This window comes from Salvelinus namaycush, chromosome 7, assembly GCF_016432855.1.
Source record: "Salvelinus namaycush isolate Seneca chromosome 7, SaNama_1.0, whole genome shotgun sequence".
NCBI classification, from domain to species: Eukaryota; Metazoa; Chordata; class Actinopteri; order Salmoniformes; family Salmonidae; genus Salvelinus; species Salvelinus namaycush.
This window is the reverse complement of record NC_052313.1, coordinates 51582593-51726421: the sequence shown is the minus strand read 5'-3', so window position 1 is coordinate 51726421 and position 143829 is coordinate 51582593. Positions and strand designations below refer to the sequence as shown.

General features: G+C 44.7%; 7 protein-coding genes across 8 annotated transcripts in view; 3 read left to right on the top strand and 4 right to left on the bottom strand.

Annotated features, from left to right (window-relative positions):
• Positions 1 to 47631: 47631 nt before the first annotated feature.
• LOC120051396 (rho guanine nucleotide exchange factor 7-like) lies at positions 47632 to 73759 on the bottom strand. The gene is made up of 20 exons (XM_038998238.1): positions 73314 to 73759; positions 71026 to 71109; positions 67739 to 67823; positions 67144 to 67277; positions 66718 to 66919; positions 65009 to 65097; positions 63860 to 63954; positions 63603 to 63698; positions 63171 to 63293; positions 61555 to 61693; positions 59591 to 59650; positions 57727 to 57873; positions 57576 to 57662; positions 56329 to 56407; positions 55958 to 56112; positions 53667 to 53888; positions 53335 to 53518; positions 49571 to 49670; positions 49363 to 49417; positions 47632 to 49149 (listed from the first exon to the last, which is right to left on the bottom strand). The coding sequence occupies exons 1-20, from the start codon at positions 73476 to 73478 to the stop codon at positions 49027 to 49029; spliced, it is 2424 nt and encodes an 807-aa protein (XP_038854166.1). The 5' UTR covers positions 73479 to 73759; the 3' UTR covers positions 47632 to 49026.
• A 720-nt stretch (positions 73760 to 74479) lies between these two features.
• LOC120051395 (eukaryotic translation initiation factor 5B-like) lies at positions 74480 to 98405 on the bottom strand. Its single transcript, XM_038998237.1, has 22 exons — positions 98292 to 98405; positions 91992 to 92114; positions 91770 to 91836; positions 88466 to 89234; positions 87748 to 87962; positions 87376 to 87625; positions 87192 to 87278; positions 86983 to 87054; positions 86574 to 86875; positions 86233 to 86451; positions 85507 to 85574; positions 85279 to 85420; positions 84896 to 85027; positions 84206 to 84388; positions 83838 to 83999; positions 82176 to 82307; positions 81427 to 81558; positions 81249 to 81325; positions 80953 to 81117; positions 76230 to 76368; positions 75954 to 76115; positions 74480 to 75719 (listed from the first exon to the last, which is right to left on the bottom strand). The coding sequence occupies exons 1-22, from the start codon at positions 98324 to 98326 to the stop codon at positions 75612 to 75614; spliced, it is 3741 nt and encodes a 1246-aa protein (XP_038854165.1). The 5' UTR covers positions 98327 to 98405; the 3' UTR covers positions 74480 to 75611.
• Positions 98406 to 99635: 1230 nt separating this feature from the next.
• Positions 99636 to 100954, bottom strand: LOC120051394 (lipoyltransferase 1, mitochondrial-like). Its single transcript, XM_038998235.1, has one exon. It carries the CDS (start codon positions 100796 to 100798, stop codon positions 99659 to 99661), a length of 1140 nt encoding a protein of 379 aa, XP_038854163.1. The 5' UTR covers positions 100799 to 100954; the 3' UTR covers positions 99636 to 99658.
• On the top strand, positions 100282 to 110679 carry LOC120051393 (testis-specific gene 10 protein-like). Of its 2 annotated transcripts, XM_038998234.1 has the most exons (19): positions 102332 to 102472; positions 102582 to 102647; positions 102769 to 102925; positions 103016 to 103224; positions 104401 to 104556; positions 104679 to 104864; positions 104997 to 105074; positions 105204 to 105355; positions 105518 to 105633; positions 105774 to 105928; positions 106084 to 106139; positions 106297 to 106465; positions 106864 to 106974; positions 107472 to 107657; positions 107879 to 108046; positions 109618 to 109799; positions 109982 to 110086; positions 110219 to 110371; positions 110456 to 110679. In XM_038998234.1, exons 4-19 carry the CDS (start codon positions 103144 to 103146, stop codon positions 110484 to 110486), a joined length of 2085 nt encoding a protein of 694 aa, XP_038854162.1. In that variant the 5' UTR covers positions 102332 to 102472; positions 102582 to 102647; positions 102769 to 102925; positions 103016 to 103143; the 3' UTR covers positions 110487 to 110679. The 2 variants fall into 2 exon arrangements, with proteins under 2 accessions (XP_038854161.1, XP_038854162.1); XM_038998233.1 differs by having other exon boundaries at positions 100282 to 102472; positions 102582 to 102925.
• A 3673-nt stretch (positions 110680 to 114352) lies between these two features.
• On the top strand, positions 114353 to 132173 carry LOC120050516 (capping protein inhibiting regulator of actin dynamics-like). Its single transcript, XM_038997107.1, has 10 exons — positions 114353 to 114470; positions 125518 to 125595; positions 125806 to 125962; positions 126100 to 126235; positions 126333 to 126494; positions 126952 to 127146; positions 127288 to 128719; positions 129006 to 129050; positions 130777 to 131396; positions 131560 to 132173. The coding sequence occupies exons 2-10, from the start codon at positions 125547 to 125549 to the stop codon at positions 131716 to 131718; spliced, it is 2955 nt and encodes a 984-aa protein (XP_038853035.1). The 5' UTR covers positions 114353 to 114470; positions 125518 to 125546; the 3' UTR covers positions 131719 to 132173.
• Positions 132174 to 134636: 2463 nt separating this feature from the next.
• Positions 134637 to 139115, top strand: LOC120051391 (protein unc-50 homolog). Its single transcript, XM_038998232.1, has 6 exons — positions 134637 to 134732; positions 135391 to 135659; positions 137395 to 137515; positions 137709 to 137848; positions 137925 to 138032; positions 138660 to 139115. Exons 2-6 carry the CDS (start codon positions 135395 to 135397, stop codon positions 138794 to 138796), a joined length of 771 nt encoding a protein of 256 aa, XP_038854160.1. The 5' UTR covers positions 134637 to 134732; positions 135391 to 135394; the 3' UTR covers positions 138797 to 139115.
• The window catches only part of LOC120051390 (inosine-uridine preferring nucleoside hydrolase-like), a 4954-nt gene continuing 120 nt past the window's right edge, over positions 138996 to 143829 (bottom strand). The window contains exons 1-8 of the mRNA XM_038998231.1: positions 143639 to 143829; positions 143262 to 143370; positions 142818 to 143106; positions 141907 to 142106; positions 141593 to 141772; positions 140368 to 140479; positions 140064 to 140200; positions 138996 to 139761 (exon numbers count right to left, since the gene is read on the bottom strand). The exon at positions 143639 to 143829 is cut by the window's right edge and continues 120 nt beyond it. Coding sequence (XP_038854159.1) covers positions 139411 to 139761; positions 140064 to 140200; positions 140368 to 140479; positions 141593 to 141772; positions 141907 to 142106; positions 142818 to 143106; positions 143262 to 143370; positions 143639 to 143829 — 1569 coding nt within the window. The 3' untranslated portion in view covers positions 138996 to 139410. The remainder of the gene's footprint in view (positions 139762 to 140063; positions 140201 to 140367; positions 140480 to 141592; positions 141773 to 141906; positions 142107 to 142817; positions 143107 to 143261; positions 143371 to 143638) is intronic.

The window sequence follows — 143829 nt, the reverse complement described above, 5'->3', positions numbered from 1 at the left end:
CAGTGTCTGGGTCCATGCCTGCACCAGAAGGAGGGTGCGTAAAAGAGAGAGCGAAAAAAGAAAGGGTAGAAACAAAGGAGGAGTGGAGGAGAGGAGTCTCGAGTAGTGTATGTTGTTAGAGGCAGGGGGTTGTGGTTAGGAAGAGGGAGAAGGCCGGCCGAGAGACGCATACCAATTAGCCTTCTGGGAAGAAGCACTCAGAGAGCTAGGGCCTCATCACTATGGAAACCCCTCCCTAATAACCTCTCTGCCCCCTAAACCTCTACACACACACACACACACACACACACACACACACACACACACACACACACACACACACACACACACACACACACACACACACACACACACACACACACACACACACACACACACACACACACACACACACACACACACACACACTTTCTCTCTCTCTCCCACTCACCCCATAATATTCACCTGGATGAGAAGAGAGGAGGAGAGGGCAGTGGGGGTAAGTTTTAGAAACCCAACGCTGACATGCTTAATGACTAAAATGTAAATGTGTTACCGGGTTTCCCAAAACAAAAAATTGTAGCCAGCACATAGTTCCCCTGTGTCTAAATGAGATGTCGTCAGTGGGAACGGGCTTGACGGAAGGACAGAGGGCCTCAGCTGCAAATTGGGGGGAAATAGTGTCCATACTGAACTCGCTAACAATGTTTTGCCAAACTCATCTGTTGTCCTGTCTCACTGGTCACCTAGATGAGAAGTCCTGAATGATGCTGATGGATCTAACAAGACTCAGTCTATTGTCTAAACAGATAGGAGGGTGAGACCAGAGAGCTACCTTGTTAACGCAAACATCTCCCATCTCTTATTGATTTCATTAGGATGCCGCAGGAGAGCTGATTGCATTCTGTCGGGACTCAAATGAGCCTCTCTCCTCTTCAAGCTCTCTCTCTTGATCTCTCTTTCTCTTCCGCTCTCAATTTCTCTCTCTCTCCCTCTCGTTTTACTCTCGCTCTCTACTCTCTTTCCCTTGCTCTCTCTCTCGGTCTCTCGAGGGACTGAGCTGTGTCTCAGAGTGTGGCCCCTCCGGCGGGATCCGTTTTAATCAGTTTAATTAATTTCCAATCATAGGAAGGTAAACTAATCAGGGGGTGCATTAAACACTGACGTCTCCGTTGAAGACCCTGCTGAGACACTGAGCTAGAGACAGGAGTACTGTCTTTGGTTTACAGTACTGTAGGGAGCCAGTAATGTAGGGAACACTTTGGTTTACGCTACTGTAGGGAATGCTTGGGATTACAGTACTGTAGGGAATGCTTTGATTTGCAGTAGGCTACTGTAGGGAGCAGTTACAGTGGGTTTTGACCAGAGGCGGCGCCTCCTCTTGACAACGTTCCTCTCCAACGCATCGCTCCACTTTAAATGTTCATAAAGCAGATCAGAGCTCAACTTTAAATGTTCATAAAGCAGAGCAGAGCTCAACTTTAAATGTTCATAAAGCAGAGCAGAGCTCAACTTTAAATGTTCATAAAGCAGAGCAGAGCTCAACTTTAAATGTTCATAAAGCAGAGCAGAGCTCAACTTGTTCTGCCACTCCGCTAGCAGGGTTCTCGCCGCTCGCCTTCCCACAATCCCCCGCACATTTCTCTGCGTGCCCTCGTTGAAAATGAATGGAGGCGGAACTTCTCCTGACGAATTGGTTGTTGGTGAAAACCCACTGAACGCTTTGCTTTACAGACCTATTTCCCCTGGTACACACAGAGAAACTGTAGTAAAGAGTGACTGATTTTTGTTCCTATTCAAAGATTTCCACAATTCCACAATTGTACAAAGCATCAAATTGCTACCTAGCACCAAATTGTACACAGCGGTGCTTGTTTCAATGAATTCCAAAGAAACCAAAAAAGTATTGTATACCTACTGGATCAGTTGAAATTGTAAATTGTCTGTGTGATTATCATGTGATAAAATACAGGACCATTCTCTAATAAACTACTAAGAGAAGGACAATCCCCTTTATTATTCGTTTAGTATATCACCACCAAAGGTAAACACTTAGTATTCATCAAACTGGAGAAAAAGAGAAAGAAAGAAGGGATGAGGAGGGAGAGAGAAAAAGGGATGAAAGAAATTACCATGCTGAGGCGAGTTCAAAAAAGACGTGAAATTGTGAGCAGCGGGGTGGGGAGAAGATGGCATGTCTGGCGCCCGGGTGATGTGTGGGGTGGCTCGTAATTCAAGGTCTTCACATGCAAACGCTCGGTAAACAAACCCACAGGAGTAGGTAAACAAATTACACCAATACAAAGACTCTCAGAGCCCGGAAGTACCACATGCAGTGTGTGTGAAGACCATAGAGTCTGTCATTTGAATACAGTGCATAACATACTGTGTACATTATTGTTGGAAAGGTTCCTGGCGACATCTGCAACATCTGCCATTACGCCCAGCCCAAACAGTACAACTCTATATGTAATCTGGTAACTAAAATGGAATGACTCTGTTGATAGTAACTGCAGGTAAGGTAAGTTACCAGGTAAAGCACATAAGTGCACGATGTAGTAAGGATGAACAAGTCACTTTTCACATAATTAAAATGTATTGTACTCCCTGACGAAGGCCATGCTGCCGAAACGCGTCAGAGTTTTAAAATCTTTGTTCCATTGAACATGCCTCACAAATAAAAGGTATTTTAATTATGTGATGAGTGCCTTGGTCCTCCTTGCTTTTTAAAGACTAATCAATCCCTTTGACCAAAGAGCACCTTCTATCTACAGAGACCTACAAGAGTGTACCCTAACAGTGCTTCCCTTCCTTTATTTTTTCTACATGTTCTAAGGATGTATTTAGTTGTACAGTAATTGTTCTTGTGTTCCAGATAATGTCTTCGATGGTAAATTGCCCACTGAGGGGGATAGTAAAGTCCTCCTGTGTTGAATTGTGATGCTTAATGTTGTCCATCAGACATTCCTGTAACAAGGACTCTTCCTGAAACATCTTAATGTAACCTGCAGTCTCATACTGCAGGCCAGGGTTCCTCAACTTGCGGCCGTGGGTGATTTTATTTGACCCCCATTTTTTGTATACATATTTTTTTATTGTTGGACATAAAAAGGCTGTAAAAACACCAGACAATCAGTTCCAGGTAGCCTAGTGGTTAGAACGTTTGGCCAGTAACTGAAAGGTTGCTGGATCGAATCCCCGAGCTGACAATGTAAAAATCGAACCCACTGTTCCCTGGTAGGCCATCATTGTAAATAAGAATTTGTTCTTAACTGACCTGCCTAGTTAAAAAAAAAAAGATTTGGGGAAATCTGTTCCAAAGTATTCCCTCACATAGTAGAGAGAAACGTTAATGTATACAAATGTAAGCAATGTTTACATTTGACCGCCACTGATCGGTTTGGGTTTCCTCGCTGTCAATTTGCAGTCTACAAATTATTTGTAATGACGTTCTGGCCCCCTGACCATCCGCTCAAGAAAGAAAACAGCCCGAGGCTGAACCTAGTTGATGATCCCTGCTGTAGGCCTTCATACAGAGAACACTATTGACCTCAAACAAAAAGTTATTAAGTAGAATGGACAGTTTTTTAAACAATATCTTACTCAAGGCTTTCTTCGAATCAGCTCAAACTGAACTTTTCAAAAAATACACAATATGCACAACCCACACATTTCTGACTTAAAGTCAGAGTGATATACTTCCTTCTCAAAGTATCAACAGCAATTTTCAGATGGCTGTCTGAGTTTCTAGGTATCTAGATTTCAATGACCTTCAATTATAGTTCACACCATTTCGTACAGACAACATTGAAATTGTTTTCTGAGTACTGAAAGGCACTGACAGTCAATCAACTGAAGGACAAACTCTAAGAGCTCTGCTATCCAAGTCAACTCCTACAGTATATTCATCTTATCATCGCCTACCGCCAACAAGATGATAAGAAAAGATACATGCATTAAAAACACAATAAATGAAATGTTACCACAGTAATCCCACCAATCAATTACCTCACTCCTTGGGGGCATGACAGCAGAACGATAAGAAAAGATTTGAGATTGATGACAATAAGAAGGGCGTCAATTCTCTTTCTGATCACCGAAGCACAACGGCAGAAGGCAAAAATGAGTGGAGCTTCTTATATTTCAAACATCCAGCCACTTCAAGTCATTCCAAAGGAGACTCCAGTGGGTGGGGGGGGTCTTGGTTTAGGAAGGGGATTATCAAGTTTAATCTCTCGGCAACTAAACAGATAAATCTAAAGCATCTTCCACAGCGCGCGCACACACACACACACACACACACACACACACACACACACACACACACACACACACACACACACACACACACACACACACACACACACACACACACACACACACACACACACACACACACTATATTTAGCAGCCTGTGCCCCCCTCTCCTCATCCCACTCGGCCACGGCTCCCCGTGTTTGCCTGCAGAGTAAGCCAATCGGGGGGATAATAAAGCCATGGAGAAGAGGAGAGAGGAGAGAGGAGAGAGGAGAGAGGAGGAGAGGGAGAGCATCTCCTCAGGGCTGTAGAGGGATTAGTCCTCTCATCTCCCCCCGGATCAGCCACTTTACTCGCCGATGTTTGCTCTGATATTGACTACGCCACATCCTGATCCCATTACACGCCAATAAACAGCGGCTCCCAGGCCGGGGACTGAGCCTGAGAGAGCAGGGGGATTACAGCTACAGCTATAGAGCTATAGCTTCTCTCTCTGTCCCTCTCACTATCGCTCCCCCTCTCTCTCTCTCTCTCTTCCAGTCTCTCTCCATCCCTCTGGGCTGTAGGAGAGCTTGGCTCTGGCTCAGGAATCAGGAATCCGACCCAAGCCATCTAATCATCCACACAGAGATAGAACCCCCGAGGAGTGGGCTGCCCATCACTTCCTCAAAGCATGACTGCCTACCCACAGCCCTGACCTGAGAGGGCCTACACTCACACACACGAACGCACGAACGAATGCGCACGCACACACACACAAAGATGACAATAGCGTATAGATTTGTTTGTTCAACTTTCATCAACTTCTTGATTTGAGCTACTCCGGTTCAGTAAGCCCCCACACACACAGTGAACTGATTATTCTTTGAATAAGATTATTAATTGAAAATTAAAACCAATTAAAATCAGAATATGAAATTAATAACGCAAACTATAAAAAAAATATACGATGGTAATGGATAGCTTTATGCTACATTTTGATATCAGAGTGAATGGCATTTCTCTGCACACGTATTAATTCATTAGGCGTTTCTTATAGTGTTGTATTTGAAATGATTCATGGTTGTCTGAGAAATGGTCTTCAAACAAATGTGGAGACAATTGTACTTTTTCTCCTCCTAGTTGTGAGTTCAGATAAGCTTGGGAGGCGCATTACAAAGACACTCCTACAGTGAATAGAGAAGAGGAGTGCTAGATATTACTGTCACGATAAAAACTCAGTGTGTAAATATATAGCTTCTCGGAAACCACTCTTTCTAGCTTCTTAACTTCTTAAAAAGGACCAAAAAGAATCTGATACATACCTCACTAGGCAACTGTTGGGTGACTGGACACTAAGTCAACTGGGACTTACAGTGCATTGCAGACCTGGGTCAAACACATACATGTCAAATACTTTCAAATACTTGGGCTGTAATTTGTCTATTTTTCCACAATTAAATCAATGGAACAGCCCCAGAATTGCTGAGCTGAAGATAAATCAAGTGCATATGTTGACCAAGATCTTAGATGCTGCCTAACAATGAGTACTCTGTATCTAGTAATGTCAATGTGCTGTAAAAAACACTTTACCAGGCTCTCCAGACTGGCCTTGTCAACCAGACAATTAACTACCAAGGAATATGAATTGAACATTGCGTCACTGTGGGTCCTGGTCAAAAGTAGTGTACTATAAAGGGAATAGGATGTGGTTTGGGAAGAGACATAGACTTGTTCCTCTCACGGTACACAGTAATATGAGATCCACCTACACTGACTGACTGTCACGTCATCCTCGCTCTACAAACACACACAGACGCCCTACACTGTTTGAACAGTTAATACAGACAGTAGAAAACCATTGAAAAGCTCAGGAGCCTCAGTAGACTCTCAAAGTAGAGATGATTGATTCAGGTATGTGTCCCAGAGTAGTTATTAGAATAAGGCACATTAAAGTGGCAGTATCTTTACTGCGCTGCCGAGCCGTGCTTTCATCTGATTAATAGCCTACCTGTTACTGTCAAAGTGAGACAGTACATGAGTATGGATTTCAGAACTTTCGTACCGAACGAGAGCTGGAGCACAAAAGAAAGAAGCCCCACTTCTCTGGAGGAGACAGATGTGTGGGATACGAGAGTTGACAAGGTTGGCATGAGAGACGTTTGTTGTTCAAAATGGAGGCTCGGTGTAGCATACCACTCAGTAAAGACACAGCCAGTCCAATATAATTGGGCTTCAACGATTGTCAGAAAACTGTCTTCTTGAAACCAATTGGTCCTGCAGTGTGCATTTAGCGTTTAATTCCCCCTCCTCCCCTTTTCCCCTCCCTCCTTCCTCCCTCCTTTCTTTTTCTTTCATTCTTTCCTTCAGAAAATCAAAAACCCTGACATGCAAATGGACCCTATTAAATCCTATTAGTGGGCCTGTCACATGCAGAAGAACCGGGCTAGTATTAGCGCTGTGCTAGTTATCGTTAGCGCTAGTTTTGTTTCTATCCAGATTAGATACTGTAACTGTAGAGGGATATAGCGGCCCATCTCTGAGGTAAACAGCACCCAGATCATGTTGGGGACCGACAAATCCAGAGAGGGATTCCAGGGTTCGCCATCCACATTGTTGCTGGATTTGTCAGTCAATTTGTTGCTAAATTGAAACTGAGAAAAGCTCCGTTGGAGAAATACCGTGAACGCTAACCCTTGTATGGAGAATAATGAGTAGTTGTTGTTGTTTCTTCCCCCAGCAGAATGTCAGTTCCACAACCTTTAAATTACCTGGACCAGTTATTGGATTTGTTCCGTTCTATTAATTGCAGGAAAATAGCACTCAATTTGTTCATAAGGCTGGGGCAGTATTTAGGCCTACTACTGTATAAAGTCATCTGCTATTTTGTCCATAACAGGTACCAACACAGTTAAACATGTGTGATATCGAAGCCACACACAAACACAGAGCTACCAAAGAGTGAATGGGGTTTCCCTAGTGTCACCCAGGGCCAGGCTTTTGTCACCATTGTCACCAACGTTTGAAAAGAACAGTTCTGTAGCCAGGCTACTCTGGTACCACTCCCTCTGGGCTGTAGCCATGGACATACAGGATCCCAATGACTCACTGACTTGTAGCATCTAAATAATGATGTCATTTATTACATTTTTTTAACACTTATGGGGATATCAATATGGATATTCTTAATGTTTTTATGGACATTATGCAAATGTACGTTTGCAGCACCTATATGTGTGCACTGATTTGTATCTCAACCAGGGTTCAGGTCAATTGCAATTTTATTTGAAATTTTAAAAATTATTCACTCATGAAGTGGAGAATTTACCCTGAATTAAATTTGAATTTTTAAAGTTTTCAAGTTATGGTATTGCAATTAGACTGTTTTGACTGTTTGAATTGGACATTAATTGTAATTGTAAAAAAAATCTAATTGAATTGGAATTCAATATTTGTCCATTTGGAATGAATGCAGTTAGTATAAAATGTACTGCAGGATTTGTTTTAAATCTTTTGAACTTTTTACATTTCCAGTATAACTACAGATGTAGGATCTTCATTTGACAGTTTGCTACAGCAGGAAAATAATCCTGCAGCAACTGGAAATGTGAATGATTATGTGGATTATAATTAATGGAAATTTTTTGGGTTGATGCATTTTCCATTATTGAAAATCAAGTCTAACATTTTAAAGTGGAAATTACAAACTTTAGAAGCCTTTTTAAACCTAGAATACACCACAAGTTTGCATTTCCTGCTATGCAGGAAAATCCTCAGCAACAAAAGACTGATCAAATTAAGATCCTACATCTGTAGGCTGTTTGAACATTGGCATGATCAGCCTGAAAGCCTGAGGGAATTAAATTTTAATTTAATTATTGGAATTATTGGGGATACAATTGAATTGGGAATTAAATTCTTGGAATTTACCTAACATTGGAATTTAGAGGAATTGAATTATCCCTGGATTCAAAGACTGACCTGAAATTTGAATTGAATTAAATGGAATTTACAGGGAAATAGAAATGAATGAGAATTACATTTGTGGAATTAACCCCAACCCTGCTCTCAACTCTTCTTCCACTCCCCAATTCTCCTCTGTTCTTCTCCTTCCCATTCCTTCTCTATACTCATCCTCTCTGCTCCTCCCTAATTAATCGCTGGGAGGCTAAGGAGTTGGGAGGCCACTGTCTATTTTCCAACAATGACTCTGATTTTCTGTCTGTCTGTCTGTCTGTCTGTCTGTCTGTCTGTCTGTCTGTCTGTCTGTCTGTCTGTCTGTCTGTCTGTCTGTCTGTCTGTCTGTCTGTCTGTCTGTCTGTCTGTCTGTCTGTCTGTCTGTCTGTCTGTCTGTCTGTCTGTCTGTCTGTCTGTCTGTCTGTCTGTCTGTCTGTCTGTCTGTCTGTCTGTCTGTCTGTCTGTCTGTCTGTCTGTCTCCTCTCCACTCCGGAGCAAGCTTTCCCTGGTCCGGTTCCCAGTCTTCCCTTAATGTGAATCCAACAACGCTGTCACCCTAGGCAACGATTAGGATGATCAAATCCACCCCCCCCCCTTAAAACCATAATCACAGAAACCTCTCCTCCAACACTTTTATAAACATTTCTGATGATATGACTATTTCTTTTTCATCCTCCGCCTCCCTCCTTTTAATTCCTCCTCTCTTTTCTCTCCTGATTCTGAAAGAGTTTGAAGACTTTATGGAAGCCGTTCAAATTCTCCTCTTGCTGTTCCTTAATTCTCTCTGGGCGCAGAGACAAGCAGAATACTAATACTTGGCTGACAGAGAGAGTGAGGGATCATGCTGATGAGAGAGAAAGAGAGAGAGAGAGAAACAGTGAAAATGATGGGGAGAAACTACGTGCATTACAACCACACGGCTCTGTTTTGAAGTGATAGCTAGAAAGACTGGCTAAGGTCCTTGAGATTCTCTCTCACTCTACATAGTCTTCATTTTGTATAAGGAAAAGGCAGTAGGGTATCTGCATGGTCCCTACACTACCGTTCAAAAGTTTGGGGTCCCTTAGACCTTGTCCTTGTTTTTGAAAGAAAAGCAAATTTTTGTCCATTAAAATAACATAAAATAGATCAGAAATACAGTGTAGACATTGTTAATGTTGTAATGACTATTGTAGCTGGAAACGGCTGATTTTGAATGGAATATCTACATAGGCGTACAGAGGCCCATTACCAGCAACCATCACTCCTGTGTTCCAATGGCACGTTGTGTTAACAGGAATACCTATGTAAGAATGCTGTTCATTGACTACAGCTCAACTCTCCAAACTCGTCATTAAGCTCGAGACCATGGGTCTCGACCCCGCCCTGTGCAACTGGGTCCTGGACTTTCTGACGGGCCGCCCCAAGGTGGTGAAGGTAGGAAACAACATCTCCACCACCGCTGATCCTCAACACTGGGGCCCCACAAGGGTGCGTTCTGAGCCCTCTCCTGTACTCCCTGTTCACCCACGACTGCGTGGCCATGCACGCTTCCAACTCAATCATCAAGTTTGCAAGCGACACTACAGTGGTAGGCCTGATTACCAACAACGACACATCGTGGACAAACTGAAATTTGGCTTGTCATATAAAACACTCACAAACTTTTACAGATGCACAATCGAGAGCATCCTGTCAGGCTGTATCACCGCCTGGTACGGCAATTGCACCGCCCTCAATCGCAAGGCTCTCCAGAGGGTGGTGCTGTCTGCTTAACGAGCCACAACGAGCCACTGGCTGTTCACCCCGCTATCATCCAGAAGGCGAGGTCAGTACAGGTGCATCAAAGCTGGAACCGAGAGACTGAAAAACAGCTTCTATCTCAAGGCCATCAGACTGTTAAACAGCCATCACTAACATAGAGAGGCTGCTGCCAACATACAGACTCGCCGACTGCGAGCCAGGCCTAATAGCCCAACATCAGTGCCTGACCTAAATGCTCTTGTGGCTGAATGGAATCAAGTCCCTGCTGCAATGTTCCATCATCTAGCGGAAAGCCTTCCCAGAAGAGTGGAGGCTGTTATAGCAGCAAAGGGGGGACCAACTCCATATTAATGCCCATGATTTTGGAATGAGATGTTCGACGAGCAGAAAGTCCACATACTTTTTGTCATGTAGTGTATATCTTTATTTAACCAGGCAAGTTAATTAAGAACAAATTCTTACTTACAATGATGGTCTAGCAAGAAGCTGGGATATGTTGAATCATATGTGTGTGTGTGTGTGTGTGTGTGTGTGTGAGCGTGCGTCTTGTAGGTTAAGCGTGTCCAGTCTAAGGTCAATCCATACATGATCTGCCATGCTCAATAGCATCACCAGCATGCACTGCCACCACAGCCAACAAACAATACCCAACGTAACCCAGCATTCACAGCAAAGCAGCTTGAAAAAGTTAATACCCAGAAGATTTCTTTTTTTTATCTTCACTCTCAAACCTCATTAACGTAGACTGTCAGGTAGACGTAGAGCTGCGCTTTTTGATTGGAAAGTCCAGTCAGATATGCCCACTCTGTGAGATTGCTATTTAATTGCCATTGTGAGGCTGAGGCTGAGGCTATGAGGAACATCAGGACTCTATGGCTGGGTGACACTGTCACACCTGAAAAGGGGTTCACTCATCACAGAGTTAACAGAATTTGTTTTCCCCCTGTAGTAAATGTTATTAGTTCAGTAATCTGGCTGTTGGGGGTGGGGGTGTTGGATCTGACTATGTCACGTCTCTCTCTCTCTCTACTTAGGCTGGATGGCGGCCATAATGTTTCCATCATGATGGGAGAGAGACAGACAGACAGAGAGAGAAAGAGAGAGAGCGGGATAGTACCCCTCTTCCGCCTGTCAATTTCCCCTCTGTCCACCTCGGCAGCTAAATTGCGGTTTAAAAGACAGGAACCGTGCTCGAGGGACGGGACAAAAGAGGAGCGTATAGCTGACCAGCGCTCAGGTGAAATTGAATTGGGAATCTTCCATCTCTCTTTAGCATAACAAAGCAGCCCTGGGTTTTAGACAAAGGGCCCTTTTTAATGTAGAAAATCAATCTCTCTAAAGGCCCGGCGTATTGTTCCCACTGCTGTACAGGTGTTCCTTTCCGCTGCTTAATCAAAATTGTCAAAACAAAGTTGGAAGTTATCTCTCTGTCACTGCCCGGGCCCACAAAATGTGTGTGTTTGTGTGTGTGTGTCTAAGACACGGTCTAAGACTCTAAGGTAGGAGACAACATTGCAGCAGTAGCCCAACAGTCCATGCATCTACCTCGCCGGGGAAAGAACAGAAAACGTCAGGGAACACAAAAGCTGAGTGCACACGCTCTCCTCTGCTAACAGCAGGCTTTATGGAGGCTGATGTGAGAGGGGGGGCGTCTTTATGCCAGAGGCCTTGGATGGATACAACACCTACACAATGTTCAGACACATGGTTTTCACTCTGCTCCAGTACACTTCTTCCATCCTCTTGATAATCTTCCCTAAGTGAATCGGAGTGACAACTGAATTGAGTGACCACTCCAGAATAACTACGGATGTAGGATCTTAATTTGAGCCACTTTGCTACAGCGGGAAAATAATCCTGCAGCAACAGGAAATGTAAAATATTATGTGGATTATAACTAATGGCCATTTTTCTTTTAGGGGTTGATACATTTTTCATAAGGGCAAATCAAGTCTGACATTTTAAAGTGGAAATTACAAACTTTAGATGCCTGGATTTAGCGAGGGATAACTAAACACAGATTAAATACATTTTATCTGGAAGGATTTATTTTGTAAATCTTATTTCAGCTGGAGTTAACCTGGTATATCTTGCAATAAATTCAATATGTTTGGTAACTACCTTGTACCACATAGTGATCGCCAAGAAACCAAAAAGTAAATAATTGTTACGCAATTACCGTTTTATTTCATTTAACCTTTACGTAACAAGAAAATCCCATTGAGATGAAGAGGAGCTTCCCTAGAATACAACCCCCTGGTTTAAAACAGACAGAGAGGAGAGAAAAAGACATTCTAGATAGAAAGAAAAGACATTATTATGAAAACAACATCCATCGTTCTCCCTTCCTCCCTGAGCCAGCCGTGTTGTGTTGGGGAGGAGAAGACTAGAAAACAACATCCATCGTTCTCCCTTCCTCCCTGAGCCAGCCGTGTTGTGTTGGGGAGGAGAAGACTAGAAAACAACAAGGCTGCAGTCTGGAGGTTCCTTCCTTCCCACAGAAGGACCTGCACTTAAAGCTGTTTGTTTTGATAAGGTGAGTCTCCATTTATCTGTCCTCCCAGCCTGTGTATTACCATAATAATGATTTAAGCCAAGACTAATCCTTCCTGTTTTAATGAACATCTTCATTTTCCCAAGCTGCCTGCTGCCTGCGTGTGAGAGGAGACGTAGTCGCTCGGCCCCTGTTCGCCGCCGCTGCCACATGGTGTCAATCTTCCAAACCTGGCAACCCGGCCCCAGTGGAATTGTGTTGATGATACTGTGTTGCCTGATGGGTAATTTTCCCAAAACGCCCCTATCATTCACTCCCATTCAATAGCCGCCCAGTCCTGCTCTCACCCCTCTCTCTATTGCTTCACAAAGGCCCACAGAGATTTAATTTATACTTTCTTATGGCCATCTACCTCTCCATTGCCGTCGGATACAAAGAGGGTAATATTTAAAGGATTGATAATATTCATAGCCAGCACTGTGGGAGGACAATGAGGTGTACTCTGAAAAGGGAATTGTTTGGCTCTCTTTAAGTCAATACAAGTCGCAACAATGTAGTGGCACTGGTATTCATGGACTTGCCTGCCGACGGGAGATTCACAGAATTCCAACTGCCCTCCGTCCCCCACAACCCCCCCGTCCCCCTCCCAAAATGGCCACCCAAGTTAGCTTTATGGGGAACTCCCCTGGGAGCAGTGTCCGCCCCTCATACCCCCCACTTCCCTCTCTCTTTCTCCCACGAGACCTCACCCCACAACAGCAGTTCACGTGGACACCAGTCGATTAAAGAACAGTTAGCAGGGCCATTCAGACAGAGGACGGGTGACAAACAGCTTTTAGAAAAATTAGGGTGGGGGGGATTTTTTTCTGCCATCAAAGTTGACATGCCCAATTAATGTATTTATTTATGCCATGTTTTATAAAAAAGGGCACTGGTAAAAGTGTCACATTTACTCTCCCATGTCACTAAGAAAAGTATCCTAACCCTACATTACATGGATAAATGTTTTTGACCAGAGAGAGAATATAGCCTACTTAGCTAACTCTTTACTAGTCAATAGCACAGCAGGAAATGCACAACTTGGTTGAAAAAGTTTGTATTTTCCAATTTAACATTTCAGACTTGATTTGCCCACAAAATGTTTTATTAACCCCTACAAAAACATCTGTTAATTATAATGTATTTTCCTGCTGTGAGAAACTGGTCAAATTAAAATCCTACATCTGTATATGTAAAATGAATGTAAGCACTACAGGTATGAAGTGCTTTTCAATGGTGTTTTAAAAACACCTGGAATGCACATGATAATGCTGGGTGACAGTGTTCTGGTTCTATAGAATGTACAGAGACCCTGCGATGAGTGACATTTCTCGAAAACAACATTTAAGCTAAAAGGTTTGGTGAGGAGTCCTGTGGACCAGAGAGGTTACAGAGTACAGCTCTCTCCTAATGCAGACCCCCCACAGAGTACAGCTCAGCTAATATTGCACTTCTGTCAATCTGCCAGAAAAACATTATACACTTGTTCAAGTCCCCTTAAGTTATGAAAAAATATTTTGTTAATATTTTTCTGTATTCAGTTTCAGAAGTGTTGCTATGAAAATATTGCAAATGGATGCAGAATAATATAAACACACACACACACACACACACACACACACACACACACACACACACACACACACACACACACACACACACACACACACACACACACACACACACACACACACACACACACACACACATAATATGCATGCATGGATGTATTTCCCGATAAATCTGTATGTGACATATCACTGTTTGCATGGAGATCATCTCTTCTTCCCAACTTAAAACCCAAACATTTCAACATCTTAGGCCTTTGATGACTACAATGGTGAGGAGATTTGTAATTGGGGTGACTAGAACATTCTGGGGGATTTTCAGGGCTTTAGTTATATGCTCGCTCCGGAGTGATCCAAAATCCCTTGGCAAGAGCCACTGGAGGGATAAATATACCCAGGCAGTATGGAGGGAGCTGTTAGACTCGGTTAGGCTCTGTTAGGCTTTGAGCTGTTAGACTCTGAGCTGTTAGATTCTGAGCTGTTAGGCTCTGAGCTGTTAGACTCTGAGCTGTTAGACTCTGAGCTGTTAAACTCTGAGCTGTTAGACTCTGAGCTGTTAGACTCTGAGCTGTTAGACTCTGAGCTGTTAGACTCTGAGCTGTTAGACTCTGAGCTGTTAGACTCTGAGCTGTTAGACTCTGAGCTGTTAGGCTCTGTTAGGCTTTGAGCTGTTAGACTCTGAGCTGTTAGACTCTGAGCTGTTAGACTCTGAGCTGTTAGACTCTGAGATGTTAAACTCTGAGCTGTTAGACTCTGAGATGTTAGCCTGAGCTGTTAGACTCTGGGCTGTTAGACTCTGGGCTGTTAGACTCTGAGCTGTTAAACTCTGAGCTGTTAGGCTCTGTTAAACTCTGAGCTGTTAAACTCTGAGCTGTTAAACTCTGAGCTGTTAAACTCTGAGCTGTTAGACTGAGCTGTTAGACTCTGAGCTGTTAAACTTTGAGCTGTTAAACTTTGAGCTGTTAGACTCTGAGCTGTTAGACTCTGAGCTGTTAGACTCTGAGCTGTTAGACTCTGAGCTGTTAAACTCTGAGCTGTTAGACTGAGATGTTAGACTCTGAGCTGTTAGACTCTGAGCTGTTAGACTCTGAGCTGTTAGACTCTGAGCTGTTAGACTCTGAGCTGTTAGACTCTGAGCTGTTAGACTCTGAGCTGTTAAACTCTGAGCTGTTAGACTCTGAGCTGTTAGACTCTGAGCTGTTAAACTCTGAGCTGTTAAACTCTGAGCTGTTAAACTCTGAGCTGTTAGACTCTGAGCTGTTAGACTCTGAGCTGTTAGACTCTGAGCCCAACACTGTCAACCAAGAGTCAAGACTAAACCAATTCACCTTGGTGGTGTGCAGACTGGTTTTATATTATTCTTAACGATTTTGCACAAAACAGAAAAAAATGCAGCAATATGTCTGTAAAACTATATATTCACAGTATTATGAATGAATTGTGGTTTATTTGGTAGCATTTCGTAGTGTGATTGTACAGTACTAATGCATTTAGTAAAATCAAAGTTAGAGATGCGCTATTTGATAGATTCCCCCGCTCCCACTACCTCGGGTTTCCAGTGGGGAGAGATGAGGTCAACCTACCCCCACTCCCACTACCTCGGGTTTCCAGTGGGGAGAGATGAGGTCAACCTACCCCCGCTCCCACTACCTCGGGTTTCCAGTGGTGAGAGATGAGGTCAACCTACCCCCGCTCCCACTACCTCGGGTTTCCAGTGGGGAGAGATGAGGTCAACCTACCCCCGCTCCCACTACCGCGGGTTTCCAGTGGGGAGACCTGAGGTCAACCTACCTCCGCTCCCACTACCTCGGGTTTCCAGTGGGGAGAGATGAGGTCAACCTACCCCCGCTCCCACTACCTCGGGCTTCCAGTGGGGAGAGATGAGGTCAACCTACCCCCGCTCCCACTACCTCGGGCTTCCAGTGGGGAGAGATGAGGTCAACCTACCCCCGCTCCCACTACCTCGGGCTTCCAGTGAGGAGACATGAGGTCAACCTACCCCCGCTTCCACTACCTCGGGCTTCCAGTGGGGAGACATGAGGTCAACCTACCCCCGCCCCCTCCCCATCTCGTACTTCTGAGTGGGAGACCTTCCCAGGCAGTAGCCTGCCACGCTCACAAACTAGAATGAGGGCTCCCACTCCGACAAGGTTAATTGACCCACAGTCCCACACGGTGACATGATATCATGGACGTGACGTGCAAATGAGCGATAGAAAACCGATCACGCAAATGTCACCATTCCAAATGTTTTGGTGCGGGTGCCCCGGGGCCATCCCCGGCAAGATGCCGCCCTGGGCGACTGCCCATGTAGCCTATACCTAAATTCGCCACTGCATAGGCCATCAGTAAACAGCAGATTTCAACCTCAATCACATGAGCAGAGGATCAGGGGTAGTCTGAAAAATCCATCTGTGATAATTCCTATGTGTCACTGATGTCTGAATTACGTCCCAGACAGGTTCTGACACGTCTGGGATTAAATCTAGTCTAAGACAGCTGTTGCTGTCAGGGGTGACTTCACAGCGGACCTCCTGTCCGTCACCAACAGATGTCCCACACCACAAGCCCCTGTCTGGCAATATTCCCTGGCACAGATATGAGAGAGGGATCTGGGGGAGATATGACGAGAGGCAGAGTTCATGGGGATGTAGACTGTCTGTGATCATGTTGCTAAACTGTGAGTTGATATTGACAGAGAGAGATGGAGAAACAATTTCACATACTCTCTCTCTCCCACCCCATCTCTCCTCTCTCTCTCCGTCTCTGTCTCTCCCACCCCATCTCTCCTCTCTCTCTCCGTCTCTGTCTCTCCCACCCCATCTCTCCTCTCTCTTCATCTCTCTCTCCTTAAACACATACAGTGCATTCGGGAAATGTATTTAGACCCTTTGACTTTTTCCACATTTTGTTACGTTACAGCCTTTTTCTAAAATGTTTAAATCGTTCCCCCCCCCCCTAATCAATTTACACACAATACTCCATAATGACTGGCTCTCGAGTGGCGCAGCGGTCTAAGGCACTGCATCTCAGTGCTAGAGGCGTCACGACAGACCCTGGTTTGATCCCAGCCTGTATCACAACTGCCCGTGATCAGGAGTCCCATAGGGTGGCACACAATTGGCCCAGCGTCGTCAGGGTTAGGGGAGTGTTTGGCCGGGGTAGGCCGTCATTGTAAACAAGAATTTGTTCTTATTAACTGACTTGCCTAGTTAAATAAAGGTTTAATAACAAATAATACATAATAATAATGACAAAGCAAAAACAGGTTTTTAGAAATGTTTGCAAATGTATAAACAATTTTCTTTTTAAATGCCTTATTTACATAAGTATTCAAAGCATTCATAAGTATGCTTTGAGACTTGAAAATAGCACAGGTGCATCCTGTTTCCATTGATCAATCTTGAGATGTTTCTACAACTTGATTGGAGTCCACCTGTGGTAAATTCAATTGATTGGACATGATTTGGAAAGGCACGCACCTGTCTATATAAGGTCCCACAGTTGATAGTGCATGTCAGAGCAAAAACCAAGCCATGAGGTCGAAGGAATTGTCTGTAGAGCTCCGAGACAGGATTGTGTCAAGGCACAGATCTGGGGAAGGGTACCAACAAATTTCTGCAGCATTGAAGGTCCCCAAGAACACAGTGGCTTCCATCATTCTTAAATGGAAGAAGTTTGGAAGCACCAAGACTCTTCCTAGAGCTGGCTGCCCGGCCAAACTAAACAATCGGGAAGAAGGGCCTTGGTCAGGGAGGTGACCAAGAACCCGATGCTCACTCTGACAGAGCTCCAGAGTTCCTCTGTGGAGATGTGAGAGCCTTCCAGAAGGACAACCATCTCTGCAGCACTCCAACAATCATGCCATTATGGTAGAGTGGCCAGACGAAGCCACTCCTCAGTAAAAGGCACATGACAGCCCGCTTGGCACCTAAAGGACTCTCAGACCATGAGAAACAAGATTCTCTGATCTGATGAAACCAAGATTGAACTCTTTGGCCTGAATGCCATGCGTCACGTCTAGAGGAAACCTGGCACCTCCCTACAGTGAAGCATGGTGGTGGCAGCATCATGCTGTGGGGATGTTGTTCAGCGGCAGGGACTGGAAGACTAGTCAGGATCGAGGGAAAGATGAACGGAGCAAAGTACAGAGAGATCCTTGATGAAAACCTGCTCCAGAGCGCTCAAGACCTCAGACTGGGGCGAAGGTTCACCTTCGAACAGGACAAAGACCCTAAGTACACACCCAAAACAACACAGGAGTGGCTTCGAGACAAGTCTCTGAATGTCCTTAAGTTGCCCAGCCAAAGCCTGGACTTGAACCCGATCGAACATCTCTGAAGAGACCTGAAAATAGCTGTGCAGCGACACTCCCCATCCAACCTGACAGAGCTTGAGAGGATCTGCAGAGAAGAATGGGAGAAACTCTCCAAATACAGGTGTGCCGAGCTTGTAGCATCTTACCCAAGAAGTCTCAAGGCTATAATCGCTGCCAAAGGTGCTTCAACAAAGTACTGTGTCAAGGGTCTGAATACTTATGTAAATGTGATATCTAAAAATCTGTTTTTGCTTTGTCCTTATGGGGTATTGTGTGTAGATTGATGAGGGAAAAAGCAATTTAATCCATTTTAGAATAAGGCTGTAACGTAACAAAATGTGGAAAAAGTCAAGGGGTTTGAATACTTTCCGAATGCACTGTATACCACTCCCTCTTTTCTTTTCACAGCTGATACAGTAGAAGAGGAAAACCCGCTCTCTCTCTCTGTCTCTCTCTCCAGGTGTTCATACAGTAGAAGAAGTAAACAAACAGAGAGATGGAGAGAGCTCCAGTCGGCTCTGAACAAACAGAGAGATGGAGAGAGCTCCAGTCGGTTCTGAACAAACAGTGATCTGCAGCTGCCGAGGAAGCTGGGCAGAGCATGGCACACAAGACACGGCTGCAGGCCAGTCGCCTTCACACCCATTGATATTCTACACAGAGTTCAGCAACGTAAGCAAGCAGGCACACACAGGCACACACACACACACACAGCAACCCCTGCTTTCTTTGCAGGGCAGTCTGTCTGTGTCATCCTCAGTCAAATAAAGGCTATTCCTCAAAGAGGTGTTGCCCTGAGAGAGATTGCTCCCCGCAGGCATTTAGCCAATAGGAAAGCCACAACAGAGAGAGCGGCGAGGAGAAAGAAGGGAGAACAACACGAGGCTTAGAAAAGCATGTTAGCCCAGGCTGCATTAGTCTGTGTAGGTATCAGTGTTTGAAGATGAAGGGCTTGCAGGGCCACAGATAGATGGCTACTTAACTTCTTTGGGACTGCGGGGCAGTATTGAGTAGCTTGGATAAAAAGGTGCCCAGAGTAAACTGCCTGCTACTCAGTCCTAAAAGCTAGAATATGCATATAATTAGTAGATTTGGATAGAAAACACTCTGAAGTTTCTAAAACTGTTTGTATGTCTGTGAGTATAACAGAACTCATATGGCAGGCAAAAACCAGAGAAAAAAATCCAACCAGGAAGTGGGAAATCTGAGGTTTATAGTTTTTCAAGTCATATTGCACTTCCTAAGGCTTCCACTAGATGTCAACAGTCTTTAGAACCTTGTTTGATGCTTCTACTATGAAGGAGGGAGGAATGAGAGCTGTTTGAGTCAGGGGTCTGGCAGAGTGCCACGAGCTCAGTCTCGCGCACTTCCGTGAGCGTTAGCTGCGTTCCATTGCATTTCTACAGACAAAGGAATTTTCCGGTTGAAACATTATTGAAGATTTATGATAAAAACACCCTAAAGATTGATTCTATACTTCGTTTGATATGTTTCTACGAACTGTAATATGACTTTTCGTCTGATCTTTCGCCTGGACTTGCCCGCGCCTTCTGAGTTTGGATTTGTGTACTAAATGCGCGAACAAAAAGGAGGTATTTGGACATAAATGATGGACTTTATCGAACAAAACAAACATTTATTGTAGACCTGGGATTCCTGGGAGTGCATTCTGATGAAGATCATCAAAGGTAAGTGAATATTTATAATGCTATTTCTGACTTCTGTTGACTCCACAACATGGCGGGTATCTGTATGGCTTGTTTTTGTGTCTGAGCGCCGTACTCAGATTATTGCATGGTGTGCTTTTTCCCGAAAATCTGAAAATTAAGGAGAAGTTTATCTATAATTCCATGCATAACAATTGTATCTTTTAGCAATGTTTATTATGAGTATTTCTGTAAATTGATGTGGCTCTCCGGATGTCCGGATGTTTTGGAGGCAAACATTACTGAACATAACGCGCCAATGTAAACTAAGATTTTTGGATATAAATTTGAACGCATGTGTACTAAATGCGCGAACAATAAGGAGGTATTTGGACATAAATGATGGACTTTATCGAACAAAACATACATGTATTGTGTAACATGAAGTCCTATGAGTGTCATCTGGTGAAGATCATCAAAGGTTAGTGATTAATTTTATCTCTATTTCTGCTTTTTGTGACTCCTCTCTTTGGCTGGAAAAATGACTGTGTTTTTCTGTGACTAGGTGCTGACCTAACATAATCGTTTGGTGTGCTTTCGTCGTAAAGCCTTTTTGAAATCGGACACTGTGGCTGGATTTACAACAAGTTTATCTTTAAAATGGTGTAAAATACTTGTATGTTTGAGGAATTTTAATTATGGGATTTCTGTTGTTTTGAATTTGGCACCCTGCAATTTCACTGGCTGTTGTTGAGGTGGGACGCTAGCGTCCCGAATATCCCAGAGAGTTTAAAGGCCTCTTCATCACCTTTCATTCCCAACGCCAGCAGGAGATCACAGAGAGCAACGGAGAGGGAGCCAAAGGTACATCACCGTGCCGGTCTTCTAATGTACCTCCCAAATGGCACCCTATTCCCTTTATAGTGCCCATACGGCTCTGGTCAAAAGTAGTGCACTATATAGGGACTAGGGTGCCATTTGAGACACACACCTAGTGTTATTACTGGAGATCTGAAGAGTAGCATTGTAGACTACCACGGTTACATTTAGCTTGGCTGGCAATACGTTTAGCCTGCAAGTACATTTTTAGTAGCTTTGGAGTAATAGCCATTCAAGGTTTATGCAATGCAACCATTTATTGTCGTGCTTCATGGACCTTGTGGTACAGTGGCTATATAACTACATAGATGTAACTAACCTGTATAAGCCCTGTCATAAGATACCAAAGAAAACTGTTATTTTGCTTTAGTTGACCAGTCATTCTAGTGGAATTGTGTAACAACTGTCTTAAGTGCCTGCTAGCCAGTTACTTCCTACCTAATCCTCTCCAGCTTCCACAAGGCCAGGTGATGTAAGGATGTCCTGCTGGCTTTGATATTGTTTGTTTTGATAGCTGTGATGTGCTCAGTTTCATGGCTCTAAATGTCACAGTGAATACACACACACACACACACACACACACACACACACACACACACACACACACACACACACACACACACACACACACACACACACACACACACACACACACACACACACACACACTTTACACCGAGATCCACTCTCAGCATCTCTGGTAAGACCCTTCCTTACAGACCCATAAACAAGCACACACACACCGCTCAGTCTGATAGCGTTGGCCTCCACTCTGGCTGGCACTGAGTGTGTGTGTGTGTGTGTGTGTGTGTGTGTGTGTGTGTGTGTGTGTGTGTGTGTGTGTGTGTGTGTGTGTGTGTGTGTGTGTGTGTGTGTGTGTGTGTGTGTGTGTGTGTGTGTGTGTGTGTGTGTGCATTAATCAGAGGAGCAGAGCTGGCCAACAGAGCATCAGCCAAATGGAAAATTACAGAGTGCGCTGGCTAGAAAGCTGCTATGGCAAATCCCCCCCACTGTGGAAACTACATGAGGGATTGAAGAATGTTAGAGGTGAAGAGAGAGAGATATGAGGGGAAGAGAGGAGAGGTGGGGAGAGAGGAAATAGGTGGGGAGAGAGGGGAAGAGAGGGAGAGAGGTGTGGAACGAGGGGGAGAGAGGGTTGAGGAATGGAGAGAGAGTGGAGGAGAAGAGAAGAGAGGTGAGGAAGAGAGGGAGAGAGGTGGGGAACGAGGGGGAGAGAGGGTTGAGGAATGGAGAGAGAGTGGAGGAGAAGGAAGAGGATGAAACACTGTCATTCCCTACTACCAGGGCCAGTGACAGTGTTCAAATCCCCCCCCAGAGTGTGGTTGTGCTTGTGTGTGAGTGTGTGTGGCAGGAAAGGGGGTAAACACACACACACACACACACACACACACACACACACACACAGACACACTGCCTCCAGTGATTAAACAGGTGCTTGTAAATTAATTAGCCTGATGAAATGCACCTTTAAAATGAACGACTCCCCCAACGTCCTCCCTTCCCCCTCCTGCCAGACTCCTCCTCCAATCACCCCCACCCCCATGCCCTGGCACAGTGCCACCACCGTGACTGGCCCCAGGGGGATGCTGGGAGCCTGGGTAAATATTGAGCTGGGATCGAGTAAACAAGGTGCTAGCACCAGATGGCCTGGGACTGCTCCACTGACACTGCCTTCAGCCAAACGAATAGCAGAGACAGAACAAGAGAGTGAGAACAAGAGAGTGAGTGAGTGAGTGAGTGAGTGAGTGAGTGAGTCAGAGAGAGAGAGAGAGAAGGCCCTGGGGGATGGATTGCTCCTCTCCAGTTATTTACCTCCTAATTGAAAAGCCCTCCTTCCCTTGTTCCCTGGTTCCCTGATGGAGGAGGGTGGGGCGTAATCCCCACCTGCGTCTCTCCCAGCCTCCCCCTCCCCGTCTCCCTCCCAGCCTTCCTCTGTCTCCCTCTCAGCCTCCCCCTGTCTCCTCCCCAGCCTCCCCTGTCTCCCTCCAGGCTCCTGGCCTGCTGATAGCAGGATAATTGATTCCTGTAAGGCAGGTTAAATGTGACTCACTTAGAGCTTAATGAATATGATCCATCCTAAAGTCATTTATCATCTCCTCAGTCTCAGGCTGTCGTTGCTAAGCAGCCCCAGGCCCGGCCACTGATTTAGGTTGGGGCTGTGTAGCTTCAAACCTGTTTTCACTTTATTAGGTGAAAAGACTAAATGTTTCAGGTGGCCACCATACTTTAAAAAGCTTTGGGTTTGGACATGACTAATAGTAGTAGGTATTGCCAAAAACCCACCCCCACCCACAAAATGCAAAATGGCCACTTTGTGGATTTCCCTGCATGTGCAGCATGGGGATGTGTGAAACTTACTCTTCAGCCTGAACTTTCGCCATCAAATAGCCAGCTTTTCACGACTGGTAAGACGCTTCAGGAGGGCGGTAATGTGTGCAGGCAAAGCAGAGGTCCTGGGTCCTGGGCCGATTCAGGAGGGCGGTAATGTGTGCAGGCAAAGCAGAGGTCCTGGGTCCTGGGTCGAATCAGGAGGGCGGTAATGTGTGCAAGCAAAGCAGAGGCCCTGGGTCCTGGGTCGATTCAGGAGGGCGGTAATGTGTGCAGGCAAAGCAGAGGTCCTGGGTCCTGGGTCGATTCAGGAGGGCGGTAATGTGTGCAGGCAAAGCAGAGGCCCTGGGTCCTGGGTCGAATCAGGAGGGCGGTAATGTGTGCAGGCAAAGCAGAGGTCCTGGGTCCTGGGCCGATTCAGGAGGGCGGTAATGTGTGCAGGCAAAGCAGAGGTCCTGGGTCCTGGGTCGATTCAGGAGGGCGGTAATGTGTGCAGGCAAAGCAGAGGTCCTGGGTCCTGGGTCGATTCAGGAGGGCGGTAATGTGTGCAGGCAAAGCAGAGGTCCTGGGTCCTGGGTCGATTCAGGAGGGCGGTAATGTGTGCAGGCAAAGCAGAGGTCCTGGGTCCTGGGTCGAATCAGGAGGGCGGTAATGTGTGCAGGCAAAGCAGAGGTCCTGGGTCCTGGGTCGAATCAGGAGGAAACGGTAGTCGCTAAGCAAGCAGCGTGACATCCTTCACACATGCATAGGCCTTCCTAGAACAGACTCAGCTTCATACATACTGACCACAACAAACAGTCCGGATGAAATATCACTGTCTGGGTGATACAAGCCTTCCAGAAGGAAGAAGAAGAAACCAGAAGAATGCAAACCTGGAGCTCTTGGAGGCCTTGAATCAGCAAGCAGGTGTACAGTAGTCTCTCTCTCTGTTTTTATTTACCATACATAATAACACCTCCACAACAGAAGACAAACAACAACAAGTGCTGGGTTTTGACAGCAACATGATGCCTTCTGTGTAGAAGAGCTTCTCTCCAGTTGAAATAGTTTAAATACCAGGATGACGGTTAACATTTATCTAACAGGATTCAGATTCATTATTACACTCATTTTGTATCCTCCTGTTATTCATGCATTTATCCATACACAGTCCAACATAAAACACACACATCTCTCTCACACACACACACACCCGCATGCGCACGCACTCACACCTGCACACACACACACACACACACACACACACACACACACACACACACACACACACACACACACACACACACACACACACACACACACACACACACACACACACACACACACACACACACACACACACACACACACACACACCTCCTAATAGACCTGTAATCATAGTCTGTGTCACTCACTGCCACTCACCCCTGCTCTCCGTCCTCTCATCCCCCTCTTTTCCTCCTCTCACCCCCCTCTTCTCTCACTCCTCCACCTCCTCCCATCATCATTAGTCATTATTACATCACAGAGACTTATTAAACCCTTGGAGGGGGTCTGAGGTTGGCCAGCCAACTCACTCAGAGAAACTCTTAGCCTATCATGGTTCAGGTCTGACATCAATGCAACATCAACTGTGGAGAAACCTTGCAGTTAAAAGTATACATTTACCGGAATTATGTAGTGTACTCACCTCAAACAGGCAGTGAACCATCAGAAAAACAGATTGGCTTTACTTGTGTAGTTTGAGGGTTGTTAAGCTGATGGATGGAATAGTCTCTATGTAGACCAACACTGGATGGAGACAGATTATTCTATAGCAGGTTTAACTGACTACACTTACAGCCATACATCAACTCAACTAACTCCTGTTCTCTTCCAACAATTAACAAACATCTGACCAATCCGAATAGAGCAAGGTAGTTGCTAGGTAGATAATCAATTAGCATTACAATTCAACTGATTCATCGTATTTTAGAACCACACAGCGGAGACTTAAGAAATAATGGTGTCTTTCATAAAATAATCCTACACTTGCATTTGGAAAGCAGCACCTAAAACATTTCAACTCAACTTCTTCAGGCTGGGGTACAGGATCTGACATCACATGTGATCAGTTGAGACTTCCTGGTATGGTGAATACATAACAAGCCCATTTGTTAAACTACTCAGGCATGTACCAGCTGGGATGGTTTATTGATATAAACAAATATAAAAAAGAATATGAAATACATGTGTGAGGAGAGAAATCACAAATAAGAAAGCCTAACATAAAAAACAAGTTTAATATCCACAAAGATAACTATTTATTGCTATGTGCAGTTTATACGTATACACAAAAACAAACCTTTCCCAATAGACAAACAAAAGGTGTGCACTCACTCACACACTGCCCATATCCACTAGTGTGTACATTGCGCTATTTCCTCCTGCGTCTCCCTGACTTCAGGATTGATGTGGCAAAACAAGGCCTGGAACACAATCGTCCTGAAGGGAAATAATGGAATTGAATCCCCTCTGTTCTGACCTCTGAACCAAGCCTCATATCCAAGGCCCTCTCCTCTCTCCTCTCTCCTTTCTCCTCCTCTCTTTGTCTTCTGGCCTTTACCTCTTGTGTCAGGGTGAGAGTGGGAGCCGTGCATTCACCGTTTACCCTGACCCCGTTCCTCGCAATCATAAATCCTGAAGTCTCACTAGGTCAGGATATCTACATTAATGGCCTGCCTGTCAGTCTGTCAAACCAACGCTTGACTTCATCCAACCCAGTCTGCCATTAGAGGTCACATGACGCAGGGCGATTTGAGGGATTCTCTCCTTGCTATCGAGCAGGAAGCCTCTTTTCCCGTCTGTCTGTCTGTCTGTCTGTCTGTCTGTCTCTCTCTCTCTCTCTCCTCCTCCTCTCCCCCCTCTCTCTCTCCATTTCTCTCCTCCTCCTCTCCCCCCTCTCTCTCTCTCCATTTCTCTCCTCCTCGTCCCCTCTCTCCAACTGCCTGGGTCCCCTCAGCAGCATTAGCATATTGGGGCTTGCTCTTTGTTTTTCTCTGACCTGTATAATGCGTGTCACATTAGCAACACAACATATCAAACGTTTGTTAATTTCCCTCGCTTTCCTCCACAGCTGCTCGCGTTATTGTGTCACCAGATTTTAATTAATATGATAAGTAACACTTGCAAGGCAGGCAGAGTTGTTTTTCTTTCCCGTTTTAATTGCCGAGTGTGAATGGAGGTAGCAGAGGAGAGGAGGAGAGGGGAAGAGAGAGACGGGGAGTTTTTCAGTGAGGAAACAAGACAAAATCTGGTGTGTGTGTGTGAGAGAGAGATTTGGCATTTCACCTGAGAGAGCTGCTGGGGAAGACGTGCGAACATTTCAGCGTTTGTGATATCCTGTCTGATTATCATGGGACATGATACGTTGGTAATGTCACTCTTCAGAATCATTTACAGAGTGAACCCAAAAGCCTTTCAGAGGACGGAAGAACCATCACAGGGTTGTGATTAACCTACCACACACACACGTACACACACACACACACACACTTTGCCCCCTGCCATGATCTTAGAAAGACAGCTGACACTATGGTGTGTGATATGTTGCCTTACCAGATCCTGCCAATCAAAGCCATATTCATCCTGTTTCCTGATTTGAAGAAAACACACAAGGAAGCCTAATTTGCCAATACCCGATTTTAACACAAATTTGTCTTCCTCTACATCTGCACGTGCGACAACTTGCACACACAAACACAAATACGCACATACAGCACACTTCCATGCGCGCACACACACTCACATCAATACACCAGCAAGGAGACTGAGTAGTGACAAGCAGTGATTCCTATGAAGTAAAACACATGGCTACTTCCATATACTGTGTAGGATAGTACAACAATGAATACATACGAATTATAGACCAGTAGGAAACGTTTGACATATTATTGAGGGCATAACTGAAGCACTACCTAGAAGTATTCAGATTAACTGTTTCATTATAAAGCTTCTCCCAGGCCACACACACACACACACACACACACACACACACACACACACACACACACACACACACACACACACACACACACACACACACACACACACACACACACACACACACACACACACACACACACACACACACACACACACACACACACAATCTCTTCCTCATCCAACGTTAATCCAAATTCATCCGCATTAAAAGAAAACCTGCCATGGGTGAAGTACTATTAAAACAGGTCTTTTCAGATGTGTACTCCCTCCGTCAAACGCTGTGATCTTCTTCTGTCTGACAACTCCTCTCACAATCATCACCAAATCACCTCAACTATACACACACACACACACACACACACACACACACACACGCACACACACACACGGTTTTCAGCTAGCTGTTTCTAAAAGGAACTGTGGATTTTCTTGACTCCCTGAGCTGGATGTATTATAGTATCTTGTAGCATGAGATTCTGGGGGAGACAAACTCCCTACCTTGGTTAGACTGTATCACTTCTGGAACCCCAGATATAAATTTGTCCATTGAGGACAGGTATATCGAGTTCATCAGTTTAATACAGAGTGAGTTTTCACATCCCAAACCCAATATTGTAAAGTACTTTTGTAAAAATACTTTAAAGTACTACTTAAGTAGTTACTTTCTATTTATATTTTGGACAACTTTTACTTCACTACATTCCTAAAGAAAATAAGGTACTTTTTACTCCATACATCTTCCCTGACATCCAAAAGTATTCATTACATTTGGAATGCTTAGCAGGACAAGGAAATGGTCAAATTCACAAACTTATCAAGAGAACGTCCCTGGTCATCCCTACTGCCTCTGATCCGGAAGACACTAAACACAAATGCTACATTTGTACATTTTTTCTGACTGTTGGATTGTGACCATGGCTATCCGTAAATAAATAAAAAACAGGAAAATGGTGCCGTCTGGCTTGCTTAATATAAGCAATTTAAAATGATTTATACATTTACTTTTGATACTTAAGTATTTTGAAAAACAAATACTTTTAGACTTTTACTAAAGTAGTATTTTACTGAGTGAATTTCACTTGAGTCATTTTCTATCAAGGTATCTTTACTTTTACACAAGTATGAAAATTGGGCACATTTTCCACCACTGCCCAAACCACAACCCTCTCCCAAAGCCCCAGCCGTGGTCCATTCACTAATGACTAGCCACAAGGTGATAGGAGTCACTCGATGGAGAGGTGGACTAGCACTTGTGTCTAACAGCTGCAATTATCAAACCCACACTAACTACTATTGATCGCCTCTCAGGTCAGGTGATAACAGGGCATTTCCCACTTACTACGAGAGCTGTTCACCGTGAGTGCTTATCCATCTGTGGAGGGGACCAGAAGGACTTGCTCAAATACCTGATGAGCGCTACGCAAATATTGGTACAGAGTTAGAGTTAGAGTGAGAGTGTATGAGGTTGCTGTGGATGACTTTTTCTGCCTGACATGGCGATGGAGTGGGAGCGTGTGTGTGTGTGTGTGTGTATGTCTGTGTAGGTCTACGCTCTTAGAAAAAAAAGTGCTATCTAGAACCAAAAAGGGTATTTTGGCTGTCCCCATAGAATAACCCTTTGAATAAACCCTTTTTGGTTCTACCTGGAACCAAAAATGGTTCTGCTATGGGGACCGCCAAAGAACCCTTTTGGAACCCTTTTTTCTAAGAGTGTACAGTTTAAGTCAGAAGTTTACATACACCTTAGCCAAATACATTTAAACTCAGTTTCTCACAATTCCTGACATTTAATCCTTGTAAAAATCCCCTGTCTTAGGTCAGTTAGGATCACCACTTTATTTTAAGAATGTGAAATGTCAGAATAATAGTAAAGAATGATTTATTTCAGCTTTAATTTCTTTCATCACATTCCCAGTGGGTCAGAAGTTTACATACACTCAATTAGTATTTGGTAGCATTGCCTTTAAAATGTTTAACTTGGGTCAAACGTTTCGGGTAGCCTTCCACAAGCTTCCCACAATAAGTTGGGGGAATTTTGTCCCATTCCTCCTGACAGAGCTGGTGTAACTGAATCAGGTTTGTTGGCCTCCTTGCTCGCACACGTTTTTTCACTTCTGCCCACAAATGTTCTATAGAATTGAGGTCAGGGCTTTGTGATGGCCACTCCAATACCTTGACTTTGTTGTCCTTAAGCCATTTTGCCACAACTTTGGAAGTATGCTTGGGGTCATTGTCCATTTGGAAGACCCATTTGTGACCAAGCTTTAACTTCCTGACTGATGTCTTGAGATGTTGCTTCAATATATCCACGTAATTTTCCTGCCTCATGATGCCATCTATTTTGTGAAGTGCACCAGTCCCTCCTGCAGCAAAGCATCCCCACAATATGATGCTGCCACCCCCGTGCTTCACGGTTGGGATGGTGTTCTTTGGCTTGCAAGCCTCCCCATTTTCCCTCCAAACATAACGATGGTCATTATGGCCAAACAGTTCTATTTTTGTTTCATCAGACCAGAGGACATTTCTCCAAAAAGTACGATCTTTGTCCCCATGTGCAGTTGCAAACCGTAGTCTGGCTTTTTTATGGCGGTTTTGGAGCAGTGGCTTCTTTCAAGTTATGTCGATATAGGACTCGTTTTACTGTGGACTTTCCCCAAATTCCCAGGAACATTCCCAGAATCAGAAGGGAATAATCAGGATACCCGGAATACTCCAACCAGAATTTCTGGAAAACCTGGGAGCTTTGGGAACGTTAGCAGAATTGTGTAACCCTAGAAAAGACAGTCCAATTCAACGCAATATGCTATTATTAAAGGGTCTGGCCATCTGCTAACATTGTTCATAGCAATAAGACTGGCGGAAGACAAGCAAAACAAAAGAGTGCGATTCTCATTTATTTTTTTCCCCAATTGGCATTTTGCAGAATGAGACTCCAGTGAGAAATTCTATCGTGCCTCCACATTGAGTTACATTGTGAAAAATCACATGGATATTCTAGCTATTGTCCTCTCTAGCCGTTATATTTCTATGGGCCCCACCCCATCAATGGATATTTTAGGGCTTTGAGCTAATCACCAGTGTGCAGATAACAAAGGCAAGGTTAATGGTTGCTGACAGCATAACCTACATGAAGGATCTTGATAAGACCAGAGCCTTATGTTATCGCCACGGCGATTGCTTTGCCTATTTCCTGGTCAAGAGCCAGGGCAGCGAGGAAGGCGACGATCAATGCCCAGGGGCCAATGACCATGCATCTCACATTGTAACATATATATGGCCCATTCAGATAGCCCCTATTCAAAGGCAACAGGATATACGAGGAGTGCAGTGGCTGAGACACACAGACAAAGACAGGCTTTTGTTTTGTCCCATCACCTTCTCAGGATTTATGACGTCCAATTACAAAGGTGTACAGCGAACACTATTCCCCATTAGCCTATCAAATGCCTTAGTGGTTGTTGTGAACTGGTTATCAGGCCTTTCTGTGGACACAAAGAATTTATAGCGCCCCGAATTCCACAAAGAAGTGTTGGCTTTCTTTCTTGTTGTGCGGCACCAAGTTAAAGGTCATTTAGAGCGGAGGACTTTATGTTTCATTTGTTAGATGATTATGTTACTTAAACTTGCATCTCAATGCTGCACTTTCCCCATCTCCAACATCTCACATTTGAAGGAAGAAGTCATTGGAGGATTGTACTACTTCAAAACCAAGCACACAATGGCTGGTTTAACTTTGGTTTCTTTCTGCTAGGAGTCATTTAAGATATTACATTAGGTGGGAAAAGGACTCAATTTAACACCAGAAGGGACAGATTCACTAATCATGCAATTCATACAAGTGTTCATTTGGTCCAAAGACAAAAGATTAAACACAGGCCTACTCATAATAATAATTTCTCATAATAATATCTCATTTAGTTGTCTCATCCTATATATGACTCTCGTACCATGTTTCATTGGCTCTGGACAATATAAGCTAAACGTTGCATGGGTATAAACACTTTAAATCTGGCCCCAAGTCACTGCCAAACATACATAATACATCATATATAAAACTAAATATGAATAGCTAAAAAGACAAACACATGATAAAATAGTGGTATTATACAGTAACATTTCACATGGTTTTTGGTTGTGTCTCCGTGAGTGGATGTCGATAGAATATCACTTCATTGTTGATTGTAGAACCCAGGCTTCTCCCAGCTCCCTCTCAGACAACCCAGTGCTGGAGGACGATCTTATTCTGTCACATTTGTTGGCAAGTTGCCATCAGGGCATGACAGGGAAATAACACTCTTCAAGGATAATAATACAGCTGTACGCCATCGGCTGCTCCAGACAGGCTTTAGCGGGTGTATAGTGAAAGCCCTACCATCAATGGCAAACAAAAGGGTTTACTTTATACGATTTACATGCATCTTTTAGAATATATAGGGTGCACAACTTAGATGTTGAAAATGCTTTAACATCCCAATTAATGGATTAACAAATTCCCTGTCACAATGTCTAATCATAGTGAGGAGAGAAATGGTAAGAAAGCTCTCTGTTGACATGTTGAGAATAATAACTACAGTAGGACCAGTAAACACTCAATTCCTTTTTCATTTCTGGTTCTTTTCCAGCCTTTGCTGTGCGTGTGTGTGTGTGTGTGTGCGTGCGTGCGTGCGTGCGTGCGTGCGTGCGTGTGTGTGTGCATGCGTGTGCGAGAGAGAGACCACAGCGTGGGGTAGATTGTCAAAATTGTACTTGGTGAATAGCAAAATTGTTAGTTGTGTATATATGACATTTAGGAAACAAAGTTAATAATAAAATGTTTTTAAAAAACATTAAAATGTTCATATTTCTAGGTCCAGAAGTAATAATTTAGAAGTTACAAATAGCAACATATTAAGTCAAGTGCAGAGGTTTCCCATAAACAACCCCAACAGCTAAACTTTGCTCCAAACCAGCACCGATCTGACTTTATTCATATTAAGTGCAAGACAGACAAGCATATGGATTCATGTCAGTGGTAATCGCTGCTACTATTCCCATACGTCATTTACATTCTGTCCATTACCTGCACGGCTCAATTCTCAATTTCAAATAGATTGTGGCGACTAGGAAATGGCACTCAATTTTCCTTCGCTAATGCAAACGATATACGTTTCCTCCAAATCAATATAATAGGGCTGACCATTACCCTGATTAAATATCTACTGTAATGCACTTACATCCCAAGACCTAGCTACTTAGTTTCCTCATACAGAGGAGCTTAAGTAAGACTAAATATACAAATTAATGTTGATGGTTTGGAATTACAGTCAATCTTCGTGATGGATATTCTCGCTATACTCCACCTGTATAAAAGTATAAGGATTATCAGATTTTTTAAAAGGAGCATAGAATTACTGAAATTAAATTCTGTAGTTTAAAATGACTTAAAAGTGTACACAAGACTGTGTACAAGATTACACAATGTCTTCCCAAAATACAAACAATCTAATACTCCCTGCTTTGCCAGTCTTCTAGAGTGAGTAAGTAAGTCATTGACATTGGGCACCTGCCTGCCCCTCAGTTCATTAATGACCATGGCTGCCATGGCAACAGGCGTTAAGCTCTAACCCTGCTGAGTCGCCGTCCGTCTCCCTGAGTGACAGGAAGTCAGAGCTGCCCAGCGGTTGGACACAACTTTTTGACTTCCACAACTTTCTCTGTTTCTCCCCTTCTCTTTGTAGCTGCCAGGTTTAGCCAGGGCACTCAACAACCAGGCCAAGACAGAAAGCCTAGGGGGGGCCATCAGGTCAGAAAACTCCCAAGTGGCAGAGGAACCGCACTCAAGATTCAAGACAGTACATCATTGTTTTGGTGACTTTTTGACAGACCTAGAGGAAGTAGGGCTCAACAGTAGGGACTGTACATAAAAATCCCAGGCTGCCTGCAGGCCTCAGGACCAGCTGATTGTGTGAGGAGGAGTGGAGGAGAGGAGTGGAGAACACGCCTGCGTGGCCCCAGAGGAGAGGAGTAGGAGGTAAATCCACAGGGAAAATTGCACTAAAAGAAATGCACTATTTATTCCCGCTGGGGTCCACCATTAGAGAGCCAGTGGTTTGGTGAATGCGTCACAGAATGGCTGTTCAAAAATACAACGGCGGACTCCGAGCACCCCTCGTGTCTTGGGGTCCGGGTTAAATGGAAGTGGAGAGAAATGCTGGATCTTTGTGTACAGCTTGTGGCTGTAAAAAGCACCCAAAACCTGCTGTGAACCTTGTTGCCTGTAATCACCAAGCCCGGTCATACAATTATGCACAATGAATGAATGTCGCACTCGATGGCCACAAACATTGCTAACCTGCATTGACAGCACGCAATTCTGGGTAAATTCTGAGAAGAGATTTTTGTTCACACTGTTAGCATGAGAAGCACTTTGATACTAAAGGCACCACGTTGCTTGTGTTTTTTAAGGTGCTGTAGATATTGAAGGATTTTCCCCCCCAGTTGTCACATTGGAAAATCAATGTATTTAATTCTGAAGAAAAACCCAAACCTACTCTGAGCTTAATACTCAGGTCATTGAAGTGAATATAATGATAACATGTAAAACATTGTAGGATGATGTATGGCTGAACGTTGACCCTGCCATAACTGACAAGGAAACATTGTTTCTCTGTATTTAGAACAAGCGCTGATGCTCTTTAATGGTCCAATCAGTTAAATGATTAGAGACAGAGAGGGAAGGGTAATAATTTAATAGCCATTTTATTCATTCCAAAGAGAGAAGTAAAAGTATTTCTGAAGATATTGGCAAGGCTAAAAGGAAGTAGCCCTAAGAATTTAAAACACAGAAAAAATACCTTGTAAAAAGGTACTATTTTGCTAATATACCGGTACCCCTTGTATATAGCCTCGTAATTGTAATTTTATTGTGTTACTTTTTAATAATTTTTTACTTGAGTTTATTTAGTAAATATTTTCTTAACTCTTTGTTGAACTGCATTGTTGGTTAAGGGCTTCTAAGTAAGCATTTCACGGTAAGGTTACACCTGTTGAATTCGGTGCATGTGACAAATAAAAATCTTTTTGATTTAAGGCTTGTTTCAGAGTTGGGGTCAATTCCATTTCAATTCCAGTCAATTCAGAAAGTCCAATTCCAATTCTCTTCAATGCTTTTCAATGATGAACATTTGGATTTGGAATTTGGTTTACTTTCTGAATTGGCTGGAATTGAATTGTAATTGAACCCAACTCTGGCCTGTTTGCTACATTTCAAATAGATCATTTGTTTACAAATCCTTTGTTATAACATATATTCAAATAGTTAATTATGGGGTAGCCAGAATGTTACGATTTTCCATCAAATATACCTCTTTTAAAAAACACTGAACTACTGTCTAGGCTACTAACAGTGTATTATCGTCAACATTGGGCCTTCATCTGAGTACAACAGTGAAGCCTATGCTTGCCCACCAATGGAAGGATGATGTGTGCTGTTTTCTCATAGAGCTCAGGTGACATCTAGAGGCCACTAGTCACAGGTGCACCTTTTCATTCGACAATCCTGGAATCTTTGGATTTAAAAACTGCTGGATGTGTAGCACTCAGCAGGATGCAAAGGAAGCTGAAATTCCTTAGGCAACACTGCCATCTACTGACGAGAACTTGTGACATCATTATCAACTCAGATTTCAACTCGAAAAAATACCAAGTCAGACAAATCTGAAAAAAATACACCTGAAACCCCACCTCTTTAAGGAATACCTAGGATAGGATAAAGTTATCCTTCTGACCCCCCCCCCCCTTAAAAGATCTAGATGCACTATTGTAAAGTGGCTGTTCCACTGGATGTCATAAGGTGAATGCACCAATTTGTAAGTCGCTCTGGATAAGAGCGTCTGCTAAATGACTTAAATGTAAAATGTAAATGTAAATCAAAGAGCCTAGTTGATTAGGAAGATGTAGGCTAATGGATCAGGGTGTGAAAACAATATGGTGGACATCCACTGGAAATTTCTGAAGACATTGCATGAGTTGAGAGTAGGCTTCCCAGTACTGACAGGCAGGCAGTACTCTGTCTCGCCAGCTGATGGCAACCAAGAGCTTATAGTCGCAAGAACTCCATGATTCACTTTGAGACAGTCCTGCAGGATATCAGAAACGCTTTGGTAAAGGGAAAACAACTTGACTTTTATGGAAGGGAACAACACACAAACTGACAATTCACGTGCAAGTCTGTTAGCGTACATCTGTGTTTCTAATTAGCTACTAACTGTAGCTACTGATGTGTCTGTTTTTATTAAATGTGCTGTTTGACAACTTAGCAGCAGCAGCAAGAGATTCCCGAACTGCTCAACTTAGTTTAGTCACACACGGACACCCTAGAGTGAGTTAAAGACACCTCGTAGAGTTACACAGCCAAGACAGGGTGTATAACTTGCCATTGACAACACACTGAGGTTTAGGAAACTGTCTTTGATGTTGATGTAAAACACTTCCTGGTTGCCAGTCTTTTATGATATTGTAAACAATAGTATAATATACAGGACTAAAGTACTGTATGATGGAAGCTTCACCTTTTCATATCAATAGTATAATATACAGGACTAAAGTACTGTATGATGGAAGCTTCACCTGTTCATATCAATAGTATAATATACAGGACTAAAGTACTGTATGGTGGAAGCTTCACCTGTTCATATCAATAGTATAATATACAGGACTAAAGTACTGTATGATGGAAGCTTCACCTTTTCATATCAATAGTATAATATACAGGACTAAAGTACTGTATGATGGAAGCTTCACCTGTTCATATCAATAGTATAATATACAGGACTAAAGTACTGTATGGTGGAAGCTTCACCTGTTCATATCAATAGTATAATATACAGGACTAAAGTACTGTATGATGGAAGCTTCACCTGTTCACATCAATAGTATAATATACAGGACTAAAGTACTGTATGATGGAAGCTTCACCTGTTCACATCAATAGTATAATATACAGGACTAAAGTACTGTATGATGGAAGCTTCACCTGTTCATATCAACAGTATAATATACAGGACTAAAGTACTGTATGATGGAAGCTTCACCTGTTCACATCAATAGTATAATATACAGGACTAAAGTACTGTATGATGGAAGCTTCACCTGTTCATATCAATAGTATAATATACCAAACTAAAGTACTGTATCATAGAGCTTCACATCAACTTCCTGAAAGGCTGTTTGGTTGTCAAGACAACAATCTTTAAAAGTGTCTGATTTGATCAGAAACAATCTCCAAATGAACAGATTGTCCCTGTCCTCTTCTGCTATTTGATCCTATACTGTCCTATACTGTCATCACCGCTACCATCTATATGACATGTCCTCTAGATCGGTGGTTCTCAACTGGTTTTGCCTCTGGACCCAAATTGGACCAGGTTGCCTCATTCGCGAGCCAATATTGAAACTGCGAAACACAATCTCCAAAATACCATCCGGAAAGCTATTTTTAATGCTATGTTGATGAAGAATGTTAGTAAGCTCACTGGTTTGAGACCACAGAATCAACCCAATCTGCTAAATAGTGCTGCTAATAGCTCTATATTCAAAATACTAATTTAATATAAAAAAAATTCAGACACTAAATTATAAAACATTTTTAGGTTCCTTATTATTTCTACACACTTTCTACCTGTCTGTAGCTAGTAGTTTAGGTTCAGACTGGAGTATGTTTTAAATGGAATCCTACCGCGACCCAAATTTAACCCCCCAGTTGAGAATCACTGCACTAGATCATAATAAGACTCAAGTCCACGTAGAAAGCATAAGCAATTTAGAAACACAAGCTTTCAAATCATTGTGTAGCTTTGTCCATCCTGAAGTGATTATATTCAATGCATCACAAATGATAAATCCAAAAAGGTGCGGAACTTTGAACGCACATGAACTCAACAGCATCCCTCAACACACACACATTCATCTTGGAATCTGAAAAATTTGGTTACAAATCTCCCTAACCCTCGTAAAAGCACCACAAGACAACTTTCTGATAACAAATATGTCAAACCAGCAACACGATGAAGCAAAGGTTAAAATGAACACTCACGTCCTGTCAGTCCTATCTCCTTTCTCCCGGGAAGGTGTGTTTAAATCCACTAGTCCCTCCACCATGTCTTCTAGACTCCTCCTGGTCCTGATGCTGTAACAGCATGTCCCTTCCAACCCAGACCATCTTTTCTTTACTCTGGCAGCCACAGACCTGTCAGCAGTGAATGTGTGTCCACACGTGTGTACGCAGAAAGTGTCCACAATTCCAAGAATTGTCAGCAGGTGCTTCTCAGTCTTCCAGTAACATATACCTGCAGCTTCCAGGAACACACACACACACTCTGGTGGGTCCCCTCCCACCATCCACACAAGTGTTCCACATCTGTTCGGTCGCTCCAAAGGTAATCCAAACACACCTGTTGTTATCTACAACCCCCCCCCCCCCCCTCCCCCCCCACACACACACACACCTCTCTCTCTGAACAGGTCCAAGCTTCTGAGCAGAAGTGAAGTTCTGTTGGAGTAAATATCTTCTTCTGCTGCAGTTAGTGAAGAAGGAACAAGATCGACAAGTGCCAGGGGAGAGAAGAGAGGACAAAGAAAGAGACAGACAGGAAAGTGGAGAGAGAGAGAGAGACAGGAAAGTGGAGAGAGAGAGAGAGACAGGAAAGTGGAGAGAGAGAGAGAGAGACAGGAAAGTGGAGAGAGAGAGAGACAGACAAGAGAGTGGAGAGAGAGAGAGACAGACAAGAGAGTGGAGAGAGAGAGAGACAGACAAGAGAGTGGAGAGAGAGAGAGACAGACAAGAGAGTGGAGAGAGAGAGAGACAGACAAGAGAGTGGAGAGAGAGAGAGACAGACAAGAGAGTGGAGAGCGAGACAGACAAGAGAGTGGAGAGAGAGACAGACAAGAGAGTGGGGAGAGAGAAAGACAGGAGAGTGGGGAGAGAGACAGACAAGAGAGTGGAGAGAGAGACAGACAAGAGAGTGGGGAGAGAGAAAGACAGGAGAGTGGGGAGAGAGACAGACAAGAGAGTGGAGAGAGAGACAGACAAGATAGTGGAGAGAGAGAGACAGACAGGAGTGAATAAGAGCAACAGACAGGAGAGTGGAGAAACAGCAGAAAAGAGGGATGGTGAGTGAGGGGAGGTAGAGAGAAAGAGAGAGCAGAGATCACAGAGAGGTAGAGCAGAAAGAAAGCAGATCAGAGCACAGAGATAGAAAAAGAGCGAGCCCAGTAGCAGCAGCACAAACCATCTCTGAGAGTTGTGGCAGCAGGACTGGTGTCTCCTCAAGCCTCTGTTGCCTTTTATATCCTGTTCCTCATACAGTCTAGTCCTGACGCTCTGGCTTTTACCCTTCCCTTCCCCGGGAGCACCAGCATGAATATATTATTATCAACACAAAGGCCTGCTTATTGTTTATGAATTACCAGCCTTCCTGGCAACAAAGGCTATTTTCATAAGAAAACTCCATTTCATTTCAGCTCCAATTTGATTACCAGTGAAAGAAAAGGAGCCCTTTGGTCGAACCCCCAAAGGATTTCTCTTTTTTATTCATGCCCATTGAATTGGGCTTTATTGCTTTTCTTTACAGAGCTGACGTGGAAAGCTTTTAGAGTAAACCATTGACTAAAAATTATTGCTCTGCTATTTTGTACAATAACAGAGCCTAAGAGAAGAGCATCCAGTCTTCGCCCGTCCTTTGTCGCTTTTCCTCCTCTTCTCCCTTTTTTTTTGTTGAAAATTGCAAAGGCTGGAAATTAATGACAGGGCTGTGGAGAGAGAGAGAGAGACTAGCTCTGGCTTCTACAATACATGTCAAATCTAAATGATCACTAGCCATTGAACAGAGCCAGTGTAAAGAAGCCAGGAACAAGGCGAGGAGTGTGTGTGTGTGTGTGTGTGTGTGTGTGTATGCACATGGAGGGTGTACCCAGCTGATTGATTCAGGCCTCTAAAAATAAAGACACCTTGATGGTTTCAGAGCTGTACAATTGGCTGAGGCCCATTGTAAGATGGCTGCAGTGACTTGCTGTCACTTTCATTCTGTACAGAACTATTGATGGCAGACAATCTGCTGCTCTCAACCTAGACAATACCCCCTATTGCCGTAGGACTATAGGGCTGTATAGGTGGATGGAGGGAGCTGGCAAGACTATCATTACACTATGGGAATACTGTAAGACTATCATTACACTATGGGAATACTGTAAGACTATCATTACACTATGGGAATACTGTAAGACTATCATTACACTATGGGAATACTGTAAGACTTGAACACTTGACCCAAAGGCCTAAGCTATCACGAGGATGATATAACAGATGTTTAGAACATGTAACCGACTGTAACTACCTCACCTAGCAGTTTCCATAATGCCTGTAATATAACAGTTAATTGACTCTTTATTTTTCACATGTATTGGACGATATATCAGCTCTGTGGTGGGCAGAACTCAGACTGGGCAGAAAGGGACAGATCGCAGCAGGAACAATTACTGATCTTTGCCATATGAGTGTTGAATACATGTGAGAGATACACTTTCCGTTTTTGCCAGCTACCTCACCTGCTTTACCCCCTGCCATTCAGTCGAGTGTAGGAGTGTGTCCCAAATCCAATAGTCTATAATAGCTCCCTAATGTCTCATCCTCTCCATCTGCACTGAAACAAACTGGATGACAGGTGAAAGCTACTTCCTGGTAATCTTCCAGGATAGTGCTTTCAGCTATTCTTTGTTTTCACATAAAATATGAAAGGAGACCAGGAGAGGCAGCCACTTTAGAGATCTTGGCTCTCTGTGATCTTTGTCATAATCTTCACTCAAGGCTTAAACAAAAACAGCCTTAAGCCTACTTAAGATCATCCAGTTGTTTCCGAACTCTAAAAAGGTACCAGGTACAGTAGGCTAGTCTACACTCAATCCCCTTGTTCCCATACTCATTATGAACCCCTCCTGGCACATCCAAGCGATCACCGTGTTTGATCTGCACTCTAAAAAGATACATTAGATGCTCTTTTCCATTTTTCTGCAGCGCTTTTGTGTTTGTGTAAGAATATTTAACGGTAGACAAAGGTGACTTATCAATTATTCATTCACCATCAAGGCCCGGGCTGGCATTCTGAAAGGAGCTGACATTTCAGACTTTCCACCAACATCTGCAAAATTATATCCTTTCCATTGTAAGTCAATGAAGTAGAGTCATCGCCCCCATAAAAGGCAGTAAATTGCCTTGTCACTTTAATAAGGCCATCTTTCTACAACCTTCACTCTCTCCACTGCCTGCTGCTGCTGTTATGAAGGGACTGAATATGCAGCATTATCGCTTTTCAATTCACTGCTTTTGTCTTTCTATGGCTTGCATATGCATGTGTTTTAGAATGATAGAAATAAGGACTAGACAGAAACCAGGAAGCAGTGTAGATATGGGAGCCAACATTGGGAGTTTCATTTGGCTACTTCCTGAAGAACTGAAACTTAGTCTAATTCCCAGACAACTCTGCTATCACTTCTTGCGGAGGTGAAAACATGTCTGGAAATCAGCATAATCTGTCAGTTCAAGACATGGGGTATTATTCACCTCCCATGCATTGAAAACAGAGCCTGTCTGGATTGAGCACCAGCCAGGAGAATAGCACAACAGCACTGTGCGAAACTGTCATGCAGAAACAACCACCATTGAACCCCGGCCACAGTCTCTGCTTTAGTGAAACCGTAGAGACAGACTACTAGTTAAGATCCTCATCAGTTCTTTATGCAGAACAGAACCACAGACATCAACAAAATGTGTTCCAAGCCCTGAGTCTGGAGATCCAGTGCTATTCTAATCAGGGACAGACAGGTAACATTTAGCCTCTGCTGTCTCTGTCTAGTGGGCAGGCCACCACCACTGGCTGCTCCCGAGCTTTGTCCTCATGTAAATGTCTACTAGATGTCATTCTCCCTCCAAATGTCATCCCTCGCTTCTGCACAAACAAAAGGAAGGAAGGAAGAAGTGTTCAGCCCCATCCATCCGACTACGCATCCCCGCGCTCTGCTCTGACTGGGTGTCCGCCCGGCGATTAAATCTCCCACAATTCCGTTGTCTCTGTGGACCTGTGAGGCTTTATGATTCAGACCGCTTTGTTTGTTATAATGGTGTTGGAGTGGAGGCTGCTGTGGTGTTGTGTTGTTGGGGAAACAGTAGAAGTAGCCTCTCTGTGAGCTGAATAGATTCATTGTTACACCCGAGTTGTATCCGTTTTACTGTTTTCACTGCTCTTAAAATGGCATCTTCTCTTTACTCTATGATACAGAGAGATGATTGAATAGATTTCACTTACAGGGACAGGCAACTCCAGTCTTGGATGGATGTAGTGTGTGCAGGTTTTTATTCCAGCCCAGCTCCAATGCACCTGACCAAACCTGGTCTAAACTGGCAACCATGAGATGATATATTTGAATCAAGTGTGCCAGTCAGTGCAGGGTTGGAACAAAACTGTCCCAACTGAGTATCAAACCAGCAAAGGGTTAAATGATGCTCCCATTCTACATCGACACATACAGTACTCCTCCACGATGGCTTCAATCACAGCCAAAACCTTTATTCTCCCTTCACTCTCTCCCTTCAGCACAAACCTGGATTACTGTGAAACAATGAGGCTGTGGGCAAGAGGACAGTCACAATGGTGGAATTAACGTGGGGGGACTTACCGCTGGCTTATGCCAAGACAAAAGGTGGGCGAAGCCGTCAAAGGTTTCTAGCTGTTTGAATACCCCCCCCCCCCCGATCCATCCCTCTCTCCACATAAAGGAAGCTTTGTCACATGGACCCTCCACAATAGAATGGGCTTCGCTCAGGCCAGATACGCCACATTGCCAACAGAAGTCATGCAACACTGGGACGCAACCTCACCTGATGGTACAGTGCTGAAACCTGTGGAACAACAGGGCCTGTTGTACCTACACAGTTGGTCATTGCAGCTCTCAAAGCAGCTACCGAGGGGTTATACTGTAGGCAATGTTCCTTCAAAGAAATTTCGGCACTGAGCAAATTTCAGGTCTGCTGAGCGCAAACTTGAACGTTGTGAAAATTCTGTGCAACTTCCGGCGCATTTACTGTGAACACTGAAGCGATACACGCTTTAAGTTACACTTTTAACAGTGGTCAAGTAGGCTACTGTGGCTATTTGATCATAATGTACAGTCGTGGCCAAAAGTTGAGAATGGCACAAATATTAATTTCCACAAAGTTTGCTGCTTCAGTGTCTTTAGAAATTTTTGGCAGATGTTACTATTTAATACTGAAGTATAATTACAAGCATTTCATAAGTGTCAAAGGCTTTTATTGACAATTACATTAAGTTGATGCAGAGAGTCAATATTTGCAGTGTTCACCCTTCTTTTTCAAGACCTCTGCAATCTGCCCTGGCATACTGTCAATTAACTTCTGGGCCACATCCTGACTGATGGCATTCTTGCAAAATCAATGCTTGGAGTCTGTCAGAATTTGTGGGTTGTTGTTTGTCCACCAGCCTCTTGAGGATTGACCACAAATTCTCAATGGGATTAAGGTCTGGGGAGTTTCCTGGCCATGGACCCAAAATATCGATGTTTTGTTCCCCGAGCCACTTAGTTATCACTTTTGCCTTATGGCAAGTTGCTCCATCATGCTGGAAAAGGCATTGTTCGTCACCAAACTGTTCCTGGATGGTTGGGAGAAGTTGCTCCCGGAGGATGTGTTGTTACCATTCTTTATTCATGGCTGTGTTCTTAGGCAAAATTGTGAGTGAGCCCACTCCCTTGGCTGAGAAGCAACCCCACACATGAATGGTCTCAGGATGCTTTACTGTTGGCATGACACAGGACTGATGGTAGCGCTCACCTTGTCTTTTCCGGACAAGCTTTTTTCCGGATGCCCCAAACAATCAGAAAGGGGATTCATCAGAGAAAATGATTTTACCCCAGTCCTCAGCAGTCCAATCCCTGTACCTTTTACAGAATATCAGTATGTCCCTGATGTTTTTCATGGAGAGAAGTGGCTTCTTTGCTGCCCTTCTTGACACCAGGCCATCCTCCAAAAGTCTTCGCCTCACTGTGCGTGCAGATGCACTCACACCTGCCTGCTGCCATTCCTGAGCAAGCGCTGTACTGGTGGTGCCCCGATCCCGCAGCTGAATCAACTTTAGGAGACATTCCTGGCGCTTGCTGGACTTTCTTGGGTGCCCTGAAGCCTTCTTTACAGCAATTGTACCGCTCTCCTTGAAGTTCTTGATGATCCGATAAATGGTTGATTTAGGTGCAATCTTACTGGCAGCAATATCCTTGCCTGTGAAGCCCTTTTTGTGCAAAGCACAAAGGAAGAACAATGATTCCAAGCACCACCCTTCTTTTGAAGCTTCCAGTCTGTTATTCGAACTCAATCAGCATGACAGAGCGATCTCCAGCCCTGTCCTCGTTAACACTCACACCCGTGTTAACGAGAGAATCACTGACATATCAGCTGGTCCTTTTGTGGCAGGGCTGAAATGCAGTGGAAATGTTTTTTGGGGGGATTCACTTAATTTGCATGGCAAAGAGGGACTTTGCAATTCATCTGATCGCTCTTCATAACATTCTGGAGTATATGCAAATCGCCATCATACAAACTGAGGCAGACTTTGTGAAAATTAATATTTGTGTCATTCTCAAAACTTTTGGCCACGACTGTAGGACTACCATCAAAAACAAAAATAAATGCATCCCATAACATTTTAACATGGAAATAGCGGTTATATTATTCAACCTACAGTAAGCAGCCAATGTGTGGTGTTCAATGTAAACCTACATTCCATGAGACTTTTGGGAAAAAAAACATGCAGGGCTTGACATTGTTTATTCACTTGTTCTTCAGACAAGGTGACTGGAAATGTGTTGTTTGATGCAAGAAACCACTTTACAATATAAAATTAATTATTTCCATACCATTATTACAGAGAATTATGGTAGCCTTTTGGCTACTTAGCTTATTCAAGACAGTCTCAAAACAACACTGCCCCTTTACCACAGAAAAGAAGCTCTACCTGACTTGCTGTGAAGATGGCAAGAAATGTAAACGTTGTGCTCTTGTAGGAAGCAACCACTCCCCCATTGTTGACAAGAAATTAGCTATAACTGGGCCAATAACTCACTAACTAGCAAATCATTTTAACAAAATGTGCACAGGTGGCTACATGCAGCTCTCGCTTTGATCTAAAAAAAAAAATGCATCTACTCGTGACTGCTCATGATATAAACACAGTCCAGTTCAAAGTGAATGGCACAGATCCAAATAATGGCAATGGCTATTTTCATATACAGTGCATTCGGATAGTACTCAAACCTCTTGACTTTTTCCACATGTTACATTACAGCCTTATTCTAATTTTTTTTTTTTTTTTCAATCTACACACACACAATAACCTTAAATATCACATTTACTTAAGTATTCAGACTCTTTTCTCAGTACTTTGTCGAAGCACCATTGGCAGCAATTACAGCCTAGAGTCTTCTTGGGTATAACTCTACAAGCTTGGCACACCTGTATTTGGGGAGTTTCTCCCATTCTTATCTGCAGATTCAAGCTGAGTCAGTTTCGATGTAGAGCGTCGCTGCACAGCTATTTTCAGGTCTTTCCAGAGATGTTCGATTGGGCTAAAGTCCGGGCTCTGGCTGGGCCACTCAAGGACATTCAGAGACTTGTCCCAAAGCCACTCCTGCGTTGTCTTGGCTGTGTGCTTAGGGTCGTTGTCCTGTTGGAAGTCTGAACAGGTTTTCATCAAGGATGTCTCTGTACTTTGCTCCGTTCATCTTTCCCTCGATCCTGACTAGTCTCCCAGTCCCTGCCACTGAAAAACATCCCCACAGCAAGATGCTGCCACCACCATGCTTCACCGTAGGGATGGTGCAGTCCTCCAGACGTGACGCTTGGCATTCAGGCTAAAGAGTTCAAGCTTGGTTTCAACAGACCAGAGAATCTTGCTTCTCATGGTCAGAGTCCTTTACGTGCCTTTTGGCAAACTCCAAGCGGGCTGTCGTGCCTTTTACTGAGGAGTGGCTTCTGTCTGGCCACTACCATAAAGGCCTGATTGGTGGAATGATGCAGAGATGGTTGTCCTTCTGCACAGAGGAACTCGAGCTGTGTCAGAGTGACCATTAGGTTCTTGGCCACCTCCCTGACCAAGGCCCTTCTCCCCCGATTGCTCAGTTTGGCCGGGCGTCCAGCTCTAGGAAGAGTCTTGGTGGTTCCATTAAGAATGGAGGCCACTGTGTTCTTGGGGACCTTAATTGCTGCAGAAATGTTTTGGGTACCCTTCCCCAGATCTGTGCCTCGACACAATCCTGTCTCGGGACTCTACGGCCAATTCCTTCGACCTAATGGCTTGGTTTTTGCTCTGACATGCAGTCAACTGTTGGACCTTATATAGACAGGTGTGTGCCTTTTCAAATCAATTGAATTTACCACAGGTGGACTCCAATCAAGTTGTAAAAACATCAAGGATCATAAATGGAAACAGGATGCACCTGAGCTCAATTTAAGTCTCATAGCAAAGGGTCTGAATACTTATGTAAATATGTTACAAGTCTTCTATAAATTTGGTCAGAGAAGTGACCAAGAACCCGATGGTCACTGACAGAGCTCTAGAGTTCCTCTGTAGAGATGGGAGAACCGTCCAGAAGGACAAGGACGACAACCATCTCTGCAGCATTCCACCAAATCAGGCCTTTATGGTAGAGTGGCCAGATGGAAGCCACTCCTCAGTAAAATGGCAAACTACAAGCAGGCTGTTATGTGCCGAAAGGCACAGACTGTCAGATCATGAGAAACAAGATTCTCTGGTCTGATGAAACCAAGATTGAACTCTTTGGCCTTAATACCAAGTGTCACATCTAGAGGAAAACTGGCACCATCCCTATGGTGAAGCATGGTGGTGGCAGCATCATGCTGTGGGGACGTTTTTCAGCGGCAGGGACTGGGAGACTAGTCAGGATCGAGGCAAAGAAGAACGGAGAAAAGTACAGAGATCATTGTCAAAAACCTGCTCCAGAGCGTTCAGGACCTCAGACTGGGGTGAAGGTTCACCTTCCAACAGGACAACGGCCCTAAGCACACAGCCAAGACAACGCAGGAGTGGCTTCGAGACAAGTCTCTGAATGTCCTTGAGTGGCCCAGCCAGAGCCCGGACTTGAACCCGATCGAACATCTTTGGAGAGACGTGAAAATAGCTGTGCAGCATTGCTCCCCAACCTACCTGACAGAGCTTGAGAAGATCTGCAGAGAAGAATAGGAGAAACTCCCCAAACACAGGTGTGCCAAGCTTGTAGCATCATACCCAAGAAGACCTGAGGCTGTAATCACTACTCAGTACTTTGTTGAAGCACCGTTGGCAAAGGGTCTGAATACTTATGTACATGTGATCGTTTTTTAAATTCTCAATATATTAGCAACAATTACAAAAAAACTGTTTTTGGTTTGTCATTATGGGGTATTGTATGTGTAGAATGATGAGGGGAATAAAAACAATTGAATATTTTTTATAATAAGGCTGTAATGTAACAAAAAGGGGTCTGAATACTTTCCAAAGGCACAGCTTCTCTTCTGTCCTAACTTGTTGCCCCAGAAGACTAAATAAAGTAGTGCTCACCAGAATAATGTCTTAGAATGAATGCATTAGTAATCTAGTTAACGTCTGTAAAGTTGTCTGATTCGTTTAGGAATCGGGAGAAAAATGCACAATAAACAGAAAGTTTGTTCCCGTACGAAATGTCCAAATGTCATCAGTTTGACCGCTTGAGAAAACAATGAAACACGTTTCTGATAAGACTTCAGTTGATCTTGGGTGCATATTTTGTGGTTGAAATACTGTCTGCTGGCATAACAGTGTCAAAGGTAACATGTTACACTCACATTTTCTCAAGAGATGCTGAAAGAAATCATATTTCTCCACTTCTGTTCCCGAGACAAAACTAACTGTTGTTATATTTCACTACAAGGAATGTATAATTCCGGAGTTATTATATTACTCTACATGTGAGAAGGTATAGGCCTACAGTCAGTGTCCGGAGTTCAGTTACTATTCCATTTAACCCATATAACTTAGAACTATTCTGTTTATTCAGGGATACTCGTGAGCGACATATCAAAAGGTGCATGCAAACAGCTTATCCCAAATAAGACCTTAAGCGGGATATGAGCTACTGTGCCCATGGAAACGTGGTCACTGTCACCATCCCTGGACTGTTTATAGTATATTCCCACCTGAATCTACCACTGACAGGTATCCAATGAGAACTGTCTGATTCATTTGAAGTTAAAGTGACAGCACTATGCAGGACAAAGGCTACATCACATTTAGGTCATTAAGCAGACACTGTTATTCAGAGGCAACTTTCAACTAAGATGGTTAAAACAACATGTCAGTCGTCGCAAGTATTCAGATACACAAGAGATTCAGTTTACTGGTTTAATTCAGAGACAAGCTGAGAAGAGTGATAGAGGAAGAGGTAATAAATAGAGGGATATGGAGGGAGGTTTTCACTGAACAATAGACTTAAGGAGTGCACAATACCTTTCTCAGTCAATTTCATTTAAATACATCAATTACAGACATAATATAGAATCTGAAATAGTTAGATAAGTAGTTTACATTAGTGTTCATCATTGGAATCAATATTGCATTGGAATATTTGAAGTATTTTAAACTGAAGAGCCTGCCAGAAATGTAAGCTAATATCATGGAATAATTTCCCCAAGGCACATTTCATGATATTAATTTGAGACGGTTCGTTTCTGTACAAATCATAAGTGACAAAGTAGAAAAGCAAAAGTAGAAATACAGTGTTTTCAGGAAAGCATTAAAATAGAAAGTCCATTATCCGGTAAAATAACAGTAACAAACAAGAAATAGGTCATCCAGATTACTTCAAATAATCATCGGAAAGCCACAAAAATCACCTGAAAACATTCCAGTATTGGATTGCTAAGGTTTCCATGGAAACATGCAGAATGAGCTAGAGGTTATGCTGTTCTGTGTGTTGGCCATAGGCTCCTACAAGGCTCAGAGGAATGGGCAGGGAGATGCTCGAGAGCGGGATAAGAGGAGGGTGGGGGTGTTGAGGAGCTTGGCAGCAGGGTAATGCAGGCAGTGACAAAATCATCATCTGTCAAAATCGTCTGGGTTGCATCTCAATAGTCTACTGTGGCTACCTTTCCTCGTCTTTCATCTGCATAAAACTGGACAGGTGAAAGGAAATCCCTTTGTAGGCACTAGGGACCTACTGCACATACCAGTGCAGATCAGCAAAGATGAGAAGAGCAAAGCACTATTGAGATGCAGCCACTGTATCTAGAAATTATTCCCTGAGACTATTCCTCTACATGCAGAGGATGGATCTCAATAGTGTGAACTTACTTCCTTTCCTCATCACGGATGTTAAAGTACTGTACAAGTGACAGAAAATTCCCATGTTGTTTTCACCTGCTTTCAGATCAGTGCAGAAGGGGAGAGGTAGAGAGGAATCACCCTTTGAGAAGCACCCGGGAGGAGACAGAGTCAGTGACGTCAGACGTATCTTCACTATTGTGATTGTTCCAGCCTCTTTCAAATCCCAGATCAACACAAAGGTCTGAGGTCCATGTCGCAGCCAATAGTCTTCCAGAGTGATTCAGGGACGCTATGTTGCATTTTCATTGGCTGTTTTGACTTTGGACCACACCCAGTCTCTTACAACAGTGACAGATCAGTGTTCCACAGTGTTACGTCAGATGGCTTTGTGGTTAACAATTTTGGTCCAGTCACGGTGGAGCCCGAACACAACCACGTTGATGCGATGTCACCCGAGTACTCACAGGTTGGTCTCATCCCAGGTGGGGTCATTCATGTTCTTCAGGACTCTCCTCAGGATCTTCTCCAGCTCCTTCCTGGCTTTCTGCTCTTCATCCAGGGTTCTCCTCATCTTCTTGTTGTCCTGTTGAGGGGGGGGGGGGGGACAAAGATGGCCTCTGGATCTTAGAAAAGGCTCTAAATCGCACATGCCTGGAATGAACAGAGCTCTGGTTCTGGGACGTATATGCTTAGAGTTTTCTTGTCATAGAGAGCCTCTGATTCATTATGATGCTGATGCTGTATGACTGACATGCTATTTGATGTGACGGTTTAGAGAACTCTCCTGACCGCTCACCTGTTTCAGCTCCTGTACTTCATCCTTCAGCCCATACACCGTGTCTACTAGAGTCCTACGGCAGACAGACATGTTAGTTAACCAACCCAACCACAGCACACCATTATCAATAAACCCCATTAAGGAACATATAAACTTCTGAACGTGTGAAGTGAAGAGTTCTCCCAATCTAACGCACTGGTAGTTCAGGGAGGAATGTAGTGCTTACTTCTCCTCGATGACAGTCTGTCCGTTGCTCTTGGTCTCCTCCACGATGATCTTCTCCTCCTCAGGGAAGAGCATGTGCAGACCTGACTTCTCCCTGGATCCTGATTGGTAAAACAAGACTGTCAGCAGAGCACATTGGTCGATGGACGGGATGACTCATTGACTGATTGGCTGACTGAGGGAGGGTGACCTTTCCGTAGAGGTTTGACACACTAAGGCTATAGCTCAATAGTTCAAACTAGCCTCATCCCCTTGTGTCCTGTCCCCCCTGATCACAGTCCTTTATAGGAGCCCTTTCATTTAACAGCGGAAATGAAGGAAAGAAGACAAGGAGGCCATTGTAAGAGTATTAGGACACAGCCCAAACCAGATTCAGATAAGCGGCCTGTCAAAGGGGGCCTGTGGAAGGATCAGGACAGGTGTGGTAGAGGAGAACTTGACCTGGCAAATCAAGTCTCCCTCTCATCTACCATTTATCCTTTATTCATACAGGAGATCCCATTGAGATTCAATATCTCTGTTCTCCAAGGGAGATCTAAGCTATGACAGCAGCATATTAACTCATCATTTTAATGACTGTAACATGACACCAGGTCCTTTGAAGCCGTTAATAGTTGAGAACAGAAGGGAGGCTGAGGAGCAGTTATTCCCTTTGTCCAACGAGGTCTTTTGAGGGAAGAAGGGTGTGTGTGTGTGTGTGTGTGTGTGTATATACTACTGTTCAAAAGTTTGGGGTCACTTACAAATGTCCTTGTTTTTGAAAGAAAATAAACTTTTTGCCAATTAAAATATCAAATTGATCAGAAATAGTGTAGACATTGTTAATGTTGTAAATGACTACTGTAGCAGGAAACAGATTTATGTAATATCTACAGAGGCCCGTTATCAGCAACCATCACTCCTGTGTTCAAATGGCACGTTATGTTAGCTAATCCAAGTTTATCATTTTGAAAGGCTAATTGATATTAGATAACCCTTTTGCAATTATGTTAGCACAGCTGAAAACTGTTATTCTGATTAAAGAAGCAATAACACTGGTCTTCTTTAGGCTAGTTGAGTATCTGGAGCATCAGCATGTGGGTTCGATTACAGGCTCAAATGGCCAGAAACAAATGACCTTCTGAAACTCGTCAGTCTATTCTTGTTTTGAAAAATGAAGGCTATTCCATGCGAGAAATTGCCAAGAAACTGAAGATCTCGTACAACGCTGTGTACTACTCCCTTCACAGAACAGTGCAAACTGGCTCTAACCAGTAGTGCATGCATGCATGAATACATACAGTGGCTTGCAAAAGTATTTTGTTGCCTTATAACCTGGAATTAAAATAGATTTTTGTTTCCCAGTCCCTGCCGATGAAAAACATCGGATGGTGTTCTCAAAGTGGTGAGAGGTGTTGGGTTTGCGCCAGACATAGCGTTTTCCTTGATAGCCAAAAAGCTCAATTTTAGTGTCATCTGACCAGAGTACCTTCTTCCATATGTTTGGAGAGTCTCCCACATGCCTTTTGGCAAACATATTATATTTTTCTTTAAGCAATGGCTTTTTTCTGGCCACTCTTCCGTAAAGCCCAACTCTGTGGAGTGTATGGCTTAAAGTGGTCCAATGGACAGATACTCCAATCTCCGCTGTGGAGCTTTGCAGCTCCTTCAGGGTTATCTTTGGTCTCTTTGCTGCCTCTGATTAATGCCCTCCTTGCCTGGTCTGTGAGTTTTGGTGGGCGGCCCTCTCTTGGCAGGTTTGTTGTGGTGCCATATTCTTTCCATTTTTTAATAATGGATTTAATGGTGCTCCGTGGGATGTTCAAAACCCATCCCTGATCTGTACTTCTCCACACCTTTGTCCCTGACCTGTTTGTAGAGCTCCTTGGTCTTCATAGTTCCACTTCTTTGGTGGTGCACCTTGCTTAGTGGTGTTGCAGACTCTGGGGCCTTTTAGAACAGGTGTATATATATACTGATAATCATGTGACAGATCATGTGACCCTTAGATTGCACACAGGTGGACTTTATTGAACTAATTATGTGACTTCTGAAGGTAATTGGTGGCACCAGATCTTATTTAGGGGCTTCATAGCAAAAAGGGGGTGTATACATATGCGCGCACCACTTTTCCGTTTAAAAAAATAATAATTTTAGACAAGCTATTTTTTCATTTCACTTCACTAATTTGGACTATTTTGTTTATGTCCATTACATGAAATCCAAATAAAAATCTATTTAAATTACAGGTTGTAATGAAACAAAATAGGAAAAACGCCAAGGTATTGCAAAAGTATTCACCCCGAATACTTTTGCAAGGCACTGTGCATAAGTGCATAAGGGAGAGAGTTCATGTTAGGCTACTCCGATCTTCAGTTTGAGAGGTTGGTGTAACAGTTTAAGTTTATTACGTCCCCTCGCCCCGACCCTGGCGCGAACCAGGGACCCTCTGCACACATCAACAGTCACCCACGAAGCGTCGTTACCCATCACTCCACAAAGGCCGCGGCCCTTGCAGAGCAAGGGGAACCACTACTTCAAGGTTTCTCCGAGCAAGTGACGTCACCAACTGAAAGGCTGCTAGCGCGCACCACCGCTAACTAGCTAGCCATTTCACATCGGTTACATTGGCTTGACCAGACATTTCACAGAAACACCAGACACAGCTACTGTAAACCACACACAACTAACCATGACTAAGGGAGGGGGAGAAACTACAAACGGTGTCTGAAGGAAAGCCAGGGCCACATTCAGCAGGACACAACATTGGCCAACATTCAGATAGAAATGTATTATGTTAAACAAACATGTAGAATAAGGAATCATGTCAGCTCTATTCACTGCATTTCTATCTGCAACGTTTGCGTACTGAATGTGGCCTAGCCAGCAATGGGATTCCAAAACTACGATGAAAGAAAATCATATTTCTCTTTCAAAATAAAAGTTGATTAAAAAAGGTGTGGGGGAGCGTGATATGGGAGGAGCGACTGTAGCTCTTACGAGAAACGGAGGAGGTCCTGTAACTACTGGCGGTCCAAATACTGTCATAATCCGAGTCCTCTGATAGGTCAGACCAGGGCTCGGTCCCTCTGGACAGGCTGCTACGGCAACCTATAGTGTCCACACTGGACCGGTCAACTGGCTCGGCCAGCACGTGGTTATGCATCAAATCAGTACCCTGCCATGCTGGGGGAGTGAATCAAACCATACGGAACGAGGAGGGGGGAGTGGATCAAACCATACGGAACGAGGAGGGGATCAAACCATAATAAAGCGGTGTGGTGGGGGCAAATAATTGTTGAGGTGGGTTGTGGAGAGAGGGATCCATAATAATAGGATAAATAATATACAGGTATATTAAAAAAATTAGGAGGGATGGTGGGGTTATGGATGAGGACAAAAATAATAAATATATATATTTTTTTAAAGGGAGAGGACACAAAATAGACAAACCAAAAGGAGGAGGAATAGAGCAGAGAATAACAGAATTCAAAGGGGATGAGGGGAGAGAAAAGAAACAGGAGAGAACATAGTTAAAGAGAGAGGAGACAACACTGAACTATGAGTAGCAATAGACTAGACACTGACAGTTGAATCTAAACAGCTATACTCTAAAGAGCATTTATATAGAAACCTGTGAAGTCTTAGAACTAATCTGGACATGGTTCATGTTAGTACAAAAATAAAAGACAGGCTTCGGAGGAGAAGTCAAATGACACCAAAGACTAGTTGGTATTGGTTGAAGTATTGAGTCTCTGACAGGTTGTGTTTGCGGCGTAGTCTTACTTGAGTTGAGTGTCTGTCGTGTTTTGGCGCTGGTGCAGTAGGCCTCGATCACTTTCAGGATCTGGGCATCCTCTTCCAGAGCTGCAGTACTCTTCCTGGTTGCAAAGTCCTCATCTGAAGGTTTCCTCTCAGGCTTACGCTTAGGCAGCAGCTTCTTCATACTCTTAGGACTTTTACTCAGATCCTAGAGAGAGGGAGATAGAGGAAGAGAGAGGCTCTCTTAAAACCCTAGAGGTGGGCTATTTTATTGATAAAGGCATCATCTCTGAAACTGTGCTGGCTATTACTGTTTGGAACCTATTCCCTCTTAGACGAAAGGCCCAGGATCATACCTCTTTATAACAAAGTGCTGCCGAGGGCTTGAGTGGGGGCGCGGGGCGGAGGCAGCTGAGGCTCCAGGGTTTGGGGGTGCTGGGGGGCTCCAGGGGACCCCACATGGGGGGGGTTTGAGGGGCCCCGTGGGAGGAGGGGTGGGGTAGGGTGTGGTAGGCAGGGCCCCCAGATACACCCCTACTCTCTGAGTGTCTGGTGGGGGTCAGGGGATGGGACGGGAGCTGGGGGAGAGAGAAGAGGGGAGAAGTTTAAGACTGGTACAAAAAAGAGAGCATATCATGGAATTAATGGGGCTTGCTGCGTTCATAACCAAGTGGGAAGGTGGTAATAACTACTAACTAGTGGGAAGGAGGGAGGTCGACCGATTAAAAATCGGCATGGCCGATTAATTAGGGCCAATTTCAAGTTTTCATAAAATTGGTAAATCGGCCTTTTTGGACGCCGATTACATTGCAATCCACGAGGAAACTGCGTGGCAGGCTAACCTGTTACACGAGTGCAGCGTCAAAATGAGTCACGGTAAGTTGCTAGCTAGCATTAAACTTATCTTATAAAAAAAACAATCAATCTTTACATGATCACTAGTTAACTACACATGGTTGATGATATTACTAGGTTAACTAGCTTGCCCTCCGTTGCATATAATCAATGCGGTGTCTAGTCATTTATTATCGAATCACAGCCTACTTCAACTTCCCCAAACGGGTGATGATTTAACAAAAGCGCATTTGCGAAAAAAGCACATTCGTTGCACAAATGTACCCAACCATAAACATCAATGCCTTTCTTAAAATCAATACACAGAAGTATATTTTTTTAAACCTGCATATTTAGTTAAAAATAAATGCATGTTAGCAGGCAATATTAACCAGGGAAATTGTGTCACTTCATTTGCGTTCAGTGCAAGCAGAGTCAGGGTCGTAGCGAACTGTGTTTCTTCCTAACAAAGACCGTAATTAATTTGCCAGAATTGTACATAATTATAACATAACATTGAAGGTTGTGCAATGTAACAGCAATATTTAGACTTAGGGTTGCCACCCGTTTGATAAAATAAGGAATGTTTACGTATTTCAATGAAAGAATAAACGTTTTGTTTTCGAAATGATAGATTCCGGATTTGACCATTATTAATGTCTAAGGCTCGTATTTCTGTGTGTTTATTATAATTAAGTCTATGATTTGATAGAGCAGTCTGACTGAGTGGTGGTAGGCAGCAGCAGGCTCGTAAGCATTCATTCAAACAGCACTTTACTGCGTTTGCGAGCAGCTCTTAACAATGCTTGAAGCACAGTACTGTTTATGACTTCAAGCCTATCAACTCCCGAGATTAGGCTGGCAATACTAAAGTGCCTATAAAGAACATCCAATAGTCAAAGATATATGAAATACAAATGGTATAGAGAGAAATAGTCGACGTGTCATAATTCCTATAATAACTACAACCTAAATCTTCTTAACTGGGAATATTGAACCACCAGCTTTCATATGTTCTCATGTTCTGAGCAAGGAACTTTAAAAAGTTAGCTTTTTTACATGGCACATATTGCACTTTTACTTTCTTCTCCAACACTGTGTTTTTGCATTAAACCAAATTGAACATGTTTCATTATTTATTTGAGACTAAATAGATTTTATTTATGTATTATATTAAGTTCAAATAAAAAAGGGTTCATTGTTCATTCAGTATTGTTGTAATTGTCATTATTATAAATATATATATATATTTTTTAAATAATACAAATCGGTATTGGCGTTGAAAAATCATAATCGGTCGACCTCTAGTAATAACCAGTTGTAAATCCGAGTTGGATGCATTAAAGTGCTTTGAACTGCTTGGCTAACGGGCAAACAATCTGCTTCAACCAGAAATTAAAAGAACAGCTAGCTAGCTTGTAAACAAATGATAGTGTTCAAAAACTGTATTAATAGATTATTTATAAAAAGCAATGTTTTATTGTTGCATTTAACTGCCGAAAATGCTGTTATAGAGGTATTTCCTCAGTATGTGACAACTAAGTTCAACATGTGGGAGAAGTCCGTGATGATAGACGAGTTTCCCACTAGTGATTACCAGTTGGAGGGGCATTCAAATGGATCTTTCCCAGTGGTATGGTCATATTTACGGATTTACAAGATGTCATGAACGCAGCATTATCCTTCCCATTCATTTGGGATTTAAACCTACAAATATGCTAATCCATGTACCTGGATCTACACAAGAAAAATTTCAGACAAACGTTGATACCTATCCCTTTAACTGACAGACTGGAGAGGTTGGGGGTGTTACCGTGTGGCAGGGGACAGACTGGGGCTTGGCGGTGGGTGTGGTCATGATCACGGAGGGGGCGTTTCTGATCTGAGTGTGTCTCGACAGATGCTCCACCCACTCCTGCAAATCCTGCTGGTTGTTACACACCACCTGCATCCGCTCACACGTACTGCCTGTAATACATACACAAAGTCTTGTTTAACTAACCTTGTAGGGACACAATTTATTCCCATTCAAAATCGTATTTTGCCTAACATCAACCTTAACCCCCTAGCATTTTTCCTTCGGGTCCCCACAAGTATAGTTAAACATGTCCACACCCGCACACACAGACATTACCCTTAATTTGAGCTGTTTAAACTCCACTAGTAAACAAACTGTAAACATACCTGATATTTCGAAAGCGTTTTTGACCATCTCACAATCTTCTATCCTTGAGATAAGCATTCCTGTCAATGGCAGCTTACCCTTTAAAGCAAATCAACGACAAAGAGTTACAGAAACCTTTAGTGTTTACATACTTAAGGGCACTATAAAATCCGTTAGATTTTTGCCTGATTCCGTTACTTCACAGTTTTTCCTACTCAAAATTAAACTTTTTTTGTTGTTGAAAAAAAACAACAAACATTTGATGTTCTAAGTCCATAACAATGCTTAAACCACATCAGGAGACCACTTGAGGTCTGGGAAAAAAAATCTAAGAAATTTAGATTTTTAGGTGTAATTACCCTTTAACTGCTCACTAGCCAGAGACAGTTGTTTGGTTAGGATGTTTCTGTAGCACTCATGTGATTGCGAAGTTTGCAAAACAAATGGCCACTGGATTGATGCAAATAGTCATGATATCATTCAGCCAGGTAGGCAGGCATATGTTACTTTGTAGTTAAATGGTACAATAGGCAAAAATCCCTCCACAATTTTTTTTCTGGTTGCTAAAATTCCAATAGTTTGCTTAATTTCAGTTTGTGTGACAAAACAAGCAATGTGTAGAGAATCATTGTACCATCTAAACCGCTGTGAAATATTTTCTATAACCAAAAATATTGTATTTTCAGCTGTTTGAAGCTGGTGCACAAAACTAAAAGACAAAACAAAACTTAAGAACGGGAAGCATAGAAATAGCGCACATAGAACAGATATACCGCGTCTTAGACAACCTTTCAATGAGATAGAAATGTGAGTTATAGATCTGTCCATGTGAATTTGGTTGGTCACGCAAAAAGTCACATATTGCAGCTTTAACATTTAATTGAGAAGGTTTTTGGGAAAGCCTTACCATCTACCAGAAGACAGTTGGCAAAACATTAGCATAATCGCTAACGACTACAAGAAGTGCTAGACAAACGCACACACACAGACAGGCATTGCTGTGCCGTTGCCTCTTCAGAAAGTTGAAGGAAAATATGATGCGTCACTGATGCATTTTATTTATGTCATGATAATTTTGGGCGAATTAAGGACTTTTCTAATAAGTTCAAACCATTTAGTTGATTTCCTACTAAGTTCAATACATTTTTGAATATTGTTGAATTACGTTTTAATGTCTCGATTCCAGGACTACGTCATGTTCTCCACAAAGCAGATTCTATAGGGCCCTAAATACTAACAAAGGACAGAGCGAGAGCGAGATCCTGACCTGGTAGATGAATCCACTCATTCTGGAGCTGGCAGACAGCAGTAGGAGAACATTTGGGAACAGCAGGAGGTAGCGTTCACTCTTCTCCTAAAGAAGACAAACACACACTGTTAAGACGTTCCTGGGTGTAGATTTTACATGCGCGTCTTACCTCTGATCCATGTGTGTGGCAGAGTGTGTGTGACATGTATAGGACAGGGCCCAGGGTTCTGATGTCATCTCCCTCCCAGCGTCTGATCGTCTCAGTTAGAATCTGCAGCTCCAGCTCCTTACGTTTCCTCACCTCCTGACACTGAGCCTGAAGCCATGGAGACAAACACACACAAATAAAAGGAAGCTGTTTTAAAGTATTGAATCCCAGTCAATGTGAGACAGCGCACACACATACACACGGAAGATCCAGGCTGCATAGAAGCCCAAGCCAGGGCAACAAGCCACAGAACAGCAGAGCCAAACCGTGGAGCTCAGAGCCAGGCTAAAGCTTTTCCCTCAGCCCAGGATTAGCAACACTGCACACAAGACAGAGACTATTTAACATGTCAATTTAACCCTGAATAATACTGGAGTTTGGGGTCACTTAGAAATGTCCTTGTTTTTGAAAGAAAAGCACATTTTTTGTCTATTAAAATAACAAAATTGATCAGAAATACAGTGCAGACATTGTTAATGTTGTAAATGACTATTGTAGCTGGAAACAGCTGATTTTTTATGGAATATCTACATAGGCGTAGAGGCCCATTATCAGCAACCATCACTCCTGTGTTCCAATGGCACATAGTGTTAGCTAATCCAAGTATATCATTTTAAAAAGGCTAATTGATCATTAGAAAACCCTTTGCAATTATGTTAGCACAGCTGAAAACTGTTGTTCTGATTTAAAGAAGCAATAAAACTGGCCTTCTTTAGACTAGTTGAGTATCTGGAGCATCAACATTTGTGGGATCGATTACAGGCTCAAAAATGGCCAGAAACAAAGAACTTTCTTCTGAAACATGTCAGTCTATTCTGGCAGCTTCATTAAATAGTACCCGCAAAACACTAGTCTCAACGTCAACAGTGAAAAGGCGACTCCGGGATGCTGGCCTTCTAGGCAGAGTTGCAAAGAAAAAGCCATATCTCAGACTAGCTAATAAAAATAAAAGATTAAGATGGGCAAAACCACACAGACACTGGACAGAGGAACTCTGCCTAGAAGACCAGCATCCCGGAGTCGCCTGTTCACGTTGAGACGGGTGTTTTGCGGGTAACTATTTAATGAAGCTGCCAGTTGATGACATGTTTGAGAAACAGACGCCTCACTAGACACTAATGTACTTGCCCTCTTGCTCAGTTGTGCACCAGGGCCTCCCACTCCTCTTTCTATTCTGGTTAGAGCCAGTTTGCGCTGTTCTGTGAAGGGAGTAGTACACAGCGTTGTACGAGAACTTCAGTTTCTTGGCAATTTCTCGCATGGAATAGCCTTCATTTCTCAGAACAAAAATAGACTGACTAGTTCCAGAAGAAAGCTCTTTGTTTCTGGACATTTTGAGCCTGTAATCGAACCCACAAATTCTGATGCTCCAGATACTCAACTAGTCTAAAGAAGGACAGTTTTATTGCTTCTTTAATCAAAACAGTTTTCAGCCGTGCTAAGATAATTGCAAAAGGGTTTTCTAAATGAGCAATTAGCCTTTCAAAATGATAAACTTGGATTAGCTAACACAACGTGCCATTGGAACACAGGAGTGATGGTTGCTGATAATGTGCTTCTGTACGCCTATGTAGATATTCCATAACAACGTATGTATTGAATTTTTTTTTTTTTTTTTTTTTTTCCCCCCCCAGCTACAATAGTAATTTACACATTAACAATGTCTACACCATTTCTGATCAATTTGATGTTATTTTAAAAATGACAAAGTGACCCCAAACTTTTGAACGGTAGTGTACATCATCAACAAGGGACATGTAAATGTAACCCTTCAACACTGCATAAGTCATTAAACGGAGACAGGGACGGTATATGTCCCACTTACAGAGAGGCTTTTGAAGGAGGTAAAACACTTCTGGATCTCTGGTCGATCAGGATGATGCTCCTGATGAAGAAGAGGGGGACGTTTGATTCATCAGAAGATCACAGGTCTAACACAGTCAATATAGTCTACACAACAAAAAGCAACCATTCACAGGCAAATGACATTTATCCATACTACATAGAGACAAAAACACAGATCAATGGGACTAGAAACAAACAAAAAGATAACTAACGTAAAATATACATTTCACGAACAGTATAAGTAGACGCCTAAGTGTTGTTCATTAGTTTACTCCAATTAGGGGAGGGGTGGTAAGGTTAGGGGTAAATATATAAAAACATATATATACAGTACCAGTCAAAAGTTTGGACACCAACTTATTCCAGGGTTTCTTTACTTTTTCTATTTTCTACAATGTAGAATAATAGTGAAGACCTCAAAAGTATGAAATAACACATATGGAATCCTGTAGTAACCAAAAAGTGTTAAACAAATGTAAATATTTTATATTTCAGATTCTTCAAAGTAGCCACCCAGTGCCTTGATGACAGCTTTGCACACTCTTGGTATTCTCTCAAACAGCTTCATGAGGTAGTCACCTGGAATGCATTTCAATTAACAGGTGTGCCTTGTTAAAGGTTAATTTGTAGAATTTCTTTCCTTCTTAATGCGTTTGAGCCAATCAGTTGTGTTGTGACATGGTAGAGGTGGTATACAGAAGATAGCCCTATTTGGTAAAAGACCAAGTCCATATTATGGCAAGAACAGTTCAAATAAACAAAGAGAAACGACAGTCCATCATTACTTTAAGACATGAAGGTCAGTCAATCCAGAACATTTCAAGAACTTTGAAAGTTTCTTCAAGTGCAGTCACAAAAATCATCAAGCGCTATGATATAACTGGCTCTCATGAGGACCGCCACAGGAAAGGAAGACCCAACGCTACATCTGCTGCAGAGGATGTTCATTAGAGTTACCAGCCTCGGAAATTGCAGCCCAAATAAATGCTTCAGAGTTCAAGTAACAGACACATCTCAACATCAACTGTTACGAGGACACTGCGTTAATCAGGCCATGGTCGAATTGCTGCAAAGAAACCACTACTAAAGGACACCAATAAAAAGGAGACTTGCTTGGGACAAGAAACACGAGCAATGGACATTAGACCAGTGGAAATCTGTGCTTTGGTCTGATGAGTCCAAATTCTGTCTGCAACCGCCATGTTTTTGTGAGATGCAGAGTAGGTGAACGGATGATCTCCGCACGTGTGGTTCCCACCTTGAAGCATGGAGGTGGTGGTGCGATGGTGCTTTGCTGGTGACACTGTCTGTGATTTATTTAGAATTCAAGGCACACTTAACCAGCATGGCTACCACAGGATTCTGCAGCGATACGCCATCCCATCTGGTCTTTCGCTTAGTGGGACTCTCATTTGTGTTTCAACAATGACCCGAAACACACCACACAATTGAGATTGTTTGGGATGAGTTGGACAGCTGAGTGAAGGAAAAGCAGCCAACAAATGCTCAGCATATGTGTGAACTTTTTCAAGTCTGTGGGAAAAGCATTCCAGGTGACTCAAGCTGGTTGAGAGAATGCCAACAGTGTACAAAGCGGTCATTAAGGCAAAGGGTGGCTACTTTGAAGAATCTCAAATATAAAATATTTTGATTTGTTTAACACTTTTTTGGTTACTACATGATTCCATATGGGTTATTTAATAGTTGATGTCTTCACTATTATTCTACATTGTAAAAAAATAGTAAAAAAATAAAGAAAAACCCTGGAATGAGTGTTTCCAAACTTTTGACTGGTACTGTATATTTACAAAAAAATATATATATGGGAGATTGGATATGATGCAGACATTTCCACTGACGGAAGCTACAATCTGTCTGTAATATTAAAGCTGCTCTACCCCCTAAAAATTTTTTTTTTAAATAACCCGACTCTCTCCCTCTCACCTCCATGTGTCTCTCCAGTTCCTTCATTAGTGTAGGATATTTGTCCAGCCTCATGAAGGGTTTACTGAGACCAGTGGTGAGGGTCAGGATACCTGGACTACTGGCTCCCTTCCCCGCCATAAACTCCCCCAGCTCCTCACTGAAACACACAGCGACATACTAAACTCCCCAGCTCCTCACTGAAACACACAGCGACATACTGAACTCCCCCAGCGACATACTGAAACACACAGCAACATACTGAACTCCCCCAGCTCCTCACTGAAACACACAGCAACATACTGAACTCCCCCAGCTCCATACTGAAACACACAGCAACATACTGAACTCCCCCAGCTCCTCACTGAAACACACAGCAACATACTGAACTCCCCAGCTCCTCACTGAAACACACAGCGACATACTGAAACACACAGCGACATACTGAACTCCCCCAGCGACATACTGAACTCCCCCAGCGACATACTGAAACACACAGCAACATACTGAAACACACAGCAACATACTGAACTCCCCCAGCTCCTCACTGAAACACACAGCGACATACTAAACTCCCCCAGCTCCTCACTGAAACACACAGCGACATACTGAAACACACAGCGACATACTGAAACACACAGCGACATACTGAACTCCCCCAGCGACATACTAAACTCCCCCAGCGACATACTAAACTCCCCCAGCGACATACTAAACTCCCCCAGCTCCTCACTGAAACACACAGCGACATACTGAACTCCCCCAGCGACATACTGAAACACACAGCAACATACTAAACTCCCCCAGCGACATACTGAAACACACAGCAACATACTAAACTCCCCAGCTCCTCACTGAAACACACAGCAACATACTGAACTCCCCCAGCGACATACTGAACTCCCCCAGCTCCTCACTGAAACACACAGCGACATACTGAACTCCCCCAGCGACATACTGAACTCCCCAGCTCCTCACTGAAACACACAGCGACATACTGAACTCCCCAGCTCCTCACTGAAACACACAGCGACATACTGAACTCCCCAGCTCCTCACTGAAACACACAGCGACATACTGAACTCCCCAGCTCCTCACTGAAACACACAGCGACATACTGAACTCCCCAGCTCCTCACTGAAACACACAGCGACATACTGAACTCCCCAGCTCCTCACTGAAACACACAGCGACATACTGAACTCCCCAGCTCCTCACTGAAACACACAGCGACATACTGAAACACACAGCGACATACTGAACTCCCCCAGCGACATACTGAAACACACAGCGACATACTGAAACACACAGCGACATACTGAAACACACAGCGACATACTGAACTCCCCCAGCGACATACTGAAACACACAGCGACATACTGAAACACACAGCGACATACTGAACTCCCCAGCTCCTCACTGAAACACACAGCGACATACTGAACTCCCCAGCTCCTCACTGAAACACACAGCGACATACTGAACTCCCCAGCTCCTCACTGAAACACACAAAATACTTCGCAGATATTGTAACTGAAAATAGTCCACTATCATTTTGACAGTCAACCCGGTGTCATAAAATCACACGATGGATTTGGTTACACACACACATTTACCTGACGTGCACACACACTTACCTGTGTTCTGTGAGGACGTTGACAGCTGAGGGGTGGTTGGAGCAGTAGGCCATGTAGAGAGCCTTCATCTGGGGCAGCAGGTTGAGGAAGAAGCCCCCTACTCTCTGCTGGCTCTCTGGAAGCCTACACACACACAATGTGCTCACCACCACAGCACTAGCAGAGTCTACCAGTAGGTGTCAGTGTGACCTGTATAAACAGCATGTTGATGTACTCATATATGAGGAATAGTGCTCCCTCCCACACAGCGGGTTTTAAGGTGTGGCTTTAGATCCTATTGGCAGACAGGATGTGGTCTATTTCAGAGTTGATTCATATTTTAAGCTTGCATGAAGATTATGGGCACTCGTTTGGTACATCCATGTATTGATGAGATACATTTGGTCAATGCTGGACTGATCATATGGTGTGTGTGTGGGTTCGGGGACTCACCTGGTACATTCCTCATAGGACTGAACCAACATCAGCTGGAAGGTAGAGATGTCCTCCAGATTCCCCAGGATGTGACTGACGTCTGCACGGCTCAACCTGGAGACAGAGGGAGACGGTGTGGGGAAAGCTGGAGCGATATGGTTGACTAAAAGACGGGGGGTACAGTAAGGTTCATAGTATGCTCAAATCAGACCCTCATACACACACAACAACCCTGACAAATACACACACAGCCATGTGAACACAAACACACTCACTTGTCTGTGGGTTGCAGTGAGTGCAGGTATGAGGTCAGTAGGCTTTGGAGCTCCTTGGAATACTCGGTCTCGGTCTCTAGAATGTTCTGGAGCACCTGGATAGAGAGAGACAGAACAGGGGGGGTTAGGAGAGGATGTTGATGGATAGACAGACAGGCAGGCAAGCGGACAGACAGACATTGAACTCAGACACCCCCACTGAGGAGACCCACCCTCTCTCCTCCTAACCTCCCCCTCGTTGACAGAATGGGGCCAGGGAGACCGTCCACTCTGCTTCCTGAAGCCTGTCCTCCTCACGTCATTTTTTGAAGTACTTTATTTTCTTTTGTCTTTAAGTTTCATACGAGGAGCCCATTAGACAGAGAAACCAGAGGACAGAAATAAACTGCTATCCTTTTTTCATCAAATACTGACCTCTTCAGTCCATGTCATCACTGGTTCAGAGCAGGCTTTAGGAAGGATGCAGAGATGGATGGAGGGTTTAAGTTGGCTTTAACCCATCTAACATCCACTAATGGCGGACAGCCAGGTAGCTTTTAACTCCCGATGTTGTAGGGCTCATATTTCAACTCTCAAACTCATTTGGATCTTGTAACACAGGATAACTTAACATTGTGATGAGGTTACCTTCAGGTCTTCATAAAGACTAGTACTGAACTATTCACTTCTTTCCCCATATCATAATGTATTGATTTGTATCAGATTGCTCCATGTGGATCTTAACGTATTATTGTCCACTGGGACAACACAGATGCTCTCCTCAGATCTCCTGCCATCTCCTCAGATATACTCTCCTCTCATGAGAGTATCTGTGTCTTGTCCTGAATAGTTTATCTCCCTCCCTCAGGACCAAAATAAACAGAGGGCCTCCCAGGATGCTTTGCAATGTGCTCCCAAAACAGCAGCAGAACACACAGTCCCTGTGAACTATCACTGACCCAGACATCAAAACACACACACCATAGTTACAGTGTGCTACCACTAGATAGAAACAGAGCAGCCAGTCACAGGGCCTTGAGGCACAGCAGCCAGTCAGACAGAAGAAACAACCTACATTACTGCACACGAACACACGGCAGGCAAAAGCCTACATTCTAAAACCCTCGTGGTATTTCAGATCTCACTGCAGTAGGTGGTGTAGGTTCTCACCAGGTTATAGTAGGTCTTGCTGACAGCTGGTGTGTCAAAGCCTTTCACAGGGTTTTTGAGGGTGCCAGACTTAGGAGACACTGGTTTGTCTGTGTGGTATAGAGAGAGAGAGAGAGAGAGAGAGAGAGAGAGAAGAAAGTGTAGAGTAGAAGTAGGACAGAGAGCAGGACAGAAACATGAAGTCATTCATTTTATAATAGAGTTTAAAGCAATGTTATCCGGCAGGGAAAGATGCTGGCTTCATTTAGCTAACGACCAGACCAGAGGCTTTCTATGCACTACAGAGAAATGGGGACACATTCATGTTGCGGTGTTTTAGTAGCTAACCCTTGGGGCAGAGATAGCATACAGAATGGAGAGAGAACAACATGACACATAGTAAAGGAACAAAAACTGTAGCTCGCTCTCTGCAGCCAGAGGGCATGTTCATGTGTGACTGATTGGATACAGAAAGGGGGTGGGTTACCACTGTGAGCTTATAGAGAAATGCCAATTAGTTTGATACATAGTTCATCATGTGTAGGTAGGTAGTAGGCCAACAGAGGGAAGCACTGGGAGCTGTTTGGTGTGTTTGGGATAGTCCCACCCACAGGCTAAGCTAAGGAATGTCCTGTCTTTGTTTAACCACGCAGTTTCCTTCCTCTCCATTACAATGCACAATAGCTACATTAATAGTGCACAACAGCTGTGCACAAAGACAGTTTATACATCTACTATACATTTCTGTATATGATCTGATAGAACACTTAGTGTTGCAGATAGAAATATAGTGTATAGAACAAACTCAGAGCTCTACACTGCATTACATTTCTATCTGTAATGCTTTGCACATTGCAGTCCATTGAATAGGCTGGAGTAGAGGCATGTCTTGGTGAGCTTAGTATTGGCAACACGTTCCTTCACTCTGTAATTCCTCTTTTAAAAGATGCACTATGCAGAAATTGCTCCGCTATTTCCTGGTTTCTCAAATTCTAATAGTTCTCCTAATTTCAGTTTATGCGACAAAACAAGCACGTATAGTGTAGAGAATCAATATTGTATTTTTGGCTCTTTGAAGCTGGTGTACAAAAACGAAAGTAGAAGACGCAAAAACGAAACTTAAGAACAAGAAGCATAGAAATAGTGCACATAGAACATATCTACCACTTAGACTTGCTATCAGTGCGAATGACTGATCTATAAATAACATTTCTATGTGAATTTGGTTTGGACACCCAAAAAGTTACATATTGCAGCTTTAAATCATTCTCTTCATGATCACTCTCTTTGGCCAGCAGCATACCACCATATATTGCTGTGAATACGTATGTGTTCTCAGTCAACTTACCTGGTAAAATAAATAAATCATGTTATTACAGCTCTAGCAGCCGGGGGAAATGCTGACTGCATGAAATGGGTATTTGATGTATAGCCATTAAAAACAGCAGAGGATATTCCCTAGAGAGCCACATTAAATACGGTGTGTAAATCACACCAGCTATCAACAGCCTGCTTCAGCTGCATGATTCAGAGGTACAGCTATAGGGGGGACCACTATCAGATATCAACACAGGAGATATTTCCTTGAGTGTTATACAGTTGTAATAGAGCTGCTATAGATGATTATAAAGTTGTTATAGAGATGCATAAGCCTAATGTTTATACTCGCCAATACAAACTATGATCCCTACTTAATATTCAACCCAAGCCGCCCAATCACTGACACCCACCGCTGCCTTTGACCTCCTTGACATAGTTGCTAGGGAACCAGCCCTTGTTGCCGTTGAACGAGCCCTCCCACCAGCCGCCGTCTTCCTGGCGCAACACACTGATCATGTCACCCTTGTTGAAGGACAGCTCGTCTTCATTGGTCTGCTGGAAGGTGAACTTGGCCCTCACCAGTACCCGCTGCCCACCGCTCTCCGACATGTCCTAGTGGGGAGGAAAGAGGGAGCGATGGAGGAAGGGAAAGAACAGAGGAACAGGCGAGAAGGAGAGAAATTAAGAGGGAGAGAAAAAAAAGAGATTGAGAAAGTAAGGATGGAGCAAATACAACCACAAGCTGCAGGTGAGAACCACCTCAAGGGCCAAATGGTTCCTTCTAGTTCTGTTGGTTTCTGTGGTTCTGTTGGGTTCTATGTGGTTGTGTGACTCACCAGGCTGCGGTACTGGTTGTGGAGGAGCTTGGAGGAGCGTCCGCGGGGAGACTGAGTGTTCAGAGAGTCAAACGACTTGATCCGTAACGAGGACGAGTGATGCGCACACACAGAGTCACTGCCCACTCCTATGTCTGTGGAGGAGAGAGAGATGGATGAGGACACACACATTAGCCTCGGCGGGGCCGTCAACAACCGGATGTTCCGGTTCTCAGGGGAAATGGAAGAGAGCCTGTGACGCGACTTCCGCTTTCGGACGTTAACAAGGCGTCACTCCATCTTAACTCCTCCCCCACATTTACTGGATTGGTTGAAGAGCGCAGAAGAGAACCTCCCCCTGACAGAATGTGGGGGATCTAGTTTCGGGAGTTTATTTTACACCTGCTACTTTAGGTTCAACACACATTCATGTGAGTGAAGAACACAACTCAACATGCTGCAACATGCACCCATCATTCTACACTGAAACACAAAACGCCCACTCTGATATCTAGACTAGAGGTTACATGTGGGACTTCACAGGTATGGATTTGCATAGAAAACAGGAAACCTTTCATGAATCACCCCAGACACACTTCTGTCTTTGTCCACTTACCCTCGGTGGCTTTGGCCAGTGCCACCAGAGAGTTGAGCACCTTGGTGAAGTTCAGTCCCTGGAGAAGGTCATTGACCTCAAATGGCTGAGAAGAGGGAGAGGAGAGATATCCTTTAGCTTTTCAATGCTTGTTTAAAATAAAACATCTATATAACTGACTGAAGACAAACAAAACTGTTTCATAACATTGCAACGGCGTAAAGGTCATATTTCCTCTGGTTCTGGTGATGAACTGACACAGGAACTTCCAGACATTCCCATAGTAGTGATTTGTGTAATGTCGGTAAAGATATTCCTCACAGTAAGGAGGCCTAGAGAATATCACAGAGTTAAAACTACTACTGATTGACACAGGCAGCAGAACTCAGCCATAATCTACCCAAGCATTACTGAGATGGTGTACAGACGCTGGGATTTAGACAGCGCAGTGCATCGTACCACAGACAACCACAGGAAGGAAGCCCCAGGGCTATCCTACTCTCCCTCTCTTTGTTCTCAGTCCAGACAGGTCAGGAACGTGACTGTCATGTTGAGATCCACCCTCTGTCTAGCTGTGGATCAACCACTAATACACTCATGACACTTCATGCTGTATTCTTCTCAAAATAATTGCTACCTGCGATGTTGGCCATTAAATATTTGAACTTTAGGACAGGAGTGCCAACATTAAGTCTGGCAGCACACATCTGACCCTATTCAGTGTATTCCTCCTTCAAGTCTTCAAGTTTTACATCTCATTTGGCCTGGGTGTCTCTAAACTATATGTTGTTAGAGTTCATTAAATGACTATTAGATAGACACAGCCAACATGACACGCTATGAGTGCCCTGGCCTGGCAGGATATGGTGTGACTGTATTTATCAGATTACTACCTAATTCTGTAGTACAAATACAGGATTTCATCAGGCTTCCTAAAGGTGACTAAGTGTACCAGGTGACTGGGCCACAGCGGGAGATGTACTAACTCAGGCCAACACCCCAGTTTACTTACTGCTATTCTATTGTATTCAGCAAGATTTAGCATGGCAGTAAGTGTAGTAGCTCTACTTCCCTGTCAGAGTATTAGGTCATTTTCATAGCTGAGTGGTAATTCAGTAGTGGCATTGGTTTCCTCAGCCCTACATGCTGCTTCTGCTCTGAGGGCAATATTCAGCCAGTTTGGTCCAGCACTCACTGTAGCACACTTATTGCTAAGCACCCACACAGTCCTACCCTCTACCCACCCCTGCCCCCTTAGTCTGGACACACACACCCACCATTTAACCACCCAGGGCCAGTCTGGGGGATTAGCAGCAGTCTGAGCCGTCTCTAATCTCTGCCTCATCATGTTCACTAACACACACACACACCCCCCTAACCCCTTCCTAATCGCCCCTTACTCCCTAATCCTATACACACACTTCTGAATGACCTCTTCTTGATCTGACACAAAACTACATGGATGTATTAAGCAATATGGTGGATGGACTCAACATGGTATCTAGAGTGAAGAGATCTATTATGAATGAATGTCTATAAGGTAGGGGTTGTTTTGGGACAATAATCTACCATGGCCATCATGACAGCTTATTTCTCCTTCACACTACAGTGTATGTCCATGTCTGGTAATTTTGGAATTTAGCCTTGCGACCTAATCGACCTCGTTGGAAAATCCATTGGTTGGATTGACATTCTCAACCAGCACCACCTCTTGCATAAACTGTATTGATTCAGTTAGGCATGACTGACGACAGGACAGGACCAGACAGAGACAGACAGGACCAGACAGACAGGACCAGACAGACCTGAGTTGGGTGCTAAAGGCCATACTAGTTACTATTGCTGCAGCCCAGCCTCAACACTGCAGTGAGCAGCCATGATATATAACTGTCCAGCAGCTCTCACTCATGGTAGTTATGAGTCACAGGCCAATATCCACACTAGCATAGCACTTGGATGCATGCCAATACACTGCTTCATTCTCAGTGGTATCATGTGAACACTGGAACAGAGCGGTCACAGTCTTTCCATAAGGCCTGGTCTTGAAGCAGTCAGTAACAGGGTCGAGTTGAGACAAGGCATTCACAAGAACTAGGCCACGGTATAGCAAGTAGTTTACTACAAGGTGTACAAATGTATATTTTCGGGAGTAGTGGACTGTCTAAGTTCCCAGATGGATTTTAAAATCAGGAGGCTGTTCAGATCACACCTTTGTTTACATGTTTACCTGGCACCTGCCATATCGCACAATCTCTCAGAAGTTTGATGCAAATCTTGTTTCCATGACAAATAGAAAATTGTGTGATAGCTGCACAGTATTCCAAGAGATCCCATTTGTGCTTTAAAAACAGAATTCCAACATCTCAGGTTTCACACAGTAGAAATATAATAATTATTCATTTGAAAGTGTTTTGTAATGTTGAAATAGGGTTCATGGTATTGACTGACTGAAATATGGCTCTCGGCCTTGGCTACTCATGACAGTAGATGTGCCCACAGTTAAATTCCCTTGTTCTGCATATTGACCAGGACAGCTCAATTTGCAGAATAACAATTTGTTGTTGAATTAAAAGGACAATATCACTAATTTACAACTTGATGTTAGATGGTTCCTCACCCTGAAAATAGTCTATAGGCCAGGAGAAACTATAATCCATGGTGCAGTTCTTTACACAGCCATTACAAACTTCAGCTAAATTGTGAGCATGTTTTTATTAGATTGTTATGGCCAAATCGCCTTTAAGTAACATCAAACCAAATATGGAGTTGGTTTGCCCCCATCGCTTTTTAGCTAACGGTGGCTAATGTCAGTTGAAGTTTGTAATGGCTGTGTAAAGAACTGAAACATGGACTGCAGTTTCTCCCTGCCCATAGATTATTTTCAGGATGAGGAACCATCTAACATCAAGTTGTAAAATGGTGAACTTCTCAATTAAACGGCCAAATCATGGTGACCAAATCATTCTACCCTAACGCTACACATTGAGTAGGATAGTATTCGTTTGGAATATTGTTACACTATGTTAGAATTACAAATGAAAACCCAGACTAGTATCCAAAGGGCGACGGGCTGCAACTGTAGTATTTCTGCTTGTAGGCTAGTAAAACAACTGGGCTGTGCTAACGCCCCATGGGGCAGCCTCACGTGTTGATCAAATTAAATGTTGATATAGTGTTTTCAGTCATGTTTAGAGCGCGTTGTATTGTTGATATTTGCCACAAAGTTACAGAGCAGGAAATGACGTGGTACGTATATTCCACGGTGAAAACCAGAACCCCCAGAGCAGCAGGCAGGTTAAATTACTCACCTCCACTCGGAAGGACCCGCAGCCTTTCAGAAACTCCTTTATATTGCTCTGGAACTCACTATCATTCCTTGGTTCTTGGAAGATCTGTGTGGAAGGAAGTTAAACGTTTTTTGAAGTAAAGGCATACGGCCGTCCGTAGGTAACCTGTTTCGTTCTCGGTTATGCAAAAGACGGTACAGATCCACGATTTCAGTGTGAAACTAAAATCTCCAATCTGTGTTTCTTAAAGACCTCTCAATCTCCAATCGGGAAATTGGATTAGTAGGAGAGGAAATGACGTGGTATGTATATTCTACGGTGAAAACCAGAACCCTGCGGCTACACCTTTTGGTGCCTACCTGTGCAAACAGAACCCCCGACGACTTTATCAGTAGTGGCAATCACATGCTTCATAACCTTTAATAACCTAACAATTTCTCTCCTTATTAGGCCTATCGTCAATTGGCTATTATTTAGAAGTCCCCGACCCTGTTGTTGTTGTAGTTATGCTGTTAACTTTTCCCAATTGTGCATAAATTGCAAGTGCACAAGGGCAGGTACATTATTGCTCTGTGGGTGTGTGACAGAAATGACGTTTTTTCCCCCTCAGTTAAAATATCAAGGCAACAAATAAACATGATTTCTTCTTCTCATAACAAAAAAAGCTACCAAAATGTTTGTTTGTAATTAATTAGTCTTTATACAGTGGTGTAAAGTACTTAAGTAAAAATACTTTAATGTACTACTTAGTCATTTTTGGGGGTATCTGTACTTTACTATTTATATTTTGGACAACTTTTACTTTTACCCGTCTATATTCCTAAAGAAAATAATGTACTTTTTACTCCATACATTTTCCCTGACACCCAAATGTACTCGTTACATTTTGAATGCTTAGCAGGACAGGAAACTGGTTCAATTCACACACTCATCAAGAGAAAATCCCATGTCATCCCTACTGCATTTGATCTGATGGACTCACTAAACACAAATGCTTCGTTTGTAAATTATGTATGAGTGTTGGAGTGTGCCCCTGGCTATCTGTAAAAAAATATATAAAAAATCGTGCTTTCGTTTGCTTAATGTAAGGAATTTGAAATAATTTATCATTTTACTTTTGATACTTATGTATATTTTAGCAATTACATTTCCTTTTGATAATTATATTTAAAAACAAATACTTTTTGACTTTTACTCAAGTTGTATTTTACTGAGTGACTTTCACTTTTAATTGAGTAATTTTCTATTAACGTAACTTTACTTTTACTCAAGTATGAAAATTGGGTACATTCCCCACCACTGTCTTTATATAATGTATTGTCGGTATCCCCCTGAATGTTGTTTGTAATGTTTGTATACTCTGTTTTTCTATATTGTATATTTTGAATAGCTTTACAACAAAAATACAAAAAAGTAAAGACCATAGGGTCTCCCGAGTGGCGCAGCGGTCTAAGGCACTGCATCTCAGTGCTAGAGGCGTCACTATAGGCCCTGGCCGTGATTGGGAGTCCCATAGGGCGGCGCACAATTGCCAGCGTCGTCCGGGTTAGGCCGTCATTGTACATAATAATTTGTTCTTAACTGACTTGCCTAGTTAAAAAAAAAAAATCCCTAATACAATGGTGTTTCCATAAGCCTTAAATGAGAGAGTTTCACTGAATAATTGGAAGAGTCCCATTCCCAATGTTACAATGTAAGCCTATGTAAGTGGTCTACTCTGAAGGATAAATAATATTAAAAGACAGTGTTCCTTTAAAAGAGAGGGGGAGGGGTCTTCCTCTGAGTGAAATTGAAATTGCAGTCAATGGCGGCCCACTGAATCTATTTGTAGTGTACCCCATTATAGCAGTTGATCCGAACCAAAAACACCCGTTTATTATAGCAACATTTTTGGGTGGAATAAAAATAAACGCAGTGGCCAAATGTGCATACTTAATCCGAAAATCAAACATGTTCTTTTTTAAAAAGCGTCTGTTTTCAATCTAGAAAAAAATCATGGGACTTTAATGCCATGTGTAGCCAATGTCAATACAATCGCGTTATTACTCACTTAATAGGTTATATTGGGAATAAAGGGAATAGGCATCTCATTGTCAATGCAAACTAGTGTTGAAGTGAGACACACGGACATCTGTCCAGAAATTCCACTCTACTCCGCACAATAACCCCTCTGTTAATGATCTAAACTAGGATCGGTTTGAGATCTACAACAACAAAGACATACTAATACAATGTTTAATTCTTCAAGTTCCACATAATAGTTGTCTAAGGCAGAGGTGGGACATCCAGGCAATAAGATATGACCTTACTTTCTCAACAGAACCAGGGCGCAATCGCTCCACCAGCTTGCACAGGACAACCCCATCTTTGAGAGAAGACTGCAGGAATCCTTCAGGGTCAGAAATTGTCTTTTTCGGTGACTCCAAGACCCCCAACGTTATCAGCCACGTTACCGTCTGTTCCGCCGAATTCATGGCTATTATTACAATAACATCCACTCTATCCTATCATGGGATGTTTTGCTAGAAGAGAACGATGTAATTGGAGAATAATAGCCTATTCAGAATAAAAACATATCCTAACGGATAAAGATAACATGACTGCGTTTTGGAGAGGTTGACGGACAGCTGCTTTCGTCCTTTAAGTTGTAGCTCGTCTATTGGCTTCGTTTCCCAGTCTTTTACGCCTGGTAAACTGTCAACTGCCCCCCTCTCTCTCGTTATTCCCCCAACCTGTGTCGCCTGCTGCTGCCGCGAATTGCTACAACAGAGAATGACATCACAAAGATGTAAAACTATAACTGCTTTTAGAGACTGTCCCCCTGTTGGCTGTTTAATATTTTACTCTTAATTATTTGCATACGTTTACATGAGTTAGCTGGGCCTACATCAACTATTAAAGGTTGCTGTAATAATAGCTCCTTATAATACAATCCATGATATTAGATTTCAGAGTGGGCTACTGCATTTTAACGCTCAAATGATTGTATTTACTTATTCAATCGGTATTAAACTGTGTGTTAATGTGTATAAATATAAAGCTTTGCATAATACACCGTTTATTACAAGGACTACAATATTTAATTTATAGGACTCCCGAATCCCACGTTAGAATGAACTGTAGCGCCCCCTGCCTGCAGAATATAAAATCTCCATTACCTTGAGGGTGATTAAATTTTTCTTTCTATTCAAATAGCTATTATTGCCATTTGTACAACACAACCTACATTTGCTGTGCACTATAACTGTATAGAGTCGCATGAAAGAAAAACGACTTAACAAATACAGCCATCCACCCATTCTGCAGAAATTGATGAAATTTCATGATTTAAGTTATTGGGGAAAAAAAATCAGGGAACAGGGGAACTCGACCTCACTAATAACAGCATATGAAACCAGGGGAACTCGACCTCACTAATAACAGCATATGAAACCAGGGGAACTCGACCTCACTAATAACAGCATATGAAACCAGGGGAAGTAGCACTTCATATTTATTTTTCATAGAATTGAATTCAATGCATATTCCAGTCATACCATTATCCAAAATATACAACAAGGCAGAGGGGGTAGAGTTTGCGACTTCTATAAATATGTCTTTATTGATGTAGATTTTTTATTATCTTTTACATTTTGAACTCAAGTAGAGAGGAGAGGGACCGCCTAGTTTGTCACCTAGTTCATTCATGGTAAAAAACGTCCGTAAGCACCAGTCGAACTGCGCTGACAGGGGGGCTGGTGATGGGTGGTGGTGATGTCAGAGAGGGAGGGGCTTTTTAAAAGGACCATAAAATAACTGCATTCAAGAAAAGAGAAAACACTGACAAGGTCGTATTATTCAGACGTCTAAAACTTCTGGTAAGAATGCCTCCCCTCTCCCCTCTTCTAATTGGCTCAGGCCTTTGGCGCACAGCTCCCCTTGATCCGTGATAGATATAAAGAGTTCAGCAAACTAGCCTCCATGTTGGCAACCAACGTGTCATAACAATAAGGTTCTCATTTGCATTCTCAGTGGAATGTCATTCTCCTTGCGACTTCCGGTGCCAACATGGCACCCACGGAAACTTGTCAAACCCAGTTTGCTGAATTCTGTAGATCTGTGGTTCCGGTGACGCCTGACCCAGCGTTCTTCACTCCCACTCGCCCCCTCTCCTGTCTCACCCCAGCCTGAACACCAGAGTGATTACAGGGGGCAGGACTCCAGCAGCAGACGGATGTGGAGAGTGAGAGAGAGAGGCAAAATGAAAAACAAAACTCAAGATGATTCCAAACAACAGGCAGGTTGGAATAGTGTGTGTGTCAATGCTGTCTAAACTGTCACTGTTAACAACAGCAGGAAATAGTTTGGTTTCTCACAGAAAAACACTGTTTCCCCTCTAAAAATACACTCCCCCACCCACCAGAGGGGAGGGGATGGGGGAGAGGGGGAAAGTGGGACACTGCACTGCTCCCACCATTTATGGATGTATGCATACTTGGGTGTGATGAACAAGTGTGTGTGTGTGTGTGTGTCTTTGATCAGGTGTCACATGATCAGTGGTGTGTGTGTTTGTGTGTAAGTGTGCTGCGGCCGTCTGAAGACATGAAGGTGTGTGCCCGTTCTTCCGTTCAGATGATTTCAAAAGTCTTCTTGAGCTCCATGATGAGCTGCCAGTCAGATTTGCCCATCTCGTCTCTGAACCAGTTCTTCAGGGCATCGATGGACGCTCTGGTGATCTGGAGAACAAACAAAAGACCACATTCAGAACTCCTAAGTCTCCCTATTCTCATTATGGTCCACTACTTCTAGTACAGAACCCAACGTTGTTAGAGTTTGGGTACCTGCTGTCAGTACAATGTAACAGTGAGTACTTACAACATCTGATACACTGTATTGACCTGAAAATCCACCACACGGTAATTTGAACATTGCAAAGAAAAGTGTTGCCTTTCTCCTCTCTGTGACTGTACCTTGCTGACGAGGATGTCGGTGGCCTCAAAGTGTCGGCCGAACATCTTGGGTGCCTCTCCGGGGATCGGTTCAATCTTTATACAGATCTCCTGGCCCTTCTTGGCACTGTCCACCATCTTGTGGTTGATCTCAATGCTGGTCACGATGCCAATGTCCACAAACTGACAGGGAGGAAATCAGTGAGATAATATTATTACACCTGTTTCTACATCCTACCAAGATAGAAACAGGTCCCACAAACACACACTGCACTCTACATATACACAGACACTCACCCCCTTGCTGGGCACACAGATTGGGGTTCCCTGTCTGAGGACCCCAGCCTCCACGTTGACTCCCATGACTATGGGGTCTCTAGAGTTGAAGATGAACTGAGGCAGGATCTTCAGCTTAGTGGGGAACACAGCAATGTGTCTGTGGAGAATGACAGAGAAAACTGTTACTACAGCACAAACCTACTGTCCTGTCTGGAAACCTAGCCCAGGCATACCCCACGCCTACTGTCCTGTCTGGAAACCTAGCCCAGGCATACCCCACGCCTACTGTCCTGTCTGGAAACCTAGCCCAGGCATACCCCACGCCTACTGTCCTGTCTGGAAACCTAGCCCAGGCATACCCCACGCCTACTGTCCTGTCTGGAAACCTAGCCCAGGCATACCCCACGCCTACTGTCCTGTCTGGAAACCTAGCCCAGGCATACCCCACGCCTACTGTCCTGTCTGGAAACCTAGCCCAGGCATACCCCACGCCTACTGTCCTGTCTGGAAACCTAGCCCAGGCATACCCCACACCTACTGTTCTGTCTGGAAACCTAGCCCAGGCATACCCTACGTCTACTGTCCTGTCTGGAAACCTAGCCCAGGCATACCCCACACCTACTGTCCTGTCTGGAAACCTAGCCCAGGCATACCCCACGCCTACTGTCCTGTCTGGAAACCTAGCCCAGGCATACCCCACGCCTACTGTCCTGTCTGGAAACCTAGCCCAGGCATACCCCATACCTACTGTCCTGTCTGGAAACCTAGCCCAGGCATACCCCACACCTACTGTCCTGTCTGGAAACCTAGCCCAGGCATACCCCACACCTACTGTCCTGTCTGGAAACCTAGCCCAGGCATACCCCACACCTACTATCCTGTCTGGAAACCTAGCCCAGGCATACCCCACACCTACTGTCCTGTCTGGAAACCTAGCCCAGGCATACCCCACACCTACTGTCCTGTCTGGAAACCTAGCCCAGGCATACCCCACACCTACTGTCCTGTCTGGAAACCTAGCCCAGGCATACCCCACACCTACTGTCCTGTCTGAAAACCTAGCCCAGGCATACCCCACGCCTACTGTCCTGTCTGGAAACCTAGCCCAGGCATACCCCACGCCTACTGTCCTGTCTGGAAACCTAGCCCAGGCATACCCCATACCTACTGTCCTGTCTGGAAACCTAGCCCAGGCATACCCTACGTCTACTGTCCTGTCTGGAAACCTAGCCCAGGCATACCCTACGTCTACTGTCCTGTCTGGAAACCTAGCCCAGGCATACCCCACACCTACTGTCCTGTCTGGAAACCTAGCCCAGGCATACGCCATACCTACTGTCCTATCTGGAAACCTAGCCCAGGCATACCCCACACCTACTGTCCTGTCTGGAAACCTAGCCCAGGCATACCCCATACCTACTGTCCTGTCTGGAAACCTAGCCCAGGCATACCCCACGCCTACTGTCCTGTCTGGAAACCTAGCCCAGGCATACCCCATACCTACTGTCCTGTCTGGAAACCTAGCCCAGGCATACCCCACACCTACTGTTCTGTCTGGAAACCTAGCCCAGGCATACCCCACGCCTACTGTCCTGTCTGGAAACCTAGCCCAGGCATACCCCACGTCTACTGTCCTGTCTGGAAACCTAGCCCAGGCATAACCCACACCTACTGTTCTGTCTGGAAACCTAGCCCAGGCATAACCCACGCCTACTGTTCTGTCTGGAAACCTAGCCCAGGCATAACCCACGCCTACTGTTCTGTCTGGAAACCTAGCCCAGGCATAACCCACGCCTACTGTTCTGTCTGGAAACCTAGCCCAGGCATACCCCACGCCTACTGTCCTGTCTGGAAACCTAGCCCAGGCATACCCCACGCCTACTGTCCTGTCTGGAAACCTAGCCCAGGCATACCCTACGTCTACTGTCCTGTCTGGAAACCTAGCCCAGGCATACCCCACATCTACTGTCCTGTCTGGAAACCTAGCCCAGGCATACCCCACACCTACTGTCCTGTCTGGAAACCTAGCCCAGGCATAAAACACACCTACTGTCCTGTCTGGAAACCTAGCCCAGGCATACCCCACGCCTACTGTCCTGTCTGGAAACCTAGCCCAGGCTAACCCCACGCCTACTGTCCTGTCTGGAAACCTAGCCCAGGCATAACCCACACCTACTGTTCTGTCTGGAAACCTAGCCCAGGCATAACCCACACCTACTGTCCTGTCTGGAAACCTAGCCCAGGCATAACCCACGCCTACTGTTCTGTCTGGAAACCTAGCCCAGGCATACCCCACGCCTACTGTCCTGTCTGGAAACCTAGCCCAGGCATACCCCACGCCTACTGTCCTGTCTGGAAACCTAGCCCAGGCATACCCTACGTCTACTGTCCTGTCTGGAAACCTAGCCCAGGCATACCCCACGTCTACTGTCCTGTCTGGAAACCTAGCCCAGGCATACCCCACACCTACTGTCCTGTCTGGAAACCTAGCCCAGGCATAAAACACACCTACTGTCCTGTCTGGAAACCTAGCCCAGGCATACCCCACGCCTACTGTCCTCTCTGGAAACCTAGCCCAGGCTAACCCCACGCCTACTGTCCTGTCTGGAAACCTAGCCCAGGCATAACCCACACCTACTGTTCTGTCTGGAAACCTAGCCCAGGCATAACCCACACCTACTGTCCTGTCTGGAAACCTAGCCCAGACATACCCCACACCTACTGTCCTGTCTGGAAACCTAGCCCAGACATACCCCACACCTACTGTCCTGTCTGGAAACCTAGCCCAGGCATACCCCACGCCTACTGTCCTGTCTGGAAACCTAGCCCAGGCATACCCTACGTCTACTGTCCTGTCTGGAAACCTAGCCCAGACATACCCCATACCTACTGTTCTGTCTGGAAACCTAGCCCAGGCATACCCCATACCTACTGTCCTGTCTGGAAACCTAGCCCAGACATACCCCACACCTACTGTCCTGTCTGGAAACCTAGCCCAGACATACCCCACACCTACTGTCCTGTCTGGAAACCTAGCCCAGGCATACCCCACACCTACTGTTCTGTCTGGAAACCTAGCCCAGGCATACCCCACGCCTACTGTCCTGTCTGGAAACCTAGCCCAGACATACCCCACACCTACTGTTCTGTCTGGAAACCTAGCCCAGGCATACCCCACGCCTACTGTCCTGTCTGGAAACCTAGCCCAGGCATAACCCACGCCTACTGTTCTGTCTGGAAACCTAGCCCAGGCATACCCTACGTCTACTGTCCTGTCTGGAAGCCTAGCCCAGGCATACCCCACGCCTACTGTCCTGTCTGGAAACCTAGCCCAGGCATACCCCATGCCTACTGTTCTGTCTGGAAACCTAGCCCAGGCATACCCCACGCCTACTGTCCTGTCTGGAAACCTAGCCCAGGCATACCCTACGTCTACTGTCCTGTCTGGAAACCTAGCCCAGGCATACCCCACACCTACTGTTCTGTCTGGAAACCTAGCCCAGGCATACCCTACGTCTACTGTCCTGTCTGGAAACCTAGCCCAGGCATACCCTACGTCTACTGTTCTGTCTGGAAACCTAGCCCAGGCATACCCCATGCCTACTGTTCTGTCTGGAAACCTAGCCCAGGCATACCCCACGCCTACTGTCCTGTCTGGAAACCTAGCCCAGGCATACCCTACGTCTACTGTCCTGTCTGGAAACCTAGCCCAGGCATACCCCACACCTACTGTTCTGTCTGGAAACCTAGCCCAGGCATACCCTACGTCTACTGTCCTGTCTGGAAACCTAGCCCAGGCATACCCTACGTCTACTGTTCTGTCTGGAAACCTAGCCCAGGCATACCCCACGCCTACTGTCCTGTCTGGAAACCTAGCCCAGGCATACCACACGCCTACTGTTCTGTCTGGAAACCTAGCCCAGGCATACCCCACGCCTACTGTCCTGTCTGGAAACCTAGCCCAGGCATACCCCATACCTACTGTCCTGTCTGGAAACCTAGCCCAGGCATAACCCACACCTACTGTCCTGTCTGGAAACCTAGCCCAGGCATACCCCACGCCTACTGTCCTGTCTGGAAACCTAGCCCAGGCATACCCCACGCCTACTGTCCTGTCTGGAAACCTAGCCCAGGCATACCCCATACCTACTGTCCTGTCTGGAAACCTAGCCCAGGCATACCCCACGCCTACTGTCCTGTCTGGAAACCTAGCCCAGGCATACCCCACGCCTACTGTCCTGTATGGAAACCTAGCCCAGGCATGCCTACTGTCCTGTCTGGAAACCTAGCCCAGGCATAACCCACACCTACTGTCCTGTCTGGAAACCTAGCCCAGGCATACCCCACGCCTACTGTCCTGTCTGGAAACCTAGCCCAGGCATACCCCACGCCTACTGTCCTGTCTGGAAACCTAGCCCAGGCATACCACACGCCTACTGTTCTGTCTGGAAACCTAGCCCAGGCATAACCCACACCTACTGTCCTGTCTGGAAACCTAGCCCAGGCATAACCCACGCCTACTGTCCTGTCTGGAAACCTAGCCCAGGCATAACCCACGCCTACTGTCCTGTCTGGAAACCTAGCCCAGGCATAACCCACACCTACTGTCCTGTCTGGAAACCCATCCAAGGCAGGACAGGTGTAGCCTTCCAATGGGCTGAGTGTGGATCACTTGTGCTATGGCCTATGACAGCAAAACAAAGTTATGGTTGTATCATGCAGTGTGTGTGTGTTCACGTACTTGAACTCGTCCTGCTTGGCCTTCTTGTAGTCCTCTCTGTACTTGGTGAAGGCATCAAACAGGTGGTAGATGATCTCAGCGCTGAACACCCTGACCCCCAGACTATCAGCCATCTCCTGAGAGTCCCTCTCCACCTTCACATCAAACGCCAGGATCGTTGCATACCTACAACAGAACAGCATTGATTTGTTATTGTCCAGTTTACACAGACAGGGTTAATTACGCTGAGACAGTATCCAATCAAACAAATGTATGACAGGGTATAGAAAGGAGAGAAGACAGAAGAGGTCACACACTGTGGGTCATGCTCCAGCATAGTGGAAGCTTTCATCACGTCTTTCTTGTGGACTGGACCGATGTTGATGCCAGCGTACTGTTGGAGGAGACGGAAAAACATGAACATTACAGCACGTTATCTCAATACTATATTGTAGTTTGATACGGTGTGTGTGTGTATATGTGAGTGATACTCACAGGCACTTTGGACACTCGTAGAAACTCGAGCAAGGCTTCCAGGGATCCGAGAGTGGAGGCCTGGACGTACACACCCTTCTCCTCCAGCTTGATGGAGTTCAGAGTCTGTTTCAGCTCCCGCACCAGCTCATCCTGCAGGGGGATCACAACGCAGAGGATCTCAATGCACCGTGTGTGTGTGTGTACTAGTAACTAACTCAGAGATGGACATGTTGCCGTAGGTGGCAGAGGGATCCAGTCTAACACTATTGAGACACAGCCCTGTTTTCATACACAGAAGGGTTTCTTCAACTATGGGTCGGGTTCCAAGTGGGTTGCGAATAATGAGAATACATCCATAATCCCACACTATTTCTTCTTAATTTGGGTCGTTGGAGGACGATTTGGGTCACAGGGTCAATTTCTCATTTGGGTCTCGAGCTGAACATTTTTAAGAACCCCTGATACACAGTACATTATAAACTGGGTGGTTCGAGCTCTGAATGCTGATTGTCCGAAAGCTGTGGTATATCAGACCATATACCCAGGGTATGACAAAACATTTATTTTTACTGTTCTAATTACGTTGGTAACCAGTTTATAATAGCAATAAGGCACCTCAAGGGTTTCTGGTATATTGCCAATATACCACGGCTTAGGGCTGTATCCAGGCAATTTGCGTTGTGTCGGGCATAAGAACAGCCCTTAGCCGTACATTGGCCATATACCACACCCCCCCGGGCCTTACTGCTTAAATGTGCCAGTCTCACCCTGAGCACGGCCACCTCATCCTCCTTGTGGGCCACCAGCAGGGGGAGCCCTGCCAGGGTCTTCTCCAGGTCTTTCCCCAGGATCTTCACTCCCTGGGCCGTACACACCTCCTTATGCTTCTCATACTGGTTCTAAAGAGGATCAGGGGGTCAGATCATTCATTAATACTACCTAGTGGTTCTAAAGAGGACAGGGGGTCAGATCATTCATTAATACTACCTAGTGGTTCTAAAGAGGATCAGGGGGTCAGATCATTCATTAATACTACCTAGTGGTTCTAAAGAGGACAGGGGGTCAGATCATTCATTAATACTACCTAGTGGTTCTAAAGAGGACAGGGGGTCAGATCATTCATTAATACTACCTAGTGGTTCTAAAGAGGACAGGGGGTCAGATCATTCATTAATACTACCTACTGGTTCTAAAGAGGACAGGGGGTCAGATCATTCATTAATACTACCTACTGGTTCTAAAGAGGACAGGGGGTCAGATCATTCATTAATACTACCTACTGGTTCTAAAGAGGACAGGGGGTCAGATCATTCATTAATACTACCTACTGGTTCTAAAGAGGACAGGGGGTCAGATCATTCATTAATACTACCTACTGGTTCTAAAGAGGACAGGGGGTCAGATCATTCATTAATACTACCTACTGGTTCTAAAGAGGACAGGGGCTCAGATCATTCATTAATACTACCTAGTGGTTCTAAAGAGGACAGGGGGTCAGATCATTCATTAATACTACCTACTGGTTCTAAAGAGGACAGGGGGTCAGATCATTCATTAATACTACCTACTGGTTCTAAAGAGGACAGGGGGTCAGATCATTCATTAATACTACCTAGTGGTTCTAAAGAGGACAGGGGGTCAGATCATTCATTAATACTACCTAGTGGTTCTAAAGAGGACAGGGGGTCAGATCATTCATTAATACTACCTAGTGGTACTAAAGAGGACAGGGGGTCAGATCATTCATTAATACTACCTACTGGTTCTAAAGAGGACAGGGGCTCAGATCATTCATTAATACTACCTAGTGGTTCTAAAGAGGACAGGGGGTCAGATCATTCATTAATACTACCTACTGGTTCTAAAGAGGACAGGGGGTCAGATCATTCATTAATACTACCTACTGGTTCTAAAGAGGACAGGGGGTCAGATCATTCATTAATACTACCTACTGGTTCTAAAGAGGACAGGGGCTCAGATCATTCATTCATACTACACACAGATCATCATTATGGGGCCAATAATTTTTTTAAAGGTTTTATTGTCACATACACCAGATAGGTGCAGTGAAATGTGTTGTTTTACAGGGTCAGCCATAGTAGTACGGCGCCCCTTGCTCAAAGGCACAGACAGATTTTACACGTTGTCGGCTCGGGTATTCGAACCAGCGACTTTTCGGTTACTGGCCCAATGCTCTAACCGCTAGGCTACCTGCTGCTAATTCTAACTTCCACCGCCAAAGTATCGCTTAGTCTGCTATTGACAGTGAATTATTTAGTGAAAATGAGACATGGAAATGGAAGTTAGGATTAACCCCTAGCCAAGTCATGGACAGCATGACATTCCGTTGAAACCAGGTCATAACTGTTTGCTGCTCCTACAAGTGCTCTTTAATAAAGAAAGGCCCAACATAAACATTTCCTCCAGACCTTGACCCTGAGCTCCTTCATGGGTGGAGGCAGCAGCAGCCCCCTGATCTGGGTGACGATGGGTCCCTCCACCCCCGGGACGATGATGGTCATGCCCTCCCGGAGAACCCCGTTGATCAGGATCACGTCTATAGTGGTGCCCATACCAGGCAGGGCTTTCACCTGAGGATGGACAGGGACACATCTTGAGTTTAATACAACATTAAGTGTTAGATGACGCAACGGTAATGACACTGACGTAACGGTAGTGTGACTGGTGTAACGGAAACGACCCTAAAATAACAGCAATCTAACCGTGACAACAACAGGGAGGATTATTCTTCCTCGTCCCCATAAACTGTGACCGTAATGTAGTAATTGTCCCTCACCTCCATGACCTGCGCCCTGAGCTCGTCGCAGTGTGCCAGGCGTCGTGCCAGCATGGTCTGGGTGAGCTCCACCAGCAGAGCGATCAGGTTGCCCATGCCGTCCCCGGAGTGGGCCGACGTGGGCACCAGAGACACAAAGGTCCTAGGGTCCTTGTTCTCATGGAAGAGGGCTGCGTTCAGACCCTGTACGAATACACAAGACAGACATTAAATCAAATCCAAGTTCATTGGTCGCATACGCAGAATTGTAGATGTTAAGATGCAGTGAAATGCTTATGTTTCTAGCTCTACAAGTGAAGTACTGTCTAACACAATAACAACATACGAATGAAATGAAGAAATATCAGAACGAGCAATGTCAGAGACCAGAATATAAATATATGTATACACATATAATAGTGTGTATACAGTATGGACAGTATATCAATAGAAAAGGTTTGTACAGCAGTAGTTATATAACACACCTTTTCTATTAATGAATCTCTACTGAATACAGTATATACATATGAAGTGGGTAAAACAGTAGGTAAACATCATTAAAGTGACTAGTGTTCCATGTTTATGTACATTGGGCAGCAGTCTCTAAGATGCAGGGTCACTCAGGGTTCACACAATAGGTGCATCGCAATAGTGAAAAGTGCTGTCAACTCCAAAACTCTTTCCCCCTCCTTTGTTCATATAGTTAGTGACCTGCTGGGCGAACTCCACGATGACAGCTTTGGCCCTCTCGTCAAACTCATCCTTGGTGTTCTTCTTCTGCTTCTTCAGTGTGGCCACCACGTCTGTGTCCGGACTCTTCTTCCAGTCGTACAGACGGTCAATCTGGAGAAGACATAGAAATGGAACGAATAGAAGGGACAAAAATACACATCATGTCACATGGATGGGGAACCAATTAACTACTAGTGCAAAAAAAAGACTTCCGCAAGCTATTGTAACCTGGTAGCTTTATTCCCAGTGAATTGTGGGCCATTGAGTGCCTTTAATACATGCAAGTCCTCTACTAGACATCTATCTATCCATCTATCCATCCCAGAGGTAAGCTATGAGCATGTCTGACCAGACAGACTGACCTTGTTAAGTGCTACAATGAAGGGACACTTCTTCTCCTTGAGCAGGTTGATGGACTCCAGGGTCTGAGGCTCCAGGCCGTGCATGATGTCCACCACCAGGATGGCTATGTCACACAGAGAGCTGCCCCGGTTCCTCAGATTACTGGACACACAGACAGATGGAGCGAGATGTAGTCAGACCAACACATTTAGGGCAGTGGACACACATTTTCCTGAATGAGGGTTTACCTGAAAGACTCGTGGCCTGGGGTGTCGATGATCAGCATTCCTGGGATTTTAATGGCCTCGTTGTTGAACTGAAGAGGAAACAATGAAATGATTAAAGAGCCATTAAACACCAACTATCTATTCAAATCCAATGCCCTACATACACTGACTGTACAAAACATTCGGAACACCTGCTTTTTCCATGACAGACTGACCAGATGAATCCAGGTGAAAGCTGTGATCCCTTATTGATGTCACTTGTTAAATCCAATTCAATCAGTGTCGATGAAGGTGAGGAGACAGTTTAAAGAAGGATTTTTAAGCATTGAGACATGGATTGTGTATGTGTGTGCCATTCAGAGGGTGAATGGAAAAGACAAAAGATTTAAGTGCCTTTGAACGGGGCATGGTAGTAGGTGTCAGGCGCACCGGTTTGAGTGTGTCAAGAACTGCAACGCTGCTGTGTCTTTCACGTTCAACAGTTTCCCGTGTGTATCAAGAATGGTCCACCACCGAAAGGCCATACAGCCAACTTGACAACTGTGAAGCATAGGAGTCAACATGGGCCAGCATCCCTGTGGAACGCTTTTGACACCTTGTAGAGTCCATGCCCCAACGAATTGAGACTGTACTGAGGGAAAAAGGGGGTACAACTTAATATTAGGAAGGTGTTCCTAATGTTTTGTACACTCAGTGTTCAGTGTATGACTGGGTCTGAGCTGAAGGGAGAGGTGCAGCAGTACTCACGTTCTTCACCATCTTGGTCTGCTCTACGATGGCCTCCAGCGGTACGTTAGTGGCTCCGATCTGTTGGGTGATCCCTCCTGCCTCTCCGTCCTGTACGTGTGTATGCCGCAGCTTGTCCAGGATCTTGGTCTTGCCTGTGTCTACGTGGCCCAGTACACAGACGACGGGGGAGCGGAGCTTGTCCAGGTTTATGTTCTTTATGTTCTCTGCTCGCCGTTTCTACACAGGAGGAGCACAGAGAGAACAACATTAGACTTCTCTACCGTTTAACAATGTTGACGGGATGTGTGTGTGTGTGTGTGTGTGTGTGTGTGTGTGTGTGTGTATATGTGTGAGACTACCTCAATACGCTTCTTGGCCTTGTTGTAGATCCGCTCCTCTTTAGTGCGATCGTCATCGGAGTCGCTGTCACTACTGGACTCTGAGCTCTCCTTCCCTCCCTTCCTCTTAGTGGCTGGGGCCTGCTGCGGTGTGTGAGGCTGACTCTCCTTCTCCTCCTCCTCCTCACTGTCCTCCTCTTCGTCATCCTCTTCCTCCTCGTCCTCTTCCTCCTCGTCCTCCTCTTCCTCCGGCTGTGACGAGGGTTTCTGTTGGGGCTGCTTTGGCGTCTCTGGCTTCACCTCAATGTGGACCGTCTTCAGCTCTGTAGAGGGAGAAGAGACGTTATGTGAGGTGTAAGCGCGGAGAAAATTCCACCAAGCCTTTGGGAGAGTGCCATATTGCTAAAACCTAAAGTCTGTCCTGTCTTACCTTTGTCCTGATCGATGGCCTCAGCGATAGCCTCCCAGTCATCAACTGCAGACTCAGCTTTCTGCTCTACCTCTGGGGGGAGGGACAAGAAGACATGACACAAAATGTGACTGAGGCAATGAAAGTTGTCTGGCGTTACACCCAGATCTGGACAACAAGCGGAGGACATTAAGGCAGGCTCCATCTCCGAGATCTATGGTCCATTTTACCTGCTGCTACTTCAGGAGTTTCCACCGCCATCGGTGAGATGATTAGCTCTGCCGTCTCCGACGTGGGTGACATGACCTCTGAGATCTCTGACAGGGAAGAGGAGGAATGAGGGATGAGGCACAAACAAATAGATAGATGATTTTGCAGTTGGACATGTTGATGTGGATTGGAAGACGCTGTTACCTTCAGGGGTCTGTGCTTGTTGGGGCTTCTTTTTCCTCTTGTCTCCGTACACTGGCTTCTTCTTTGGCACCGAGTCGTCTTTGGATGGCACTTCAATACCCTGGGCCTTCAGGAGTTCAAGTGTGGCCTCAGCCCTGGCCCGGGCCTCTTTCTGGGCTTTGGTCAGCAGTTTGCCCTCCTTCTTCAGCCTCTCCTTCCTCTCTTTCTCCTTCTGTTTCTTCTTCTCCTTGCGCTCCTGTTCCAGACGCTCCTGTAGGTGTTACATTGAAGAGGTCAGTTGGTAAGAGGTCAGTGTGTGTGTGTGTGTGTGTGTGTGTGTGTGTGTGTATACACACAGTGTGTGTGTGTGTGTATATGTGTGTGTGCTTAAACCTGCTCCAGTCTCTGAGCCTCCTGCTCTTCCAGGCGACGCAGGTTCTCTTCTTCCTCCTTCTTGGCGCGCTCCTCTTCCTCCTTCATGTGCGCCAGAGCCTCCTGCATGGCCTTCACTGTGGCCTTGCTGGGTCCCTTCTTCTTCTCCTCTTTCTCCTTCTCCCCCTTCTTCTTCTTCTTGTCTTTCTTGCCCTTCTTGTCTCCCCCTTCCTCTTCTGAAGTAACACAAAACCCCAGACAGAAATCAGTAACTATGCAAGCCATTTCTACATTTTGGACTAATTGCATGTAACTACACAGTAACGCCACTTTTAACTACTTTGAAAACATTACCATTGGGTTCATTCATTGTTTCCACCACCGCATCGGCAGCTAATGGGTACAGAATTAAGATGAGTAGACTTCTACTATTGTAACTACTACTATTGTACACATTAACACGTGTATTACTATGTATTATGGATCCCCATTAGCTGCTCATCCTGGGGTCCAGCAAAATTAAGGCATGTAACAAGCTACCTTGAAGCAGAAATCTGTTTGTTTCCTTCCCTTACCATTAATTGCTTCAAGCACCTCATCGGCAGCTAATGGGTACAGATAAGCATTTACACATTCTTAAAACGAAAGTAGTTCCTACATGGCATATGGGCAACTAATTGTAAAGTGTTGCCGTTTAGACTGTGGAATGGATACAATATAAACCAATTGTAAATCTCACCCTCTCCTTGAGGATCAGCCCCTTCCTGATCTTCAATCTCTGCTGCTGCCTCCGTCTCTGCTGCTGGGGCTGCTGCTGGGGTTGGGGCCGCTGCTGGGGCTGCTGCTGGGGTTGGGGCCGCTGCTGGGGCCACCGCTGGCTCACTCTTCTTCACTACCTCTTTCTCTTTCTTAGGCACTGCTGCAACCTCAATACTCCCCTCTTTCTCCTCCTCCTTCTCCTTCTGCTTCTTCAGCTTAGCCCTGTCCTCCTCTTTCTTCTTGCGGTCTCTCTCCTTCTTCTCTGCCTTCTTCTGAGCTGCCGTCTTCATCTTGAAGGTTCCCTCCTCCTCTTCCTCACTGTCTGCCTTGGCTTTGCCCTTCTTCTTCTTGCCTTTCTTTCCGGCCTGCGACGCGTCCACCGAGTCGTCATCATCTGAATCATCCTCCCCTCCCCCCTCTCCTTTCCTCGCACCTCCATCGTCATCCTCCTCTTCCTCGTCCGAGGCCTCCTTGCGGCCTCCCTTCTTCCCTGCCTTGGGTTTCCTCCGGGTCCGTGAGGCGTCGTCCTCAGAGTCTGAGCCAGCAGCAGCAGCAGCGGGGGCAGCAGACGTCTTCTTGTCCTTCTGCTTGTCTTCGTTTTCCACGTCACCCGTACCCGAAACCTCTTCGTCGTCCCCCCCGTCATCCTCCAGGCTGGCTCGCTTGCCCTTCCGCGTCTTCTTCTTCTCCGCTTTGGTGGGCGGTGGGGGCTCGGCGGCACTCTCCGGCTCGTCTGTGGCGTCTGGTTTCTGTGGATTGCGGAAGTGATGAGTGCTCCATAGAAGCATGTGCTTTGCCAGACTGGGTCATTACATTAGCATATTAGCATTTGGCTATAGCCTGGTGCAGGGTCATTACATAAGCAGATTAGCATTGGGCTATTAGCCCAGGGTTTCCGGTTAGAAAATGCGGCGCCAGACATGACTGAACCCATAGGACTATGCATTGGGTGCATACCCTGACTAGGCGTCCACCCACGTGCTCAGAATAACAGTCATCACATGTAGATGATGGTAATTCATTTGAACAGAACAGGTCCAGGATGCAGTGACCTGTGTCCTTCTTACCGCGCACTTTGAAGACGTTAGAATAACTGTCCACATGAACTTTTCCTCAGCCAACAAGACGAGTGACTAACAGCAAAAATAGGCGGAGAGTTTCAAGTTTGGGGAAGCTATTTTTCCCAGGAAAAATGCACCTAATAATAATAAAGCATTCCATGAATCATCGCATTAGCAGATTTATGTAAGATAACGTACTATTCTTAAGGAGTAAATCAGACAGTCAACATTTTGATTAATAATATAACCCAATCACAGTTCGCAAAAAAGACTGTTCAATGCGAGGCGGAGCGAGTATAGCGTAGAGGCCTAGGCTATATCAGATACCTTTTTTCTTTCTGTGCGCGTAAAAAAATGTGGCCTTTTATAAAAACACATTTCATGCAATTCTACTACACTTTATATGACTGCAGACATTAGCAGAATTTTTTTTGAAATGACAAATGACAGGGTAGCCTACTCTGCTGACACTGACAAACAGACCAATGAAACCACGTTGTCCATATAATAGGTCTACCAGAAGGGGTGACAGAATCTAAACTGGAGGAGGAAATTATAGTCCAAAAACAAACTTTTAAGTGACACTGACACGACAATGATAAAGAGTGAATATGAGCAAAGCACACTCAACGGGGATATGGCCGATGCTCTCTGCTGGTGCCAATAAGATAGTCTACGGGCCTACGGTTGTACGCTCAATTGAGTTGAGAATTTACAGATAAGAGTCTTTTCATTGTCTTCTCTTTACAGCAATAGCCATGCTTCTTTCCAAACTATGTTTTCCCATGATTGAATTTCGAAATATTCCGACATGCCTGGCTGGGCCTCTTTTCATTGACAGTCATAACTCAACAATAATCTAGTTGGCATTTGCCACGTGTGCTGCCCAAATTCCACGTGCTGCCTTTCCTTCCAACTGTAGGCAACGGGATTTAAAACAATCCACAACTTATATAATTTTTTAAGTCTAGGGGAAGCTAATGATCCTCTGTGGCCAAATCATGCTTAGTAGCCTATTTTGAATGATTTCATTTATTTCTGTATAGACAGGAGTAGGCTAATTAGGATATATCATTTTGGCAATTTAATTAAATTTACTTAGGGAAACCTTAGCATCCCCTAGCCTTATCACTGTGCATGAGCCTGTCAATCTACTACCCCCCATAGTAGAAAAGTTGACCTATTCTATTGTACAGTTTGTTGAGATAGAAAGAGCCCAAACAGACTCTGGGACAGTTGTAGAACGATAGATCCCAAATTCATACAACCAGTAGGCCTCAGATACATAAAACATACTTTAAAAAGCAACGAGTCGGACGCAACAGATCAGAACATTTAGCTTAAGTGTTTAAAAAAATATGATTTTTTAAGATTATTAAGTCAGCAATGTGCACAAGGCAGTAGGCGGGAATGCGCATTTGGCTACCAGACAATGAAAGAAAGTTGATAACCAATAGAAAATAAGAGAAATAGTCTATAGTCTGTATAACATATTTTCCTCCACGGATATGGTCGGATTCTGCCTAGTCTACATTGAAGCAAGGTAAAACACGCCTCATAATATGTAGTAAAACGTTGAGGTTTCAAACTATTAAGTAGCTATACGTTTTCAAAAGGCTTACTGCCTCCAGCTCATTGCAAAGTGGTGTGTGAAGCCTGATGAAGCCTGCCGTCCGTTTCCTGTGCATTTGAATGACGAATGGGAAGCACGCTTCAATTACCAGTAGAGAAATAAAATAATAGCAGGTATTTTTAATCGTGGCCACAAAAATGTTTTCAACACACGATTGCATTTACAATTGTTGTGCAATGATTGGGCTTATAAAAGCTCTGTCTGACAGATTTTCCTGGTTAAAGGCTCAGTATCTGTATGCTGTGCACATGTGATTAAGAAGATACATAACGAATATACACAAGCGGCAATTTGATTACACTAAATTATGCTAATTAACCCATAGAAAGAATAAGCATGAACGGTCAAATGTATTTACATCAATTGGTATTTCCGTCAATAGGCTAAAATGCATGATCAGCTTTTCTAATGTATTTGTTTAAGCCGGCTATTACTGAAACCCTGTTATAGCCTAGTATAGGGGCATTATATATGCAGATTAGCACTGGGCAATAACCTGGTATAGGATCATTACATATGCAGATTAGCATTGGGCTATCGCCTGGTATTAGGTCATTACATATGAAGATTAGCCTATGGCTACACTTCACCTTGCTGCCTTTAGCTCCTGTGGTTTCAAGACACAGTTCCTCCAGCTCCTTCAGGATGTCGTCTTCACTGTTAAAGATCAAATCATTATGATCAATACACAGTAGGCTGCAAAGTCCAAGGCAAGTTTAGAAATATTTCCATCCAGCAGTTGGTTCTTATTTCCTTAGTTATTTTAAAATGGAGCGTTCATTACTGTCGAAGAGAGAGAAATAAAGACTTACTCAAAATCGTCTTTCTTTTTGTCTTTCTTCTTCTTGGCCTTTCCTTTCCCTTGCTCCTTGGAGGCTCCCACTCCTTCGATTTCTGCTGCTAGGGCGTCAAGGTCGATGCCATCGTCTTTGGCACTGAAACAAAGTCATGCAAATCACATATGACGCACATTACACATGGTAAAAGACAGCATTATCAAGCATAGCTGGGAACCACATGCTTCTCCATGCAGATTTCTGCCATATGCTATGTCACAAAAAAATACAGGCTTACAGGCTGACTACACCGCTCGCGTCGCATGAGCGAGCATGCAACATAAATGTAGAAATCTATGTTTGTCAATTATTGCACCAACATTGCTCACATGCGCCAACAAGTGTCTGCGTTGTCAAGGGATAAAATAGAAGTAAGTTCTATTTGTGACGCAGATCGCGCTGCAACTCCTGCCTCTCCCATCTCCTCCTTGGTTTATACACTGCTCAAAAAAATAAAGGGAACACTTAAACAACACAATGTAACTCCAAGTCAATCACACTTCTGTGAAATCAAACTGTCCACTTAGGAAGCAACACTGATTGACAATAAATTTCACATGCTGTTGTGCAAATGGAATAGACAAAAGGTGGAAATTATAGGCAATTAGCAAGACACCCCCAATAAAGGACTGGTTCTGCAGGTGGTGACCACAGACCACTTCTCAGTTCCTATGCTTCCTGGCTGATGTTTTGGTCACTTTTGAATGCTGGCGGTGCTTTCACTCTAGTGGTAGCATGAGACGGAGTCTACAACCCACACAAGTGGCTCAGGTAGTGCAGCTCATCCAGGATGGCACATCAATGCGAGCTGTGGCAAGAAGGTTTGCTGTGTCTGTCAGCGTAGTGTCCAGAGCATGGAGGCGCTACCAGGAGACAGGCCAGTACATCAGGAGACGTGGAGGAGGCCGTAGGAGGGCAACAACCCAGCAGCAGGACCGCTACCTCCGCCTTTGTGCAAGGAGGAGCACTGCCAGAATCCTGCAAAATGACCTCCAGCAGGCCACAAATGTGCATGTGTCAGCATATGGTCTCACAAGGGGTCTGAGGATCTCATCTCGGTACCTAATGGCAGTCAGGCTACCTCTGGCGAGCACATGGAGGGCTGTGCGGCCCCACAAAGAAATGCCACCCCACACCATGACTGACCCACCGCCAAACCGGTCATGCTGGAGGATGTTGCAGGCAGCAGAACGTTCTCCACGGCGTCTCCAGACTCTGTCACGTCTGTCACAGGTGCTCATGTGCTCAGTGTGAACCTGCTTTCATCTGTGAAGAGCACAGGGTGCCAGTGGCGAATTTGCCAATCTTGGTGTTCTCTGGCAAATGCCAAACGTCCTGCACGGTGTTGGGCTGTAAGCACAACCCCCACCTGTGGACGTCGGGCCCTCATACCACCCTCATGGAGTCTGTTTCTGACCGTTTGAGCAGACACATGCACATTTGTGGCCTGCTGGAGGTCATTTTGCAGGGCTCTGGCAGTGCTCCACCTGCTCCTCCTTGCACAAAGGCGGAGGTAGCGGTCCTGCTGCTGGGTTGTTGCCCTCCTACGGCCTCCTCCACGTCTCCTGATGTACTGGCCTGTCTCCTGGTAGCGCCTCCATGCTCTGGACACTACGCTGACAGACACAGCAAACCTTCTTGCCACAGCTCGCATTGATGTGCAATCCTGGATGAGCTGCACTACCTGAGCCACTTGTGTGGGTTGTAGACTCCGTCTCATGCTACCGCTAGAGTGAAAGCACCGCCAGCATTCAAAAGTGACCAAAACATCAGCCAGGAAGCATAGGAACTGAGAAGTGGTCTGTGGTCACCACCTGCAGAACCAGTCCTTTATTGGGGGTGTCTTGCTAATTGCCTATAATTTCCACCTTTTGTCTATTCCATTTGCACAACAGCATGTGAAATTTATTGTCAATCAGTGTTGCTTCCTAAGTGGACAGTTTGATTTCACAGAAGTGTGATTGACTTGGAGTTACATTGTGTTGTTTAAGTGTTCCCTTTATTTTTTTGAGCAGTGTAGAAGCAGGAACCCACGTGCCATCTCCTCATTGGTTATACCCACGTGGGTGACTGAAAGACGAACGAGGTCAGTGGCGGTAATGCACCTAATTTATGAAAGTTGTCAATCGCAATATAAAGTCAAGAGAAGAAAAAGCCTGGAAGGAGGAGAGATGACTAGAAACGATTCGGTTGACCGTTTTATGTGTGGATTGATTGGCGGAGTAGAGAACCTTGTGCATTTCAGGTAAAATAACAACTCAATGTTTACATCCCAGGAAAAATTGACTAGCAACAGCAAGCTAGCTAAAAAGGACAAATTAGATAGCAAGTGCAAGCTAGCTAGCTAAATTGCCATAAATGTTTAATGCTTTTCGATCTGTCCCCAAATTAATATAATTGGTTCAGAGTTTGTTTTGATATTTTAACCTTTGTGTCGTGATCGCGTTTGGTGTGGGGGGACAAAACACATTTATGCACGATGGCGCAGGCGCGTAGCCAGGTTTGGGTTCCATGTTAGCAGCAAAATGATACAAACTAGCAATGAATGTGTGGTATTTCAAATATTTGCAGCCTTGATCAAATTAGCACATTTCACAAATATGATTTTCATATCCAGTCCGACAAAGACAGACCCAGTCAGTCAGTCAGTCCGACAAAGACAGACCCAGTCAGTCAGTCAGTCAGTCCGACAAAGACAGACCCAGTCAGTCAGTCAGTCAGTCCGACAAAGACAGACCCAGTCAGTCAGTCAGTCAGTCCGACAAAGACAGACCCAGTCAGTCAGTCAGTCAGTCCGACAAAGACAGACCCAGTCAGTCAGTCAGTCCGACAGACAAAGACAGACCCAGTCAGTCAGTCAGTCAGTCCGACAGACAAAGACAGACCCAGTCAGTCAGTCAGTCAGTCAGTCAGTCCGACAAAGACAGACCCAGTCAGTCAGTCAGTCCGACAAAGACAGACCCAGTCAGTCAGTCAGTCCGACAAAGACAGACCCAGTCAGTCAGTCAGTCCGACAAAGACAGACCCAGTCAGTCAGTCAGTCCGACAAAGACAGACCCAGTCAGTCCGACAAAGACAGACCCAGTCAGTCAGTCAGTCCGACAAAAACAGACCCAGTCAGTCAGTCAGTCCGACAAAGACAGACCCAGTCAGTCAGTCAGTCAGTCCGACAAAGACAGACCCAGTCAGTCAGTCAGTCAGTCCGACAAAGACAGACCCAGTCAGTCAGTCAGTCAGTCCGACAAAGACAGACCCAGTCAGTCAGTCAGTCAGTCAGTCCGACAAAGACAGACCCAGTCAGTCAGTCAGTCAGTCCGACAAAGACAGACCCAGTCAGTCAGTCAGTCAGTCCGACAAAGACAGACCCAGTCAGTCAGTCAGTCAGTCCGACAGACAAAGACAGACCCAGTCAGTCAGTCAGTCAGTCCGACAGACAAAGACAGACCCAGTCAGTCAGTCAGTCCGACAGACAAAGACAGACCCAGTCAGTCAGTCAGTCCGACAGACAAAGACAGACCCAGTCAGTCAGTCAGTCAGTCAGTCCGACAAAGACAGACCCAGTCAGTCCGACAAAGACAGACCCAGTCAGTCAGTCAGTCCGACAAAGACAGACCCAGTCAGTCAGTCAGTCCGACAAAGACAGACCCAGTCAGTCAGTCAGTCCGACAAAGACAGACCCAGTCAGTCAGTCAGTCCGACAAAGACAGACCCAGTCAGTCAGTCAGTCCGACAAAGACAGACCCAGTCAGTCAGTCAGTCCGACAAAGACAGACCCAGTCAGTCCGACAAAGACAGACCCAGTCAGTCAGTCAGTCCGACAAAAACAGACCCAGTCAGTCAGTCAGTCCGACAAAGACAGACCCAGTCAGTCAGTCAGTCCGACAAAGACAGACCCAGTCAGTCAGTCAGTCCGACAAAGACAGACCCAGTCAGTCAGTCAGTCCGACAAAGACAGACCCAGTCAGTCAGTCAGTCCGACAAAGACAGACCCAGTCAGTCAGTCCGACAAAGACAGACCCAGTCAGTCAGTCCGACAGTCACATCACCATATTTCACCGTTTGATCATTTCACTTTTATATTGTCTTTATATTGTCTTATTTCTCTCTCTTCGACAGTAATGAACGCTCCATTTTAAAATAACTAAGGACCCAGTCAGTCAGTCAGTCCGACAAAGACAGACCCAGTCAGTCAGTCCGACAAAGACAGACCCAGGCAGTCACAGGACACTAAAAAGTCTGTCAACAGAAAATGTTGACAGATTTGAAGGCTTTACTGCAGTCCTAAAATGACTCGCTGGTGGCCACAAATCAACCCTGACAGTGGGAAGTGTGCATCCAACAAGAACAACACCTCCACCTGAATGGCAGCTGCACACTTGACACTGTTACGCCTTCAGTCCAAAAATATGCAATAACTAATTCTAGACCTTCCGTCTTACGTCAGACGGGTGAAGATGAAAACCAAACATGAAAGACAAACAACTTCAGTCCCTAACCTGTAATGACCATTATGAACCTAATGATCATCTCAACTACTAACCATCCACAATCCAACCACAATAACCTTACCTGTAGCAGCACATGGATCTTTCAGACTAAAAGCCCTACGTCTGCTCAGCCTCAGACTTTATACAGAGGGTGAGGCTAGCCTCCTTGCATGCCTGTTGCATCAGCAGTGGAAAGCACCTCTATGTTAGAATGAACAGGGGCCAACCCCGGGTAAAACACACAGGGTGCACAGTGCACACGCCTTTGCCTCTGGGTAATAAAATCATGAAGAAGCAGCTGATAGACAGAATGTTGATGGAGTTATCCTGTTCTATCAATGTTATTCCTTTTACCTGTAATAACTACTATGAATATTGCTTATATACAAGTGCCTTTAGGGTTAGGGGCTAGTGGTTGTTTCTGGACCAGACCTGTAATAGTTGTTGGCTATGGGGAACAGAGAGGACCATAGTTAATCAATCTTTAATATCCTTCCGCCATTGCTGTTCAGCATCATCTTTAGCCCTGGCCTGGTATCGTCTTGACCTCAGCAGAGTTGACTGGAGCAGGAGCAGGCTGCAGATCAGCAGTATACAGTACAAGGGGTGAGAGCTCACCATCACGGCAGGTCAGTCAATATATATCCCTCAATAATCAACATAAATGGCAGCTGCCGCCACCAAGCCAGCACGACACTTAGCCTACTGTCTCTCTGTCTATTATCTGTCAAGGCTCATTCCCACAGTCAAAAGCAGACACCTGGTCATGACTTACAAAGGGTGGATAAGAGTGCCTACTACAAGGAGCGAGTGTAGATTTGTGCACTTGGCAGACAAGCATCCATTGTAGGGCTTTGTCGTAATGAGAAGTGAGTCAGTGTCAATTGACATCTCTATTCAGGAATGTATCATAATTTATGAACAACAACATTGGTTAAGACTTTTGGTCGTAATGCCTAATACTTGGCAATGGAAATAGTATATATATTCTAGCCATTGAGATCAGTATTCTGATTTATTCTGAAGCCCCCCCCCCCCCCCCCCCCCAAACTGAGGACAAGAACAAATCTCTGGGGTATCAATCGCAAATGACCATGTTTACTCACACGGGGACACAGCCATTGGATGGATACTCAAGCCATAGAGGCGACAGTTGGGACAATGAATGAGGGCCCTTTCTGACAGCACAATGAAAAGAAATGCTGTTGCAGGCATGGGGCATAGCCAGGCTGGAGGTCCTCACTTGTGCTGTCAGTGACTCAAAGATTCAGCAATAGTTCGCTGACAATGTCCTCCTAGAATTGCATCATATATAGCTAGTTGTCTGCGTTTCCCGATTAGTGGGCGAGCAAGCTAGCTAAGTTAGATAGCTCACGAGCTAATGGAAATTAACTTCATTATGTGACTGCATGGAGCCTGGCTAGCTAGCTGGTAGTAGGATGCCAATGTAGCTGCATAACATATGCTAGCTAATAGCGAGAATAATCGGTTTCGTGTCTCTGTTGTTCAGCATCAAGTATGTTTATACGAGATAAATTGGTTAATTCATTGTCAATATGAAAGGTAGAAAATAAGTGCGCGAGGATAGCGTTAGCTTATTAATAAGCCCGAGACGGGAGGCCTAGCCAAAGCAACCTGCCGCCACATGAAGCTCATGGCTTCAGTATCATGCTAATGCTAGCCAGCTCAGCCTGTACGACTAGCGTTAGCTAGCTATATTCATAGAAGTCTGTTGCATACATCACAACTTTCTCAAATCGTATGACACACGGGCCACACTATCGTGTACCTGTCATCGCCTGACTTTTTCTGTTTCTTCCCCATTCTCCTTGTTTTTATTTTTATCCACAATGTTCAGCCTCGTTGTTCGCGGATACAGCACATATGGTTGGTCCAATGGGGGTTGGTCACACATCCTGCGCAGTTGCAGAGCATTTTCTATTGCCTGTACTGAAGTGAAGGGCATCTTCACTGCGCAAACTGCGCAGGTATAATGGAGTAGCACATTATTAATATTATTATTATTGTGACAGGTGCAAAGAAATGTGTTGTTTTACAGGGTCAGCCAGTAGTACCGCATTCCAGGGGCAAATTAGGGTTAAGTACCTTGCTCAAGGGTACATCGACAGATTTTTCACCTTATCGGTTCAGGTATTCAAACTAATAACCTTTCAGTTACTGGTCCAACACTAACCGCTAGGCCAAAGAGTTTTATAATCAACCCAAGATAGACAGCAGCATGTCATTTTCAATGAGAGCAAATTAATCAGAGCAAATTAATCATAGTGGGCACTGTGCAAAACAAGCAACCGGTGGGCAGAGCCAAGCACGAGCTAGCGAGATCCTATTGGCACGTTCTAGCATGTATTTGCATATTTCAGTTAGGGAACGCCACTCTGTGAAGTGTGCGTGTGAAATAAGTCAATTGGCATTTCGCCCTTACACTCCTTCTAAACAAAGCTATTTTTTTACATCTTTGACAACGGGTAAAGTCTATAAAACTTAATCTACTCTGTTCGTAACAGATTTTAGTTCTGGGAACAGAAAACTATTGGGATCAAATGTTTCATCGATGACAAAATTTGCAGAATGTCAGCCAAAATCCATATCGCTCCATCTTCCCCCACTGCCCGCCACTGGGCTTCTTCTCATCACTTGTTTTTCAAAGCAGAAGATCACTGGTTGAAGGATGTGGGGGAAGCTAAGTTGTTAGCAGCACACTGACCCCCATTACAGAGGCAGCATTTATTGCACTCCGGAAAAGGATGTAACCTATTTTCTAAAGGGTATATTTAAGAAATAAGGCCAGAGGGGGTATGGTATATGGCCAATATACCACAGCTAAGGGCTGTTCTTAAGCACAACGCAATGCTGAGTGCCTAGATACAGTCCTTAGTCGTGGTATATTGGTCATATATCCCAAACCCCCGAGGTGTATTATTGCTATTATAAACTGGTTACCAGCGTAATTAGATGTTTATGCAGAATTTGTGCTATGGAAATACTTTGTGTGCATATAAAGTCAGGGTCTACAGATAACTTTCTAGAATGGCTATACAGAGAGCACCCCTTCCCTTTGTCCAGAGAAATTGGTGATTAAACTATCCCAATAACAAAACACTGGACAACTCAGTATGTCATGCAGCAGTGCTTTATTCACATCATGAAGACAACTCTTCGGCACAGATTATACATCTTTCTTTCAAGTTCTTTATTTTGTGGGATTGTCCTCAGAAATTCTGCTGCGATTACTGATGTCTTGTAGGGACATAATTTCCCACCTATCAGGTGTAAGGAGAACTCTCGAGACAATTCCACAGGTAGCCAGTCCGAGGGAACCTCAATGTCACAAGTTTCTATAATGCCATTTTTGATGTCCATGTTTAGAGTTGCATTGCAGATAGACGTGTCATTTTTCAACTCAAAAGTCGTACAGATACTGAACTTAGGAGTCCTTCCAAATGTCCACTCCCATGCCAACAGTTCACGGGCCATTCTTTGGATACCAGGCAAGGACAGCTCATCACTTGGGTCCACAAGTGTTACAGGGCTGCTGAAACCAAACTCTGTGTTGTACTGGGATGCCACTGAATCCATGATAGTGTCACAGTCCAACGTCGGGTCCTCATCCAGCAGGTTTTTCACAGGGGATGGCACGCTTTGCGTTGCATTGCTCTTGATACCCTGGCAGGTCGGTTTCAGCACCTCGGACAGAAGTGCCCTGTCAGCCGAACACAGCAGGGTGCAGTGATGGTAAGCTGCTGTCCTTCCCAATTTAGCAGCGGTTCCTGAAATCTTGTGGTGGCCATTCAGCAAGATGTCAAACCTCTCTGTTGCACGTACATCCATGTCTGGCCTGAGTCCTTTCAGAGCACTTGTCACGACTTGGAGATTCCTGTGACGGTCATAGTTTTTCTTGGACGTGAAGAAAGTCAAATTGACATTTCCTAAATCGTGGAATACAGTCCCGCCCCCACTGCGTCGCCTGGCGAGCGGTATCCCTTTCTGTCTCATGGCCTGAAGGTTGCACTCTTGCCACGGGTTCTGATGTCTCCCTATCACCACCGCTGGGGCATTACTCCATAAGAAGAGCATACTCCGGTTTTGGAGGTCAACATGATCGTGTATCCAGTCCTCCAATGCTAAGTTTTCAAATATGTCTGTTGACAAAGATTTGAGGATAAGTCCTGATTTACCAGTCTCGTCAATGACAGCTGACAATGTGCTCTTGGCTCGAGCCGATCGAAAACAGGCTTGGGATTGTGCGAACAAATTCGAGAATGTTCTTAAAATCATCGCGCCTCTATCTGTCGTTTCTTCTGTGCATCTGAAAATAGTTTATCACTTTTGTTGAATGAAACTTTTCCAAATACATGAATGGAAACGTTCAGAGTGAATACGTTTTCAGATCCAATTCGTTTTTACACACATACTTCCGCTGTTCTTCTTCTTATTTTCTTAAAGGCACGGTTTATTTACCCTTGTTGTAACACTGCCATCTGCTGTGCTGGAGCGATATCGACTCCGTGTTGCTCAAGTGATTTTCGATGCTGGTTTTACAACGCCACCCAGCGGTATAAATCGTATATTGAGTCAAAAAGGATTTACTAGTTCATGATGGGCTGGGTTGGATTTAAAATATTATTTTTGGCTTATTTTTCTAAATCAACAAACTAACAGGTTAACACTTGCCCCTCTGCAAAAGCAGCCACAAAAGGCTCACTATATGGAAGTATCATGTACCGCAGAGGGACAACAACTAGGCTCCCACAAAACAGATTGACAGTGCAATTTATTATAGTAGCCTACTTTTTAATCCTGACGAAGGCAAAATAACTTTGATTTATTTGAAGCCTGGGGTGCATTCCTTTTGTTTAAAATGGTAGCATAAATTGCATAGAACACTGCAATGCATTTAGCAATGCAGTCAAATCAGTCATTCTGATGCATAATACTTTTGCATTTAGACTTGGAATTACACTAAACTAACATTATCTTCTGCTAACATTATCAGCACGTTTTGTCAGTGTGTGGTGGAGGACCGGGTCACTACGTTGTCAAGGTAATGGACGCACACTGTGAAGAAAGGGCCTTTGCTGATTGGCTTGCAAGCTTGCGACATCTCGAATTTCGATCGAATCCTGACATCTGATTGGTCAGATCGTTTATCCCGTATGGAAAGCGGTTTAGGAGCCATTCAAGGTTTACAACAGCAAACCCCAGTGATTTATCCAGATAACCTCACGTAACTATTTGCTAGCTACAGCTATAACTATTTCATCCATAAAGTAAGTTGAAGATCTCTCTCTCAACCATGATTTGTTTTTGTTTACATCTAATGTTTTACTTAGACAAGCAGTAGCTTTAGCCTAATTCTAATTAAGTGTTTAGCGAGCAATCTTGCCATAATAAAATCAGTATCGCTTTCGACAATTCAAGGCTAGCGTCGTTAGCAAGATTGCTGTGATTTGGAAGACTACTTTGCAAACTAGCAAGCTTTTGAAATCCAATACAGTGCTGTTTATAATACATTCATAATCAGTAGCTCGATTAAAAACACCTGTTCGCCAAATAAGGAACTTTAATGTAATGTTTTGGATAGCAAGGTCAAGTTTGAATATGCTTGGTTACCATGACAACGTAAATTGTTTAGAACAGTGTGTCATAAATCAGGCACTCTTGTTAGTTTTTTATCTATCAGCTTGATACAGATACATTTTCTTATTTTATTTATTTTCACCTAATCCCCATTGCCCTTCCTGTGTCAGGCTGCAGAGGTTAGTGTGGCTGGTGTGCAGGCTGAGGAGGTGCAGCTTCAGCAGGGGGTGAGGGGAGGAGGAGGTGGAGGAGCTGTCTTTGGGGAACCAGCAGGAGCCAGGCCATATCAGTACACCAGCTCAGCTGCAGGAAGAGCAGTACCAGCAGGGCCCCACACTGGAGACAACAGAGGACCACACACAGCATGCAGAGGTAGACTTACTGTGTGCCTAAGAGGGGATGCGATGTGAATACTGAACACAATGGATGAGTGAATGTCTGATTGAATCAATGCAAGATTTCTTGGGGTCTGGTTTTGTAGAGCATCATCGAAAACCTGCAGAGGAAGATCACGTCACTAGAGGGCGCTATCACCAAAGTGACACCTGTAAGACCACGACTGGTACCACTATATTGCATTCTAATTCAACAGGCATAAAGAAAATAGTATAATCAATAGCCTACATTTACCATCCACCCTGGCTTCTGGGTTCTGGGCTATGTCTCAGGATAGCGAGTCGGCAGACACTGAACCAATAGAACTTGAGACCCAGCTGAACCCCACAGTAGAGCAGAATCAGGAGCAGGACCTGCAGGCCTTACTGGACCAGTTGCACCAGGAGAGAGACAGTCTGAACAGACTGGTGCAGAAGCTCAGCCTCACAGGTGAGTTACTCTGGGGCTGGACTGAGAGGAGAGAGGGTAGTGGAGAACGAGATGCCAGAATGTGATGTAACATTGTTGGCTATCCTACAGAGAGAGAGCAGGTCCTGTTCACAGAGCCAGGCGGCAGGGGCAAACGTGGCTCTCGTCTGGACAGCTTCTTGCGGAGTGTGGAGGAGGAGAGGGACTACTACAGACAGGAAGCAGACAGCCTGAGGAGGATGCTGAGGGGCAGGTGCTCCTGTAGCCCCTGTCGGGGGCACCTCCAGAGCCGCAGCCCCACCCGCCAGTCCCCTGTCAAGGTAAAGGAATGGCTGTCTAATATTAACTAGAAATGTAAATAGGGATTTGTTACACCATCTTCAGTGTTATAAATGTATAAATGACGCTATATATACATTTTCAGAAATGTTGGTAAATGAGCTTTTATTGCTTAAAGAAATGATGAAAAAGATTGGTGTGTTATTTCACTATCTAATCATGGCATGGGGTTGTTCACTGACAGACGTGTATTTGTTTAAAATATATTACTTGATGGTTTCATTTCAGAGAGACAAATAATCATATTTCTTAGCAAAATGCTATATATCCGGCTCACTCTCAGAGAAATAAGTAGTACTGCTAGGTTTTACACAGTCAAATGTAATACATGGTAACATTTTTAATAAAGAACTGTAGAAATTATAAATTTTTGACATCAATATAATAAAACAATTAAATACAACTCATTCAGTAATATAAGACCTGTGAAACATTTACATTTGACATTTTAGTTGTTTAGCAGATGCTCTCATCCATAGCGACTTTAAGTAAGTGCATTCATCGTAAGGTAGCTAGGTGAGACAACCACATATCACAGTCAAATATACAGGATACCAACATTGCATTCCAGCGAAACAATATAGCGTTAAGCAAAAGAAACACATTTTCATACACACTAAAATCTATTAATTAAACATCTGAGAACAGTAATATTTTACACACGCATGAAGGTACCCGTAAGCAATCATTTCTGATGAAAAAATACAAATGTGAAAAATTGGTGGACATAGCATTTTGTAAATAAACTCTTCAAATATTACTTTTTCCATATTAATCAGAAAAAAATCGAATTTCTGACCAATGTCTCCTGGACTGCAAGCACTTTGTCATAATGTCATAATCATAGTAACAGCTGATGTTTTCTTTTGAAATGTGACATCATGTCTCGTTCCCCTGTTTTGGGCAGGGGGGCAGCTATGATTCTGACATCATGTCTCGTTCCCCTGTTTTGGGCAGGGGGGCAGCTATGATTCTGACATCATGTCTCGTTCCCCTGTTTTGGGCAGGGGGGCAGCTATGATTCTGACATCATGTCTCGTTCCCCTGTTTTGGGCAGGGGGGCAGCTATGATTCTGACATCATGTCTCGTTCCCCTGTTTTGGGCAGGGGGGCAGCTATGATTCTGACATCATGTCTCGTTCCCCTGTTTTGGGCAGGGGGGCAGCTATGATTCTGAGCTGATCAGGGTCTTGAGAGAGCGGGACGAGATGCAGAACATGCTGGATAAGTATGAGCGCCACCTGTCAGAGATCCAGGCCAACGTGAAAGTTCTGACTGCCGGCAGAGACAAGACCAGCATGCACTACCAGCAGGCCAGTACCATTCTTAAAGGAATAGTTAACTCCAACAAAACACGTTTTGTCCAACTTTTTCTTCGCTCAGTTCCAAATGAATGGGAAATCATTTTGCTGGTAACAATCCCATTCTTCATCAGGCCCAGCAGGAGATAGCGTCGCTGCGTCGCGAGGTACTGAAATCCAAGTCGTCGCGCGCAGCTAAGAGCAGTGTCACTGTGTCAGCTCAGAGCATCCTGAAGCGCGTGGAGGCGGAGAGAGACGAGGCCAAGGTCGACCTCCACCGTATGAGCACAGAGAGGGACAGTCTGAGGGAGAGACTCAAGGTCAATATATTAACCAGATTGGACAATAATCTACTTCTGAGTGTTCCAGCATGGCCATCTATTGACTACCAATGAAAGTGTGTGTGTATCCTGCTGAGAGAAAGTGTCTATGTGTGTGTTGCGTGTTGTCAGACCTCTCAGGAGACAGCCATCAGTGAGAGGGCTCATCTGGAGCAGAGGGTGGAGGACCTGCAGACAGCCATTCTCACTGTGAGTGAGGAGGAGAAAACCTCCATAGAAACACAATGACTAGAACAGACACACTCTTTAAATGTCCTTAGTTTGGAATGGAATGTTCGTTCTGCTAATTGCATTTCATGGTGATTCTCCTTGCTGTAGCTGGAGCATGAGCGGGGGGACCAGAAGAGCCGTCTTGCCCTGATGAGGGAGTCCATGATGAGGCTAGAGGAGGAGGTCCACACCCTGGGCAGGAAGCTGGCCGCTGCTGAGGACGAACACAGCAGGACCAGGAACGAGTGTGTCATGCTGAGGTAAGCAAGGAACCAGCACTGATATATGAAGTCATGTGGTTGGGGATTCACTTCCTGCATCAGCCACATACTGGACATGTGTGGGAACTGTTACTTCTATAGCGTCCATCTAATCCCTTTTATAGCATCCTATTAAGTGTGTGCTCGCACGTGTGTGTTCAGACTGTCCAACAGTGAGACACAGAACGCCCTGAGTGACAGCCAGCGCAGACTGACCTCCCGCATCGGAGAACTACAGACCTCCCAGGAGAGGAACAAACTGCTGGACGAGAAGAACGGTGAGGAGACAAGGTCTGCCTCTGTGTGTTTGTGTGTGTGTGTGTGTGTGTGTGTGTGTGTGTGTGTGTGTGTGTGTGTGTGTGTCTAATGACGCTATTTCAGATAACCTTACCAAACTGAGCCTTCTCTGTTGTGTCAGACTCTTTACTGAGGCAGATGTCTGGTCTAAGAGAGGAGGTGAGCAGTCTACAGTCCACCATCACTGACCTGGACCAGAGGAGAGACTCCCTGCAGGAGCAGCTGGAGAACAAGACTGACCTCCTTAACTCAGCCCACAACCAGCTGGACGACAACGTAATCAACTGAACACTAACTACACACACAGCCAATTGTACCTGCCAGCCTACCTGCCAGCCACTATGTTTAGGACGTTGACATGTTTACTTGGATATCACCTCATGAGATGTGAAAAGAGATGGTCTCTTTGGTTTCTATGTGTTTTTCTTCAGGAGAAAACCATCAGGAATCTCAGGTTGTCCATTGAGGATCTGGAGACATCAGCAGAGTGAGTCTGAGTTGTCCAGTACCACAAAGCTTCACACAGCAGCATCAGATGCCAAGTCACCATACTAAGGTTCACTCAGAGACGCATACGGATTGCACCACCTGTGTAAGTTAACCTCGAAACTCTGACCCCTGGCTGTGACCTTTCTGTTCCCCAGGAGCGTTCGTGAGGAGCTGGCAGGGCGGGAGAGGGAGCTGGAGGCTTTGAGGAGGAGGCTGGGAGATGCGGGGGAGGAGCTGGGGGCTTTGGCCAAGGTGAAGGATTCCACCCTGAGGGAGAATGCTCAACTCCGAGAGGAACTGGACAGGAGCCGCCTCAACAACCAGGTCAGATACAGCACTTTCTGACCAAACCAGGAGCACAATTATTATTTTTTTACTTTGAAATGATCAACCTTTTAGGGTTCATATTGTTTAGGGAGGATGGTATGTAGCCTGGTATCTGTCTCTGTTCAGCTATTACATTCCACTCCTTGTACTCTGTGTCATTTGCCAAGTGACAGGAGTGGAAAGGATTGGAATGTTAGCTAAAAAGACTGGAACCCAGACTAGATGCCATGGGCTCATGGTCCAGAATAGTTTTTCATCCCAGGTGATTGGTTAGGGCAAACAGTAGTAGAAAACACTAGGACGCCATATTATTCATGATATACCAAACCTCATGGCCATTATCTCTTTAGAATCTCACAAACACTTTGTAAGGTCTAGTTTGTTTTGCTGTCCAGGCCCTGGAGCTGAATTCTGAGGACTCTGCCCAGGAGGTGCATGAGCTGCAGAGGAAGGTACAGGACTATGTGGCTGACATCTCCCGCATCGAGAACCTGCTGTCCACCAAGGTACCCTCTGCTGTAACTGTGAATGGATGATATTTCAATTTGTGATCTGTTAATTATGTCTTGTCGAACTAATTATCACTCATCCAGAGTAGCTATGGCTGCGTTTACACAGGCAGCCCAATTCTGATATTTAGCCCAAACATTGTCAAAAGAGCTGATCTGATTGGTCAAAATACCTATTAGTGGAAAAATAATCAGAATTGGGGTTCTGTGTAGCCTTTTGAGTTCCAGATCAATTCCTTTTTGAAAATGTGTTTTTTTCCTTTCCTCCTTGTGCTTACTGTAAGCGGCAATCAACGTTTTCAGACTGGAGTTGGGTAGGGACTGATAGCCAAGACCTTTTCACTTGCACTGATTCCTTGTGGAGCTAAACAAATAATCCAAATGTGTGTGTGTGTGTGTGTGTGTGTGTGTGTGTGTGTGTGTGTGTGTGTGTGTGTGTGTGTGTGTGTGTGTGTGTGTGTGTGTGTGTGTGTGTGTGTGTGTGTGTCCACCAGGAGCGGGAGTGCAGGGAGCACCAGGAGGCTCGGCGGCGTGCGTCGGCCCAGGCCGAGAGCTGGGAGGGACAGGCGCGGCAGGCGGAGGGGAGCATCAGCGAGCTGAGGCTGGAGCTGATGTCCTCAGACATGGAGAGACGCAGACTCAAGGAGAAGGTGGAGGCTCTGGAGGCCAGTCTGCAGGAGGTCTGTCTAACCCTACTGTCTCTATCATTAGGGATTATCACTGGTTACACACTGGGTCATATTCATTAGACACCAAACGGACTGAAACAGGGTGGGACTACCTGAAGTTGTCCAATAACAAAAGCTCAGTTTAGTTTTCTGTTGTTAAAGGTTTTGCGACGTTTTACCATGTTGTGCGTAATGAAGATGACCCTGGACTCCTATAGTTGTGTGTATCCTAGGCGTTGTCTGCAGAGCGGAGCTGCAGCAGCCAGGTGTCTCAGCTCAACAGGAGTCTGCTGCACACTGAGGAGCAGTTGAGACAGGCCCAGGGGGAACACACCGCCACTCAGACTGACCTGGAGAAGACCAGGGAGCTCTGTGTCAAACTGGACGCCAGCAAGGAGGCTGTGAGTCATGGAGTGGATGGTGTGTGTGTGTGTGTGTGTGTGTGTGTGTGTGTGTGTGTGTGTGTGTGTGTGTGTGTGTGTGTGTGTGTGTGTGCGCATACAGTACCGGTCAAATTTTTTGAACACCTACTCATTCAAGGGTTTTTCTTTATTTTCACTATTTTCTACATTGTAGAATAGTGAAGACATCAAAACTATGAAATAACACATATGGAATTATGTAGTAACCAAAACAGTGTTAAACAAATCTAAATATATTTTATATTTGAGATTCTTCAAATAGCCACCCAGTGCCTTGATGACAGCTTTGCACACTTTTGGCATTCTCTCAACCAGCTTCATGAGGTAGTCACCTGGAATGCATTTCAATTAACAGGTGTGCCTTGTTAAAGGTTAATTTGTGGAATTTATTTCCTCCTTAATGCGTTTGAGCCAGTCAGTTGTGTTGTGACAAGGTAGGGGTGGTATACAGAAGATAGCCCTAGTTGGTAAAAGATAAAGTCCATATTATGGCAAGAACAGTTCAAATAAACAAAGAGAAACGACAGTCCATCATTACTTTAAGACATGAAGGTGAGTCAATACGGAAAATGTCAAGAACTTTGAAAGTTACTTCAAGTGCAGTTGCAAAAACCATAAAGCGCTATGATGAAACTGGCTCTCATGAGGACCGCCACAGGAATGGAAGACCCTGAGTTATCTCCGCTGCAGAGGATAAGTTCATTAGAGTTACCAGCCTCAGAAATTGCAGCCCAAGTAAATGCTTCACAGAGTTCAAGTAACAGACACATCTCAACATCAACTGTTAAGAAGAGACTGTGTGAATCAGGCCTTCATGGTCTAATGTGTATTTCCCACCATAAAGCATGGAGTAGAAGGTGTTATGGTGTGGGAGTGCTTTTCTGGTGACACTGTCTGTGATTTATTTAGAATTGAAGGCACACTTAACCAGCATGGCTACCACAGCATTCTACAGCGATTCGCCATCCCATCTGGTTTGAGCTTAGTGGGACTATCATTTGTTTTTCAACAGGACAATGACCCAACACACCTCCAGGCTGTGTAAGGGCTATTTTACCAAGAAGGAGAGTGATGGACTGCTGCATCAGATGACCTGACCTCCACAATCCCCCGACCTCAACCAAATTGAGATGGTTTGGAATGAGTCGGACCGCAGAGTGAAGGAAAAGCAGCCAACAAGTGCTCAGCATATGTGGGAACTCCTTCAAGACTGTTGGAAAAGCATTCCAGGTGAAGCTGGTTGAGAGAATGCCAAGAGTGTGCAAAGCTGTCATCAAGGCAATGGGTGGCTATTTGAAGAATCTAAAATATATTTAGATTTGTTTAACACTGTTTTGGTCACTACATTATTCCATATGTGTTATTTCATAGTTTTGATGTCTTCACTATTCTACAATGTAGAACATAGTAAAAAATAAAGAAAAACCCTTGAATGAGTAGGTGTTCTAAAACTTTTCATCAGTAGTGTATGTCAACATGTTCATGTGTGTGTGTGTGTGTGTGTGTGTGTGTGTGTGTGTGTTAACAGTACACTGTGTGTGTGCTTGTAGGTGCAGTGTGAGCTGGAGCTGCTCATGAAGCAGCTTTCCAGTGAGCGTCTGAGCATGAAGAGCCTGGAATCCATGCTGGTGTCCACCAGGGAGAAGGAGCTACACCGACAGCTCAGCTCCCAGGAGAGACACACAGAGATCCAGCTGCTCAGGGACAAACTCACCGCGGCCGACAGCAAGGCGTGAGCAGACACTTGGTCGCTGTTGGAAGGGTTTCTGATTTGTTCGGTTGCCTGTTTTGACAGCTTCCCTCTTTGTTTCTCTCCCTCTTTCTCTCTCTTTTCATCTATCCACCTCCAACTCAATTCTCTCTCTCTACATTTCGTTCTGTCTATCTCTCTCTCTCTCTCTCTCTCTCTCTCAGGAGCTCTCAGCGTAGAGAGGTGACTACATTGAGTACTCGTTCGGCACAGCTAGAGGCTGACCTGGACATGACCAAAAGACAGCTATCTACTGAGCGGTTTGAGAGGTCTGTCTGTCTGTCTGTCTGTCTCTCCTTGCTTGTCGTAAAGGCTTGGCTTGTGCTTTGCTTTACTCTCTCTCTCTCTCTCTCTCTCTTTCTCTCTCTCTCTTTCTCTCTCTCTCTCTCTCTCTCTCGTAGGGAGAGGGCAGTGCAGGAGCTGCGTCGTCAGGGTCTGTCGTCATCGTCCTCTGGCCTGCATCCCTCCTCCCCTCACCTGCGTCGCTCCCTCAGCCCCAGCAGGCCCCTGTGGTCCACCCCAGACCACCTGGCCAGAGAGAGATCCCCAGAGAGGTGGGCCCCCTCCCTGAACACCTCACATTGAATACAGCACAGATATATTTCTACATCTCACTCTGTGTGTGTGTGTGGTGACAGGAGCCTGGGGTTCAAGGACCTCTACGACTGAACAGATCTCCCTCTGGAGGAAAGACAACCCAACCTTCTCTCTAGTCCTACTGTGCTATGATGTCGTTCTTCAACTCAAACCCTGTGATGTCATGATCAGGACCTCAGGTTCAGAACAACCCTCCTAGACCGGAAATAATTTCAACAAGTGTTATCTCAAATGTATTTTTTATTAAATTTTACAAATGAACTGACATCACTGTGTTTGGTTGTGTGCATTGATCTGTAAAATGAGTGACCATTCAGTATATTTTTTATGAAGATTTGATTTATTGTTGCTGTTGCCTCAACTTACTGTTGAGAGTTAGAATAGTAGACGGTGCAATTGTGCATCAGTAGTTTTTCTCTTGTAATGTCAGTCACTGATGGTCACTTAATTAGCCCGTCAGCAAATTTGAGTTATGATTGGTAAATTAGTCGAGCAATCTAAACTTATAGTAATCATGGTCAGATTACCGACTGGGGGCCACCATTGATATTGTAATTCACTCTCACTCAGATATATTAAAAACTGCAATTATTTCTCTCCAACCTATGGCAAAATTCATAGAATTGCAGGAAATTAGCTGTAACACTGCTAATTTTTCTCTGCCCCATTGCATAATGAGCAGAATTGCATGAAATTAGCCTAGTGGTTAGAGCGTTGGGCCAGTAACCGAAAGGTTGCTGGATCGAATCCCCGAGCTGACGAGGTAAAAATCTGTTGTTCTGCCCGTGAACACGGCAGTTAACCCACTGTTCCCCGGTAGGCCTTCATTGTAAATAAGAATTTGTTCTTAACTGGCTTGCCTAGTTAACTAAAGGTTAAATACATTTTTTTAAATAAAATATACAATTTCTAAGTCTTCTCTCAGCCCAATGGCAAAATGTTTATAATTGCCTCAATCTTGCTTTAAAACTGCAACATTTTCTCTACGCCCCATGGCAAAATGTGGAAAACTGCAGGAAATTAACTAAAACATAAATGTTTTCTCTCTGCTGCCACTAAAATGTTTTGCTCGCAAGGGCCCCCAAAGTGCTATGACTGCATGTGTTCGGTATGCAGACCTGCTAGCTACATGATGAGTTCAGTTTTTTCCCGGCCCCCACCCCAATCAAAGTTGCCCATCCCTACTCTAACTCAACAGAAGGCAGGTACAGTAGGTTATATCCAAGTGCTATGACCGATCACCAAGTTGATTGTATGACTTGACAGAAACATGATAATCCTGCAATAAACTAAACAGATAGGACAGGCACAGTACACCCAACATGAGAAACAGCATTTACAATCATTAGCAAAGATAATATCACAGGGGTTTGTGAAACACAAGCGGCAATCTATTTGAATATATAGTATCTATGGCATAAACCGATACTCTCACATCACACATCAATCAACTTGCACTGTTTCTATCCAGCATTATTTTATGGCATTGTGTAATATTATGGTTCATTGGGCGTGGAAAGATGTGCTCTGAGAGATGAAATAAGACCAATAATAAGCCCTGAAGAGGGAAGGAGAACGGAACGAGAGAGAGACAGAGAGGAAGAGAGAGAGCAGTGAAGACACAGTGGGGGGTACCAGCTAGTTATACTTGTGGAGGGTGTTCTGTAGAAATTAGTACTGGTGTGTGTGTGTGTGTGTGTGTAGTTTCATGGTGTGACTAGCAGTGTGCCAGGTGTGTCATAATACTCTTGTTCTGTCTCAGAAGTAGATTGGGTAGGCTGAATGTCTGCGTCCTGCCCAAGGTAATGACTATCCAAAGGTTGCTGCCAGGTTGCTGCCAGGCTGCTGCCAGGCTCCTGCCAGGTTGCTGCCTGACTACAGGATGCAGGAGAGCAGAGTTTCTAGTCCCCCCAAGTTTTCTGAGCAATTTTTTAAATGTATTTCATTTTATTGTTAATTTGGAAATCTGTTACAAAAAAATCCTATGCATGATAGAGATACACAGTGTATGTGATCCTACAGACACGTAAACAAGGGTTGAAATGATGATGTTTTAGTGAAATATTAGATCTGTTTCGGCTTCTTGCGGTCAATCTGCAGTCTACAAATTATTTGTAATTATGTTCTGGCCCCCTGACCATCCGCTCAAGAAACAATCGTCCCCTAGGCCGAATCTGGTTGATGATGTCTGTTCTAGCGGGTCTCTAGAGTGGCAGAAATCATCTACATAGAAATAGAAAGAGTAGAATGGATATCAATGGGATTTTTTCCCACTACAAGACCATGGAACTGGCCTACCGAGCAGTAAGAGGAAATGCCCCTCCCTACCGTCAGGCTATGCTCAAACCCTGCACCCCAACCGGAGCACTCCGTTCTGCCAGCCCTACGGGAGGGCAGCTCCCGCTCAGCCCAGTCCATGCTCTTCTCTGTCCTGGCACAGCAATGGTGGAACCAGCTTCCCCCTGAAGCCAAGGCAGCAGAGTCCCTGCCCATCTTCCGAAAACATCTAAAACTACACCTCTTCAAGGAGTATCTTACATAATCACACCCCATCGTGAACTTTACTTTTTCCCTCTTACTAGCTCTGACTCTGCTGATAGCTACTTTATTGAGGAGAAATGTACTTACTATGACTGTGATATGTGGTTGACCCACCTAGCTATCTTAAGATGAATGCACTAACTGGAAGTCGCTCTGGATAAGAGCATCTGCTAAATTATTCAAATGTAACATGTAAAAATGACAGCGGTGTTCCCATTATAGTGGATCAACAGAAGTTGCCATTCATTGTTCCATGTATGTGAAGAACACTGAGAAATGCACTGAACTCTGAGAGATGAATGTGAAAAGCTTTGAAATGGGAAGATACTGTACCTTGCAATACCTGAATTTGGAATTCACCCCATATTCTTCATAAATATGAAAGAAAGAAGTGGGTCTCAGTAAGGATAGTTAATAATCGAACAGATGCTAGCTAGTCTCTCCCTTGCCACACCATTCATCTGGAAACCATGACAGCAAGGTTAATGTTTACACACGCCTTCTTTGTTGGGGCGCAACACTCAAGACATTGGACATTTCTAACTCTGGTAGTCAATGTCTTCTGGGCTGAGGTGTGCAGGTTCCTCCTTTGCTTGTACAGGCAACATAAGGCCACACTCTTAGAGGTAGTATTATTACATGTTTGTATTTCACAATGATTTTCAGAAGGCCAGTCCTGAAAGCACACTTTGTCCGGGGAGGGAGGGAGTGGAGGGAGTGGAGGTAGTGGTGTCAGAAAGGTGAGCTGTCTGACTCCTGACCGTTGATTGGGTGGGTGGGACTGCCTGAGCTGCTTTTGTAAGGACCGGGGCTAATGTTTCACTCAGGTAACAGTGTACTTGAATTGGAGTAGTCAGAATAATGTTAGATAACACACAGGACACCGGATTAAACAGTAAAGTACACAGAGGGGTGAAAACATCAATGTTTGTAGGGTCTCGTCTTTCAAGCCTGTAGAAACCTGGTAAGCCCAGGAGGCTATAAGGTAGACCCAATGCCTACAACGGGTCACTAATTACAACTTATGAGAAAAGTGACTCATTCACTCTAATTATTAACTCTTATGAACACATACTGAGATACGTAACTGCATTCAGACATTTAAATACTTTTGAATGGGAGTACTTAGGAAATGTCTTTAAATGTAGACATTTGCCAAAGACCCTAAAAGGTATAGAGGGGATAAATGATGCAGGACAACATAACACATTTGTTCTCTGTACACAGTTCATTTAAGACAGCTTTCCACTCCTGTCACTGATCCTATGAACACTACCCTTGCAGTGCCACTCTCTCTCTCTCTCTCTCCACTCCCTCTCTCCCTTTCTGTCCTATCACCTCTCTCCTATCACCTCTCCTTCTCTCGTTCCCTTCATTTGCCGATGGCGGTGGAGTGAGGTGGCTGAGGACTAGTATGTGTGTGAGTGAGTGGAAGGACACATCCTCCCCTCGGAGAGAAAGAGAAAACAGAGAAAGAGAGAGACAAAGAAGAAGCAGCTGCTCTCCAGTAACAGGGTAAGACAATTCCACCCGACTGAACTTGACTCGTACTGTAAATGAACTAGAAACCACCCACAAACAGTTGTATCTGTTGATAAAAATGATAATTGATAAGATAATTTGCAGCATATGATCTTCCATGCTGTTGTACAGTATTTCAACTGTTTCTTGTTCCATAACCTTTGAACTTTTAACTACAGTGTGTTGAGCACGAGTTCTGCATTCCTAAATGGGATTAACTGATAAGAATCTAATCGTGTTCGACGACCTAAACAATAACAACTGTTATGATCTCGAGGGTTTTTTCCAGGTATAAAAAATGACGTGCTAGGGTTTTGAAAACTCCAGATTCTGTGTGATTATTCCACTGCCTACAGAGAGGCTTCAACCTGTTTCTGTCAAACCAACACTATGCACTCATCCAGCAAGAAGGATGATTTCCATTACAGTGTTTGTCTTTCCTAAGTTATCCTTCATTGTCATCTAATAAAACTGCCTTTGGTAAACAACACTGCTCTGTATATAAAGCATCATGCTGGTTGTGAACAGGACCAGAGTAATCGCTGATCATTCACTGGACAATCAGATTTCATAACGGCTGTTTGGTTAAAATACCTTTATTAAAGGGAGATCACAAAACCATTGAGTTCCGGTTCATATTGCTTTAGTCTAGTACCCAGAGATCGATTATAGGTGGTAGCTCTCTACCTTAGTCCCTCCATTATCAACAGGTAATACTCCATGTGTTCACTGCACTGCCGTGGTGTGTGGAGACTTGCTGAAAGTGTCAGGTCCCCTGGGCTTGTGTTGTTTGGCTCACTGAGGAGTCCCTTGGCTCTCATTGTGCAGTGCTGTTACGTAGGACTTATCAGTCACACTTCCTTTTTAGAGGCTTTTTCCAGGGAGGGACCATGTTGGTACCTGGTTTCTATTTACTTACATGGTAAGTAAGCAGCAGTGGGGGCTGCTGAGGGGAGGACGGCTCATAATAATGGCTGGAACGGAGCGAATGGAATGGTATCAAACACATAGAAACCATGTGTTTGGTGTATTTGATACCATTCCACCCATTCCACTCCAGCCATTACTACAATCTCGTCCTCCCCAGGTAAGGTGCCACCAGCCTCCTGTGGTAAGCAGGTCATACGATGTTAAGATCTTCTATACTTTGAACATTTTAAATAATTTACATCAATTTATTTCTTTGTTTATTGTTCTTTAGACATTCAGGTGTATTTTCACAGCCATTTCCAGTTAATAATTCACTCATTGTCTACAGCTGAAATCTATTTCTATTCAAATGGCCCGATTCGTTTACATTCCGGAAGCATTTAATCTGATTATTTTATTGTATGCGTGGCGCTGTAAAAAGTAGATGGTTTCCTCTTATCTATACAGTAGCTCAGCTGTGGGGTTCCATTATAGCCTTGGGGGAACAGCCGGCCATGCTGACGTCACTACAGGCACTCGAGGACCTGAGGTGTCGCAGCCGCAGGTGTGTGTGTGTGAGGTCTAAAAGGTTACACAAGTTCATCATCTCATTAAACAGTAATACACAGGCTTATCCTCGCCAGATCCACAGATAGACAGAGCCATGGATAGCCAGCCATCATATACAGTCTCTTGGCTTGATTTAGAATCTCAATAGACACCGTGTTGACACTTAAAGTTACACCTGAGACATTGACACTTCTAGTTACAACGCCAATTAGAATGTTTTAATCATGGAACGTTTGGTGCCAACAAGGAGGATAGTTATCTGAACTCTATAGCTCTTAAAGGCTCTTCTACCACAGAGTGCATACGTAGTATACAGATGCCGTATCTTAATTAGAGCCAGTTAAAACAGCATGAATATAATCCTGCAGCAACAGGAAATGTGAATTGTTATGTGGATTATAATTAATTAACATGTTTTGTAGGGGTTGATACATTTATCATTAGGGCAAATCGAGTCTGACATTTTAAAGTGGAAATTACAATTCCTTCAACAACAGGATGATCTGTGCTGTACTGTGCTGTTTGTAGCCAGCTGGATCAGGACTGGCCAGCCAGCTTCAGTAATATCCTGTAGCTGCAGGATAGGATTTCACCAGAGACAGTACCCCTGCTGTTCCCTATTGTTGGGCTTGTTCTATGCAGGTATCCATTCTGCTGGGCACCAGGGTTCAAGGCCTGGTTGCTGTGTGTGGTAGTTGGGTTGCTCAGTGAGCTGCACCGACCTTTAGTGTTCTACTCTGCTGGGAGATTATGTTCCAGTTGACAGCTAGATGCAGAGCAGGGTTGCTGTATTAGACTGGGTTGCTGTATTAGACAGGGTTGCTGTATTAGACAGGGTTGCTGTATTAGACAGGGTTGTTGTATTAGACTGGGTTGTTGTATTAGACAGGGTTGCTGTATTAGACTGGGTTGCTGTATTAGACAGGGTTGCTGTATTAGACAGGGTTGCTGTATTAGACAGGGTTGTTATATTAGACAGGGTTGCTGTATTAGACAGGGTTGCTGTATTAGACAGGGTTGCTGTATTAGACAGGGTTGCTGTATTAGACAGGGTTGCTGTATTAGACAGGGTTGTTGTATTAGACAGGGTTGTTGTATTAGACAGGGTTGCTGTATTAGACAGGGTTGTTATATTAGACTGGGTTGCTGTATTAGACTGGGTTGCTGTATTAGACAGGGTTGCTGTATTACATTTACATTTTACATTTTAGTCATTTAGCAGACGCTCTTATCCAGAGCGACTTACAGTAGAGTGCATACATTTTTATTACATTTTACATACTGAGACAAGGATATCCCTACCGGCCAAACCCTCCCTAACCCGGACGACGCTATGCCAATTGTGCGTCACCCCATGGACCTCCCGGTTGCGGCCGGCTGCGACAGAGCCTGGGCGCGAACCCAGCCCAGCCTGGGGGCGAACCCAGAGACTCTGGTGGCGCAGCTAGCACTGCGATGCAGTGCCCTAGACCACTGTGCCACCCGGGAGGGTATTAGACAGGGTTGTTGTATTAGACAGGGTTGCTGTATTAGACAGGGTTGTTGTATTAGACAGGGTTGTTGTATTAGACAGGGTTGCTGTATTAGACAGGGTTGTTGTATTAGACAGGGTTGCTGTATTAGACTGGGTTGTTGTATTAGACAGGGTTGCTGTATTAGACTGGGTTGTTGTATTAGACAGGGTTGTTGTATTAGACAGGGTTGTTATATTAGACAGGGTTGTTGTATTAGACAGGGTTGCTGTATTAGACAGGGTTGTTGTATTAGACAGGTTGCTGTATTAGACAGGGTTGCTGTATTAGACAGGGTTGCTGTATTAGACAGGGTTGCTGTATTAGACAGGGTTGCTGTATTAGACAGGGTTGCTGTATTAGACAGGGTTGCTGTATTAGACTGGGTTGCTGTATTAGACAGGGTTGCTGTATTACATTTACATTTTACATTTTAGTCATTTAGCAGACGCTCTTATCCAGAGCGACTTACAGTAGAGTGCATACATTTTTATTACATTTTACATACTGAGACAAGGATATCCCTACCGGCCAAACCCTCCCTAACCCGGACGACGCTATGCCAATTGTGCGTCACCCCATGGACCTCCCGGTTGCGGCCGGCTGCGACAGAGCCTGGGCGCGAACCCAGCCCAGCCTGGGGGCGAACCCAGAGACTCTGGTGGCGCAGCTAGCACTGCGATGCAGTGCCCTAGACCACTGCGCCACCCGGGAGGGTATTAGACAGGGTTGTTGTATTAGACAGGGTTGCTGTATTAGACAGGGTTGTTGTATTAGACAGGGTTGCTGTATTAGACTGGGTTGCTGTATTAGACTGGGTTGCTGTATTAGACAGGGTTGCTGTATTAGACAGGGTTGCTGTATTAGACAGGGTTGCTGTATTAGACAGGGTTGTTGTATTAGACAGGGTTGCTGTATTAGACAGGGTTGCTGTATTTAACAGGGTTGCTGTATTAGACTGGGTTGTTGTATTAGACAGGGTTGCTGTATTAGACAGGGTTGCTGTATTAGACAGGGTTGTTGTATTAGACAGGGTTGCTGTATTAGACAGGGTTGCTGTATTAGACAGGGTTGTTGTATTAGACAGGGTTGCTGTATTAGACAGGGTTGCTGTATTAGACAGGGTTGCTGTATTAGACTGGGTTGTTGTATTAGACAGGGTTGCTGTATTAGACAGGGTTGCTGTATTAGACTGGTTTGCTGTAATAGACAGGGTTGTTGTATTAGACAGGGTTGCTGTATTAGACAGGGTTGCCATATTAGACAGGGTTGCCATATTAGACAGGGTTGCTGTATTAGACAGGGTTGCTGTATTAGACTGGTTTGCTGTAATAGACCGGGTTGTTGTATTAGACAGGGTTGCTGTATTAGACAGGGTTGCTGTATTAGACAGGGTTGCTGTATTAGACTGGTTTGCTGTAATAGACAGGGTTGTTGTATTAGACAGGGTTGCTGTATTAGACAGGGTTGCTGTATTAGACAGGGTTGCTGTATTCGACAGGGTTGCTGTATTAGACTGGTTTGCTGTAATAGACAGGGTTGTTGTATTAGACAGGGTTGCTGTATTAGACAGGGTTGCTGTATTAGACAGGGTTGTTGTATTAGACAGGGTTGCTGTATTAGACAGGGTTGCTGTATTAGACAGGGTTGCTGTATTAGACTGGTTTGCTGTAATAGACAGGGTTGTTGTATTAGACAGGGTTGCTGTATTAGACAGGGTTGCTGTATTAGACAGGGTTGCTGTATTAGACAGGGTTGCTGTATTAGACAGGGTTGCCGTATTAGACAGGGTTGCTGTATTAGACAGGGTTGTTGTATTAGACAGGGTTGCTGTATTAGACTGGGTTGCTGTATTAGACAGGGTTGCTGTATTAGACAGGGTTGCTGTATTAAACAGGGTTGCTGTATTAGACAGGGTTGCTGTATTAGACAGGGTTGCCGTATTAGACAGGGTTGCTGTATTAGACAGGGTTGTTGTATTAGACAGGGTTGCTGTATTAGACAGGGTTGCTGTATTAGACAGGGTTGCTGTATTAGACAGGGTTGCTGTATTAGACTGGTTTGCTGTAATAGACAGGGTTGTTGTATTAGACAGGGTTACTGTATTAGACATGGTTGCTATATTAGAATTGGTTGCTGTATTTGACTGAATTGTTGTATTAGACTGGGTTGCTGTATTAGACAGGGTTGCTGTATTAGACAGGGTTGCTGCATTAGACAGGGTTGCTGTATTAGACTGGGTTGCTGTATTAGACAGGGTTGCTGTATTAGACAGGGTTGCTGCATTAGACAGGGTTGCTGTATTAGACTGGGTTGCTGTATTAGACTGGTTTGCTGTAATAGACAGGGTTGCTGTATTAGACAGGTTTGCTGTATTAGACTGGGTTGCTGTATTAGACTGGTTTGCTGTATTAGATAGGGTTGCTGCATTAGACAGGGTTGCTGTATTAGACTGGGTTGCTGTATTAGACTGGGTTTATGTATTTAACAGGGTTGCTGTATTAGACTGGGTTGCTGTATTAGACAGGGTTGCTGTATTAGACAGGGTTGCTGTATTAGACAGGGTTGCTGTATTAGACAGGGTTGTTGTATTAGACAGGGTTGCTGTATTAGACTGGGTTGCTGTATTAGACTGGTTTGCTGTAATAGACAGGGTTGCTGTATTAGACAGGTTTGCTGTATTAGACTGGGTTGCTGTATTATTTTTAATTTTTTAAAATTGTATTTAACCTTTATTTAACCAGGTAGGCCAGTTGAGAACAAGTTCTCATTTACCACTGCGACCTGGCCAAGATAAAGCAAAGCAGTGCGACACCAACAACAACACAGTGTTACACATGGAATAAACAAACATACAGTCAATAATACAATAGAAAAAGTATATATACAGTGTGTGCAAATGAGGTAGGATAAGGGAGGTAAGGCAATAAATAGGCCATAGTGGCGATATAATTACAATATAGCAATTAAACACTGGAGTGATAGATGTGCAGAAGATGAGTGTGCAAGTAGAGTTACTGGGGTGCAAAGGAGCAAAATAAATAAAATAAGTAACAGTATGGGGATGAGGTAGTTGGATGGGCTATTTACAGATGGGCTATGTACAGGTGCAGTGATCTGTGAGCTGCTCTGACAACTGGTGCTTAAAGTTAGTGAGGGAGATATGAGTCTCCAGCTTCAGTGATTTTTGCAGTTCGTTCCAGTCATTGGCAGCAGAGAACTGGAAGGAAAGGCGGCCAAAGGAAGAATTGGCTTTGGGGGTGACCAGTGAAATATACCTGCTGGAGCGCGTGCTATGGGTGGGTGCTGCTATGGTGACCAGTGAGCTGAGATAAGGCAGGGTTTTACCTAGCAAAGATTTATAGATGACCTGGAGCCAGTGGGTTTGGCCACGAATATGAAGCGAGGGCCAGCCAACGAGAGCATACAGGTCACAGTGGTGGGTAGTATATGGGGCTTTGGTGACAAAACGGATGGCACTGTGATAGACTGTATCCAATTTGCTGAGTAGAGTGTTGGAGGCTATTTTGTAAATGACATCGCCGAAGTCGAGGGTCGGTAGGATAGTCAGTTTTACGAGGGTATGTTTGGCAGCATGAATGAAGAATGCTTTGTTGCGAAATAGGAAGCCGATTCTAGATTTAATTTTGGATTGGAGATGCTTAATGTGAGTCTGGAAGGAGAGTTTACAGTCTAACCAGACACCAAGGTATTTGTAGTTGTCCACATATTCTATGTCAGAACCGTCCAGAGTAGTGATGCTGGACGGGCGGCAGGTGTGGGCAGCGATCGGTTGAAGAGCATGCATTTAGTTTTACTTGCATTTAAGAGCAGTTGGAGGCCATGGAAGGAGTGTTGTATGGCGTTGAAGCTTGTTTGGAGGTTAGTCAACAGTGTCCAAAGAAGGGCCAGAAGTATACAGAATGGTGTCGTCTGCGTAGAGGTGGATCAGAGAATCACCAGCAGCAAGAGCGACATCATTGATGTATACAGAGAAAAGAGTCGGCCCGAGGATTGAACCCTGTGGCACCCCCATAGAGACTGCCAGAGGTCCGGACAACAGGCCCTCCGATTTGACACACTGAACTCTGTCTGAGAAGTAGTTGGTGAACCAGGCGAGGCAGTCATTTGAGAAACCAAGGCTGTTGAGTCTGCCGATAAGAATGTGGTGATTGACAAAGTCGAAAACCTTGGCCAGGTCGCTGAATACAGCTGCACAGTATTGTCTCTTATTGATGGCGGTTATGATGTCGTTTAGGACCTTGAGCGTGGCTGAGGTGCACCCATGACCAGCTCGGAAACCAGATTGTATAGCGGAGAAGGTACGGTGGGATTCGAAATGGACGGTGATCTGTTTGTTAACTTGGCTTTCGAAGACCTTAGAAAGGCAGGGTAGGTTAGATATAGATATAGGTCTGTAGCAGTTTGGGTTGCTGTATTAGACACGGTTGCTGTATTAGACAGGGTTGATGTATTTAACAGGGTTGCTGTATTAAACAGGGTTGCTGTATTAGACAGGGTTGCTGTATTAGACAGGGTTGCTGTATTAGACAGGGTTTCTGTATTAGCCAGGGTTGCTGTATTAGACAGGGTTGCTGTATTAGACAGGGTTGCTGTATTAGACAGGGTTGATGTATTTAACAGGGTTGCTGTATTAAACAGGGTTGCTGTATTAGACAGGGTTGCTGTATTAGACAGGGTTTCTGTATTAGCCATGGTTGCTGTATTAGACAGGGTTGCTGTATTAGACAGGGTTGCTGTATTTAACAGGGTTGCTGTATTTAACAGGGTTGCTGTATTAGACAGGGTTGCTGTATTAGACAGGGTTGATGTATTAGACAGGGTTGCTGTATTAGACTGGGTTGCTGTATTAGACAGGGTTGATGTATTAGACAGGGTTGCTGTATTAGACTGGGTTGTTGTATTAGACAGGGTTGCTGTATTAGACAGGTTGCTGTATTAGACAGGGTTGCTGTATTAGACAGGTTGCTGTATTAGACAGGGTTGCTGTATTAGACAGGTTGCTGTATTAGACAGGGTTGTTGTATTAGACAGGGTTGCTGTATTAGACAGGTTGCTGTATTAGACAGGGTTGCTGTATTAGACAGGGTTGCTGTATTAGACAGGGTTGCTGTATTAGACTGGGTTGCTGTATTAGACAGGGTTGCTGTATTAGACAGGGTTGCTGTATTAGACTGGGTTGCTGTATTAGACTGGGTTGCTGTATTAGACAGGGTTGCTGTATTAGACAGGGTTTCTGTATTAGACAGGGTTGCTGTATTAGCCAGGGTTGCTGTATTAGACTGGGTTGCTGTATTAGACTGGGTTGCTGCATGTGGTTTGGTGGCTGGGTTCAGTACACTAACCCAGTCTTCTCCCTGAGTTCTCCCTGCTTGTAGACGTCTTGGAGAAAGATGGATTGGGGGAGTTTGGGCGTGCTTAGAACTCTGGTGAACCTCTGGTTTTTGTTGTCTTCCTTCAGACATTGTGTGAAAGAGCTGTGCGTGTGTGTGTCTGTGCATGTGTGTCTGTGCATGTGTGTGTGTGTGTGTGTGTGTGTGTGTGTGTGTGTGTGTGTGTGTGTGTGTGTGTGTGTGTGTGTGTGTGTGTGTGTGTGTGTGTAAGCATGATGAGTCTGGGAAAGGTTGAACTCAGGTCGTGTTTAAATTGTCTCCTTGTTATTTAATGTCACGTCACGTCATCAGTGGACTGCTAGGCAACTCCTATTCAGGTCCAGGAACAAAGTCAACACGGGAACTGAAAGCCTCTTGTCTGGTCCGCTTGTTCTAATCAAACGCTCCATGATATCTGCTGAAAGAGAAATACTGCTGAAACTAATTGGAACTGCTGACACAATAATCACTCAACTGGCAAACTTGACTTGAGAAGATGTTACTTCAAATGAAAAACGCTTATTTATTAACTATAAATAGCTAGAACAATGACAATAGCAAAGCTAATATCTAACGCCTGACAAAAAGCAGACAATTCTTCAGGTTTGTTAGGTTTCTTAAACGTTATCAGCTTGTTCAAGGAAAAGAGTGTGTGAAACTATTTATTATCAATGAAGGGTCTTTGTCTCTGGAAAGACAAAGTAATTTACTGGTATGTTGGCTGGATAATCAAATGTACTATAATTAAATATAAAATAAATAAATACATGTTATTAAAATACGACAACTCCAAAAGCTGTTGAATACATATATATATATATTTTTGGATGGTTTTTTAGTATTTTTGACAGTAGTGCAGGAAATGTAGAGGGAGACAGCTAGTAAGAGCATAGACAGAGAGTGGCTGAGACAGGGCTCCAACCCACATCACCAGGGGGGCATAGACAGAGGGAGGCTGAGACAGGGCTCCAACCCACATCGCCAGGGGGGCATAGACAGAGAGTGGCTGAGACAGGGCTCCAACCCACATCACCAGGGGGGCATAGACAGAGGGAGGCTGAGACAGGGCTCCAACCCACATCGCCAGGGGGGCATAGACAGAGAGTGGCTGAGACAGGGCTCCAACCCACATCGCCAGGGGGGCATAGACAGAGAGTGGCTGAGACAGGGCTCCAACCCACATCGCCAGGGGGCATAGACAGAGGGTGGCTGAGACAGGGCTCCAACCCACATCGCCAGGGGGGCATAGACAGAGAGTGGCTGAGACAGGGCTCCAACCCACATCGCCAAGGGGGCATAGACAGAGGGTGGCTGAGACAGGGCTCCAACCCACATCGCCAGGGGGGCATAGACAGAGAGTGGCTGAGACAGGGCTCCAACCCACATCGCCAAGGGGACATAGACAGAGGGTGGCTGAGACAGGGCTCCAACCCACATCGCCAGGGGGGCATAGACAGAGAGTGGCTGAGACAGGGCTCCAACCCACATCGCCAGGGGGGCATAGACAGAGAGTGGCTGAGACAGGGCTCCAACCCACATCGCCAAGGGGACATAGACAGAGAGTGGCTGAGATAGGGCTCCAACCCACATCGCCAGGGGGGCATAGACAGAGGGTGGCTGAGACAGGGCTCCAACCCACATCGCCAGGGGGGCATAGACAGAGAGTGGCTGAGACAGGGCTCCAACCCACATCACCAGGGGGGCATAGACAGAGGGTGGCTGAGACAGGGCTCCAACCCACATCGCCAGGGGGGCATAGACAGAGAGTGGCTGAGACAGGGCTCCAACCCACATCACCAGGGGGGCATAGACAGAGGGTGGCTGAGACAGGGCTCCAATCCACATCGCCAGGGGGGCATAGACAGAGAGTGGCTGAGACAGTGCTCCAACCCACATCGCCAGGGGGGCATAGACAGAGAGTGGCTGAGACAGGGCTCCAACCCACATCGCCAGGGGGGCATAGACAGAGAGTGGCTGAGACAGGGCTCCAACCCACATCACCAGGGGGGCATAGACAGAGAGTGGCTGAGACAGGGCTCCAACCCACATCACCAGGGGGGCATAGACAGAGGGTGGCTGAGACAGGGCTCCAACCCACATCACCAGGGGGGCATAGACAAAGGGTGGCTGAGACAGGGCTCCAATCCACATCACCAGGGGGGCATAGACAGAGATTGGCTGAGACAGGGCTCCAATCCACATCACCAGGGGGGCATAGACAGAGATTGGCTGAGACAGGGCTCCAACCCACATCACCAGGGGGGCATAGACAGAGATTGGCTGAGACAGGGCTCCAATCCACATCACCAGGGTGGCATAGACAGAGATTGGCTGAGACAGGGCTCCAACCCACATCGCCAGGGGGGCATAGACAGAGGGTGGCTGAGACAGGGCTGCAACCCACATCGCCAAGGGGGTATAGAGAGGTATGTTTGGCAGTGTGTGCACAGTACCGATACTCAGGCAGTAAGTCTGAGGCCAGTCTTGAAAGCACACTTTGTCCAGGGAGGGAGTGGTGTGATAGAGGTGAGCTGTAACCTGCAGTCTACTGGCTCCTGAATGGCTCACAGGAATAGCCATTGTTGAAACACAACCCTCTGGCGTTGCTAAATACGATGTTGTTGAAGGGTTTTTGTCTTGCCCTGTCTCTCTTCCTAGGTAAGAGCAGCTAACTCCAGTCTCCTGTCATGGATACTAACACTGGGGAAGTGGAGGACTCAGGAGAAGAGCTTACAGGTAGAACACCTGTCTTCTTTCTTTTTAAATGATTGACATGCCTAAACCAATGTAAACAGACATACGTAGCTGGCAAATCATTCATTCCCAATACACCATTCATATACAGTGTATTATGCAATGCAAACAGGAATGAACTACACAGCAAAAGTCTCATGTCTGACTGCAAACAAAACCAAATGTAGGACAGTAACTTCCTGGTGGTTTCAGGGAGGAAGAAGTCTCGGTTCAAGCTGCTGAAGAGTCGTCTGTTTGGCCGTCTGAAGAGGAAGGAGACTGAAGGACTGATGAAGCAGAGCCAGTCCGCCAGTGATTTCACTGCTGATGTCATAGCTCCGGGGGACGACGACTCAGAGGATGACTGTTTGTAAGCATCTGACCTCTTTCACTCACTGGAAATAGTAGCATATCAAGTTGATCAAATTATCAAGTTTAAGTAGCATGTCCACTGGGAAATACTGTATGTATGTAGTAAACATATTTTTTGACCTGTGTCACTTACAGGGGCGGTCCAAATACACTGGGGTCCAGAGCTCTGTCACATGACAGCATCTTCCTGGCTGACCAATCACAGAGCTCCTCTGAGCCGACGAGGGTTCTGTCTCAGGAGAACGTACACAGCAGGATAAGAGAACTGCAGGTGAATCCGTAGGTGGGAGGGTCCTTATAGTCTAATCTACTGTTGTGATTGGTCCCGGAGTGTGCTCATCACACATGCACTGTTTCTGATTGGGCAGCTGAAACTGCAGCGGCAGAACATGTGTCTGGGCCCTCCCCCCTTGCTGATCCCTGGAAAGAGAATGGAAGATTCCGGAGCCACCTCTGAGGATGATGGTTTACCCCAGAGCCCTCCAGAGATCTTGTTCCATGACCGAACAGCACAGGGGCCTTCCTACAAGGTGAATGGGGCTGATCACATATACTGCACACACATAGATACAATTGATCTAACTTGTATTTATCCAGGATAGTCTCATTGAGATAATATCTATTTTTAGAGAACAAACCTTGCTGTAGTCAGTAGAATCTGTTGGTACACTTGCAAACAAAACACAATGTAATCATCACCATTATCATTATCATCATCATGCTGCATTACTCTTCCACCACCTTGTGTGACTGACTGATTGACACCTCTCCCTCCATTCCATCCCTAGTTCCCTAACACTCACAGGCACCATAGCTCTCTGAGTTTAGCAGGGACAGGAAGTGAGGAGGAGGAGCAGGTGATGCAACTTCCTGTCTGCATTACACCACATCCCACATTCACATACTGATCATCCTAACAACATTCACTGAAAACATGTTTGTTGGGTCCATTTCAGTTGTTAATGTGCTTTTCTACTTTCTCCTCAGTGCCTCTCCCAGCCCTCCTCCCGTCCTCTCTCCCCGAATCCTGCTTCCCCCTGTGATCCAGAGCCCTCCCCTACAGTGGACTTCACCAGCCCAGCCCAGTACACTCCTAGCCTGGACAGCTCTGCCGCCCGTCACCGCATGTCTGTTAAACCCAGGAACCAGAGGGCCAGCGCCAAGGGAAGGAAAGGTCCCCTGGTAAGATCTCACTGTATAGTGTAACATCAAAACACCACATAGTGGGTACTGGGCAGCATTTCAATCTCTAATACCTTGATTACAGTGTAAATATAAGACCATGGTTTAACGGGCTGTTTATCTTGTCTGTGTCATTACTAGAGAGCAAGCAGACTTGGCTCAGAGAGCCTGAGTGACCTGGACCCTGACCAGCCCCTGTCTGAGAGGGAGGAAGAGCAGGATGGAACGGAGGACGAGGACAGAGAGGAAGAGGAGGAGAGGGAGCGGCCGTTCTCTTCATCTCCAAAAGACTCTGAGGAGAAGCCCTGGCAGTCAGTACCCCCTGGTGGTCAGAAAGAGGTATTACAGAGACAAGAGTCCTCCGAGACAGAGGGACGCATCACCACCAACCCTCTCTACCTCCAGGCTATGACCTCTCCTCTACCAGAACCCATGACCAAAACCTCCATCCTGGAGACCCCGAGCCTGCCCACTCCCCCTTCAGCAGCAGTGGAGGAGCCACAGAAGCCCCTGGAACCTATCCGGGTCAAACGCCCAAGAACTCTCATCCAGGATAATTCAGACCAGGGAAGTCGGCCTGGGTCTACATCTGAAAAGACCCTCTCCAGGCCTCTCAGTCCTGTCTATGGATCAAATAATGTCACTTCCACCACAAATCAACTGCCATCAAAAGAGAAGCCAGAAGAGAATATGACCCCAGCCACCTCTAACAAGGGAGACAGGTTGAGCAGAAACACACAGGGTGTGAGCCTAGCAGACACCAGCAGCTCTACACACCACTCTGCTCTACCTACCCCTGCCCCTCGCGTTATAAGACAAACACAGAGACCTGCTTTTGAGAGAGAGTCTGTCAGAGAGACTACAGCAGTCCCACTGTCGGGCGTTAATGAAGAAACCTCCAAATTGGACATGATGCAGAGGACGACAGGGCAACCTACTGGCCACGAAGACACACTGCCTAGAGCAAACAGTTTCTCCATCTCCTCCTCAAGACAGCGTTCCAAGAGCGCCACTGGCAGTGCCCACACAGGGACGAGAAACGAGGAGATGAATGCAGAAGGAAAAGGAGGGGAGGGTTTTGTGACCAAAAACCCTCATCAGGAGTCTGTCAGAAGGCAAGAGGTAAAACCAGAGCAGGCCACATTTAAAGGCCTGAAGGAAAACCAACCACAACCCGCACCTCAGGAGAGAAAAGTACAAACAGAAGTAGAAGTAGTGGAGGAGACAGGACTGAAGGGAGGAGAGAAAAGGGATGGGCAGAGTGAGGGAAATGAGGAGCAGGAGCAGGAGCAGGAGAAGGAGCAGGAGCAGGAGCAGGAGAGGAGGAGTGCTTTCGGAGTGAAGCTGCGCACCACTTCTCAGTCTCTGAAGTATCGCTTGCAAAGGGACCAAGAATTCAGGGTTAAGTGTCATATTGTCTCAACAACTGCAGAACCAGTCAAAGGCGAAATTGGCACAAGTTCAAAGGTCAGGGGTGACTTGGCAAATAAGGCTTTGAGGAAGGGCCCGTCACAAGTGTCTGACTGCCCCCCCTCATACACCCCTGATAGAAACAGACTCAACGAGAACCAAGGTACGTATGTCCTCTAGAACGTCGTCGATAGTTCAGCGGAGAAGTTGAGCCTCGCGTTCAACGCTCTGAGTTGTTGCGGAAATTGACCCACTATGCTGTTTACTTTCTGAATCTACGTCATATCGCTGAGTCTATATTGAATAACTATTAACTTGGACTATGCACTAACTAACTTTGCACTAACAAGGTGTTCTAGCTCACACGGTTGCAGCTATGTCAGTCTACTGAGGGCCCTGTTTCAATAGCATGTACTCACCTCTAGACACTGTCTTGGTTCTATCCTTAGATGATGATGATACTGACCTGGTAGTAGATGCCTTTTTAGACCCAGGTAACATATATCTACTGAACCACTGAACACTTCTCTAATAATCATACAATAGTAGTTACAGTATAATGAGCACTTCTGAATCAGAGTGGGCAATTTCCCCTCCAATCAAAACTGGATCCAGATCTGTATAATAATATGTGCCCTCTGTAATTATTGGGACAGTGAAGCATTTTTTCGTCCTTTGGTTCTATACTCCAAAAGTTTGGATTTGAAATGATACAATGACTATGAGGTTAAAGTGCAGACTTTCAGCTCTAATTTCGGGGTATTTTCACCCATTACAGGTGAACCATTTAGAAATTACAACACTTTTTGTACATAGTCCTCCCATTTTAGGTGAGCAAAAGTATTGGGACAAATTCACGTATACAGTGGGGCAAAAAAGTATTTAGTCAGCCACCAATTGTGCAAGTTCTCCCACTTAAAAAGATGAGAGAGGCCTGTAATTTTCATCATAGGTACACTTCAACTATGACAGACAAAATGAGACCTCACAGACCTGTAAGAGGCTCCTCTGTCCTCCACTCGTTACCTGTATTAATGGCACCTGTTTGAACTTGTTATCAGTATAAAAGTTTTAAGTGGGAGAACTTGCACAATTGGTGGCTGACTAAATACTTTTTTGCCCCACTGTATGGTTATTAAAGTAGTAAAATGTTTTGTATTGGGTCCCATATTCCTAGCATTCAATGACTACATAAATCTTGTGACTCTACAAATTTGCTGGATGCATACATTTGCTGCTTATTTTGGTTGTGTTTCAGATTATTTTGTGCCCAATAGAAATTAATGGTAAAAAATGAATTGTGTCATTCTTGAGTCACTTTTATTGTAAATAAGAATAGAATATGTTTCTAAACACTTCTACATTAATGTGGATGATACCATGATTACTGATAATCCTGAATGAATCGTGAATAAGTAAGAAAGTTACAGATGCACTAATATCATACCCCCAAGACATGCTAACCTCTCACCATTACATTTTTGGGGGGTATGATATTTGAGCATCTGTAACGTTCTCACTCATCATTATTGATGAATCATTCAGCATTATCCATATATCATGGTAGCATCCACATTCATGTAGAAGTGTTTAGAAACATATTCTATTCTTATTTTCAATAAAAGTGAATCAATACATTTTTTTCCATTCATTTCTATTGGGCACAAAATAATCTGAAACACAACCAAAACAAACAAAAAATTTACAAATGTGCAGTCACAAGCTTGATGTAGTCATTGCGTGCTATGAATATGGGACCAAATACTTAACTTTTTACTACTTTAATACACATAAGTGAATTTGTCCCAATACTTTCGCTCACCTTAAAATGGGGGGGCTATGTACAAAAACTGCTGTAATTTCTAAACGGTTCACCCGATATGGATGAACATACCCTCAAATTAAAGCTCACAGTCTGTACTTAAACCTCATAGTCATTGTTTAATTTAAAATCCAAAATTTGGACTATAGAGCTAAAAGAAGAAAACATGCTTCACTGTCCAAATAATTACAGGGGCACTGTTTGTAATAAGATCTCTGTTTGACCTCAATCATAATATTGCCAATATCGAACCAAACCAAATTAACCACAGAATAAATTAAGATGATCTGATTAAATAATGGATTCACAACTCCAGTCCTCAAACACCACAGTATCTTTTAAATACACTTTAAATAAAGTTTGATTTGATTTCAATAATGTCACCCATTGTTCCTCAGACAAAGGCCCATCCTCCAGACCTGCTCTGGGGCTCCCAAGAGGGGCTGAGACCCCTGGGTCTAATGGGTCAGCTGGATCGGAGCCTGTCTGGATGTCCATGGCCCGGGAAAAGACCAGGAGTCTCCAACAGCATCTCAGTCCAGAGACAGAGCCTGGGACAGGGGGGACAGGGGGGACAACAACGCCCCAGTACACCCCATCACCACGGCCAGCTCCAACCCCAGCCCCACAGCCTAGATTACAACCAACAGCTCAGCCATCAACACAACCTCCATCACAATCACAGCCAAGCACAAAAACAGCCTCGCAAAAACAAACATCAGCCCCAGTGGTACAACCACCATCTCAACCAATACCAAGCGGTAGACCAATCCTACGGGGAATGCAACTGACAGCTACACTCACAACATGGCCTTCAGATCAGCCTAACACACAAACAGCATCACAACCGACACCACAAGGAACTGCTCAACAGCTGACACAACCGTCCTCCCAACCTCACATACCAACCAGACCAACTCTACGAGGAGCGTCTGAGAGATCCTCCAGGTCTCTGAAGAGAGCTGAGAAGATGCCTGTGGAGAAATGGACAGAAAGAGCGCTCCCGACTGGGACTATGGTAAATATTTGACTGTGCCCCCACTAGGGTCAGACGTTTTTCCCGGTCAGTTCACGTGGTGAGGAAAAACAACTGACTCAATCAGATTAAGTCTTCATTTTGTAACTAAGATGTAATGTGGTCAGTTTAGTTAGTAATATGTCATCTCTGTATTTTATCTTAGGAGGAATCTAGCAATGGTCAAATTGAGATTCACATCGCAAAGCCTGAGATACCTTCTTCATCATCATCATCATCATCATTGTCACACCGGGGTCAGCCAACCTGGATGGAACTTGCCAAGAGGAAATCTCTGGCCTGGAGTGACAAGACTATGGACTGAGAAGTGCACGTGGGTGTCTGTGTGTGTCTGTGTGTGTCTGTGTGTGTGTGTGTGTGTGTGTGTGTGTGTGTGTGTGTGTGTGTGTGTGTGTGTGTGTGTGTGTGTGTGTGTGTGTGTGTGTGTGAGGGAGGTAAAGGGGTTCCTAAAGAGAGTAAGAAGAAGACTGAAATAAAATCATGATTTGTTGCTGACTGTGTTACTTGAACCTACTGGATACAGAGTATGAGTTTAAAACCCATTTCCCATTACTGTGCCTTACTCTTCTAACCATTAAATTAAAAAAATTACTTATATTTCACATCAGCCAGACTGATGCTAAACTTCTGCGTATAACAACACTAAACCAAGAGGTCTGGACTTTTATGGCACAAGAGGGCCATAAAAGTTGCTGGTTCAAACTCCGCTTCAGTTTTTTCACTGCTTTTGACATATCACTCCATGCTAGATCCCTGTTGTCTGGAATAAATATACTGTCAATTGTATTCTGACTAGTTTGAATTGTGTGGGCTCAATCAATCATCAATGAGCTATTATCAACCACAATGGGGTTGCCTCATCAATGGAGCCACCGTGGAAATGGTCAATAACTGCAAATTCCTTGGCGTACATATCTCAGAGAATCTGAAATGGTCTAACCACACGAACACCATAGTGAAGAAGGCAAGACAGAGATTCTTCAACTTCAGAATGCTGAAGAAATTCGGCCTGTCCCCGAGGGCCCTCACAGTGTTCTACAGGAGCACCATCGAGAGCATTCTGTCGGGCTGCATCACAGCCTGGTACGGCAACTCCACCGCCGCGGACCGCAAGACTCTTCATAGGTTGATATGTGCAGCCGAACTCACCATTGCGTGCACACTGCATGCTCTACAGAGCACCTAAACTCAGCAAAAAAAAAAACGTCCTCTCACTGTCAACTGTGTTTATTTTCAGCAAACTTAACATGTGTAAATATTTGTATGAACATAAGATTCAACAACTGAGACATAAACTGAACAAGTTCCACAGACATGTGACTAACAGAAATGGAATAATGTCTCCCTGAACAAAGGGGGGGTCAAAATCAAAAGTAACAGTCAGTATCTGGTGTGGCCACCAGCTGCATTAAGTACTGCAATGTATCTCCTCCTCATGGACTGCACCAGACTTGCCAGTTCTTGCTGTGAGATGTTACCCCACTCTTCCGCCAAGGCACCTGCAATTGACTGACATTTCTGGGGGGAATGACCCTAGCCCTCACCCTCCGATCCAACAGGTCCCAGACGTGCTCAATGGGACTGAGATCCACGCTCTTCGCTGGCCATGTCAGAACACTGACATTCCTGTCTTGCAGGAAATCACGCTCAGAACGAGCAGTATGGCTGGTGGCATTGTCATGCTGGAGGGTCATGTCAGGATGAGCCTGCAGAAGGGTACCACATGAGGGAGGAGGATGTCTTCCCTGTAACGCACAGCGTTGAGATTGCCTGCAATGACAACAAGCTCAGACCGATGATGCTGTGACACACCGCCCCAGACCATGACGGACCCTCCACCGCCAAATCGATCCCGCTCCAGAGTACAGGCCTCGGTGTAATGCTCATTCCTTCGACGATAAACGCAAATCCGACCATCACCCCTGGTGAGCCAAAACCGCGACTCGTCAGTGAAGAGCACTTTTTGCCAGTCCTGTCTCGTCCAGCGACGGTGGGTTTGTGCCCATAGGCGATGTTGTTGCCGGTGATGTCTGGTGAGGACCTGGCTTACAACAGACCTACAAGCCCTCAGTCCAGCCTCTCTCAGCCTATTGCGGACAGTTTGGGCACTGATGGAGGGATTGTGCGTTCCTGGTGTAACTCGGGCAGTGGTTGTTGCCATCCTGTACCTGTCCCGCAGGTGTGATGTTCGGATGTACCGATCCTGTGCAGGTGTTGTTACACGTGGTCTGCCACTGCGAGGACGATCTGCTGTCCGCCCTATCTCCCTGTAGTGCTGTCTTAGGCGTCTCACAGTACGGACATTGCAATTTATTGCCCTGGCCACATTTGCAGTCCTCATGCCTACTTGCAGCATGTCTAAGGCACGTTCACGCAGATGAGCAGGGACCCTGGACATCTTTCTTTTGGTGTTTTTCAGAGTCAGTAGAAAGGCCTCTTTAGTGTCCTAAACTTTCGAACTGTGACCTTAATTGCCTACTGTCTGTAAGCTGTTAGTGTCTTAACGACCGTTCCACAGGTGCATGTTCATTAATTGTTTATGGTTCATTGAACAAGCATGGGAAACAGTGTTTAAACCCTTTACAATGAAGATCTGTGAAGTTATTTGGATTTTAACGAATTATCTTTGAAAGACAGGGTCCTGTTTCTTTTTTTGCTGAGTTTACAAGACCAGGTGTCGCAGGAATGCCAAGAAGATCATCAGGGACCCCAGCCACCCAAGCCATGCCCTGTTCTACCTGCTTCAATCACTCAGAAGTGGGCAGTACAGGAGCATCATGGCAAAAACTGAAAGACTGGCCAATAGTTTCTACCCTCAGACCATCAGACTGCTGAATAGCCACCACTAGTCAGGTACCTGCAACCCGCTCCCCCCTCCCCCCTGCTACTCCACCTATGGACATTCGCACCGCCCCCCAGTACTCCACCCATCGACATTTCCTGCATGTTGGAGCTCAAAGCCTAAGATTTTCACTCACACCTGCAACCCTGTACATGTGACTAATAAACACTCTGAATCACCTATGCTATACTGCTTTCACACGCATATTCATTATACTGTCTGTTTAATTTTAAAACACATGCAAAAATCCATATCCATACTTTTATTTTGGCTATGTCAGAGGGGAGTGGTGATATGTTATGATAGATTGTACTACAACAAAGCTTGTTTAATTTCTTTCTGACTACAATTCCCAAGATGCAATGTCGAAGCACCTCTTGGTCCCTTACCGGAAGTTTCTACGTGTTCAGTTGTCCGGAAGAGATATTTTTTACTGAGGAAAAGGAACTTTCTTCTAAAAATAGGAGGTTCAGTAGGTACGTTTATTCCAACATTCTTATCTCAGTTTGCAACTAAACCATACATTCAGTTGTAGTCTTGTCTAACGTGCTACTAAGGCCAGCCAATTACATGTACATCAAAGGGTCTATGCCACCGACCTAACGTCAGCTAGCCATAGCTAGCTACTTTGTTTAGTCTAACGTTTGTCTTTTGATACTCGCTGGCACAAATTACTTTAGTTTAAACAATATTGTTGGCACGGAAAACCACAATTTGCCAGCTGACGTTAGCTTTCAAGAGCCATCTAGTTAGCTACTACTAGTCTGTTAGCCTGGCATGTCAACAAAGATCTGAGCACAGTATATCACACTATCTGTCGTGACTGCTGGAGAGTCTGTTACAGACATATCAGATAGCTAGTAAGATGTCCACACTAAACTACCGCAGACAGACTGACAGGATGGACAAGGTCATTTAGGAGATAATCAATGTGACTGTTGCAATGACTTAATGTAATTGCATGGTAAAAGTCAATATTGTACAGGTTCTTGGATGTTGACATAAGCTGACAGTACTGTGTCACCAGGTGAGGCCTATGCAGGGAGAAAGGGAAGACTGCACCTCCACTGTAAATCAAATTCTGTATATCTATGGCTCTGATTTGGTCATCGTGATGCTTTCTGTGTTTCCAAGCACTATGTTGCCGACCACCTCGCCGCAGAACGGAAGCCTGAGTGCCCGCGATGCGGCACGCCACACAGCGGGCGCCAAGCGCTACAAATACCTGAGGAGGCTGCTGCACTTCAAAGCCATGGACTTTGAGTTTGCTGTGTGGCAGATGCTCTACCTGTTCACCTCCCCACAGAGAGTCTATCGTAACTTCCACTACAGGAAGCAGACCAAGGACCAGTGGGCCAGAGACGACCCTGCCTTCCTGGTGTTACTCAGCATCTGGCTCTGTGGTCAGTATCTTGGGTGTTTTTCACAGCAGTCGATCTATAACAATCACTGCCCTTTCTGAACAAGTGTGCTTTATAAAAACAAGAAGTGGGAACTGTGTAGCAATAGTTTGACCACTAAAATAACTTTGCAATTTAGAGAAAGTATAAAAATGCACAACCCAACAAAAAGCAAAGCACCTTTAAAGCATCATATTAAAGCTTTGATTAGAAATGAAGCAGCAACAGAAATCATTAACAAACTCAAAATAGGATGCAATAAGGCTTTCTGTATCGGATGTAACCAGCAATCAAACAGGAATGAATGTATCATTTGGAGTATTAATGCCTGGCTATGGGACCCTCTTTCCATTGACTTGGTCTCATCTCACATGTGATGAAAACAGATCAGAGACATAAAGAGGTTGTGATGAGACTGTGCAGTCTCAAGGAAATGTTTTGATGATCAGTTACTCCACATGCTCGGCAGGTCGCCTAGTGGTTAGAGCGTTGGACTAGTAACCGGAAGGTTGCAAGATCGAATCCCCGAGCTGACGAGGTAAAAATCGGTCGTTCTGCCCCTGAACAAGGCAGTTGGCAGTTAACCCACTGTTCCTAGGCCGTCATTGAAAATAAGAGTTTGTCTTTAACTGACTTGCCTAGTAAAATAAATAAAAAACTGACGAATGACTGAAAGAAATTAATAGTAAGAAGATTGTGGGAGCTGTTTTTGTTAGACTTATACAGTAAAATAAATAACAGACACTTAACACAGAGCTCCAGCCAGTTTTACAATGGCTAACTAGCAATAGGCTGGTGCTAAATATCTCAAACGAAAAGCACCATTTTTGGGACAAATCACTCGCTCAATGCTAAACCTCGTTTAGATCTATTATTGAATAATGTGGCTATTGAGCAAGTTGAGGAGACTAAACTGCTGGGTGTAACCCTAGATAGCAAGCTGTCATGGTCAAAACATGTAGACTAAATGGTTGCTTAAATGGGAAGAGGTTTGTCCGTGATAGGGGTTTGCTCAGCCTTTTGACATCTGTCGTCCAGACAGGTCCTACAGGCCCTAGTTTTGCCGCACCTGGACTTCTGCCCAGTTGTGTGGTCATGTGCGGCAAAGAAGGACATGGGTAAATTGCATTTGGTCCAGAACAAAGCAGCCCGTATCTCACTTAGATATACATGGAGGGAAAGTGTCAGTAACGTGCATGTCAGTCTCTCCTGGCTCAAAGTTGAGGAAAGATTGACTGCATCACTATTGGTCTTTGTACGAGATATTGATGTTGAAGGTACCAAACTGTCTGTTCAACCAGTTCGGACACTAACCGGTACAACACTAGACATGCAAACAGAGGTCTGTTCAGTCCCCAGGTCCAGAACAGAGGCTGGGAAACACACAGTATTAAATAGAGCCATGACTACATGGAACTCTCTGCCACCCCAGGTAAAAAAACAGATAGCACACCTTACTGCACAAAGGGGACTGTGAAGAGAGACAGCCATTTTATATAGCTTGTATTGTAACTTGCATTGTACTATGTATTAGACCTAGATATTGTATGTACTGATATGTACGCTGTGTGTCATTTTAAATGCCTGTATTTCAGTCCTTTACTATGCTTTATGTGGACCCCAGGAAGAGTAGCTGATGGTTTTCCAGCAGCTAATTGGGATCCTAATAAATAACAAATATATTACAATTTACAATATTATCATCTTTATGCTTTTGTCCCTCGTCCTCTGTGTGTAGTGTCCACAGTGGGCTTTGGGCTGGTGCTGGACATGGGCTTTGTGGAGACTCTGAAGCTGCTGCTGTGGGTGGTGTTCATAGACTGCATCGGCGTGGGTCTGCTCATCTCCACACTCATGTGGTGAGTAGAGATTTACAGAAAGAGCTAGATGGACGTAAGGTATATGGAATGGCTGGAAGCATCATATTGTGTGTATGTCTATCTGGTCCCTTCAGATACAGGCTAGAGGTTGTCTTCGGGCTGTGCAAATGTTTAAATGCTGGTCCTTCCCCATGCTCTTCTAAAGGCCCTTTCCTGTCTGCTGTATCCCCAGGTTCATCACCAATAAGTACCTGCTGAAGCCGCCCAGTAAGGACTATGATGTAGAGTGGGGCTACGCATTCGATGTGCATCTCAATGCCTTCTACCCCCTGCTTGTCATCCTGCACTTCCTACAGCTCTTCTTTATAAACCGTGAGTGCAGACTTGTTATTACACATTTCTAACATGTTATGTTGTAACGGTGTCTGATCTCTGCTGTTTGTTTCAGATATCGTAGTGATAAACTCAGACTGGTTCCTGGGGTACTTTGTAGGGAACAGTCTGTGGCTGACAGCCATCAGCTACTATCTATACATCACATTCCTGGGATACAACGGTGAGGCCCCCTATAACAGTTTTATCTATAGCCAAGCACGAGCTAGATGGATCCTATTGGCCCGTTCTAGCATGCATCTGCATATTTCCGTTAAGTGCCCATGTGCTGTAACTCAATTCGCCTTTGCACTCCTTCTAAACAATGTGGTTTTTTACAACTTTGGCAAAGGGTAAAGTCTATAAGACTTAGTCCACTCTGTTCATAACAGATTCTAGTTTTGGGAACAGAAAACTGTATTGAGATCAAATGTTTCAAAACTTGCAGAATGTCGGTCATCCTTCCTCTGCTAGCCACTGGGCTTCATTTTACATTTCAGTCATTTAGCAGATGCTATTATCCAGAGTAATCAGGGTTAAGTGCCTTGCTCAAGGGCATAGACATATTTCCCCCACCTAATCGGCTCAGGGATTCAAACCAGGACCCTTTCGGTTACTGTCCCAATGCTCTTAACCACTAGGCTACCTGCCGCTTCCTCTCACTGCCATATTTGGTAGTGAGTGGAAACGACAAGCGGATGCTTCACCTTTAAAGGGATAGTTCACTGGGGGTGAAACCATCAGACCCTCTAACAATGGTTACGTCTACCAACTGTATATTTACTCCAGTTCCTCTCTCACTGTCCCTCAGCATTGCCCCAACTGCAGAACACAGTGGTTCTGCTCTACCCCTTCGCCCTGCTAGTTCTCCTCTACATCATCTCTCTCTCCCTGGGATGGAACTTCACCAAGGGCCTCTGCTGGTTCTACAAGTACCGCGTCCAGTAGACACTCTGGAGTCAGGACCAGAGCCCACAGACAGGCGGGGGACTCATGGACAATGCTTTCATTCTGGAATGTGATTGGATGGGGTGATGCAGTTTTGTATACTTTGTAAATAATACTTTGGCTGTAAGATACACAAATCGTGGATTGTTTTTAAGATTATATCTCGGTTTGTTTTCTTTTCTTATTTTTAAATATGACGTACTGAAAATCTTGTTTATTGAAGAGAAATAGAAGTAATGAATTTGTATTTCAATTGGATTAAGGGGCGTTTCTCTGAGTGTACATTCCTGAGCACTTTCAATAAAGAGGTTTTACTTCATCCCCCTTTTCATTAACAGGAAAGAAATGCAATCTAAAACAAGTAACTGATGACATTTGCTGTAATATAGTAAGACAATATCAAAAAATTAACATTGTAGAACATTTATTTCCTGATAATGTAAAATGATTGATGGTGATACAGACATATCCACCACCTCAAACTGTCTCCCTCTTATCAAGATCTATCTGTACAAAACTCATTACGAAGAGTGGAATTTGAGCCCTCCCCAAAAATAAACAATTGAAAGCAATATGGGACAGCGGTATAGGTGTAGTTCCCAGCCCAGCGCTTATTACTTCAGGGAGTCCATCAACATCCCCTTGAAGCTCTCCAGGTCCACCGTCCTCATGATGAGAACTTGGTGCTCCTTCTCCAGGACTCCCAGCTTGTCCAGGACCATCATGCCCCGGGTGTAGGTCCCCTGAAGCTCCACGGTAACGGCCACCGGCTCAGACACCCACACAAAACTGTCATCGATGGCCGCCGCCATGGCGTACGAGTCGCACGACACGAAACCCGGGCCAGCCGTCATCTCCCGTTGGTAGCGAGCACAAGTGGCCACGGTGTCCGTGGTGTGTTTGAAGATGCTCTTCATGAAGCGGGCCTTGTCTGAGTCCTGGGCCAGCCAGTTGTCACAGAACGACTGCAGGGTGCAGATTAGAGACGGATGGGACAAGTGGGTTTGGAGAAAAGACAAATCAATTTGCTCAAACAAAATGTATGTAAAATCTTTGTAAAAAGGCTGCAAGAGATATTTCGATAGTAATGAATTGTCTGAGTAAGCCAGTGGATGCATCTCAATAATTGAAAGTGGCCACCTCTCCTTGTCTCATTTCCTCCCATCTGCTCTGATGTGAGAGCTGGACCAGTGCTTACAATTAGCCTGGTAGTGTGTGAGCCTTTATTTAGTCTGTATAGGTAGATGACCAGAACCTGTGGTCTTACCCATGGTAGCTTGTTCTCACAGCAGAACTCCCAGGTAGCGATGTAGGTTGGACAGAAGAAGCGGTTCAGGACGATGTAAGCAGCCTCCGGGTCGGCAGCAAAGTTGAACTCTCCACACACTGTGGTGTTCCCCCTCGCTGCAAACACAAATAACAATATCCAAGAAACAAATACGTTATTATTAGGTAATTATTATTTATATCATTTCATAACATCCTACCAGGTCAATTGACTGTATGACAAAGTATGTTGATAACAAGTCACTAGGCCTATGCAAATTGCATTATAGACATAAACCCCTTACAGTCAGTGTTGCCTCCCATGATGAAGAGACCTTTGAGTTTCTGAGGGAGGGTGGGGTCAATCTTCACTGCAAGGGCCAGGTTGGTCAACGGGGCCATAGCTACCAGGCACACCTAGACAGAGAAACAACACTGAGTCAATCCATCTACAATGAATGGTCAACGAAGCACTAGTCCTTGTTATAAACTGGTCCTGAGCATCTCAAACTAAGAGCATTGTATTTGGTACAAATCATTCATTAAGTGCTAGACCTCAGCTGAATCTGGTAATGAATGGTGTGGCTGTTAAACAAGTTGAGGAGACGGAGTTACCTTAGGTTGTAAACTGTCATGGTCAAAATGATAGATTCAATGATTGCAAAGATGGGGAGAGGTCTAGCCGTAATAAAGAGATGCTCTGCTTTTTTGACACCACACTCCAAAAAGCAATTTCTGCAGGCTATAGTTTTGTCTAATCTTAATCATTGTCCAGTCGTGTGGTCCAGTGCTGCAAGGAAAGACCTAGTTAAGCTGCAGCTGGCCCAGAACAGAGCGGCACGTTTTGCTCTTCATTGTAATCAGAGGGCTGATATAAATACTATGCATGCCAGTCTCTCTTGGCTAAGAGTTGAGGAGAGACTGACTGCATCACTTCTTTTTAAGAAACAATGTGTTGAAAATCCCAAATTGTTTCCATAGTCAACTTACACACAGCTCTGACACACACACACACACACACACACACACTTATCCCACCAGACATGCCACCACGGGTCTTCTCATAGTCCCCAAATCCAGAAGAAATTCAAGAAAATGTACAGTATTATATTGAGCCCTTATTGCATGGAACTTCCTTCCATCTCATATTGCTCAAATAAACAGCAAACCTGGATTTAAAAAATAAAGCGACACCTCGTGGCACAACGCCTCTCCCCTATTTGACCTAGATAGTTTGTGTGTATGCATTGATATGTAGGCTACATGTGCCTTTCTTTAAATGTATGTAGTTCTGTCCTTGAGCTGTTCTTGACTAATGATGGTCTGTATTATGTCATTCTGTATTATGTTTCATGTTTTGTGTGGACACCAGGAAGAGTAGCTGCTGCTTTTGCAACAGCTAATGGGGATCCTAGTAAAATACCAAAATACCTTGTTTGGATTCCAAGCCCCAATGCAAAGACATTTCTTATAGATCTAGGGGTGCTGGGGTTTGGTTTTAGCCTAGGAACCGAACCCTTTTGTACCGACCTCTCCAGGGTTCTCATTGACCAGCCTGATGATGGCTTCCACAGCCCCTTCTGTCTGCAGCAGCTCCAGGCCCGGGGCATCTGGGTCAGGGGCGTCCCCCAGCCCATCCTGCCCGTGGAAGGAGCCTGCCGACAGGGGGTGGCCCACCAGAGGCTCCGCAGCTCCACTGAACACTGGGATCTAACGCAACACAGCAGATATAATACACACTGATATTAGTCTATAATAGAGCATAAGCTTACCACCAAAATTGTATGATCATTAAACAACGATTTGATTCGTAACGAAGTGAGCAGTCTTTCCACCAGGCCTACCTCAAGTCTCTGGCAGACCTTGAGGACGCGCAGTGTGTTCCTGCAGGAGTTTTCCAGGGAGGTGTTGCCGCTTACACAGGTGATCCCCAGGACCTCCACGTTGGGGGCTGCGAGAGCCATCATGATGGCCTGAGCGTCATCCACCCCCGTGTCCACGTCAAGCACCAGTTTCTTCTCGGACCTCCTCGGATCCTTGAACGCTTAGAGGTGCATTCAATGACATAGTCAAAACAGCAGTAACATTAAATGGGACATTACACTCCAAAATCTAAGTTTGTCAACAATTTCTTTACCCGCAAGATTGTGCTTGACGATAGTTTGACTGTCGCTGCGGACGTGTCTTCTTTGAAAGACTAAAGCATGTCTGCTACACCTTGTCATGCACCTTGATATCGGAATGAATGGAGAAGACACACAGTACAGTATAGGAATTGAATCATAAGTTATCAGGCTGAGTCGAGCAGCCGTAAAGAATATCTGATATTGCCTATATGGAAACCCCATGTGTAACCCTGCCAGCTATACATTTTGCTGTTGGAACTGGCTTCTCAATGCATTTTTGGAATTGACCGGGCTAACGTTCTGTGCATAGAAATATAACTATATTTCTCATGGTTCTGTGCTACACGAAACCCATGGACCAATGTCCTGCGCATGTAGGTGGATACACAGGTCAAAAGGTTGGTAAACTGTAGCCTGTTATTACCAAGCGGATTACCACTGGAGTCCACGTAGCGAACCGGAGTGTAAGCTCACAAGACTTTCGGGTGGTTGTTCGAGGTCAGGTAAAAAAATAAACCACCACCACTACGCCGCTGTATGTGAGGGTGTAACATCCCCAACGTTGTGGCAACGTAATGGCAATGCTCCGTCCTTAACATAATAGCCAGTATTATGTCAGAAATACTAACCAGATCCAGGCCGCCTTTTCCTTGCCTGTTCTCTTAGCTTTGTGTCGGTGTCCATCACCATTCGAATCCCTTTGGTCACCTCTTGTTTCTTTCGCTCACATTTTGGAGGACAGTTCATTGTCGCTGCAATGTTGTGAATGTCCTTCGGTAGGATGACTTTTCCAGTTACTTTGGTGAGCTCTTCGATCACCAAACTTTTGTTGCCATCGTACTTTGTCAGCAATTCTGAACACTTGGCGCGTTCAGCCGGACATAGTTGTCTCCTCTTGGGGTAGTGCTTGAATGCAGCCTGTACAAGAACATTCCTTTATATACGTGTGAACAACCATCAACCAGTAATTGTTATTATGTGATAGTCCTACTGTATTTTATCATAACAGGAAGACTATAAAATGCATCATGGTATTGCCAACTGGAATTGAACCCATTATGTTGACCACTCACCTCACTGACTTCATGGTTGTGTATTTTGACCATTTCCTTTACAACTAATCTCTCTCCATCCTCTGTAGTTTTGACTTTGATTAAAGCTGGGCATCCAACCCTGCAGGTACTGTAGAGACAACGAGCCTACTTTAACATTGTTCGAACAATGTAAAACGAAATACATTTCTAATTAAAAAACAGTTTTTTTATACTGTCCCCACTACAACAACAAAAAATATGTTCTCTTGTCCTGGAAAACATTACATTGAAATACTCTTATTATGACGGACGGTGGCTGCAAAACAGTGCCCCCTGTCATCAGATCTAGCAGATATGTAGGCTACATGACCATGGATACAAGCAAAAAAAGTCATCTAGAAATGGAAGTTAGCTACCTCGTTTTCGGACGCACTCCTTTAGAATGTGATAAGAAATTTCTGCCACCGTGTATACAAGTCAGATGTATGTTCACATACTTCAACTCAGGATTGTAATGGTGCCTTGGATTTAATCGTTTGACTTTTTCAATTGTTCTTGCGTCGCGGCGGTAAAACTGGACAAAATTCTCATTTTCGAATGCGGTGAC

Excerpts from the sequence above, each read along its gene's own strand:
- LOC120051396 (XM_038998238.1), bottom strand. The coding sequence starts at position 73,478 with ATGAATTCGGCGGAACAGACGGTAACGTGGCTGATAACGTTGGGGGTC. Across the intron at positions 56,408-57,575 it reads TGAGTGGATTCATCTACCAG|GGTAAGCTGCCATTGACAGG; the intron begins GTCAGGATCTCG and ends TTTGCTTTAAAG. Across the intron at positions 53,889-55,957 it reads AGTCTGTCCCCTGCCACACG|CTCCCGTCCCATCCCCTGAC; the intron begins GTAACACCCCCA and ends TCTCTCCCCCAG.
- LOC120051395 (XM_038998237.1), bottom strand. The coding sequence starts at position 98,326 with ATGGGGAAGAAACAGAAAAAGTCAGGCGATGACAG. Across the intron at positions 92,115-98,291 it reads AAAAAGTCAGGCGATGACAG|TGCCAAAGACGATGGCATCG; the intron begins GTACACGATAGT and ends ACTTTGTTTCAG. Across the intron at positions 76,369-80,952 it reads GCCAAGCAGGACGAGTTCAA|ACACATTGCTGTGTTCCCCA; the intron begins GTACGTGAACAC and ends CATTCTCCACAG.
- LOC120051394 (XM_038998235.1), bottom strand. The coding sequence starts at position 100,798 with ATGATTTTAAGAACATTCTCGAATTTGTTCGCACAATCCCAAGCCTGT.
- LOC120051393 (XM_038998233.1), top strand. The coding sequence starts at position 102,760 with ATGTCTCAGGATAGCGAGTCGGCAGACACTGAACCAATAGAACTTGAG. Across the intron at positions 108,047-109,617 it reads TGGACGCCAGCAAGGAGGCT|GTGCAGTGTGAGCTGGAGCT; the intron begins GTGAGTCATGGA and ends GTGTGCTTGTAG. Across the intron at positions 109,800-109,981 it reads ACCGCGGCCGACAGCAAGGC|GAGCTCTCAGCGTAGAGAGG; the intron begins GTGAGCAGACAC and ends TCTCTCTCTCAG.
- LOC120050516 (XM_038997107.1), top strand. The coding sequence starts at position 125,547 with ATGGATACTAACACTGGGGAAGTGGAGGACTCAGGAGAAGAGCTTACA. Across the intron at positions 125,596-125,805 it reads CTCAGGAGAAGAGCTTACAG|GGAGGAAGAAGTCTCGGTTC; the intron begins GTAGAACACCTG and ends TGGTGGTTTCAG. Across the intron at positions 131,397-131,559 it reads CGCTCCCGACTGGGACTATG|GAGGAATCTAGCAATGGTCA; the intron begins GTAAATATTTGA and ends ATTTTATCTTAG.
- LOC120051391 (XM_038998232.1), top strand. The coding sequence starts at position 135,395 with ATGTTGCCGACCACCTCGCCGCAGAACGGAAGCCTGAGTGCCCGCGAT. Across the intron at positions 135,660-137,394 it reads ACTCAGCATCTGGCTCTGTG|TGTCCACAGTGGGCTTTGGG; the intron begins GTCAGTATCTTG and ends CTCTGTGTGTAG. Across the intron at positions 137,849-137,924 it reads ACAGCTCTTCTTTATAAACC|ATATCGTAGTGATAAACTCA; the intron begins GTGAGTGCAGAC and ends TGTTTGTTTCAG.